Genomic DNA, 128,064 nt, shown 5'->3' on the forward strand with positions numbered 1-128,064 from the left:
TAATCCATGCTGAGTTATAGAGTGAACAATGCTCAAACGTGCAGATGTTAAATTTGTAGAGCCTTTTACAAATTTAAGGATGGAATTAGATTGGCTCCTATATGGTGTATTTCTCTGTATGTGGCCGCATGTGTCTGCATGTCATCAAAAATAGCCATGCGTGTCAGTGCTGACACGCGTGTCATAGGTTCACCATCACGGTCCTATAGCTTAGTTACCTTGTGTGAGACTGGCCAAAAAATGGCTCCTTTCCCTCCCAGAGCCCATAACAAGGGGTGGAACCAAAGCTTAATTATGATGGACAGGAGCCCTGCCCTATGAGTTTGCAAGTTTGCAAGTTTGCAGATGACACCAAATTGGGAGGGATAGCCAATAGTCCAGAGGACAGGAGCAGAATTCAAAATGATCTTGACAGATTAGAGAGATGGGCCAAAACTAACAAAATGAAGTTCAACAGTGACAAATGCAAGATACTCCACTTTGGCAGAAAAAATGAAATGCCAAGATACAGAATGGGGGATGCCTGGCTCGAGAGCGGTACGTGTGAAAAAGATCTTGGAGTCCTCGTGGACAACAAGTTAAACATGAGCCAACAATGTGATGTGGCGGCAAAAAAAGCCAATGGGATTTTGGCCTGCATCAATAGGAGCATAGTGTCTAGATCTAAGGAAGTAATGCTACCCCTCTATTCTGTTTTGGTTAGACCACATCTGGAATATTGTGTCCAATTCTGGGCACCACAATTCAAGAGAGATATTGACAAGCTGGAATGTGTCCAGAGGAGGGCGACTAAAATGATCAAGGGTCTGGAGAACAAGCCCTATGAGGAGCGGCTTAGGGAACTGGGCATGTTTAGCCTGAAGAAGAGAAGGCTGAGAGGAGATATGATAGCCATGTATAAATATGTGAGAGGAAGCCACAGGGAGGAGGGAGCAAGCTTGTTTTCTGCTTCCTTGGAGACTAGGACGCGGAACAATGGCTTCAAACTACAAGAGAGGAGATTCCATCTGAACATTAGGAAGAACTTCCTGACTGTGAGAGCCGTTCAGCAGTGGAACTCTCTGCCCCGGAGTGTGGTGGAGGCTCCTTCTTTGGAAGCTTTTAAACAGAGGCTGGATGGCCATTTGTCAGGGGTGATTTGAATGCAATATTCCTGCTTCTTGGCAGGGGGTTGGACTGGATGGCCCATGAGGTCTCTTCCAACTCTTTGATTCTATGATTCTATGATTGCAAAATTTAACAGAAAGAAAATAAAGTTGGAGCTCCTGGTACAGCCGTACCAGCACATGAACCCCTGCAACTCCTGTGAATTCCCATGGAATGGTGAAGTCCTAGGAAGGAGCAGGACTCACTCGTTCAATCCCAAAAGAAAAACATAGAGACAGTTGCGTGGGATTAGGATGAGGTCCTTCTCACTATGAGCGTCGGATCCAGTGTGGAGTGGTGGTCTGAGTGCTGGACGGGTGGACTGGATGGCCCGTATAACTCAGGGTGTGTTAAGGCCTGGTCTGAGGAGGAGGGGGACTATCACAAAGAAGTAGACTTATTTTTGAGAGAATAAGAATAATCTCAACACTGTTCCACCAATTATCATAAGTAGGGAAGGAACTTATTCTGGGAAATATTTATCTATATAAATAAAAATGTAATGTTCGTTTGTGGTATTCACAGAACTCAAAAACCACTGGACGAATTGGCACCAAATTTGGACACAAGACACCTAACAACCCAACGTATTCCTTCACTCAAAAAAATTGAGCTTGTCATTTGGGAGTTGTAGTTGCTGGGATTTATAGTTCATCTACAATCAAAGAGCATTCTGAACTCCATCAATCAATGATGATGATGATGATGATGATGATGATGATGATGATGATAATAATATAAAACTTTATTTATATTCTGCTCTATCTCCCCCAAAGGGCAGATGGAAGGACTCCCATGACCAACAGAAAATACTAAAAGGGTTTGGTGGGCATTGACCTTGAGTTTGGGAGTTGTAGTACACCTACATCCAGAGAGGACTGGGAACTCAAACAATGATGGATCTGGAACAAACTTGGCACAAATATTCCATATGCCCAACTAGGAACATAGATGGAAATAGGGGGAAATAGACCTTGACATTTGGGAGTTGTCATTACTGGGATTTATAGTTCACCTTCAATTAAGGAGCATTCTGAACCCCACAAGCGATAGAATTGGCGTAAACCTCCCACACAGAACCCCTATGACCAACAGAAAATACTTATGGCCATCCAGTCCAACTCCCTTCACCAGGGGAAGAAAACAATAAAATACTGTTCACCCACAAGCATAAAGAAATTACATATATTAGAAACCCAGCCACCGCCAGAAGGGACAGAGAGTTTCATCTATGCTGATGATTGTCCCATTACTGCTCAAGCAGTACGGTAGAACAGAAGCTCTCCGGAGCTCTAGGTGCTCTTACTGCCTACTACAGGGAAAACCAGCTGATCCCCAACCCATCCAAAACACAGACATGTGCCTTTCATCTCAAGAACAGAGAAGCATCCCAAGATCTGAAGAGCTCTGGGAAGGAATCCCACTGGAGCATTGCAGCGCACCCAAATACCTGGGAGTCACTCTGGACCTACAAGAAGCACTGCCTGAACATCAAGCAAAAAGTGGGTTCCAGAAACAATATCATACAAAAGCTGACTGGCACAGCCTGGGGATCACAACCAGACACAGTGAAGACATCTGCCCTTGCGCTATGCTACTCTGCTGCTGAGTATGCATGCCCAGTGTGGAACACATCTCACCACACTAAAACAGTGGATGTGGCTCTTAATGAGACATGCCGCATTATCACGGGTGACTGCGCCCTACACCACGGGAGAAATTATATTGTTTATCCGGTATTGCACCACCTGACATCCGCTGGGAAGTAGCAGCCAATAGTGAAAGGACCAAGGCAGAGACATCTCCAGCTCATCCCCTGTTTGGGTATCAGCCAGCACGTCAATGACTTAAATCTAGACATAGTTTTCTAAGATCTACAGAGACACTCGCTGGAACACCTCAGCAAGCGAGAGTCCAAAAGTGGCAGGCTCAAACCCAGAACCTCAATCAATGGCTGATACCAAATGAGAGACTCCCCCCTGGGCACACAGAAGACTGGGCGACTTGGAAGGCGCTGAACAGGCTGCGCTCTGGCACCACGAGATGCAGAGCCAACCTCAAGAAATGGGGCCACAAAGTGGAGTCCACGACATGCAAGTGTGGAGAAGAGCAAACCACTGACCACCTGCAGCAATGCACCTTGAGCCCTGCCACGTGCACAATGGAGGACCTTCTTGCAGCAACACCAGAGGCACTCCAAGGGGCCAGATACTGATCAAAGGACATTTAATCAACTACCAAACTCACAAGTTTTGTATTTTGTCTGTCTGTTTGCTTTGTTCTGTTAGAAATGTAATATAATGGACTGTTTGCTCTGACACGACAAATAAATAAATTAGAAACCAACGCTTTCGCATTACTTTATTTTCCAGATCACCAGACCGGGCCACAGCAATGTGTGGCAGGGGACGGCTAGTTTGATAATAAAAATCCCCAAAAAATCAAAAAGCTGATAGGATATACAGAAAGCTGGCAACTCTCTGCCTGGCCGAATACGAAACCCTTTTGAAAGATCACCGGCACACACCCATTCCACATATAAGCCCTTGGCTTATATGAGGTGAAAGAGTGTGATTGTGTAGCCCTAAGACTTGTGTTACTGAGGTTCCTTTTTAAAGCGGTGTCTTTATAGGTTTGCTTCCACCATTAGTTTCTTGTTGTTGTTCATTCGTTCAGTCGTCTCCGACTCTTCGTGACCTCATGGACCAGCCCACGCCAGAGCTCCCTGTCGGCCGTTACCAGCCCCAGCTCCCTCAAGGTCAGTCCAGTCACTTCAAGGATGGCATCCATCTATCTTGCCCCTGGTCGGCCCCTCTTCCTTTTGCCTTCCACTTCCCCAAGCATAATTGTCTTCTCTAGGCTCTCCTGTCTCCTCATGATGTGGCCAAAGTACTTCAACTTTGTCTCTTAAAAGTTTCTTAAAAGCTGCTTAAAGTCACTTTGGAAATCTTCAAGCATAGAGGCACACTTGAGTCAGGTTTTGATGAATAATAATCAAAAAAGTTGACAGGGAGGAGGGAACAAGCTTGTTTTCTGCTTCCTTGGAGACTAGGACGCAATGGAACAATGGCTTCAAACTACAAGAGAGGAGATTCCATCTGAACATGAGGAAGAACTTCCTGACTGTGAGAGCCGTTCAGCAGTGGAACTCTCTGCCCTGGAGCGTGGTGGAGGCTCCTTCTTTGGAAGCTTTTAAACAGAGGTTGGATGGCCATCTGTCGGGGGTGATTTGAATGCAATATTCCTGCTTCTTGGCAGAATGGGGTTGGACTGGATGACCCATGAGGTCTCTTCCAACTCTTTGATTCTATGATTCTATGATCTGAACATGAGGAAGAAATTCCTGACTGTGAGAACCGTTCAGCAGTGGAACTCTCTGCCCCAGAGTGTTGTGGAGGCTCCTTCTTTGGAAGCGTTTAAACAGAGGCTGGATGGCCATCTATCAGGGGTGATTTGAATGCAATATTCCTGCTCCTTGGCAGAATGGGGTTGGACTCGATGGCCAACGAGGTCTCTTCCAACTCTTTGATTCTATCTATATATATAGAATTCCCTCAGAATTCCCATCTATATATATATAAATGCTCTGTGCATAATGAGTTCCTTAAAAACAAAAGAACCAATGAACGAAATCACACCAAATTTGGCAACAAAACGTCTCACAACACAAGGAGTGACCATCACTCCAAAAAAATCGATTTTGTCATTTGGGAGTTGTAGTTGCTGGGATGTATAGTTCACCTACAATCAAAGAGCACTCTGAACTCCATCAATGATGGAATTGAACCAAACATGGCACACAGAACTCCCATGACCAACAGAAAATACTGGAAGGGTTTGGTGGGCATTGACCTTGAGTTTGAGAGTTGTAGTTCACCTACATCCAGAGAGCACTGTGGACTCAAACAATAATGGATCTGGACCAAACTTGGCACAAGCACTCAATACGCCCAAATATGAACACAGATCGAATTTGGGGGAAATAGACCTTGACATTTGGGAGTTGTAGTTAGTGGGATTTACAGTTCACCTACAATCAAAGAGCATTCTGAACGTCATGAACGACAGAATTGGGGCAAACTTTCCACACAGAACCCTCATGACCAACAGAAAATACTCAAGGCCATCCAATCCAACTCCCTTCATCAGGGCAAGAAAACGTAATCAAAGCCCTCTTGACAAAGAGTCATCCAGCCATAGATATAGAGATAGATAGATAGATAGATAGATAGATAGATAGATAGATAGATAGATAGATATAGATATGATTCACACACAGAGAGAGATATAGTATCATAGATTTGAAAGGGACCCCTAAAGAAGGACTATGATACGTTGCATATTCCAGAGTAGGCAAACCAGACACTTTCCACATCAACACTGACAAAGAAACAACAAGAAATGCTGTTTCCACACAAGCAGAAAGGAATTACATATATTAGGAACCAACACTTTCTCATTACTATATTTTCCAGATCAACAGACTGGGCCACAGCAACGCCTGGCAGGGGACAGCTAGTGATTCTATGAAATAGAATGGGAACAATAGAATGGCTGTTACAAAAAGTTGTGTCTTAAAAAGCGTGAAAAAGTCCTGCTCCCCATGCTCTATTCCGCTTTGGTTTGACCACACCTGGAATATTGTGTCCAATTCTGGGCACCACAATTCAAGAGAGATATTGACAAGCTGGAATGTGTCCAAATGAGGGTGACTAAAATGATCAAGGGTCTGGAGAACAAGCCCTATGAGGAGCGGCTTAAGGAACTGGACATGTTTAGCCTGAAGAAGAGAAGGCGGAGAGGAGATATGATGAGGGCCACGTATAAATATGTGAGAGGAAGCCACAGGGAGGAGGGAGCAAGCTTGTTTTCTGCTTCCCTGGAGACTAGGACGCAATGGAACAATGGCTTCAAACTACAAGAGAGGAGATTCCACCTGAACATGAGGAAGAACTTCCTTACTGTGAGAGCCGTTCAGCAGTGGAACTCTCTGCCCCGGAGTGTGGTGGAGGCTCCTTCTTTGGAAGCTTTTAAACAGAGGCTGGATGGCCATCTGTCAGGGGTGATTTGAATGGAATATTCCTGCTCCTTGGCAGAATGGGGTTGGACTGGATGGCCCAGGAGGTCTCTTCCAACTCTTTGATTCTATGATTCTATGATCTTAACACGAGGAAGAACTTCCTGACTGTGAGAGCCGTTCAGCAGTGGAACTCTCAGCCCTGGCGTGTGGCGGAGGCTCCTTCTTTGGAAGCTTTTAAACAGAGGCTGGATGGCCATCTGTCAGGGGTGATTTGAATGGAATATTCCTGCTCCTTGGCAGAATGGGGTTGGAATGGATGGCCTCTTCCAACTCTTTGTTTCTATCTATATATATAGAATTCCCTCAGAATTCCCATCTATATATATAAAAATGCTCTGTGCATAATGAGTTCCTTAAAAACAAAAGAACCAATGAACGAAATCACACCAAATTTGTCAACAAAACATCACACAACACAAGGAGTGACCATCACTCAAAAAATTATGGTTTTGTCATTTCGGAGTTGTAGTTGCTGGGATTTATAGTTCACCTACAATCAAAGAGGACTCTGAACTCCATCAATGATGGAATTGAACCAAACTTGGCACACAGAACTCCCATGACCAACAGAAAATACTGGAAGGGTTTGGTGGGCATTGACCTTGAGTTTTGGAGTTGTAGTTCACCTACATCCAGAGAGCACTGTGGACTCAAACAATGATGAATCTGGACCAAACTTGGCACAAATATTCCATATGCCCAAATATGAATACAGATGGAGTTTGGGGGAAATAGACCTTGACATTTGGGAGTTGTAGTCACTGGGATTCACAGTTCACCTACAATCAAAGAGCATTCCGAACCCCATGAACGACAGAATTGGGCCAAACTTCCCACACAGAACCCCCATGACCAACAGAAAATACTCAAGGCCATCCAATCCAACTCCCTTCATCAGGGCAAGAAAACATAATCAAAGCCTTCCTGACAAAGAGCCATCCAGCCATAGATAGAGATAGATAGATAGATAGATAGATAGATAGATAGATAGATAGATATGATTCACACACACAGAGATATAGTATCATAGATTTGAAAGGGACCCTTAAAGAAGGACAATGATATCTTGCATGTTCCAGGGTGGGCAAACCAGACTCTCTCATCAACACTGACAAAGAAACAGCAAGAAATACTGTTTACACACAAGCAGAAAGACATTACACATATTCAGTACCAACACTTTCTCATTACTTTATTTTCCAGATCAACAGACTGGGCCACAGCAACGCCTGGCAGGGGACAGCTAGTGATTCTATGAAATAGAATGGGAACAATAGAATGGCTGTTACAGAAAGTTGTGTCTTAAAAAGCGTGAAAAAGTCATGCTCCCCATGCTCTATTACGCCTTGGTTAGACCACACCTGGAATACTGTGTCCAATTCTGGGCACCACAACTCAAGAGAGATGTTGACAAGCGGGAATGTGTCCAGAGGAGGGCAACACAAAGGATCAAGGGCCTGGAGAACAAGCCCTATGAGGAGCGGCTTAAGGAGCTGGGCATGTTTAGCCTGAAGAAGAGAAGGCTGAGAGGAGATATGATGATGGCTATGTATAAATATGTGAGAGGAAGCCACAGGGAGGAGGAGGGAGCAAGCTTGTTTTCTGCTCCCCTTGAGACTAGGACATGAAACAATGGCTTCAAACTACAAGAGAGGAAATTCCATCTGAACATGAGGAAGAACTTCCTGACTGAGAGAGCCGTTCAGCAGTGGAACTCTCTGCCCCGGAGCGTGGTGGAGGCTCCTTCTTTGGAAGCTTTTAAACAGAGGCTGGATGGCCATCTGTCAGGGGTGATTTGAATGCAATATTCCTGCTTCTTGGCACAATGGGGTTGGACTGGATGACCCATGTGGTCTCTTCCAACTCTTTGATTCTATGATTCTATTATTTAGAATGGGAACACATGCAGTTAACATCTTGGCTGTTACAGAGAGTTGTATCTTTAAAAGCGTGCAAAAGTCATGCTCCCCATGCTCTGTTCCGCCTTGGTTAGACCACACCTGGAATATTGTGTCCAATTCTGGGCAACACAATTCAAGAGAGATATTGACAAGCTGGAATGTGTCCAGAGGAGGGCGACTAAAATGATCAAGGGTCTGGAGAACAAGCCCTATGAGGAGCGGCTTAAGGAGCTGGGCATGTATAGCCTGAAGAAGAGAAGGCTGAGAGGAGATAGGATAGCCATGTATAAATATGTGAGAGGAAGCCACAGGGAGGAGGGAGCAAGCTTGTTTTCTGCTTCCTTGGAGATTAGGACGCTATGGAGCAATGGCTTCAAACTACAAGAGAGGAGATTCCACTTGAACATGAGGAAGAACTTCCTGACTGTGAGAGCCATTCAGCAGTGGAACTCTCTGCCCCAGAGTGTGGTGGAGGCTCCTTCTTTGGAGGCTTTTAAACAGAGGCTGGATGGCCATCTGTCAGGGGTGATTTAAATGCAATATTCCTGCAGAATGGGGTTGGACTGGATGGTCCATGAGGTCTCTTCCAACTCGTTGATTCTGAGATTTTTTCCTCTGGCAAGCCAGGCTTTGCCTCTTCTGACTTGGCCAATCAAATCCCTCTCTCATTTTCCCTCCAAAGGAAAAAAATTTACCTCCTGGAAAATGAGCCACCAAAATGGAGTCCCTCGGCACCTCTTCCTAAAATGGCTGCCGTCTCCTTGGGCCTACCATTGTTCTAGGCCTAAAATAGGCCTGACTGGAAGTAGAGTCACTACAGCGAACCTTTGGTAGTGGGCATTGTGCTTCTGAATTGGGGTCTGATTTGGAGTCTGAATGGGAAACCCCCATTCTTGTAGTGTCTCAAGGAGAAAGTAGCTTTCCTCTGGATGATGAGAATTGCCTCACAGGCAGATCTGCGTTTAAACATAGAATCATAGAATCAAAGAGTTGGAAGAGACCTCATGGGCCATCCAGTCCAACCCCATTCTGCCAAGAAGCAGGAATATTGCATTCAAATCGCCCCTGACAGATGGCCATCCAGCCTCTGTTTAAAAGCTTCCAAAGAAGGAGCCTCCACCACACTCCGGGGCAGAGAGTTCCACTGCTGAACGGCTCTCACAGTCAGGAAGTTCTTCCTCATGTTCAGATGGAATCTCCTCTCTTGTAGTTTGAAGCCACTGTTCCATTGCGTCCTAGTCTCCAAGGAAGCAGAAAACAAGCTTGCTCCCTCCTCCCTGTGGCTTCCTCTCACATATTTATACATGGCTATCATATCTCCTTTCAGCCTTCTCTTCTTCAGGCTAAACATGCCCAGCTCCTTAAGCCGCTCCTCATAGGGCTTATTCTCCAGACCCTTGATCATTTGAGTCGCCCTCCTCTGGACACATTCCAGCTTGTCAATATCTCTCTTGAATTGTGGTGCCCAGAATTGGACACAATATTCCAGATGTGGTCTAACCAAAACAGAATAGAGGGGTAGCATTACTTCCCTAGATCTAGACACTCTGCTCCTATTGATGCAGGCCAAAATCCCATTGGCTTTTTTTGCCGCCACATCACATTGTTGGCTCATGTTTAACTTCTTGTCCACGAGGACTCCAAGATCTTTTTCACACGTACTGCTCCCGAGCGAGGCATTGTCCCCCATTCTGTATCTTTGCATTTCGTTTTTTCTGCCTAACTAAATGCAAAGATACAGAATGGGGGACAATGCCTGGTTTGAGAGAAGTAGATTCACTACAGGGACTTTTTGGTAGTGGGCCTTGTGCTCCTGAATTGGAGTCTGACTTGGAGTCTGAATTGGAGCCCCCCATTCCTGTAGTGCAGTGGTTCTCAACCTTCCTAATGCCGCAACCCCTTAATATAGGTCCTTGTGTTGTGATGACCCACAACCACAAAATTATTTTCGGTGCTACTTCATAACTTTGCTACTGTTGTGAATCCTGATAGGCAGGATGTATTTTCATTCGCTGGACCAAATTTGGCACAAAGACCCGATACGCCCACATTTGAATACTGGTGGGGTTGTGGGAGGATTGATTTTGTCATTTGGGAGTTGTAGTTGCTGGGATGTATAGTTCACCTACAATCAAAGAGCATTCTGAACTCCATCAACGATGGAATTGAACCAAACTTGGCACACAGAATTCCCACGACCAACAGAAAATACTGGAAGTGTTTGGTGGGCATTGACCTTGAGTTTGAGAGTTGTAGTTCACCCACATCCAGAGAGCACTGTGGACTCAAACAATGATGGATCTGGACCAAACTTGGCACAAATATTCCATATGCCCAAATATGAACACAGATGGAGTTGGGGAAAAACAGACTTTGACATTTGGGAGTTGTAGTTGCTGGGATTTATCGTTCACCTACAATCAAAGAGCATTCTGAACTCCACCAGTGATGGAATTGAACCAAATTTGGCACCCAGAACTCCCATGACAAACAGAAAAATGCTGGAATGGTTTGGTGGGCATTGATCATGAGTTTTGGAGTTGTAGTTCACCTACGTCTTGAGAGTACTCTGGACTCAAACAATGACAGATCTGGACCAAACTTGACACAACTACTCAATATATCAAAATGTGAACACTGGTGGAGTTGGGGAAAAACAGACCTTGACATTTGGGAGTTGTAGTTGCTGGGATTTATGGTTCACCTACAGTCAAAGAGCATTCTGAACTCCACCAATGATGGAATTGAACCAAACTTGGCACACAGAACTCCCATGACAAACAGAAAAATGCTGGAAGGGTTTGGTAGGCATTGACCTTGAGTTTGGAATTGTAGTTCACCTACATTCAGAGAGCACTGTGGACTCAAACAATGATGGATCTGGACCAAACTTGACACAACTACTCAATATATCAAAATGTGAACACTGGTGGAGTTGGGGGAAAACAGACTTTGACATTTGGGAGTTGTAGTTGCTGGGATTTATGGTTCACCTACAGTCAAAGAGCATTCTGAACTCCACCAATGATGGAATTGAACCAAACTTGGCACACAGAACTCCCATGACAAACAGAAGAATGCTGGAAGGGTTTGGTAGGCATTGACCTTGAGTTTGGAATTGTAGTTCACCTACATCCAGAGAGCACTGTGGACTCAAACAATGATGGATCTGGACCAAACTTGACACAACTACTCAATATATCAAAATGTGAACACTGGTGGAGTTGGGGGAAAACAGACTTTGACATTTGGGAGTTGTAGTTGCTGGGATTTATGGTTCACCTACAGTCAAAGAGCATTCTGAACTCCACCAATGATGGAATTGAACCAAACTTGGCACACAGAACTCCCATGACAAACAGAAAAATGCTGGAAGGGTTTGGTAGGCATTGACCTTGAGTTTGGAATTGTAGTTCACCTACATCCAGAGAGCACTGTGGACTCAAACAATGATGGATCTGGACCAAACTTGACACAACTACTCAATATATCAAAATGTGAACACTGGTGGAGTTGGGGGAAAACAGACTTTGACATTAGGGAGTTGTAGTTGCTGGGATTTATGGTTCACCTACAGTCAAAGAGCATTCTGAACTCCACCAATGATGGAATTGAACCAAACTTGGCACACAGAACTCCCATGACAAACAGAAAAATGCTGGAAGGGTTTGGTAGGCATTGACCTTGAGTTTGGAATTGTAGTTCACCTACATCCAGAGAGCACTGTGGACTCAAACAATGATGGATCTGGACCAAACTTGACACAACTACTCAATATATCAAAATGTGAACACTGGTGGAGTTGGGGGAAAACAAACTTTGACATTTGGGAGTTGTAGTTGCTGGGATTTATCGTTCACCTATAATCAAAGAGCATTCTGAACCCCAAGAACGATAGAATTGCGCCAAACTTCCCACACAGAAAATACTGTGTTTTCTGATGGTCTTTGTCGACCCCTCTGACACCCCCTGGCGACCCCCCCCCCCCCGGGGTCCCGACCCCCAGGTTGAGAACCACTGCTGTAGTGCCTCAAGGAGAAAGTAGCTCTCCTCTGGGTGATGTGAACTGCCTCACAGGTAGATCTGTGTTTAGTGAGAATGTTTCCCAGGAAATACCACCAGAAGCTCTTCCTGACCTTGAGAAGGAAGCGAGGGAGGTGGAAGATGCTGGATTGTTGCCTACAACTCAGCGCAGCACCAGTTACAAAGAGAAAATTAAGGTTTTCCCACTGTTTGAAAGATAAAGACATGTCAGGTATTGGATGGATAGTATCTCAATGGGAACCAATTTGGTTTCTTAGGTTAGTCCCTTGAGTTGTTCTGTATGACTTTCAAGAGAAAGTCACCTTTTTCATGTGCACCAAGATAGGAGCTTTTGGCCTTGTTTTCATGTCATGTTTTCTTGCTTGGTATTTATTTATTTATTTTATTTACAGTACTTATATTCCGCCCTTCTCACCCCGCAGGGGACTCAGGGCAGATTACAATGTACACATATATGGCAAACATTCAATGCCAATTTGACATAGAACGCATACAGACATACACAGAGGCTATTTAACTTTTTCTGGCCGCCAGGGGAGCTGTCGCTTTCATCATCCATCTGCGACGCTGATGAAGCACTTCCGCATTCCCCGCATGCTTTTGCTGGAGTGCTTTGCTGGGGTCTTTTTTATGGCCTCATAAATTACTTGATTTAGTCTCCCCATACAAGGTGGTACCTAATTCTCCTACTTGACAGATGCAACTGTCTTTCGGGTTGCAAAGGTCGGCAACAGGCTACACAATTGGTTGGAAGCCCACTCCAACCCAGGCTGGCTTCGAACTCATGACCTTTTGGTTAGAGTGATCTTAATGCAGCTGACACTCAGCCAGCTGCCCCACAATCCCGGTGGTATTAGGGAATCACGTTGTGAATACAGTTCTTTGTCTAAGTGCTGTTTGTTGCACCAAGAATATTATGACTATAGCCTATATTTTGGAATGATTTTTGAAGCCAGTATTTGGGATGTACTTCTGCTTTTGCCTTTTATGTATACCTTGAAACTACTTTGCTGTTTTGCACTCTGGAATTTACTATTGAAGTAGCTTTTTCTACAGTGTGCTGGTACGGCTGTACCGGGAGCTCCAACTTTATTTCTTTCTGTTAAAGTTTGCAGTTATAGGGCAGGCCTCCTGTCCATCTTAATTAAGCTTTGGTTCCGCCCCTTGTTCAGGCTTCTGGGAGGGAAAGGAGCCATTTTGGGCAGTCTCACACAAGGTAGCTAAGCTATAGGACGTAGACCAGCTCGTCCCGTAGAAAAGCTTCCTTTCTTAAGAGCATCCAGGGAAAAGGAGCATCCAGGGAAAAGAAGTAGACCTACCAGCTGAGACTTGAAGATATTTCAGCTGGAGTTCAGTGGATCTGTAATGCTGTCCTCCCTCCAAGAATTCTTTGAGAACTTCAGGGCTGTTTCCCTCTGATGCTGTGAAGCTGAGAGGCTGTGAGCTCTCAGCCAGAGCTTTTTGGGACCTTTCCCCAGGAATTTCTGTTTCTGTATCCCCGGATGTTCCTTTTCCCTGGATGCTCCTTTCCCCCGGATGCTCCTTTTCCCTGGATGCTCTTAAGTTTCCCTGGATGCTCTTAAGTTTCCCTGGATGCTCTTAACTTCAACTCCCGCAATGTCAGAAAAAGCTTTGGAAAGGCAAAGGGACTTCCGGTTTCCTTAAAAACTTCAAAATTGCTTCAAAAAGCAAATCTTTCCAAATTTATTCCGAATTACGAAGATTCCGACCGAACCTAGCCATGCCTAATACCCATCAAGACCACCTTTAACTATTGGTGCACTTCGGGGGCAATGACATGGTGATGGGAGTTGTAGTTCAGCTGCATCCATATGTATTTTCTACTTCTGATATTGATCACTACAAAATACCTAACCCAGGCATCATTGGACACGCATGTGCTGTCGCACGCTGGGCCTGTACATAAGACTGTAGACAGGACATAAATTCTGTGTGCCCAATGGGACGCCGGGGCTGCCTCAGATTAAAGGCCCTTGGATTTCCCCAAAACAGAGTCTTTAGATTGCTTAAAGGTTCAACAAAGTTCTTTATTATTGAAATCAAACAGGTACTTCAAGGGTTTCTTAATAGTCTACTGGCTCTCTCAATCTTGTCCACAGGGGACAGGCACTATCTTAATAACTGTATTTTAACTAATGGGGAAATCCTTAACCTCTTATCTGGGCAGTCTGTCTTTGCCTCTGTTGGCGTGGAGCCCCTACACCCAGTACCAACTGCTTTTGGCTGCCGCGAGTGACCCTTACCAAGCAGAGCTTTGTAGACTTCCAGAGGAAAGGAAGGTGTTCAGGTTTCAGTGATGGCTGGCTGAAGTGCTGTGGGACCGGATTCCCTCAGCAAAGGAGCTGCAAGGCTGTAAAATCCTCAGCAAAAGAGCTGTGCTGAGACTGTATCTCTCTGGCCAAGCTGTGGGCTGTATCTCCCCGCCCAAGCTGTAGAAGACAAAGCTTTCTACAGGAGCTCTTGGTTTTATGACCTGTATGAAAGGCTTCTCTGTGTGGACTGACCCAAAATGGCACCTATTCCCTCCAAAACCAAAAAAGGGGGCGGGACCAGGGAACCTAACGATAATTGACAGGTCATAGATCCAATAAATGCAAAGTAAGGAAAGCCATCTAACTACAAAGGCATAGAACATGCAGTAATCAACAAATAGCAAGATAAGCTGGAGCAGTACGTGTGAAAAAGATCTTGGAGTCCTCATGGACAACAAGTTAAACATCAGCCAACAATGTGATGTGGCGGCAAAAAAAAGCCAATGGGATTTTGGCCTGCATTAATAGGAGCCTAGTGTGTAGATCTAGGGAAGTCATGCTCCCCATGCTCTATTCTGCTTTGGTTAGACCACACCTGGAATATTGTGTCCAATACTGGGCACCACAATTCAAGAGAGATATTGACAAGCTGGAATGTGTCCAGAGGAGAGCGACTCAAATGATCAAGGGTCTGGAGAACAAGCCCTATGAGGAGCGGCTTAAGGAGCTGGGCATGTTTAGCTTGAAGAAGAGAAGGCTGAGAGGAGATATGATAGCCATGTATCAATATGTGAGAGGAAGCCACAGGGAGGAGGGAGCAAGCTTGTTTTCTGCTTCCCTGGAGACTAGGACGCGGAACAATGGCTTCAAACTACAAGAAAGGAGACTCCATCTGAACATGAGGAAGAACTTCCGTTCAGTAGTGGAACTCTCTGCCCTGGAGTGTGGTGGAGGCTCCTTCTTTGGAAGCTTTTAAGCAGAGGGTGATTTGAATGCAATATTCCTGCTTCTTGGCAGGGGGTTGGACTGGATGGCCCATGAGGTCTCTTCCAAGTCTTTGATTCTATGATTCTTCAAATAAAAAGGACTCTTCCTTCATTCAAGGTGTGGTGTAATTAATTATTAGAGGGTCCTGTTCCTGTTCTAGGATGAAACAGGGACCAGAAGCGGGGAAAAACTGAATAATTTCTGACTCACTTACTACTTCATAACAGAAATGTCAGAAAAAGCTTCGGAAGGGCAAAGGGACTTCCGGTTTCCTTAAGAACTTCAAAATTGCTTCAAAAAGCAAATATTTCCAAATTTATTCCGAATTATGAAAATTCCGACCAAACCTAACCATGCCTAATACCCATCAAGACCACCTTTAACTATTGGTGCAGTTCAGGGGCAATGACATGGTGATGGGAGTTGTAGTTCACCTGCATCCATATGTATTTTCTACTTCTGATAATGATCACTACAAAATACCTGACCCAGGCATCATTGGGCACGCAAGTTAGTAAAAAATAAAAGAAAACACGTCTTCCTATTTTTATTATTTATTTTTTTTGCAACTTGATCCCATTGGTTTGTGTTCTATTCTCTGAAACGGCCGAAAATAAGCTTGTTGCACCTTGCACGGGACATCACTTTCGATAGGATGGCCATAAGCTAGGGTCAAGGGTTTGCAGTAACACATCCAAGCAACAACTATGCAATGTGGATTGCCAGAATCGGCAGCTTCCTACTTTGGGCGACTTTGTGCCTCCACTCCTCCTTTGTTTGCCTTTATATGAGTGGTGGAAATACCTTGGCTCTCCTCCAGTTTTCAGGACTGTTCCCCTCCATCAGGCTCTTTAGTATTCTCTGCCACTTTTCGGAAAGCTCTGCTTCCAAAGAGGGGGCTCGTTCCTTTTGCCCCAAAGTTTCGGAATACTTATATTGAGCAACCATCTCCAGACACACAGTTAGGAAGTTCTTCCTTCCCAAAGAAGATCTCTGTGTGGCTCCAAAGCTTTCGCTGCCTTTTACTATCGGGAGGTAAGGCAAGGACAGGCGTCTCTGGCCAATGTCACATTTTGTTCTGAGAGATGCAAATCGCATGTCCCCGAGTCTCTCCTTTGTGGATCCGCATCTCCTTGTCACTTTGATCATTAGCATCTTTTGGGTAGAGGGACCCTTGCCATTTAGCATCTTTTCTCCTTCTCCTTCCAGCCCTTTTCCGGATGGACGCAAAGTGAGGCAGCTTCCCTTTTGCAACCCAATTTGTCTTTACAAAAGGAAACTCCTTGTTCTCTCCCCCCATCCTTTGCTCCTGCTTTTCTTTGCTAGCAGACAATGGAGCTTTTCAAAAGTTGCCCGAATTGGACGTTCCTTCTTTTGTGGTTCCAGGGTAAGTTTGTTTTGCACATATCCTTCTTTTTTTCCTAATTTATTCATAATTTGGGGATGTTCTTGATGTTTCCTGCTGGTGGGAATTACTTTAGTTTGCCTCCCCTGTTTGGTCTGCTTTTTGTTTGTTGTGAAGCTGAATCACTTGGAAACTTTTGAAGGATTTTGTGTGCAGAAATGTATATTTATGGGCAGCAGAGCTTGTGAATCCTCTTGGATTGGTGTGAAACCGTACTCACTTCTGTTTCCCCTTCCCAAGAAAAGTGCTTGGTGAATTACGAGAATGAGTGGTGCACCTACACTGAAGAATTAACCCAGTTTGACAACACTGTAACTGGCATGGCTCAATGCTGTGGAATCCTGGAAATTATAATCGTACAAAGCTTTTAGCCTTCTCTGCCAAAGAGTGACAAACTACAATACCTGTGATTTCATAGCATTCGGTCATTGGGTCACAGCAGTTAAAGTGGTGTTGAACTGCATTATTTCTACAGCAGCGTTTCTCAACCTGAGGGTCTGGACCCCTGGGGGGGGGGGTGTGAGGGGGTGTCAGAGGGGTCACCAAAGACCATCAGAAAACACAGTATTTTCTGTTGGTCATGGGGATTCTGTGTGGGAAGTTTGGCCCAATTCTGCAGTCATGCTGGCCACATGACCTTGGAGGTGTCTACGGACAACGCTGGCTCTTCAGCTTAGAAATGGAGATGAGCACCACACCCCAGAGTCAGACATGACTGGACTTAATGTCAGGGGACTACCTTTACCTTTACCTTTTTATCATTGGTGGGGTTCAGAATGCACTTTGATTGTAGGTGAACTATAAATCCCAGCAGCTACAACTCCCATATGTCAAGGTCTATTTTCCCCAAACTCTACCAGTGTTCACATTTTGGCATGTTGAATATTCGTGCCAAGTTTGGTCCAGAACCATCATTCTTTGAGTCTACAGTGCTTTCTGGATGTAGGTGAACTATAACTCCAAAACACAGGGTCAGTGCCCACCAAACCCTTCTGTTTTTTGGGGGGTTTTTTTGTTTTTTTTGGTCAATTCCATTGTTGGTGGAGTTCAGAATGCTCTTTGATGGTAGGTGAACTATAAATCCCAGCAACTACAACTCCCCAATGACAAAGTCAATCTCCTCCCCCCCCCCCCCCCCCGGCCACCAAACCCACCAGTATTCAAATTTGGGTGTATTGGGTATTTGTGCCAAATTTGGTCCAGTGAATGAAAATACATCCTGCATATCAGATATTTACATGATGATTCATAACAGTAGCAAAATTACAGTTATGAAGTAGCAGCGAAAATAATTTTATGGTTGGGGGTCACCACAACATGAAGAACTGTATGAAGGGGTCGTGGTATTAGGAAGGTTGAGAAACACTGAGTAGATGTCCTCTTTTGAGTTAGAGATCTTGATCTAATATGCCATGATAAGAGCTTTTTGCATTTCCAACAAGGAATGCTTTTGCACCCTTCCAGCTTGTGTACCTTCCCAGCCTCTTTCGGGACTTTCCTTACCTGGCCACAAAGAATCATAGAATCATAGAATCATAGAATCAAAGAGTTGGAAGAGACCTCATGGGCCATCCAGTCCAACCCCATTCTGCCAAGAAGCAGGAATATTGCATTCAAATCACCCCTGACAAATGGCCATCCAGCCTCTGCTTAAAAGCTTCCAAAGAAGGAGCCTCCACCACACTCCGGGGCAGAGAGTTCCACTGCTGAACGGCTCTCACAGTCAGGAAGTTCTTCCTAATGTTCAGATGGAATCTCCTCTCTTGTAGTTTGAAGCCATTGTTCCCCGTCCTAGTCTCCAAGGAAGCAGAAAACAAGCTTGCTCCCTCCTCCTCCCTGTGGCTTCCTCTCACATATTTATACATGGCTATCATATCTCCTCTCAGTCTTCTCTTCTTCAGGCTAAACATGCCCAGTTCCCTAAGCCGCTCCTCATAGGGCTTGTTCTCCAGACCCTTGATCATTTTAGTTGCCCTCCTCTGGACACATTCCAGCTTGTCAATATCTCTCTTGAATTGTGGTGCCCAGAATTGGACACAATATTCCAGATGTGGTCTAACCAAAGCAGAATAGAGCATGGGGAGCATTACTTCCTTAGATCTAGACACTATGCTCCTATTGATGCAGACCACACATATTGAGTTTGTTCCCATTGCAATATATGTAAATAATTCTATGTGGGGATAGTTTTGAAGGCTTAGAAATGTCACTTGGTGCAAAGAGCTGCAGCCAGGGGCTTGACTGGGTAAAGGGATTATGCAAGAAAGTGCAGACTTTCCATTTTTTACAGTATTCTAATATATCGGCATGAGCAAAGTGTTTTGGGTTGAAGTCCAAATAGCCGGTAGACTGTTAGGAATTGTGGGAGCTGAAGTCCAAAACGCCTAGAGGGCTGAAGTTTGCCCATGTCGGGTGTAGAAGCTCAAACAGGATTGTATAATTCCGTTTGTTCTGGCCATGCTCATCTCAGGTTGTGATATCCCCTTCTTGCAAAAACCATGAACGAAAGCTTCATCCCAATACTTATTGGGATCTTCCTGGAAGGAAACAGTGAAAGCCTTTCATCTATTGTATGCTCATTTCCCAGCTGGGTTCCTTTGACACAGCCAAGCTGCTCTTTGGTCTTATTGAAGGTATTGTACTTCATGTTCAAGAGGACAGGAAACTCTCTATAGAGTCTTGGGCTTATTCTGAAGCAGAGAAGGGTGGGGGGAACACCCTGTTTTCTAAAGCATGCGAGAATGGATGATCAATGATGCAATAAGAAGAATTTGCTTTCAGGCTTTGAGTGGATCAGGGGTGCATGGCACATGCACAACGTCTTGGTTTTGGGGGCCGAAACATGAGACCGAGGGAAGGTCCCCATTCATGTCTTGCTGGAGGGATGAGGATGGAAACGTCCTCCTTCTTCAGCCTCCATGTGCCATCGCACTTGGGGGCTATTATTCTTAATGAAGGAGGGATGGACGTGGCACCTTTCCCCCAAGGGATTGCTTCTTGCCCTCCTATAGGAAACTGGAACTCCCAAAAACCCAAAACACTGTAAATAACTCAAAATAAGCTTTATTGATCACAAAGTCATTTCTTCAAAGCAATAAGCAGGAAAACTTCAGAGGCGAGAAGGAAAATATATGTTACAGTCTCAATTAGTTCTGGGTCCAAGGAGTTTGAAGCTGAGAAGCCTCACCAAGTTTCCTCTTTCCTCAATGGCTGTGAATGCCGGAGCAAACCACAACCCCAGTTCAGATGGCCTATGTTTTGAAGACTCAGGATCTTCCTTTGGTGCCAAAAGAACCGGCTTGAAGGCGCTTGGGTCTCCTCGGTTATTGTCCAGGACGATCAGGACATAAAACATGACTCTCAAGGGTAAAAAAACCTCAGAACTGGTGCTAAGAGGTAATTTAAATCAGGGTCCTTTAGAGTCAAGTCTCTTATTCACGTCCATGTGGTATGAACTCTGATGGCAGAATGAAAAGAAAAAGGAAGCTCTCCCCTCTTGCAGGAAGAGGTGGACCCAAACAGTACTGATTGACAGCTACAAGCAACCAATCCATAGAACTATACATAAGCAGGGTAAAAAGGGGCAGGATTAAGCATGATACAACAGTTTAAATCTTACAACTAACAGTTCTATACATAGGTGGCGCCACTCGCACCGTCACACTCCATCAAGAATTAAACAGACCTCCTTTACCCAGTTTGGTTGCTGGCTATTGAGGAGGGCTAGTGGAGGGTCAAGAGATGTTGTAGATGTGGATATGAGGTTGAATTTAGACTAGGACCACAGATAAGAGGGTCTGTGCCCGGCAAGTGTTTATCCTAGAATCATAGAATAATAGTTTGAAGAGACCACATGGATTATGTAGTCCAACTCCCTGCTATGCAGGAAAAGCACAATCAAATCACCCCCAATGGATGGCCAGCTTACCTGTCCAAACGCATCTCCCTTTACGTCCCACCTCGAAGTTTAAAATCTTCTGGGGAGGCCCTTCCGCTGAGTTTTTCAGTGTTTCTATGAGTGATGGTCACTTGTTGACTGGATAGGTGTAATGTGTCCAAATTTGGTGTCAGTTCGTCCAGTGGTTTTTGAGTTATGTTAATCCCACAAACGAACATTACATTTTTATTTATATAGATAAAGGCATGGGAGAGGGTAAAGGGATATAAGGTAGGCAAAAGTTATGAGGAAACACATATACTTTATTAAATGTTTGAGAAGGAATGGGGTATCTTTTGAGAGATTTGCTGCTGCAGATTGAATCCACTCATGCACTGATATGTACCAGCGCATGTTTGTGAACCCTTAATAAAAAGATATAAAGTGAAAAACAGGCTTCCGTGAGACGGTTATGGCTGCTAGTCTGTCCGTTGGTCTTGGGAGTCTTGTGGAAAAGGAAAAAGAGATTATTTCATTTTATTTAGGTGTCCTTGGCGAACTAGAAATCATTGGGGTCAGGGTGTGCACTCGTCCAATGACCTTTGACTTATTTGTGGGTCGTATCAAAACCCATAATTCTGGTTCCAAAACTTCCCTTTGACTATACATGAGTATATAGGACTAGCGGTCCCCTGCCATGTGTTGCTGTGGCCCAGTCTGTTGATCTGGAAAATAAAGTAATGAGAAAGTGTTGGTTTCTAATCTGTGTAATGTCTTTATGCTTGTGAGTAAACAGTACTTCTTGTTGTTTCTTTGTCAGTGTTGATGTGGAGAGTGTCTGGTTTGCCCACCCTGGAACATGCAACATATCATTGTCCTTCTTTAAGGGTCCCTTTCAAATCTATGATACTATATCTGTGTGTGTGCAAATCATATATATCGATCTATCTCTATGGCTGGATGGCTCTTTGTCAGGAGGACTGTGATTACGTTTTCTTGCCCTGATGAAAGGAGTTGGATTGGATGGCCTTAAGTATTTTGTGTTGGTCATGGGGGTTCAGTGTGGGAAGTTTGCCCCAATTCTGTAATTTGTGGGGTTCATTCAGAATGGTCCTTGATTGGAGGTGAACTATAAATCCCAGTAACTACAGCTCCCAAATGTCAAGGTCTATTTCCCCCAAACTCCATCTGTGTTCATATTTGGGCGTATTGAGTGCTTGTGCCAAGTTTGGTCCAGATCCATCATTGTTTGAGTCCACAGTGCTCTCTGGATGTAGGTGAACTATAACTCCCAAATCCTTCTAGCTTTTTCTGTTGGTCATGGGAGTCCTGTGTGCCAAGTTTGGTTCAATTCCATCATTGATGGAGTTCAGAATGCTCTTTGATTGTAGGTGAACTATAAATCCCAGCAACTACAACTCCCAAATGACAAAATCATAATTTTTTGAGTGATGGTCACTCCTTGTGTTGTGAGACGTTTAGTTGCCAAATTTGGTGTGATTATGTTCATTGGTTCTTTTGTTTTTAAGGTACTCATTACGCACAGAGCATTTTTATATATATAGACATGTTTTGTATACAAATTGCAGACACGTTACACATTGTTGTTGTCTTATTCCCCGCAGCATCGGGAGGAGAGAGTTTCCTCATCAAAAATGCCCGTCTGGGGAAGTGCATCCACGTCTTCCCTCACGCGGTGGACCAAGTGGGCCTCTCCGAATGCAAGTCCCATTCCCTCCACCATCAGTGGGGCTGGGACCTGGCCAGGCGGGCCGTGGTCAGCCTCGCAACCAAGCAATGCCTGTCCGTCTCCCACCTGGAAGAGTTTGCCTTGGCACAGCTGGGGGTCTGTGGAGGAGAGGGGCCACCCCAGGGTTGGATCTGCAGCCAAAAGGGACACCTCACCCTCCAAGGCTCTGGCCTCCACCTCACCACCAAACCTGGTGGGCACAAGGCCTTCCTGGCCAAAGAGAAGGACAAGTTCAGCAGGTGGAAGACGCTCACCGACGAGATCATCTGCGCTGTGGAGCCAGAGGTGACGGATCCTGGTTTTGGAGATCCAGTAGAGGAACGTTTAGACCCACTGGACTGGGTCCCGGAAAGTATATTTCCATTTTAATCATATAGAGTCATAGAAGATACCTCAATGGCCATCCAGTCCAAGACCCTTCTGTCATACAGGAAGACCCAATCCAAACACCCCTAACAAATGGCCATCCAGCCTCTGCTTAAAAACCTCCAGAGATGGAAACACCATCAGACTCCCAGTCAGTAGCATATCCCACTGTTAAACAGCATTTACTGCCACAAGATTCTTCCCAATGTTGAAGTAGAATCTCTTTTCTTGCAGTTTGAACCCATTGATCCATTGTGTCTGAGTTTCTAGTGCACAGAACACAAGCTAGCTCCCTCCTCAATGTGACCTCACAGAATCATAGGGTTGGAAAAGACTACAAAGGACATCAAATCCAACCCCTTTCAGACATGCAGGAACATGTAATTCAAGTATCTGCAACAGAGAAGGAGACTCCATCTGGCTTAGAGGAAGCATATCCCACTGGCACACAGCTCTTGCTGTCAGGAGGTTCTTCCTAATGAAGAAAATACCCTAGAACTAGGACTTCTCTCAATCTAGACCAGCGTTTCTCAACCTGGGGGTCAGGACCCCTGGTGGGTCGTGATTGGGTGTCAGAGGGGTCACCAAAGACCATCAAAAAACAGAGTATCTTCTGTGTATTGTCGAAGGCTTTCATGGCCAGAATCACTGGGTTGTTGTAGGTTTTTTCGGGCTATATGGCCATGGTCTAGAGGCATTCTCTCCTGACGTTTCGCCTGCATCTATGGCAAGCATCCATCACTACCATCACAACCCAGAGTATTTTCTGTTGATCGTGGGGGATGTGTGTAGGAAGTTTGGCCCAATTCTATCATTGGTGGGGTTCACAATGCTCTGATTGTAGGTGAACTATAAGTCCCAGCAACTACAACTCCCAAATGTCAAGGTCTATTTTCCCCAAACTCTACCAATGTTCACATTTGGGCATATTGAGTATTTGGTCCTGAACCATCATTGTTTGAGTCCACAGTGTTCTCTGGATGTTGGTGAACTACAACTCCCAAACTCAAGTTCAACGCCCACCAAATCCCATGACCAACAGAAAATACTGGAAGGGTTTGGTGGGCGTTGAACTTGAGTTCTGTGTGCCAAGTTTGGTTCTATTCCATCGTTGGTGGAGTTCAGAATGCTCTTTGATTGTAGGTGAACTAGAAATCCCAGCAACTACAACTTCCAAATGTCCAGGTCTATTTCCCCCAAACTCTACCAGTGTTCACATTTGGGCATATTGAGTATTTGGTCCTGAACCATCATTGTTTGAGTCCACAGTGTTCTCTGGATGTTGGTGAACTACAACTCCCAAACTCAAGTTCAACGCCCACCAAATCCCATGACCAACAGAAAATACTGGAAGGGTTTGGTGGGCGTTGAACTTGAGTTCTGTGTGCCAAGTTTGGTTCTATTCCATCATTGGTGGAGTTCAGAATGCTCTTTGATTGTAGGTGAACTATAAATCCCAGCAACTACAACTCCCAAATGACAAAATCCACTCCACCCCCAACCACACCAGTATTCAAATTGGGCATATCAAGTATTTGTGCCAAATTTGGTTCAGTAAATGAAAATACATCCTGCATATCAGATATTTACATTATCACTACCTCTGAGGATGCTTGCCATAGATGCAGGCTAAACGTCAGGAGAAATGCCTCTACAACATGGCCATATAGCCCGAAAAAACCTACAACAACACAGTGATTCCGGCCATGAAAGCCTTTGACAATACATTTACATTATGATTCATAACAGGAGCAAAATTACAGTTATGAAGTAGCAATAAAAATAATGTTATGGTTGGGAGTCACCACAACATGAGGGACTGTATTAAGGGGTCACAGCATTAGGAAGGTTGAGAACCACTGATCTGGAAACTACTCTCATATGGAAACAGCCTAGAATTGCATTGACTTTTTGAGCTGCTGTGTCACACTAGACTCATGTTTAGCGTATAGTCTATTAGATCCATTTTGCATGGACTGTTTCCAAGCCAGGTGTCACCCATCCTATATGTTTCTCCCAGGCCATTTACAATACAGATTACCCCAGAAGACAATACAATCTTCATATCTGCAGGGGATACGTTGCCAGATTTCTCATTGCTTTGCGAACCCACAGATAATAACAATCCCTTTTGCAATGAAGGACATGAGGCTTTAGAATTCCATGGCTAGATAGAGTCACACTGGAGAGCCTAGAAAATATATACAAAGGGCACATAAATTAAACTCCAGGTAAGGAACCCATGGATATGGTAGTTGTGCTGTCGCACGCTGGGCCTGTGCATAAGACTGTAGACAGGACATAAATTCTGTGTGCCCAACGGGACGCCGGGGCTGCCTCAGATTAAAGGCCCTTGGATTTCCTTAAAACAGAGTCTTTAGATTGCTTAAAGGTTCAACAAAGTTCTTTATTATTGAAAACAAACAGGTACTTTAAGGCTTTCTTAACAGTCTATTGGCTCTCTCTCAATCTTGTCCACGGGGAACAGGCACTATCTTCACAACTGTAATTTAACTAATGGGGAAATCCTTAACTTCTAATCTGGGCAGTCTGTCTTTGCCTCTGTTGGCGTGGAGCCCCTACACCCGGTACCAACTGCGTCTGGCTTCCGCGAGTGACCCTTACCAAGCAGAGCTTTGTAGACTTCCAGGGGAAAAGGAGTTCAGGTTTCGGTGATGGCTGGCTGAAGTCCTTCAGCAAAGGAGCTGTAAGGCTGTATGATCCTCGGCCAAGCTGTGGGCTGTCTAACCCCGGCCAAGCTATGGGCTGTATATCTCCCCGGCCAAGCCGTAGAAGACGAAGCTTTCTACAGGAGCTCTTGGTATCATGTCCTGCATAGAAAGCTTCTCTGTGTGGACTGAACCCAAACTGGCTCCTATTCCCTCCAAAACCCAAAAAGGGGGCGGGGCCAGAGAACCTAACTATAATTGACAGGTGGCTTGCCCTATGATTGCAGCCAAAAGAAGCCACCTATCTGCAGAGTCCCTGAAACTTAGGACTACAACAAACATTCAATGCAAAGCAAACAAAATTGGAGCTCCCGGTACAGTTGTACCTGCACAGTAGTTGTACTGCATAGTTAAACCACGTCATTTCTCTACTTAGATGTTCACTGAGGCCCCCATCCCTGCAGCTTTCATATCCAGAAGAAATGTTGATGACCACCACTTGGCATCTTTTTTCCTAGGTAAATCTACAGCTTCTTTTGAGCTTCGCATGACCTTTCCCGTCAAGGCTACCACTTTCCCTCCGGCCACCATTTGGGAAGATTTGTCTAACATCACCAGCACTTTCCCAAAAAATGAAGATGGGGGCTTTGCAGAAGATCAAGGTGAGTATTGCAAACAGAGCTGTAACCAAGGCAGAAGAAGACAGGAGAACTTTACGGGGCAAGGAGTACTATTTAGACAGAGATGAACCAAACTCCCAGTTTGTGTTAAACAATTTAATTAAATCAGCACTTACTTTCTGGCTGTCTCAGTCATAGAATCATAGAATCAAAGAGTTGGAAGAGACCTCATGGGCCATCCAGTCCAACCCCCTGCCAAGAAGCAGGAATATTGCATTCAAAGCACCCCTGACAGATGGCCATCCAGCCTCTGCTTAAAAGCTTCCAAAGAAAAAGCCTCCACCACACTCCGGGGCAGAGAGTTCCACTGCTGAACGGCTCTCGCAGTCAGGAAGTTCTTTTCGATTGCGAAAGTGGCGGGACTGAGAGCAGGTCCCTGCCAGAACATCTTAACAGCCTTGATGGTTCATAGGGGAGAATACGTTTATAATATACTATTATTATATTTATTTATACGTTGCTTTCTTCTCCTAAACAAGATTATTAAATGATACCAAAAGGAACTCAATTTTGAAACCCAGGGGCATGAGTGCCAACAAAGATTGTTCAAACAGAGATACCTTCTTTTGCTCCATGTCATTTCATCTCATTCTCCATATTTTATTTCTTCACCAGAAAGATACACCCACCACAAAAAGCATCCAAAGAAAGCGACAGGCTCCCGACATCCAGGTAGGGTGGAATCCAGAAAAGACGCGGGAAACAGAATGGATACTCAAGGCAAACAAATATTTCTGGAATTCGCTACCAGAGAATATGGTGATGGTTATTGGTGTAGGTTTATTTATCGTGTCATCCGCAACCAGAACACTGTACCACATTTCTAACAGAACAAAGCAAACAAACAGATTTAAAAAACACACACACACACATTTTGCAAACTTGGTAGCTGATTAAATGTCCTTTGACCAGTATCTGGCCACTTGGAGTGCCTCTGGTGTTGCCGCAAGAAGGTCCTCCATTGTGCATGTGGCAGGGCTCAGGCTGCATTGCAGCAGGTGGTCTGTGGTTTGCTCTTCTCCACACTCGCATGTCGTGGATTCTACTTTGTGGTCCCATTTCTTAAGATTGGCTCTGCATCTCGTGGTGCCAGAGCGCAGTCTGTTCAGCGCCTTCCAAGTCGCCCAGTCTTCTGTGTGCCCAGAGGGGAGTCTCTCATCTGGTATCACCCACGGATTGAGGTTCTGGGTTTGAGCCTGCCACTTTTGAACTCTCGCTTGCTGAGGTGTTCCAGCGAGTGTCTCTGTAGACCTAAGAAAACTATTTCTTGATTTAAGTCGTTGACGTGCTGGCTGATGCCCAAACAAGGGATGGGCTGGAGATGTCTCTGCCTTGGTCCTTTCACTATTGGCTGCTACTTCCCAGCGGATGTCAGGTGGTGCAATACCGGCTAAGCAATGTAATTTCTCCAGTGGTGTGGGGCGCAGGCACCCTGTGATAATGCGGCATGTCTCATTAAGAGCCACATCCACTGTTTTAGTGTGGTGAGACGTGTTCCACACTGGGCATGCGTACTCAGCAGCAGAGTAGCATAGCGCAAGGGCAGACGTCTTCACTGTATCTGGTTGTGATCCCCAGGTTGTGCCAGTCAGCTTACGTATGATATTGTTTCTAGCACCCACTTTTTGCTTGATGTTCAGGCAGTGCTTCTTGTAGGTCAGAGAACGGTCCAGAGTGACTCCCAGGTATTTGGGTAGGTGAAAGGCATTGGTGTAGGTGAAAGGCATTGAAACAGCATCAGATCCTATCTGATCTTGGAAGCTAAGCGGGGCCAGCCCTGGTTAGGGCCTGGATGGGAAATTGCCAATGAATCCCAGGCACTCCTAGGCTATCTTTCAGAGGAAGGAACTGGAAAAACCTCCTCTGAGTCTTCCTTGCTTCCAAAAAGCCTATGAAATATCTCAGGTTGTTATGAATAACTTTCCCACATTGGAAAAGAGTAACCCACTTCAGGCACCAATTATGTCATGTGTGACTTTTCAATAACTTTCAAGCATAGGTTCTTTTTATTGCAATTTCCAGTGTGAGGGTATATCAGATTACAGAAAACATTTAGACATACAGACATACAGGTTCTATGCAACTACATCGGATTTACAATTACATGGCTAACAAACAGGCAAAGGGGAATTACATTTTCACTCAACATTCACACACATGTGCATGCATTCATCCTCATGCACCCAAATATTTTCCCTCCTTGGAGAAGCACCTGTTAGGCCAGACCCTGCTTTCCTGCAGCCTGACAGCGCATAGTTCCATAACACCAAAACTTCAAAACACCGAAAGGCCAAAATTTCTTCCCTTAGTGCAATGCCAAGGGCCAGATCTCAGTTTCCCATACAGCAGAATCTGACTCCCCGCACAAAATCTAAGACTCTAGAACAGTTCTCAACCTGGGGTCCCCAGATGTTTTTGGCCTACAACTCCCAGAAATCCCAGCCAGTCTACCAGCTGTTAGGACTTCTGGGAGTTGAAGGCCAAAAACATCTGGGGACCCCAGGTTGAGAACCACTGCTCTAGAAGCACTTCTTCCTCTTCCCTTGAAAAAGAAGCCCCAAAGTGACCAGACTGCTCCCATGCAAATCTGCCACTCTCCATAAGTGCACTATCTCCTTCCCATGGAGCAGATAATAGCGGGTGGAACAGACTCCACCGGTCTGTCACATTTTGACCATTATTACATTGGATCTTTTATATGAATATTCTGCTGATGTAGTTCCAAAGTTGTAAATTAATGATAGATGTTTTCCATCCTGGATCCATCTCAGTTTCCTGGCCAGATGTTGCTCTCTTCTTGATTGGTGTTGACAAACACAAGGCTTGTTTTGACTTCCTTCTTAACATTGTAAACATTTCTGTTATCACTGTCCCAATTCTTACCAGAGTTTACTTTTCAGCTCTTATTAGCAACTTTTAATAACAGTCCAGCAAGCAGGTAGTTAGTCATTGCAGGCAGAGGCAGCCCTAGGTAATTTTCAATGGTTAGCAAACAGTATTTGGTGCCCCCACCACCACCACCAACCAATCACTGATATATATTTTCTGTTCGTCATGGGAGTTCTGTGTGCCATATTTGGTTCAGTTCCATCGTTGCTGGAGTTCAAAATGCTCTTTGATTGTAGGTGAACTATACATCCCAGTAACTACAACTCGCATATGTCAAGGTCTATTTTCCCCCAAGAGCGCCCCTGGGCAAAATCAACTATACTGCAAATGCTTACTTTGCATAATGGCTTGAGCCGCCCCTGATTGCAGGCCTTAATATTATACTGGTGTCTCCAGAATTATTAGTTCCATCCATACATCATTCCACTCTTCCATTCATTCCCACACATCATATTAAATCCACATTTATAAAATCTGCACATTAATTTTTTGTGACAGGGTTACCATAAATTGACAGGGGACTTGAAGGTACACATAAGGACAATGCTGCCCTACAGATATTCTTTGATGGCATTCTCCATCCTTCATCATTATTGGCTGTACTGCCTAAGTATATAGGGAGTTGCAGTCCTAAAATATTATCTGAATTCTGTTATGATTCCCACAATCTGGCACACATATTTCTGGGATTAAATTCCATCCGACTGAATGGGCCATACATCTGAATAGATATGTATATGCCTTGATTGCAAGAGAATTGATTACAAGCCCAGATAATGTCAGCATCTTGTTGTTTGTCCTCCATATCTCTCAAAGATATGGTTCTCTATACAAAGAGCTTTCAGCTGTCATGACTAATAATACCATGTAACACATTTTTTGCTACTGGATTATAAATGTCATTTCTTCATTGGTTCTATCATAAAAACATGGGAAAAATTTATTAAACTGCAAAAACATTGTTTTTGTAGGAGGGACATCCTGCACCACATTTTGCTCTAGTTTTTTCATCGAGTCTCAACCACTTTAACATACTTTGTGGCAGTCTGTCACATTGCCAATGCTCTGCCAATATTTAGGCAGAGATGAACCAAACTCCCAGTTTGTGTTAAACAATTTAATTAAATCAGCACTTACTTTCTTGCTGTTTTAATAGTCCAAAACATAATACATAAAGATAGCACTCAGCCACAGAATATAAAACAAAACTGTCAGCAAACACTGTTGGAGATTCAAGATAACACCATAGTCAAAGGTCCAGTCCAGTGGTCAAATGCCGAGAGTTCAAGGGATCAATAGTCTATACCAGTGTTTCTCAACCTGGGGGTCGGGACCCCTGAGGGGGTCGTGAGGGGGTGTCAGAGGGGTCGCCAAAGACCATAAGAAAACACAGTATGTATTTTCTGATGGTCATGGGGAATCCATGTGGTAAGTTTGAGCCAATTCTATCGTTGGTGGAGTTCAGAATGTTATTTGATTGTAATGAACTATAAATCCCAGCAAGTACAACTACCAAATGGCAAGATCTATTTTCCCCAGACTCCACCAGTGTTCACATTTGGACATATTGAGTATTTGTGCCAAGTTTGGTCCAGATCCACCATCACATGAGTCCACAGTGCTATCTAGATATAGGTGAACTACAACTCCCAAACTCAAGATCAATGCCCATCAAACCCTTCCGGTGATTTCCATTGGTCATGGGAGCCAAGTTTGGTTCAACTCCATCGCTGGTGAAGTTCAGAATGCTCTTTGATTAGAAGTGAACTATAAATCCCAGCAACTACAACTCCCAAATTACAAAATCAATCCTCCCCCAACCCTACTAGCATTCAAATTTGGGTGTATTGGGTATTTGCGCCCAGTTTGGTCCAGTGAATGAAAATGCATCCTGTATATCAGATATTTACATTATGATTTATAACAGTAGTAAAATTACTGTTATGAAGTAGCAATGAAAACAATATTATGGTGGGGGGTCACCACAACATGAGGGACTATATTAAGGGGTCACGGCATTAGGAAGGTTGAGAACCACTGGTCTATACCATAGTCAGAAGCCAGCCCAATGATTCAAGTTTCCAAGGTTCCAAAGGTTCAGGAGACAGGTCAGGATACCAAAAATCCACAAACCTGGGGAGAAACCATCAGCATCTACCACCAAGATAAAACAAATACTTTTCTCCCAAAGATCAGTCCCAAGGCTAGCTCCTTATATCCAGAAACACTCAGATGCAACCTATCTCTTGCATGCTTCCACCCTTAATTGCTTTCACCCATGAACTCTTACTTACAGATTGTTGTTGTTGTTCATTCGTTCAGTCGTCTCCGACTCTTCGTGACCTCATGGACCAGCCCACGCCAGAGCTCCCTGTCGGCCGTTACCACCCCCAGCTCCCTCAAGGTCAGTCCAGTCACTTCAAGGATGCCATCCATCCATCTTGCCCTTGGCAAGATTACTCATAGAATCATAGAATCATAGAATCATAAAATCAAAGAGTTGGAAGAGACCTCATGGGCCATCCAGTCCAACCCCCTGCCAAGAAGCAGGAATATTGCATTCAAATCACCCCTGACAGATGGCCATCCAGCCTCTGCTTAAAAGCTTCCAAAGAAGGAGCCTCCACCACACTCCGGGGCAGAGAGTTCCACTGCTGAACGGCTCTCACAGTCAGGAAGTTCTTCCTCATGTTCAGATGGAATCTCCTCTCTTGTAGTTTGAAGCCATTGTTCCGCGTCCTAGTCTCCAAGGAAGCAGAAAACAAGCTTGCTCCCTCCTCCTCCCTGTGGCTTCCTCTCACATATTTATACATGGCTATCATATCTCCTCTCAGTCTTCTCTTCTTCAGGCTAAACATGCCCAGTTCCCTAAGCCGCTCCTCATAGGGCTTGTTCTCCAGACCCTTGATCATTTGAGTCGCCCTCCTCTGGACACATTCCAGCTTCTCAATATCTCTCTTGAATTATGGTGCCCAGAATTGGACACAATATTCCAGTTGTGGTCTAACCAAAGCAGAATAGAGGGGTAGCATTACTTCCTTAGATCTAGACACTATGCTCCTATTGATGCAGGCCAAAATCCCATTGGCTTTTTTTGCCGCCACTCAACCCTACTGCCGCCACTCAACCCTACTCAACCCTTTAGAACTAAGACTTACATTAACCCTTCCATCACCAACTGCTAGGCCTGCCACCACCAACCACCATCAATTGCAGAACATGATACATGACACAGCCACAAAAACAAAGCTTCTGGAGTAGTACAACTACTTACAATCAAACAGGAAATAACACTTTCAAACCAGGAACAGATTTTTTAAAGAATTGTTACACAGTGTAATCATTAATACATTCCTCCCCTTCTTGAATTTGTGTTGTGCTTTTCAAAGCCACCTGGGTTGGTGCCAGCCACCATATATCATAGCAGTGAGTTCCACAGTTTAATTATAGAATGCATAAAAAAGTCCTTCTTGATCATTCCAAATTTGCTAGCTATCACTGGGAGGCAAATAGCTAGGTATTGACGTGTCTATAAAGACATTGTGCTGCAGAATGCACTTTGGGGCAGTGAAGCAAGGCTTTTGATGGAGGGAAACTGCTTAGATCAAGGAGTTGAAGGAAACAGAAGCAGTTGAAGAGGGAAAAATGGGTTGAAATATACAATTCTGTTTTTCAGGTACCAACTGGAAGATAGTCATGCTTGTTCTCAGTCCCGTGGCTTTTATCCTGGGATTGGTCATTCTCCTGCTCAACATCCACTACAACAGGTAAGTGGACTTGATGCAATATTAACATAAATAGAATGCCATCAGGGTGGGAAACTAGACAGTCTAATGCAGTGTTGCTCAACCTTCCCAATGCCATGACACCTTGATATAGTTCCCCATGTGGTGGTGACCCCCAACCATAAAATTATTTTCGTTGCTACTGTTATGAATCGTAATGTAAACATCTGATATGCAGGATGTATTTTCATTCACTGGACCAAATTTGGCACAAATTTCCGATATGCCCAAATTTGAATACTAGTGGGGTTGGGGGGCAATGATTTTTTCATTAGGGAGTTGTAGTTGCTGGAATGTATAGTTCACCTATAACCAAAGAGTATTCTGAACTCCAACAATGATGGAATTGAACCAATCTTGGCACACAGAACTCCCCTGACCAACAGAAAATACTGGAAGGTTTGGTGGGCATTGACCTTAAGTTTGGGAGTTGTAGTTCACCTCCATCCAGAGACTCAAGCTAGGATGGATCTGGACCAAACTTGGCACGAATACTCAATATGCCCAAATGTGGACACTGGTGGAGTGGGGAAAATGTGGACATTGGGGAAAATAACATTTGAGGAGTGTCATTTCTGGGATTTATAGTTCACCTACAATCAAAGAGCATTCTGAACCCCACCAACGATAGAATTGGGCCAAACTTCCCACACAGAACCCCCATGACCAACAAAAAATACTGTGTTTTCTGATGGTCTTTGGCGACCCCTCTGACACCCCCTCATGACCCCCTCAGGGGTCCCGACCCCCAGGTTGAGAAACACTGGCCTAATGGAATACTATTTATGGGAAGCTCCTGCGCATTCTTTGTCTGGAATTGCTCCCAAGGCACCACTCACGACCAGAAGTACAGTTGTTTTCTTTTCCCCAAAGTGACCAAATCTCATAGTGTTGTAGATCAGCCTGAGGCTGATGGGTTCACTGATTATTTAGAGAGGATTGTGGGATTTCCTGGAGCATGAAGTGATGAAGGTTCAAGTCAGGGAAATGATGGTTCTTTCTGTTAGAAACCTGACTTGGAGGATAGTCCAGGGCTTCAAGGTCAGCTAGAGGAGCCAGAAACTGCAACATTAGACAAGGAGTAGAGCAAAGAGCTAAGTGATATGGAAGGCTCCCAGGGAAAAACACCTGGAGCTACAGAGCTCAACAAAAGACTTCATTTACAGATCAGAGAAGAAAATAGGCAGCGTCGGTGAGCGCCATTACATGGGAAAGTTGTGGAAAATATTTATGGGAAACAGAATGATTTCATGGGTGTCTATTAAATAGCAAATTGTTTACCTAAGGATTAGTTCAGGCAACGTAGCATTCTAGTGAGAAGCTAGGCCCGAGTTCTCTGTTTCTTGTTTCAATTCAAGCTTTTGTTTTGGATTTAAGTATCCTGGAAGTTTTCTATGTGCCTTGTTTTTGCATTCTTGCTCAAGGTGCTAATTATACCTTTTTTCTTGTGGACTGAAGCTGTACTTGTGATTTTTTTGTCTATTCCTGGACTGTGTACCTTTGGATCTGTATGATACATTTGGAATTACTGTTTGGCTGTCACTGTTTGGCTTGTCACTGTTGTTGCTAAACCTTTTTTTGGATTATACATCTTTTTTCTTTATTCCTGATTTTTCTTATACTTTTTATGTTTTTAAAAACTGCTTGCTTATATTCTGAATTCCTGTGTGATGTTGTGGTCATAGGTGTTTCCAGGCCTAGGGTGCAACACATAGCTTTCCAAAGAAGGGAATCCCAGAGCTTTGGGCAGCCACTGAGGTCCCTTCTATGCTGTCATATAAAGTCCAGATTATTTGTTTTGAACTGGATTATAAGGAAGTCTAGGCTCATATAATTCTGGGGTGTCGTGTGAATTTTTGGGCTGTGTGGCCAACGTGTTCTCGCATCATTTTCTCCTGATGTTTCGCCTGCATATGTGGCTAGCAACCTCAGAGGATCTGATGATACTCCTTTTCCAAGGATGTTCTGCTAATATTAGCAATGATTAAATATTATTAATTATTATATATTTTATATTATTCATATATAGTAATTATTAATTCGAGGAGCCCCCGGTGGCACAGTGGGTGAAAGCACTGAGCTGCTGAACTTGTTGACCAAAAGGTCAAAAGGTTCAAATCCGGGGAGCAGCATGAGCACCCGCTGTTAGCCCCAGCTTCTGCCAACCTAGCAGTTCGAAAACATGCAAATGTGAGTAGATCAATAGGTACTGCTCCAGCGGGAAGGTAGCGGTGCTCCTTGCAGTGATGCTGGCCACATGACCTTGGAGGTGTCTACGGACAACGCCGGCTGTTTGGCTTAGAAATGGAGATGAGCACCACACCCCAGAGTCGGACACGACTGGACTTAATATCAGGGGGAAACCTTTACCTACCTAATTATTAATTAATATCATATATATGATATTAATTCAGTTTTAATGTTTGTATATTTGCAGATTTTAAATAGTATTGATATGGGTTGTTGTAGGTTTTTTCGGGCTATATGGCCATGGTCTAGAGCAGTGGTTCTCAACGTTCCTAATACCACGATACCCTTAATACATTTCCGCATGTTGTGGTGACCCCCAGCCATTAAATTATTTTCATTGCTACTTCATAATTGTAATTTTGCTCCTGTTATGAATCGTTATGGGAATATTTGATATGTAGGATGTATTCTCACTCACTGGACCAAATTCGGCACAAATACCCAATATGCCCAAATTTGAATATTGGTGGGGTTGGGATGGGATGATTGATTTTGTCATTTGGGAGTTGTAGTTGCTGGGATTTATAGTTCACCTACATTCAAAGAGCATTCTGAACTCTACCAATGGTGGAATTGGACCAAACTTGGCACAGATCTCCCATGACTAACAGAAAATACTGGGTTTGGTGGGCGTTGACCTTGACTTTTGGAGTTGTAGTTCACCCACATCCAGAGAGCATTCTGAACTCCACCAATGATGGAACTGAACCAAACCTGGCACTCCAATGACAAACAGAGAATATTGGAAGGTTTTGATGGGCATTGACCTTGAGTTGTAGTTCAAATACATCCAAAGAGCATTGTGGACTCAAACAATGATGGATCTGAACCAAACTTGGCACAAACACCCCATATGTCCAAATATGAACACAGATGGAGTTTGGAGGAAATAGACCTTGACATTTGGAAGTTGCAGTTGCTGGGATTTATAGTTCATCTACAACCAAAGAGCATTCTGAAGCCCACCAACGATAGAATTAGGCCAAACTTCCCACATAGAACTCCCATGACCAACAGAAAATACTGTCTGCGGTGGTCTTTGGCGACCCCTCTGACACCCCCTTGTGACCCCTCTAGGGGTCCCGACCCCCAGGTTGTAGGTTTTCTTCGGGCTATATGGCCATGGTCTAGAGGCATTCTCTCCTGACGTTTCGCCTGCATCTATGGCAAGGATCCTCAGAGGTAGTGAGGTCTGTTGGAACTAGGAAAAAGGGTTTATATATCTGTGGAATGACCAGGGTGGGACAAAGGACTCTTGCCTGCTGGAGCTAGGTGTGAATGTTTCAACTGACCACCTTGATTAGCATATAATGGCCTGACAGTGCCTGGAGCAATCTTTTGTTGAGAGGTGATATGCTTTTAATGTAAGCTGCTTGGAGTCCCCTTGTGGAGAGAAAAAGCTGGAGTATAAACATAACAGGAGCCCCCGGGGGCGCAGTGGGTTAAAGCACTGAGCTGCTGAGCTTGTTGATCGAAAGATCGCAGGTTCGATTCCGGGGAGCGGCATGAGCTTCCGCTGTCAGCCCTAGCTTCTGCCAACCTAGCAGTTCAAAAACATGCAAATGTGAGTAGATCAATAGGTACCACTCCGGCGGGAAGGTAACGGCGCTCCATGCAGTCATGCCGGCCACTTGACCTTGGAGGTGTCTACGGACAATGCTGGCTCTTCGGCTTAGAAATGGAGATGAGCATCACACCCAAGTGTCAGACACGACTGGACTCAATGTCAGGGGACTACCTTTACCTTTTTATAAACATACTTACTTACTTACTTACTTACTTAGGCGATCCCTCGTTGGACGAGTAAGATGGTCTTCCATCATGGGTTTCCCTGTGGGTCCGTATGTGGCTGTGGAGCCCTATTCTTGCTCTGCATCTTCTTCCACAGTGAGGGCATTGGTTTCCAGGTGGAAGGCGGTCCCGGTCGGGGTTGGCTTGATGCGCCTTCCTCCTGGCACGTTTCACTCTTTCACTCTCCACTCGTGCCTCCTCAAATTCTGCAGCACTGCTGGTCACAGCTGTCCTCCAGCTGGAGCACTCAAGGGCCAGGGCTTCCCAGTTCTCAGTGTTATAAACATAACAATCTCATAATCTCAGTTGTTATAAACATAAAAACAACAACAGCAACAGGAAATCTTTCACACAGATCAGGAGTTTGGGCTGATTAATCTATGCCTTGGTATCATCAAACGCATACGTTTCAATGTGCAAATGCTCATGTACGATACTGGGAAACCTCATTCTGGATTTCAGAGCACATCACCTTGAATATGTCTTTTGATTCCCACTTTAGGAAGAAGAAGAGGATGCTGTCTGTTCTGAAGAGCCGTCAGGTGAGGCAGGAGGAGGGCCTGTCCTTACCTGGGACACCTGCCTCCAGCCCTAAGGTGAAGGTGGTCCCGGCATCCCCTTCTCCTTTGCTGAAACACGGGGAGATTATGATCGAATGGAAAGACGGGACCATCACCCCTCTCTTTGACAGCACCAGCGAGCAGAGATGCTAAACGGGACTTGAGCTGAAGGCGTTGCTGCTAAGAAGAGCTCATTTGCACAGGATGCCGTGTTCCTGCCTTAATTTAGAGCTGGCACGGGTCAGCTTGGGCCCTCCTTCCAGGTGTTTTGGACTTCAACTCCCACAATTCCTAACAGCCGCTCTCAACTATGCTTTACCACCTGGCTATCACTAACCAAATGCCTTCATTCAAATGCTGCTTGTGTTAAAAAAAAAATACTCAGTGTGGATAATACAACTGTTTCTCAGACTGGCCATTGCAGATTTGCATAGACCACTTCAATAAAGGTTTGCATTTGTCTCCTGGTCCCAAAAGTGCTGAGCTGTTCACTGCAATTTTAGTCTGGATTTCAGCTGGTTAACCAAGGTGAAGAGGCATACTTGGGTTGCAGACAGCAATTTGGGGAACTTAGCTATTCTACATTGCCATATACCGTATTTATTTATTTATATATTTATTTGCGACAATTATATGCCGCCGTTCTCACCCCGAAGGGAACTCAAGGCAGCTCACAGAATTGTGTCAAAATTTGGTGTCAATTTGTCCAATGATTTCTGAGTTACATTACTCCCACAAATGAACATTACATTTTTATTTATATAGACTAGCCATCCCCTGCCACACGTTGCTGTGGCCCAGTCTGTGTATATGTGTTTTGTGTGTGTATATATGTATATATGTGTGTTTATTTCTGTCTATGTGTACATAGAACATTAGGAACATTAGGAAGAACTTCCTGACTGTGAGAGCCGTTCAGCAGTGGAACTCTCTGCCCCGGAGTGTGGTGGAGGCTCCTTCTTTGGAAGCTTTTAAGCAGAGGCTGGATGGCCATCGGTCAGGGGTGATTTGAATGCAATATTCCTGCTTCTTGGCAGAATGGGGTTGGACTGGATGATGGCCCAGGAGGTCTCTTCCAACTCTTTGATTCTATGATTCTATGATTCTATATGTGTGTTTGTGTATATATATATATGGTTTTGCATGTGGGTTGTAATGTTTTGTTTTGTTTTTTTTTTTGCTTTTTAAGTCTCTTCCACTGTGTTTTTCAGTGTTTTTATGGGTGATGGTCACTCATTGGCCTGATAGGTGTCTTGCGTCCAAATTTGGTGTCAATTCGTCCAGTGGTTTCTGAGTTCTGTTAATCCCACAAATGAATGTTACATTTTTATTTATATAGAAGACTAGCCGTCCCCTGCCACGTGTTGCTGTGGCCCACATGGGGGTTCTGTGTGGGAGGTTTGGCCCAATTCTATCGTTGGTGGGGTTCAGAATGCTCTGTGATTGTAGGTGAACTATAAATCCCAGCAAGTTCAACCCCCCAAATATCCAGATTCTATTTTCCCCAAACCCCACCAGTGTTCATATTTGGGCATATTGAGTACTCGTGTAGAGTTTGGTCCAGATTCATCATTGTTTGAGTCCACAGTGAACTCTGGATGTAGGTGAACTACAACTCCAAAACCAAAGGACACTGCTCCCCAAACCCTTCCAGTACTTTCTGTTGGTCGTGGGAGAACTGTGTGCCAAGTTTGGTTCAACTCCATCGTTGGTAAAGTTCAGAATGCTCTTTGATTGTAGGTGAACTATTAATCCCAGCAACTACAACTCCCAAATGACAAAATCAATTTTTTTGAGTGAAGGACATAAATTGGGTGGTTAGGTGTCTTGTGTCCAAATTTGGTGTCAACTCGTCCAGTGGTTTTTGAGTTCTGTGAATCCCACAAATGAACATGACATTGTTATTTATATAGATAGTGATGCCTTCAGACCCATCACTGCTCAGAGGGTCATTGAGGTTTCTCCTGACCCATGGCTGCTGCCCAAAGGAGACCTGGAGATCTTTATGAAGTCTGGTGATGTCATCTAACCCATCACTGCTCAGAGGCTCATTGAGGTTTCTCCTGACCCATGGCTGCTGCCCAAAGGAGACCTGGAGATCTTTATGAAGTCTGGTGATGTCATCTAACCCATCACTGCTCAGAGGCTCATTGAGGTTTCTCCTGACCCATGGCTGCTGCCCAAAGGAGACCTGGAGATCTTTATGAAGTCTGGTGATGTCATCTAACCCATCACTGCTCAGAGGCTCATTGAGGTTTCTCCTGACCCATGGCTGCTGCCCAAAGGGGACCTGGAGATCTTTATGAAGTCTGGTGATGTCATCTGACCCATCACTGCTCAGATGCTCATTGAGGTTTCTCCTGACCCATGGCTGCTGCCCAAAGGAGACCTGGAGACCTTTATGAAGTCTGGTGATGTCATCTGACCCATCACTGCTCAGAGAGTCAACCCTTTATGAAGTCCTGATGTTTCTTCTGACCTGTGGCTGCTGCCCCAAGTGGGCCTGGAGACCTTTATGATGCGAGCAGGACTCCTCCCAAGGCTTGGCACCGGCCTCTCCAGCCAGCATTGGCAAAGGACCCAAGGTGGCAATGTCACCTTGGGTTTGCTGATGGCGATGGAAGAGGCAATGCTAGACATTGATTATTCCATTGAGCTTGGATATCTTTTAATTCTGGTAATCTATGCATTAGCTGTCGGCCTGATTTGTTATCTCCTGAGAGAGATCATTCCATTATGGCAGGACCTGTGGCAAAGATCCAACAGAAGCCTTTCTGCCTGCCTTGGAATTGTGTTCCAGATTTGGCCCTTTGGAGAACGGGTGAGTAGTCCTTTGGCCTCTCCAAGTGGCTCAAAAAGGCAATGGCCGAGCACCAAGGAACTCAGTGTTCTGTCCATCTGGATAGACCTGTGCCATCAATTGGGGGGGGGGGGGAGGGGAGATCAATACTCATTACTAAATTTTGTGTGTGGGGCGGGGGGGGGGGGGTGAATAATTTCTAAAGTGTTTCCAAAATATCGTAAGAGCTGTAAGTCCAGAGCTATAAGTTTCTGGGCACATTTGGTCAAATAAACAGTATAAACACGACCCTGGTGATAAAGGGATTATTATTATTATTAATATTATTACATATGCAAAAGAGATGATAATATGATCAAGCCTGGGAGATGGCTGGAGGGATATTTGGCTCAGAGATCTCCCTTCTCAGAAGCTTCTCTTAATAGAGGGCGCTGGGGAAAACAAATACCTTCACCGTACACTCAATTTTAGATTTTCTACATTTAGGAATCAATACAACACACAGTGAATACAAGTTACATAAAAATATCATTGAGTACATTTTACTAAAGGGTTTAGTTCTGAGTTTGGGAGACAGGTGCTGCCGGGTCCTCCCAGAACCTCCAGCGGCTTTGGAACAGCGGCATTTCGACAGAGTAGAAAAGGCTGAAACAGAAAAAGAAAATCATATATTAGATATGCAGATGATACCACTTTGATGGCCAAAGCGAGGAGGAGCGGAGGACCCTTCTCACCAAGGGGAAAGAAGAAAGTGCAAAAGCTGGGTTGCAGTTAAACATCAAAAAACCCCAAGATGATGGCAACCAGGCTGATTGATACGTGGCAAATAGAAGGAGAAAACGTGGAGGCAGTGACAGACTTTGTATTTCTAAGTGTGAAGATGAGTGCAGACGCAGACTGCAGCCGGGAAGTCAGAAGGCGCTTCCTTCTTGGGAGGAGAGCAAGGACCAACCTTGAGAAAATAGTGAAGAGTAGAGACATCCCACTGGCAACGAAGATCCACAGAGTCAAAGCCATGGCATTCCCCGTAGTCACCTACGGATGTGAGAGCTGGACCTTAGAGAAGGCTGAGCGAAGGAAGAGAGATGCTTTTGAACTGTGGTGTTGGAGGAAAATCCTGAGAGTTTCTTAGACCGCAAGAAGATCCAACCAGTCCATCCTCCATTGTGCCGTTACACCCAGACGTTATAAAAGTAAAACGAAGATGTGCTGCTCTCTATGTCTGAGCGAACTGCGAGTGTCTTTCTTTAGAAGTTTGAGATATTCAGCAACTGAGGCCATTAAAGGTTTTGAACATCAAAAAAAGGACATTTATTCTTCAAAGTCCTTGCAGACTTGGCACAGTTCATCAAAGTTACAAACAGAATAGTCAACTGGTGAAGCAATAGAGATGATCTTTCTTTCCTTTCCTTGAGTTATTAAGGCAACTTTTCCCCCAAATGGCAGATAAGATTCTGAAATCTTTCACCCTAACCCTCAGCTGCTATGGTTCAGAAAAAAAGCAGTTTTTCCCCCCTATGTATAGCTCAAGGTTGGAGCCCCCGGTGGCGCAGTGGGTTAAAGCACTGAGCTGCTGAGCTTGTTGATCGAAAGGTCGCAGGCTCGATTCCGGGGAGCGGCGTGAGCTTCCACTGTCAGCCCTAGCTTCTGCCAACCTAGCAGTTCGAAAACATGCAAATGTGAGTAGATCAATAGATCAAGGGGGCATTTGGCCAAGACTTTTGGAAAGTGTCAAGTTAGAGAGTGCCATTTTCTTCAAATTTTATTTGAAGAAAGGTAACAGCGCTCCATGCAGTCATGCCGGCCACATGACCTTGGAGGTGTCTATGGACAACGCTGGCTCTTCGGCTTAGAAATGGAGATGAGCACCACACCTCAGAGTCAGACATGACTGGACTTAATGTCAGGGGACTACCTTTACCTTTACCTTATAGCTCAAGGTTAGCTTTGGAGATGAAGTAATGCTCAATATCTCAATACTAAATTTATCTATCTATGACTCAATCTCACTCAATATTACTCAATATTTATCTATAGTATTTCAATCTATATCTGTTTCCCAATATCGATCTCAATAGTCTTAATATCTCAATATCTCAATAGTACTTCCAATGATTCTCCCAGAGCTACCCTGACCAACCACCAGCATGTCTGAAGTTCCTTCTCTAACTCAAAAGGCAGGGGAGATTCCAAAATGGAGATCTCAGCCCAGGAGAAAAGGCGGTCCCTAGACCCAAACAGATACCTGTCTGAACCAATAGCTGCAAAGGGGGCCACAGGCTGGCTTTCTAGCCTCTAATGCTGCTAACTCTCAGAGATTGTCGCAACCCTGGGAACACTATCCCATGCAACTAAAGGTAATGCAAACTATGCTCCTGGAAGACGGAACACTCATTGGAGGGAAGGAGAGGAGAGGCCAAGATGAAGTACTTTGGTCCCATCATGAGAAGACAGGAGAGCTTAGAGAAGACAATGATTCTGGGGAAAATGGAAGGGAAAAGGAAGAGGAGGCGACCAAGGGCAAGATGGATGGATGGCATCCTTAGAATCAAAGAGTTGGAAGAGACCACATGGACCATCCAGTCCAACCTCCTGCCAAGAAGAAGGAATATTGCATTCAAATCACCCCCGACAGATGGCCATCCAGCCCCTGCTTAAAAGCTTCCAAAGAAGGAGCCTCCACCACACTCCAGGGCAGAGAGTTCCACTGCTGAACGGCTCTCACAGTCAGGAAGCTCTTCCTCGTGTTCAGATGGAATCCCTTCTCTTGTAGTTTGAAGCCATTGTTCCATTGCGTCCTAGTCTCCAGGGAAGCAGAAAACAAGCTTGCTCCCTCCTCCTCCCTGTGGCTTCCTCTCACATATTTATACACGGCTATCCTATCTCCTCTCAGCCTTCTCCTCTCAGTCCTTGATGTGACTGCCTTGACTTTGAAGAAGCTGGGGGTGGTGATGGCCAACAGGGAGCTCTGGGCTGGGCTGGTCCATGAGGTCACCAAAAGTCAGAAGCGACTGAACGAATAAACAACAACAATATGTTGCTTCTAGTCTTCCAAATGTCTAAATTAATTTGGGAGCATGGCACGTACGGTGGCTTGACAACAATGGAAATTACTCTGTGGCTGGCTATCTTTTCCAATGGAGCGATATCTTACCATTCTTACATTTTATATCACTCCTATGGTTGGGGGCCTGACTTCTTGATGACCGGACCTTGCCCTTCCCAAGGCACTCACGAAAAGAAGCCCTTCTGTAATTGGCTGCAGTGTAACTCGGGATGTCTCTTCCTTCCTTCTTTCCTCTTGGCAGGTCTGTGGAAGGCGCAGAGAGGGGCCGCAGGAGACAGATGCACGGCCAGGAAGAGGTAAAGCCCCTTCTGCCCCAAATGTCTGGAGGACTCGTGGTTTCCAAGGACTGTTTACGTCCTAAAATTTGGAGTCTCCTCCATGGGCTTTGGATTCCCCCTCTGGGCCATTTTAGGGGATGTTTTTGTAGGGAAGTAATTTCTAATTTTAGGAGTGTTTTGCTTTCCTCCAGAAAGCACAGTCAGCTTTAACTCTTGCAAATTTGATTAATATTATTTATTTATTTATTATTTACAGCATTTATATACTGCTTTTCTCACCCCTCAAAGCGGTTTACACATAGAAAATGGTAAAAAATCCAATGCCTTACAACTACAATAGTAAAACCACACTTTAAACATAGATCATATTAAAAACAGAACATCATCAACTATCAAAACAGTTATTAAAACCATACAACAATCCCATTAGTTGAGTCGCCGTTCCAGTCCTTGTCCCACTAAAAGCTCCATACATCTATTGTCCGAAGGCCTGCTCCAGTCACTGTCAGGCCATTATATGCTAATCAAGGTGGTCAGTTGAAACATTCCCACCTAGCTCCAGCAGACAAGAGTCCTTTGTCTCACCCTGATCATTCCACAGATATGTAAACCCTTTTTCCTAGTTCCAGCAGACCTCACTACCTCTGAGGATGCTTGCCATAGATGCAGGCCAAACGTCAGGAGAGAATGCCTCTAGACCATGGCCATATAGCCCGAAAAAAAAACCTAAAACAACACAATGATTTTAATTTTTTTTCTAAAGGTCAGGAGCGAGGGAGCAGATCTTGCATCCTTTGGGAGTGTGTTTCATAGGCGGGGGGCCACAGCCGAGAAGGCCCTGCTCCTCGACCCCACCAGCCGCATTTGCGCTGTTGACGGGAGCGAGAGCATGGACTCCTCTCTGGGATTCTCTTAGGTCCTCCAGCATAGCTGTGTCACGAATGTTGTTGTGGAGGAGCTAGCGATTCATGGAGAGGACAGATTAGCCAAGCCCTAAACGGTTCTGGCCCAGCTTACCTGTCCGAACGAATCTCCCCTTATGACCCATCTAGGACCCTAAGATCATCTGGGGAGGCCCTGCTCTCGGTCCCACCTCCATCTCAGATGCGTTTGGCGGGAGCGAGGGACAGGGCCTTCTCAGTGGTGGTCCCTTGGCTATGGAACGTCCTTCCTGAGGACATTAGATCGCCCCCCTCCCTCTTAACATTTCGCAAAAAGGTTAAAACCTGGCTTTTTGGGCAGGCATTTGCAAACGCAATGTAACCCAGGTATGATAGACCACGGAACGACTGATGATGGGATGGAATAGAGATTTCAGTAAGGAGACGCTAAGGATGTATGTTTTTATTGACTCCTATTTTATATGCTAACGTTTGAATAGTATTATTTTCTATGTTGGAGGGCATCGAATTGTGCCGAATGTCCACCGCCTTGAGTCACCCTCGGGCTGAGAAAGGCGGTATAGAAATACGGTAAATCTCTATAAATAGAAATGTCATGCTCGTTTGTGGTATTCACAGAACACAAAAACCACTGGACGAATTGACACCAAATTTGGACACAAGACACCTAACAACCCAATGTATGTCTTTCACTCAAAAAATTGATTTTGTTATTTGGGAGTTGTAGTTGCTGGGATTTACAGTTCACTTACAATCAAAGAGCATTCTGAACCCCACCAACAATGGAATTGAACCAAACTTGGCACACAGTTCTCCCATGACCAACAGAAAATACTGGAAGGGTTTGGTGGGCACTGTCCTTTCGTTTTGGAGTTGTAGTTCATCTACACCCAGAGATCACTGTGGACTCAAACAATGATGGATCTGGACCAAACTCTACACGAATACTCAATATGCCCAAATGTGAACACTGGTGGAGTTTGGGGAAAATAGAATCTGGACATTTGGGGGTTGTAGTTGCTGGGATTTATAGTTCACCTACAATCACAGAGCATTCTGAACCCCACCAACGATAGAATTGGGCCAAGAATTGAGGGCCATAGCAACGCGTGGCAGGAGACGGCTAGTGAATCAATAAGTAAACAAGCCCTCCAACATGACTCCATGGTCCGCTTATGCCAGGCGTTGATTAGTGATAGGGTTGTGCTGGAGGACCAAGAGAGGAAGAGGAAGAGCTGGTGTCAGAGAGGAGGCACTGCTTTTGTCATATTCACTTGGGATACAGGAGTGGGATTTCCACTCGTGGGAAAGGAATAGAAAGGCCAATAGTGCTTCCTGGTGTGATTTCTGGGTTGCATCTCTTTCCATCCTGTCTTCTCCTTCCTCGTGCCTTTGCAGGGAGAAGACACGGGGCCTCCCATGAAAGGTCTTCTGTTTCCAGCACGGAATCTTCTTGGTCAGATCTCTCCGAGTTCTCCTTCAGCAGCTCAGAGGATAGCAGCACAGAATCCGTCCGGGTCAGCAGAAGACGCAAGAAGACGGCACTGAGGAAGCAGAGAAGGGATCGGTCAAGGCGAAGGTCCGAGCGTGTCCTGTGCTCACAGTGCGGACGCACCAAGACCCAGCAGGACCTCTTTGCAGCCAGGCCTATTCCCTTCTTGGAGGAGGAGGAGGTGGCCACACTCGAGTCCCACTGCATGGTCAAGAGAACACAGCACCTGATGGGACTGCCCTCAACCCTCCTCAGATCCCTCGGGACCTTCATGCCTCCTGCTCCAGACCCTGTTTCCCGGAGGACCCGGAAGGAAAGACAACTCTCATTGAAGGTTAAGCCTCCTTCCTTTCTGGCGAAGGAAATCATGGACAAACTGGAGCAGCACTTGAAGACAATGATCGTGCAGAAGTCTTGGCGGCTGCCCAGAAGTGTCCAAGAGGCCGTCCGGCTCTTTGAGTCCAGGGAGGAGAAGGCTCTTTTGACCGTCTCTGCTCAGGACAGAAGGGGAAGACCAACCACCAGACCTGGAACCTTGGACTCCAACACCACTCAGGCTTATAGAGGACACCTCCAAACCCAGACTGTGGAGACATCCATCTGGATGAGACAAGAGGACCTCCTTGTGCAGAGCGATGAAGGACAGAGTCACCTGTCCCTGCCCAGGCTGATTCCCCCCGGTCAGACCTACATTCAGGAGAGGAGCAGCCTGTCCGTGATCCTTCGGGGCAAAGGGGATGTTGTGGAGATGAACATCAAGTGCAAACGCCTTCACTTCCTGTGGGGTCTCTCCACCATCCAGATGCAGTCCCTGGCCAAGATGGTGCCCGGGCCCCCTTCTCTGCCAGCTGCATGGTCCTTCCAAGCACCTGTCCACCTTGAGTTTGACCATGTTGAGGCCTCCTTCATAGCCTCCAAAGATAGGCTGGGTCTGGAGGCCCATGTCCTCAGGAAGAGGCTCCAGCACACGTGGGGACAGCCCCTCCTTGTTCAAAGGTCTCTGAAGAGGCTCCTGTTGCCTGTCCCGGCATCACCACACCGCTTGGCCCTCACGGCCACCGCCCAGTGTGAAATGCAGGTGAGCATTACCATAACTGACATGACTTTCATCCAGCGGGATGTGACGGGACACCTTGAGATCCACCTCAGGAGGAAGATCATAGAGAGGTCTTGGGGCCGACCCAGGAGGGTCTTGGAGGCCCTGAAGATGTTCTCCATCTCTCCTCCACCCATGGAAAGATCTAGAGAGGATGGAAGGAGACTTGCGTTACTTCAGCAAGACTCCATGGAGAAGGAGATGCCTTCCACAACAATGCAGAGATTTACTAAGAAGTCTGATTCCCCCTCAAGGAAACTCTGGGAAAGGAAGAGACTCCAGGTCCACGTGGCCAAGAAAGCGGTGGAGATCCAGCTGGGCAGAGTTCCTCTGGCGGCACAGCAACCTTGTGAAGGGGCCCCTCGGGCGCTCCCCAAAGGCATTCCTCCTGGAAGGAGGCCTCTGCAGCCAAGGGCCCAGGAGCTTCTCTTTGTGGATAGAACCTCTCTAGATCGCATCCAGCTGAACATTGTGCACAAAGAGGTGGCCTACCGATGGGGGCTGCCCACCATGTACCACAGGTCCCTTGCCCAGTTGCTCCAGGGGGCTGCCTTCCCAGCGAGCTTTGGCACCCTCGTTCGCAGAAGGCAGGGCAGGTCCAGCTTCACTGCCCAAGAGACCCCCTTCATCGATGGGGAATCCCGGAACCTTCTGGAGCAGCATGTGAGGAGCAAGACCCTCCAACACATGTGGGGCCTCCCAGGGCTGGTCCAGAGATCTCTCCGGCGCCTCCTCCCAGACACTGGCCGTCTCCGCCCCCAGAAGACCAAATCCAGGGAACTGGTGAGTGTTCACCTGACTGAACTCTCCTTCATCAGCAAGGAAACTCAAGCCTTGTTGGAGAAAAATGTGGGCCAAAGGGTCATCCACCAGCAGTGGGGGTTGCCCACAAGGGTCCTCAATTCACTCCAACTGCTGTTCCCAGAAACTGGAAGACGAATCTTCCTTGAAGGAAGGAGGAGGGAGACACATTGGGAGCCTGGCTTTGGTGGCATTCGTCCACAGCCTTGGGCTTTAGGTGCCATAGGTGCCAAACAAGACAAAAGGGACACCAAGATAGATGGGGAGGCAGCCTTGCATCAGACGTGGTACTGCCACAGACCCAGGGATGCAGTCGTGGTGACCCTGAGGGGCCATTTGACCAAGAAGTCTCTGGAAATCCAGCTGGGATCTTTCCCGCTCATCTTCACCATCTCCTGGCAATGCTCCTTGTTGGCCCTGAGGAGGCCTCTTCCAAAGCCCATCCGTCCTGGGGTGAGGCCACTGGAACCCAGTATCCCCTCCCGCTTGTTCGGCCTACAGGAAATGGGCCGGATTGAATTGAATGTACGGGGCAGACGCCTGGCTTCCCTCTGGGGACTGGGGACAAAGTATGTCCAGGCCATTGCTGGGATGGAGGCACCCAGGATGCCCTCTGCTCCACTCCGGACAAGAGAAGTCCTCCTTGAATTTGAAGGCAGAGAATTGCCCTTCCTCCAGAGGACCTCCAAGGAGATTCTAGAACAGCATGTGAGGAAGAAGAGGGTCCAGCACGAGTGGGGGCTTCCGTCCCTTGTGCAGAGATCCCTCCGGGGCTTTATGGAGGAAACCCCCTCATTGCCTCATGGGACTAGGACCTTGACTCAGACCTCTGTGACGTCACAGGAGCTGCTTTTCCTTCCAAAGCGGGTCTCCCACCACCTGGAGGTCCACCTCCAGAAAATGAAGCTGCAGCGCCAGTGGGGTCTACCCCAGAGGATCCTCGAATCTGCCAAAGCCTTCCGCCCTCTTTCTCCCCCAGGAAGGACACCAATTCCTCAGAGGGTCAAGAGAAAGGAGTCGGCAAAGGCAGTGTCCAGTCTCAAAGAAGAGAAGATGGACCATGGAAGGTGGATGCTGGAAAACAAGATATTCTTTCAAAGCCAAAGTAGTGTGCATGACCACTTGAGGAGAAGTCCTCTTGAGACCCATCTGAAGAAGGAGGCTCTGGATGTTGAATTCCAGTCTCGGAAATCTCCTGAGTCTCCAAGGCAAAGCCCTCTCCCAAAGCCTGCCTTGGTGTCTTCAGAACGAAGACCGAGAAGGTCTTCCATATATTCTGTGAAACAGGAAGCTCTGATGAAGATCCAGCTGAACATCAAGCAAAAGCACCTCTCCTCCCTTTGGGGGCTTCCCACTGTATACATAGAGTCCCTGCATGAGATGTTTGGAGGAGATCCAGAGCGGTCTCGAAGGACCATAGATATAAGAGCGTCATCCAGGGCATCCGTATATCAAAAGGAAGGGGGAGCATACTCCACAATCTCGGAAGGAACAGGGCTTGAGCCCTCTAAGAGAGGGCCAGATTTCATTCCAAGAAAGGCCGTGGGTCTTTTGGAAATGCATGTCCAGCGTAAGAAGCTGCAACATGAGTGGAGTTTACCAGCCACTGTTCAAAAATCTCTTCGTGCATTAGCTGCGGCTCCACCTCCCTCAGAAGCAGGAAGGTCTTTTCTGAGACTGGGCCAAGCCACCCCATCCCCTTGGGGTGAAGTAACATGGAGGACAAGTGCATCTGAGAGTATGCCCTTCGATCTTGAGATGACAAGGACCCTGGAGTCTCATGTGAAGAGCCGGACCGCATCACACAGGTGGACCCTTCCTTCACGAGTGCAGGACTCCCTGGAGGCCTTTCTGCCTCCTGCCTCATTCTCCCGAGATGAAGGGGGCACTGCTCGATCCCAGTTCCCCCAGTCCCTTGACCAGTCCAGGATAGGAGCCACTGCAAAGCCAAAGGAGTCCGTCCGGCAAAGGGAGCCACGAGCAACTGCTCAATCCAGCCTTGGAGGGGTAATCTTCTCTTGTCCTGTGGAGAAGCCCTCTTTCCTCACGGTTGCAAAACACAGATGGGAGACTCCAAGGCAGATGCAGAGGTCAACAAAGGGGATTACGCCTCTCAGACCCCCTTCCAGACCCAAGTCCAAATCTTTCCAAGTGGCAACAGATGATTCCCAAACAGAAGGTGAGCAGGAATGCACACCAAGAAAGGCCAAGTCCAAGAGGAGGTCAGAGAGGAAGCAAGATGCCTCCCCTGAAAGGACAAGACCCGAGAGTGATCAAGGACCTGCTTCCTTAAGGCCTGAGGCAAACCTGCCTTTCTTGACAGACAAGGCTCGGGATTTTCTGGAGTTCCACATTGTACACAAGAGAATCCAACACACCTGGGGTCTTCCCTCCATGGTGATGGAGTCCATGCGTATCTTCTCCCCAAGTCTTCTCAAGGAGAAGAAATACACAGGACAGAGTGTGGCCAAGACACACTCTCTTGCAGAGAGAGGAGAAGTGGAGATTGTGCCTCAGAGTCTCCCTTTCCTCAGCTCTAAAGCACAGGAGCACTTGAGTGCCCACTTGAGGCATACGATTGCGGAGCACAGGTGGGGCCTCCCAGAACGGGCTAAGAAGTCCCTGAAGGCGATTCAGTCTCCGAGAGCCCCTTCTCAATCTGGGATTGATCCAACACAGCCTACCTTTTATTGCCAGTGTAAGTCCGTCCAGAGGGCTGAGGATGGCTTCCAGTGTAGAGATCACCAAGAAGAAGCACCGCAAGAGAAAGTCCACCATGAAAGGCAGCCGGCAAGAGCTTCTTCTGGAAATGCTGAAGGAAGAGCTTCCTCAACTGCCAGGGTGAAGTTTCCATTTTTGAGCACAAAGGCCTGGAACCTTCTGGAGTTCCACATTGTACACAAGAGAATCCAACACACCTGGGGTCTTCCCTCCAAGGTGATGGAGTCCATGCGTATCTTCTCCCCATGTCTTCTCAAGGAGAAGAAATACTCAGGACAGAGTGTGGCCAAGACACACTCACAGCAGAGAGGAGAAGTGGATATTGTGCCTCAAAGTCTCCCTTTCCTCAGCTCTAACGCACAAGAGCGTTTGAGTGCCCACCTGACCCATACGATTGCGGAGCACAGGTGGGGTCTCCCAGAACGGGCTCAGAAGTCCCTGAAGGCGTTTCAGTTTCCGAGAGCCCCTTCTCAATCTGGGATTGATCCGACACAGCCTCCCTTTCATTGCCAGTGTAAGTCCGTCCAGAGGGCTGAGGATGGCTTCCAGTGTAGAGATCACCAAGAAGAAGCACCGCAAGAGAAACTCCACCATAAAAGGCAGCCGGCAAGAGCTTCTTCTGGACAGGCTGAAGGAAGAGCTTCCTCAACTGCCAGGGTGAAGTTTCCATTTTTGAGCAGGGAGGCCTGGAACCTTCTGGAGTTCCACATTGTACACAAGAGAATCCAACACACCTGGGGTCTTCCCTCCAAGGTGATGGAGTCCATGCGTATCTTCTCCCCATGTCTTCTCAAGGAGAAGAAATACACAGGACAGAGTGTGGCCAAGACACACTCACAAGAGAGAGGAGAAGTGGAGATTGTGCCTCAGAGTCTCCCTTTCCTCAGCTCTAACGCACAAGAGCGTTTGAGTGCCCACCTGACCCATACGATTGCGGAGCACAGGTGGGGCCTCCCAGAACGGGCACAGAAGTCCCTGAAGGCGTTTCAGTCTCTAAGAGTTCCTCCTCAAACTAGGATTGATCCGCCACAGCCTCCCTTTTATTGCCAGTCTAAGTCCACCCAGAGGGCTGAGGATGGCTTCCAATCTAAAGGTGCAGAAGCACTGCAAGAGAAAGTCCACCATGAAAGGCAGCCAGCAATAACTGTTTCTGGACATGTTGAAAGTAGAGTGTCCTCAAATACTCCATTTTTCAGCACAGAAACCTGGAACCTTCTGGAGTTCCACATTCTTCACAAGCGAATCCAACACACCTGGGGTCTTCCCTCCAAGGTGACACAGTCCTTGCGTATGTTCTCCCCATTTCTCCTCAAGGAGAAGGAATCCGCAGAACAAGGTGTGGCTAAGACGCACACACAAGAGAAAGAAGATGTACGGGTGATGATCCCGAGTCTCCCTTTCCTCTGCTCTGATACACAAACGCACCTGTATGCCCACCTGAGCCGTAAGGTTGCGGAGCACAAGTGGGGCCTCCCAAAACGGGCCCAGCAGTCCCTGCGTGCTTTTGCCCCACTTCCTCCCCAACCGCTAGGAAGCGGCAAAGCTAGAAGAGCACCACAAGCTCCTTCCGGGAGCGTAGTGGCATCGGGAAAGAGGAGTGTCCAGGTGCCAGAAACAGTGGAGGACTTCCTGATCCCATCTTGCCTCCTACGTTATTTGAATGCAGAAGTGCAGGAGAGCCTGAAAGAGCATGTGAAGAAGTGGGTCATGGAATACAAGTGGGTGCTTCCCAAGCAGGTTCAGGCCTTGTTGGAGGCCATGCATTCACCTCCTCATCCGAAATCCCACCCTGAAGGAAGGCAGCTCCAAGAGGAATCCCGCCAACGGCACGGCATTTCCTCCCCTCCCAAGAGAAAGGGAGATTCCCGGCCCCTTGTCCAATCCAGAGAAGGAGCCACTGCGAAGCAAAAGGAGACCACCCGGCAAAGGACACCGGGAACAACTGCACAACGTGGTCCCGGAGGGGTGGCCTTCCCTTGTCCTAGGAAGAAGCCCTCTTTCCTCATGGAAGAAGCCTGGAACCGTCTGGAATTCCACATTGTGCGCAAGAGAATGCAACATGCATGGGGTCTTCCCACCAAGGTGATACAATCCTTGCGTGTGTTCTCCCCATTTCTTCTCAAGAAGAAAGAACACATAGGACAGAAGGTGGGTGAGGCGCACTCCCAGGAGAGAGTAGATGTGAAGATCTCGACTTCAAGCCTCCCTTTCGTTTGCGCTGAAGCACAAACACGCCTGAATTCCCACCTGAGCCGTAAGATTGCGGAGCACAAGTGGGGTCTCCCAGAACGGGCTCAGAAGTCCCTGAAGGCATTCCAGCCTCCAAAAACACCAAACACTCAAGAAGATGATGCAGAACTAGCTTGTACTAGTGTTAATACTGATTATGAACAAGGTTCTGCAGTGTCAGAGACTTCATTTCCAATAGATGCAGAAAAGGAATGGGGCTCCAGTCCAGCAGAACAGAGCATCCACCAGAAAGATGAGTTGTATGAAATAGGCCAGGACGGAAGAGAGCCTGCTTGGCCGGATGCTAAAGAGCCCTGCTTCTCTTCCGGATCTGAAAAAGGAAGCCGGGGATCAAGAGTTAGCTGGGAAGACGAGAAAAATATCTCTAAACTAAGCGAACCCCAGGAGAACTCGAATTTCCATCCCAGGAGAACCTGCCAAGGGCATTCTAGGATTTCATCCCGATCCCAGAAGTATGACGGCAGTTCATCTGGGATGCAACCCATCTCCCTGGGTGTAAAAAATAAACCGCAGTATTCTCTTTCGTCTCTTGAAGCCCTTTGGGTGTCAGTCCAGGGCAGGGCATCAAAGATTGAGGACAAGCTTGAGTGGAGTACTGCTTCCACTTTTCTACCATTGAAGTATTCCAAACGCTCTTACTCCCTGTCCTCTCTTGAAGCCCTTTGGCTTAAAGTCCAAGACAGCACATCGGAGAGCACCATGATGGACTTTGCGGAGAAGAAAGAATCCATCTCTTGGTTTTCCAAGAGGTCAGGAAGGAGCAACAAAGAGCCCCTTCAAGCCCAACAGGACACTGATTTCGATCACCGAGACCTTGCCCTCCTGCCCCCTCCTCATTTGGAGACTCAGTCTTCCTACGAGGATCTCGTAGGGAGGAACTACCGGAGGGCAAGGAGTGAGAAGCGAGACCAAGCAAGTGCCCGTCAAAGGCAAAGGCGAGGGAGCCGACGCCGGTGGAGCCGAGCTAGGGGGAAGGCATTCTCCTGCCAAATCCGGGGAGACATCACCACCACTTTGGAGGCAGGGCCACCAGCATCTCCTCCAGCCGGAAAAAGAGTGTCCTGCGAATCTGTTGGAGAGAGGCACCCTTCCAAGCCTCCCGAAGATCCAGAGGGACATGAAGTCTCCACCCAAGAAGGCACCCAAGCTTCAGAGAGAGGTAAGGAGGCCTCCTTTGAAGGACCTGGAAACCTCTCTGCTCTTCCCCTGCCTCTCTGCTTCTGAAATCAAGCTCACTGGAACTCTGTCTCTCTGCCAAGAGCCCTTGACGGATCCCTGTTGATTATTGTCCCACTTTCCTTTTTTACAGAGACTCACACGCAGGTGGTCCTGGCACAAGAAGAAGAGAAAGATGAAGCACCTGGTCAGGCCTTTCATTTCTTTGCTGTGTGCGCTTATCTGTATATCTTGACCTCTTGGGTATTACATCCGTCTCACTTGACTGGAGGTGTCATTTGAGTCTGGCCTTTCTAGGCACGGAGTGGTTTTAGCTCCTCAGTTGCCCATGCTACCAGCCACATGTCTTGGAAATGATTTCCTGGCATGTAGTGCCACTTTACTTACTTACTTAGGCGATCCGTCATCGGCCAAGTAGGATCAGAATTCTTGTGAGTGTGTAGGTGGCTGAGAAGCCTTCTTCTTGACCTGCATCTTCTCCCGCAGTGAGGGCATCTGTTTCCAGGTGGAAGGCAGTCCCGGTCAGGGTTGGCTTGACGTGCCTTCCTCTTGGCACGTTTCTCTCTTTCACCCTCCATTCGTGCCTCTTCAAATTCTGCAGCATTGCTGGTCACAGCTGACCTCCAGCTGCAGCGCTCAAGGGCCAGGGCTTCCCAGTCTCTCTCAATGTCTATGCCAGAGTTTTTAAGGTTGGCTTTGAGCCCATCTTTCAATCTCTTTTCCTGTCCACCAACATTCTGTTTTCCGTTCTTGAGTTTGGAGTAGAGCAACTGCTTTCGGAGACGGTGGTCGGGCATCTGGACAACGTGGCCGGTCCAGCTGAGTTGATGGCGGAGGAGCATCGCTTCAATGCTGGTGGTCTTTGCTTCTTCCAGCACACTGACGTTTCTCCGCCTGTCTTCCCAAGAGATTTGCAGGATTTTCTGGAGGCAGCACTGATGTAACCGTTCCAGGAGTTGAATGTGACGTCTGTAGACAGTCCACGTTTTGCAGGCATAGAGGAGGGTTGGGAGGAGAATAGCTTTATAAACAAGCCCCTTGGTCTCCCTACGGATGTCCCGGTCCTCAAACACTCTCTGCTTCATTCGGAAAAATGCTGCACTCGCAGAGCTCAGGTGGTGTTGTATTTCGGTGTCGATGTTGACTTTGGTAGAGAGGTGGCTGCCAAGGGAGTGGAAATGGTCAACATTATCTAATGTTTCCCCATTAAGCTGTATCTCTGGCATTGGGGAGGGATTGGCTGGTGACTGATGGAAGAGCACTTTGGTTTTCTCGATGTTAAATGACAGGCCGAGCTTCTCATATGCTTCTGCGAAGGTGTTTAGAGTGGCTTGTAGATCTTCTTCTGAATGCGCACAGACGACGTTGTCATCAGCATACTGGAGTTCTATAACAGTTGTTGTTGTAACCTTGGTTTTGGCTTTCAGTCTGCTGAGGTTGAATAGCTTGCCATCTGTCCGAGAGATGATTTCCACTCCGGTGGGAAGCTTCCCATCAACAAGGTGAAGTATCATAGCGATGAAGATCGAGAATAAGGTTGGGGCAATAACACATCATCCCTGTTTGACACCTGATTCCACCTTAAATGGGTCACTTTGGGAACCACTGCTGTCCAGGACTGTTGCCATCATGTCATCAATCAAGTAACAGAACAGTCTGGAGGGAGAATATCTGAATTCAGCCGAGATACGAAAACTGTAGGAGATTGGGAGGCATTCTCTCCTGACGTTTCAGTTGAAACATTCACACCTAGCTCCAGCAGACAAGAGTCCTTTGTCCCACCCTGGTCATTCCACAGATGTATAAACCTTTTTTCCTAGTTCCAACAGACCTCACTACCTCTGAGGATGCTTGCCATAGATGCAGGTGAAACGTCAGGAGAGAATGCCTCTAGACCATGGCCATACAGCCCGAAAAAACCTACAACAACCCTCTGTTGCTTTTGTCTTGCTTTTAATTTTTGTTTTCTTTTTTCTGCTTTGTTTTTTTCTATTTTGTTCCTTTTTTGTGTTTAAATTCATGTATTTTAATTATTGTTAAAATCTTTTTTTTTCAAAACAAAACCTCAAATAGATGAATTGGTGAGAAATGAAAACGGCGAAGACGGGGCACCCAGCGGATGCGGAGGAGGAAAGATGGGGGGGAAAGAGGAGGAGGAGGTGCCCCTCCGTCCAAGGGAAGAGCAACAGGATGGACCCCCCTTGTTTTGTGGGGAGGAAAACAAGCCAGATCTGCGTGAATCCATCTTCATCCCAGCTCCCATCCACAAACAAGTGGCCGTCATTGCCTCCGCCCTGGTGAAAAAACTCAATTTTGAGGAACGACTGAAGATATTTGAAAAATACCAGGAATTTGTACGTGCGGAGGGCATCGAACCTCGAAAAGCGGAGTGCCACCCTCCACTCGCACTCAGTGTGAATCCCAAGAAAGACGAAGCCTCCACCAGTGATGCGGATAATGGGAAAAAGAAAGCCAACTGTGATCAGAAGAGGAAGAGCAACTGGTGGTTTGGCCTCAAGAGCAAAAGAACGTTTAACCTTTCAAGATTTATTTCCAAATTTTAGTTTAGATTTAGTTTGTAATTACACATTTATTTATACAACAATAAAGATAACATTAAAACTCTTGAGGAGTGTGGGTGTCCTTTTGTGATGATATTGATCTGAAATGTATTGACTTGCATTAATTTATTTCAAAGTTTTATTTCAAAGTTTTCTATACGGAGCTTCTCGCCTCATTAGAGGGACTCAGCCCGGTTTCCAACCATAAAAACACATACAATTGGTAAAATATCAAAGTACACAATTACAATAAAACACTGGAAAAGCACATAAATTCAAAAACTACGGTGGTCAGTCGTCATACTATAATCGAATATACACCGTCTTCCATCCAGAACGTTGTCTCATTCTTCGAAAGCCTGTCTCCACAACCACGACTTCACCTGTTTCCTGAATATCAGGATTGTTGGGGCGGTTCTGACCTCAGGTGGGAGAGAGTTCCAGAGTCGCGGGGCCACCACCGAGAAGGCCCTGTCCCTCATCCCCACCAGACGCACTTGTGAGGCCGGTGGGACCGAGAGCAGGGCCCCTCCAGAAGATCTTAATAATCTTGATGGTTCATAGGGTAATCTTGATAGTTAATTGCACTCAGGATGGATTCGTTGGCTTTCATCATCATCATCATCATCATCATCATGATATTTAATTACTTATCAATCGCCCTCCATCCGAGAATGCTCTAGGCAATTTACAGCTAAGTTGTAAAAGATAAAATACATACATACAGAAATTAAAAATTAACAGGGATCGAATGCTCTAGTCAAAAGCCAGTTGTCTTAAGTGCGAGAGTAAAAGGTCCTCAGTCACGCGTGGCTCTCACGTAGGGTGGCAAGGAATGCCATATTTCTTTATTCGTTTATTTCAGAGTTTTATCTACCGACCTTCTCACCTCTTTTGAGGGACTCAGACCGGTTTCCAACCATAAAAACACATACAATCGGTAAAAACATCATAGTTCATATTACAGCAACACATTCAAACAACAAATATATCCAAAACTACAGTGGTCAGTCGTCATACTAAAAAACAATTCTACATCATCTTCCATCCATGTCTTAGGGTGTTGTCTCACTCATCAAAAGCCTGTCTCCATAACCACGTCTTCACCTGTTTCCTAAAAGTCAGGATAGAAGGGGTGGTTCTGATCTCCGGTGGGAGAGAGTTCCAGAGTCGCGGGGCTACCACCGAGAAGGCCTTGTCCCTCGTCCCCACCAGACGCGCTTGTGAGGCCGGTGGGACCGAGAGCAGGGCCCCTCCAGATGATCTTAATAATCTTGATAGTTCGTAGGGGAGAATACATTCGGAGATACGTTCATAAGGCAGGGGCAGAAAGAGAGAAGGCCCACCTGTGCCTGGTGCTTTCCAAGTGCCCTTCTCTAGGACCCAGTATAGAGAGTAAGTCAAGTTGGGCTGTTCGTTGTGACCTCCGATGATGGGAGAAGGAGAGGCGGTCCCTAAGGTACCGCTTTATTCATTCATTGTTTGTATTTATTTATTTGTTATTCAAACTTCTATGCCGCCACTCTCTTGGGGCTCGGAGCGGCTTACAAGAACAGGCTCAAATCGAACACAATTTAAAAACAATTCAAAACAATTTAAAAACAACACTATTAGAGATCAAAGGCCTGTTGAAACAGATATGCCTTACATGCCCTGCGGAAAGCTGATAAGTCCCGCAAGGCACGGACTTCAGGTGGCAGAGTGTTCCAGAGTGATGGGGCCACTGCTGTGAAGGCTCTGCGTCTGGTTGCTGTTAGACGCAAGGACTTGACACTGGGGACTTCCAATAGATCTTGGTCCTCAGAACGGAGGGATCTCTGGGGTTGGGAGGGGGTGAGGCGGTCCCTCAGGTACATTGGCCCCAGACCATGCAAGGCCTTAAAGGTGAGTACCATCCCTTTGAAAGTGATCCGGTGCTCAACCGGTAACCAATGCAGCTGCAGTCAGATTGGTGTGATGTGGCATCTCATCAGAATTTATTTATTTATTTACTGTCCTTGTATACTGCCGTTTCTCAGCCTAATTGGCGACTCAACGCGGTTTACAACAAAATATACAGTGCACAGTATACAATTAAAACCATAAAAAACATAATACACAATATTACACGAAATCACAATCCAATACATCTCCTAACTAAAATCGTGGTCCAATTGCATCATCCATATTACCAATCTGTAATCAACACATTCATTGCACCGAATTAGCCAAATGCCTGCTTGAACATCCAAGTTTTTAGTCTTCTTCGGAATACCATCAGCGAGGAGGCTGATCTTACCTCCATGGGAAGGGCGTTCCAGAGCCGAGGGGCCACCACAGAAAAGGCCCTGTCTCTCGTCCCCGCCAGCCGCAAGAATTCCCACAAGAAGCCGAGCAGCTGCGTTTTGTACCAACTTGAGCTTCCGAATCACCGACAGAGGAAGGCCAACGTAGAGGGCGTTACAGTAGTCCAGTCTTGAGATGACCGTAGCCTGGATCACTGTAGCTAGGTCGTCCCTGGACAGGGAGGGGGCCAGCCGTCTAGCCTGCCGCAGGTGAAAGAAGGCGGTTCTGCTGACGATGGACGTCCATCGTTAGCAGCGTGTCCAAAGGACTCCCAGACTCTTGAATGGGTTTTCCTGATTAAAATAAATCATTTCTTCTATACATCTCTTCCCACCCCTGAAACCAACTCTATTTATCTTCAGGTTGGTATTCTACAAATAGGCCGAGGGGTTGAGGTTGAGATTCAGTTCCCTGCCAAAGGAGAAGAGGCTGAGAGTCCAGTGCCTGGCCGTGCCTGGCTTATTATTATTATTATTATTATTATTATTATTATTATTATTATTATATTTGCCTGTTATCAATCAGTCTGGTTGCCATCATCTTGGGGTTTTTTTTTTATGCCTCGCTGCAACCCAGCTTTTGCACTTTCTTCTTTCTAGTCCTAGTTACATCCAGTTTAAAATTTCCCCATTTAAGTCCTCCATCCATTAGCTAACATAAAAGCATTAGTAAACAGAATTAAATGCAAACAGTATTAAAAATTCAGTTCTTGTGGGTTTTTTCGGGCTATATGGCCATGTTCTAGAGGCATTTCTCCTGACGTTTCGCCTGCATCTATGGCAAGCTTCCTCAGACCTCACCTCTGAGGATGCTTGCCATAGATGCAGGCGAAATGTCAGGAGAAATGCCTCTAGAACATGGCCATATAGCCCGAAAAAACCCACAAGAACTGAGTGATTCCGGCCATGAAAACCTTCGACAGTATTAAAAATTCACATTTAAAAGCCAAACATATTTAAATATAGGTAGAATTTAGTATAAGAAGTATAATAGTTGCAAATGGGAGCCTGTCTCTTTAAATTTCATGTTATTTATTTATCATGTCATCAGCAACCATAGCATTGTGTTACAATTCTAACAGAGCAAAACAAACACACAGATTAAAAAGAAAAAGAAAAAAAACACACACAGATTTTGCCAACTTGGTAGTTGGTTAAATGTCCTTTGACCAGTATCTGGCCCCTTGGAGTGCCTCTGGTGTTGCCGCAAGGTCCTCCATGGTGCATGTGGCAGGGCTCAGGGTGCATTGCAGCAGGTGGTCAGTGGTTTGCTCTTCTCCGCACTCGCATGTCATGGATTCCACTTTGTAGCCCCATTTCTTAAGATTGGCTCTGCATCTCATGGTGCAGTCAGTTCAGCGCCTTCCAAGTCGCCCAGTCTTCTGTGTGCCCAGGGGGAAGTCTCTCATTTGGTATCAGCCATTGGTTGAGGTTCTGGGTTTGAGCCTGCCACTTTTGGACTCTCGCTTGCTGAGGTGTTCAAGTGAGTGTCTCTGTAGATCTTAGAAAACTATTTCTAGATTTAAGTCGTTGACGTGCTGGCTGATACCCAAACAGGGGATGAGTTGGAGATGTCTCCGCCTTGGTCCTTTCACTATTTATTTATTTTATTATTTATTTATTGACTTTGCTTATATACCGCTGTTCTCAGCCCAGGGGCGACTCACAGCAGGGTACAACATAGAAAAAACAAAATCCAAAATTCAAGACACAATCTAAAATATCCATCTAGCTATAACCAAAAACATCATCATCAAAAACAGCACAATATCAATAATACAAAAAGCCATTCACGTCGTCTCATCGTTTAACCACAATCTAGTCTCGTTTTCCATTGTTCCATTCCTGTCATCATTATCAATTATTGCACTTCTTGTTCAAACGCCCTCCTGAACAGCCAAGTCTTTAATTTCCTGCAGAATATCATCAGGGAAGGAGCAAGTCTGATGTCCACGGGAAGGGTGTTCCACAGCTGAGGAGCCACCACCAAGAAGGCCCTGTCTCTCGTCCCCGCCAGGTGTGCCTGTGAGGCAGGCAGGATCGAGAGCAGGGCCTCCCTGGATGATCTCAAAGTCCTTGTGGGCTTGTAGGCCGAGATGCGGTCGGATAGGTATCTTGGGCCGGAACCATTTAGGGCTTTATAGGCCAATGCCAGCACCTTGAATTGAGCCCGGTAGCAAATCGGCAGCCAGTGGAGCTGGTACAACAAGGGCGTTGTATGCTCCCTGCGTCCCGCTCCTGTTAGTAACATGGCTGCCGCACGATGGACCAATTGAAACTTCCGGGCCGTCTTCAAGGGCAACCCCACGTAGAGAGCGTTGCAGTAGTCTAAACGGGATGTAACTATTGGCTGCTACTTCCCTGTGGATGTCCGGTGGTGCAATACCAGCTAGACAGTGTAATTTCTCCAGTGGTGTAGGGCGCAGACACCCCGTCATAATGCGGCATGTCTCATTAAAAGCCACATCTACTGTTTTAGTGTAGTGAGATGTGTCCCAAACTGGGAATGCGTACTCAGCAGCAGAGTAGCACAGCGCAAGGGCAGATGTCTTCACTGTGTCTGGTTGTGATCCCCAGGTTGTGCCAGTCAGCTTTCGCATGATATTGTTTCTACCGCCCACTTTTTGCTTGATCTTCAGGCAGTGCTTCTTGTAGGTCAGGGCACGGTCCAGAGTGACTCCCAGGTATTTGGGTGCGCTGCAATGCTCCAGTGGGATTCCTTCCCAGGTAATAATGTTCAGAGCTCATGATGCTTGTCTGTTCTTGAGATGAAAGGCACATGTCTGTGTTTTAGATGGATTAGGGATCAGTTGGTTTTCCTTGTAATAGGCAGCAAGAGCACCTAGAGCTTCGGAGAGCTTCTGTTCCACCATCTCAAAGCTCCCTGCTTTGAGCAGTAATGGCATGATCATCAGCATAGATGAAGCTCTCTGTCCCTTCTGGCAGTGGCAGTGTTCAGGCAGCTCCATCCATTCGCTAACATAAAAGCATTAGTAAACAGAATTAAATGCAAACAGTATTAAGAATTCACATTCAAAAGCCAAACATATTCCATTATAGGTAGAATTTAGTACAAGGAGTATAATGGTTGCAAATGGGAGCCTGTCTCTTTAAATTTCCTGTTGAGCTGGAAATGTGCCTTCTTTCTGCCTATGGATCAGCTTTTGCTTCTTCCTAGTACAAACCCCGCCCACGCGATGACGTCAAGATGTCGGTCACGCCCCCAGCTCCCGCCCGGACCAATCAGAGTCCACTTCTTCCTTCTGTGGCCCCGCCCACTCCCCCTCCTCCCCGCCCTGCTGTCATCACAGACCTGCACGTGGAGGGGGCGTGGCTTCCTCAGCAGCTGCTGCTACCGCGGGCTTTGATTGGCCGCCGGGTTCCAAGGCCTGCCGTCGCAGCCAATCAGCGTGCGCGGTGGGCGTGGCTAAGCACCAGACCCGGAAACTGCTTCTGGGAAAAGAGAGAAAGGGGCCAAAAAGAGAAAAGTGTTGCATTGTGACAGTGGAGAAGCCGGGTAAGTTGCTCCAAATAAGGGAATATATTATTATTATTATTATTATATTATTATTATATTATATAATTAATTATATTATATTATAATATTATATTATTAATTATATTATATTATATTTATTATAATAATATTATATTATAATATTTATTATTATATTATTGTATATTACACAATGATTTTTGATTCCTGGGTTATCATTGCCATTGTTTCTTAATGGGTTCTATCCTAAAAACATAAGGAAACTAAATTAAACTGCAAAAATTTCCTTTTGCAAGACATCCTGCGATGCCACATTTTGCTCTAGTTTTTCAATGACTGTTTCATCGTCGAGTTTTGATCCATTTTGACATAGTTTCAGCCACAAAAACAAAGTTTCTGGAGTAGGACAACTACTTCCAAAGTAAAGGCCGCACCATTAAACAGGAAATAACACAGGGAGGAAAAAACCAATCCAACAAGCATTTCAACAGAAAGGAGGAAACCATGAAAATGAACAATATCTGGCTACCTGTATTAAAAAAACCTTTAAAATTAAAAAAGGGGAGGGAAAACAATCAGGGACATCTAATCACCTCTCAACAAAAGATTGCTCCAGGCACTTCCAGGCTATCAAATGCTAATCAAGGTGGTCAGTTGAAACATTCACACCTAGCTCCAGCAGACAAGAGTTCTTTGTCCCACCCTGGTCATTCCACAGATATTGTTGTTGTTGTTCATTCGTTCAGTCGTTTCCGACTCTTTGTGACCTCATGGACCAGCCCACGCTAGAGTTCCCTGTTGGCCGTCACCACCCCCAGCTCCTTCAAGGTCAATCCAGTCACTTCAAGGATGTCATCCATCCACCTTGCCCTTGGTCGACCCCTCTTCCTTTTGCCTTCCACTTTCCCCAGCATCATTCCCTTCTCTAGGCTTTGCTGTCTCCTCATGATGTGGCCAAAGGACTTCAGCTTTGTCTCTAGTCTCCTTCCCTCCAGTGAGCAGTCGGGCTTTATTTCCTGGAGGATGGACCGGTTGGATCTTCTCGCAGTCCAAGGCACTCTCAGAACTTTCCTCCAACACCACAGCTCAAAAGCATCTCTCTTCCTTCGCTCAGTGAATGTTTCAACTGACCACCTTGATTAGCATTTGATTGCCTGGCAGTGCCTGGAGCAATCTTTTGTTTAGAGGTGATTAGATGTCCTTGTTTGTTTCCTATTAAAAAACTCTAAAATTAGAACAGCACAACAACAGAGAGGATTCTATGTTTCTAAGACATAAAATCAACAAATGTGAATTTATAATAACTAAAACACAAATTATATATATATATATATATATATATATATAATAACACAAAAATAAGTTTTTTGTGTGTATATGTGTGTGTGTGTGTATAAGGAGTGACTTGAGAAACTGCAAGTCGCTTCTGGTGTGAGACAATGGGCTGTCTGCAAGGACATTGCCCAAGGGATGTCTGGATGTTTTTACCATCCTTGTGGGAGGCTTCTCTCATGTCCCCACATGGGGAGCTGGAGCTGACAGAGGGAGCTCATCCGTGCTTTCCCCGGATTCAAACCTCTAACCTGTCGATCCTCAGTCCTGCTGGCACAAGGGTTTAACCCATTGCACTACCAGGGGTTCCTATACACAAATAAGTAAATAAATAAAACACAATAAAGACTCAAATAATCCAAATAAATAACAAAAGAAAGATACGTAGTCACTCCACCCAAGATTTCTTAGAAATGAAACAATTGCAAAAGTGAAGAAGTCACTCCTTGCACTAAGCAGGTCATTTTGGGAGTCCCCGAGGAAGAGAACATTATAATTATTTTTCTCTGTATTTCTTTTCTCTCCATATTCCTGGGGGGGGGGGGGGGGATGCCTTTTCCTGCCCAACCCTCAATGCCCCAGTTCCCGATAGGAGAAGTGTCCCCATTCTTTGAGTTTCCTCTTAAAACCACAACTTCTCCTCTTGAATTCGGGTCCCTTGCCTGGCAGAGTCAGGTTTCCCGCAAGTCCGTCTCGTCTTCACACAGCAACCACTTCCTCATATTTGTATTGTGGCAAAGGGACCCTGAATCAGAGAGTTAAGGAGATGTGTCATAGGATTGTGTTGTTGGTTGGTGGTTCGAATCTGGGGAGTGAGGTGAGCTCCCATCTGTCAGCTCCAGCTTCTCATACGGCGACATGAGAGAAGCCACCCATAGGATGGTAAAACATCCAGGCCCCTGAATCAGAGAGTGAAGGAGATGTGCCATAGTATTGTATTGTCGGAAGATGTGTTATAGGATTGTATTGGTGGGTGGAGGTTCGAATCAGGGGAGTGGGGTGAGCTCCCATCTGTCAGCTCCAGCTTCTCATACGGGGACATGAGAGAAGCCTCCCATAGGATGGTAAAACATCCATACCTCTGAATCAGAGAGTTAAGGAGATGTGCCATAGGATTGTATTGTTGGAAGATGTGCTATACGATTGTATTGGTGGATGGAGGTTCGAATCCGGGGAGTGGGGTGAGCTCCCATCTGTCAGCTCCAGGTTCTCATACAGGGACATGAGAGAAGCCTCCCATCGGATGGCAAAACATCCAGGTCCCTGAATCAGAGAGTTAAGGAGATGTGCCATAGGATTGTATTGTTGGAAGATGTGCCATAGGAATGTTTTGGTGGATGGCAGTTCGAATCTGGGGAGTGGGGTGAGCTCCCATCTGTCAGCTCCAGTTTCTCATGTGGGGACATGAGAGAAGACTCCCACCAGATGGTAAAACATCTGGGTGTCCCCTGGGCAACGTCTTAGCAGACGGCCAATTCTCTCTCACCAGAAGCGACTTGCAGTTTCTTAAGTCACTCCTGACATGAAAAAAATATTGGAAGAGGCATCAAGGGCCATCCAGTCCAACAAGGCAAGAAGTTACAATCCAGGCCCTCCCGACAGATGGCCATGCAGCCTCTGCTTAAAAACCTCCAGAGAAGGAGACTCCAATGGACTCCCACTGTTTAACTGCTCTTATGTTCCTTCTAATGTTTACGTGGCATTTCTCCTCCTGCCATTTGGATCCATTGCTCCTTGTCTTGGTCTCTGGAGCAGCAGAAAACAAGCCTTATATTAGAAAGGACATCCTTTCTGATATTTAAACCTGGTTAAGGTGTCCCCTCCTCTCAGCCTTCTCTTCTCCAAGCTTCCTAAGCTTCTCCTTAGATAGATTTCTGGTTTGCAGACCTTTGACCATTTGGGTTGCCCTTCTTTGGACACCTTCCATCTCATCCATGTCCATATCTTGAATTGGGGTGCTCATACTTGACTTACGTTGCTCCTCTTTATGGTGTCTCGCAATCATTGACGTGCCATTTCATCCCGCAGCACTACAAGTATATTCTGCAAGGACATTTCAACAGAGGAAAAAACCCGTTGATGATGCTCATGATGAGTAAGGCCAATGGTAAATTTGGTTGTCACTTCTTCTCGTAGACCAGTGGTTCTCAACCTTTCTAATGCCGTGACCCCTAAATCCAGTTCCTCATGTTGTGGAGACCCCCAACCATATTCTCATTGGGTTGTTGTAGGTTTTTTCGGGCTATATGGTCATGGTCTAGAGGCATTCTCTCCTGACGTTTCGCCTGCATCTATGGCAAGCATCCTCAGAGTTAGTGAGGTCTGTTGGAAGTAGGAAAGTGGGTTTATATATCTGTGGAATGACCAGGGTGGGACAAAGGACTCTTGTCTGCTGGAGCTAGGTGTGAATGTTTCAACTGACCACCTTGATTAGCATACAATGGCCTGACTGTGCCTGGGGCAAACTTTTGTTGAGAGGTGAGTAGATGTCCTTGTTTGTTTCCTCTCTGTTGTTGTGCTGTTGCAATTTTAGAGTTTAGAGTCTGGTAGCCAGATTTTGTTCATTTTCAGTATTAAAAAACTCTAAAATTGCAACAGCACAACAACAGAGAGGAAACAAACAAGGACATCTACTCACCTCTCAACAAAAGATTGCCCCAGGCACAGTCAGGCCATTGTATGCTAATCAAGGTGGTCAGTTGAAACATTCACACCTAGCTCCAGCAGAGAAGAGTCCTTTGTCCCACCCTGCTCATTCCACACATATATAAACTCATTTTCCTACTTCCAACAGACCTCACTACCTCTGAGGATGCTTGCCATAGATGCAGGCGAAACGTCAGGAGAGAATGCCTCTAGACCATGGCCATATAGCCCGAAAAAACCTACAACAACCCAGTGATTCTGGCCATGAAAGCCTTCGACAATACATATTTTCATTGCTACTTCATAACTGATACGATTATGAATCATAATGTAAATATCTGATATGCAGGATGTATTTTCATTACAAATTGAACATAATTAATGCATAGTGATTAATCACAAAAACTATGTTTGTGGGATTATGGACAATGGATGAAGGGATCTGCAGTACCTTCAACTGACTCAGCTCTGACTTCCACAGACCATTGAGACCCCCACAAATAACATACATGGGCCAAACCCGACACACAGAACTCTCATTACCGAAAGAAAGTACTAGAGGGGGTTGGGAGGAATTGACAGTGATTTATGAGAGATGTAGTTTACCTACAGCTGGAGAGCACTATGAACCCAAACAACTATGGGTCTGGACCAAATTTGGCACAAATGCTCAATATTCCCAAATTTGAACACTGGTGGAATTTGGAGAAAATAGACCCTGGTATTTGGGAGTTGCAGTTTTGTGGATTTATAGTTCCCCTTCGATCAAAGGGCATTCTGAACTTCACCAGCATGCTGAGGATGACACATGGGGCCTGCACAAGGAAGCAGAGCCTCCTTGGAGATTCCACCTGAACATGAGGAAGAACTTCCTGACTGTGAGAGCCGTTCAGCAGGGGAACTCTCTGCCCTGGAGTGTGGTGGATGCTCCTTCTATGGAAGCTTTTAAGCAGAGGCTGGATGGCCATCTGTCAGGAGTGATTTGAAGGCAATATTCCTGCTTCTTGGCAGAATGGGGTTGGACTGGATGGCCCATGAGGTCTCTTCCAACTCTTTGATTCCTTAGGAGGCAGGGCCGCGACCCTTCGAGAAATGGCAAACGACCCCTCTGGGGGTCGTGACCCCCAGGTTGAGAACCGCTATCGTAGACTAAGTATTGTAATATATATGCCTTACCCCATCTCCCAATAACACGATTTCGACCCCCCGAGAATTGCCAAATGACCCCTCTGGGGGTCGCGACCCCCAGGTTGAGAACCGCTGTCATAGACTAAGTATTGCAATATATATGCCTTTTTACCCCATCTCCCAATAACACGATTTCTGTTCCTGGGTTATAATTGGTGCTGTCATAAAAACACGGGGAAAGTTAATTCAACTGCAAAAAATTTGCTTTCGGGGCACACCCTGCAAAATATTTTGCTCTAATTTTCCAGTGAATGTCTTAATAGAGTCTCAACCAATTCCATATACATTGCGGCAGCCACAAAAAACAAAGTTTCTGGAGTAGAACAATTACTTTCAAAGTAAGGGACACATAATTAAACAGGAAATAACATTTTCAAACCAGGAACAAGGCAGTGAAACCAGGAACAGAAGAAAAGGGCACCATTACAATGCTGGACTCCTGTTGATGCAGCCCAGAATTGTATTAGCTTTCTTAGCTGCTGCATCACACTGTATTGACTCATATTCAGCTTGTGGTCTACTAAATCACACTGCCATATAATGCAGTTTAAATACATTGTACTGGATTATGAGCCTTTGATGATTTTTTAAATTATTAAAATGTGTTGCATAATTGTTTTTTATTATCAAGGATGGTTCTTCTCAGTAGTGGCTCCAGGCTATGGAGGCTTCGGGTGCATTTGCAGCATAGAGTTAATGGCTGTGGTTCAAATTTATGAAATTTATTTATCGTGTCAGGATCAACCAGACATTTGAATTACTTTTTAAACAAAACAAACAGACAGACAGACAAAACACAAAGTTTGCAAGCTTGGTAGTTGATTAAATGTCCTTTGAGCACTATCTGACCACTTGGAGTGCTTCTGGTGTTGCCGCAAGAATGTCCTCCATTGTGCATGTGGCAGGGCTCGGGTTGCATTGCAGCAGGTGGTCTGTAGTTTGCTCTTCTCCACACTCGTATGTCGTGGACTCCACTTTGTGGCCCCATTTCTTAAGGTTGGCTCTGCATCTCGTGGTGCCAGAGCGCAGTCTGTTCAGCGCCTTCCAAGTCGCCCAGTTTTCTGTGTGCCCAGGGGGGAGTCTCTCATCTGGTATCAGCCATTGATTGAGGTTCTGGGTTTGAGCCTGCCACTTATGGACTCTCGCTTGCTGGGGTGTTCCAGCAAGTGTCTCTGTAGATCTTAGAAAACTATTTCTAGATTTAAGCCGTTGACGTGCTGGCTGATACCCAAACAGGGGATGAGCTGGAGATGTCACTGCTTTGGTCCTTTCACTATTGGCTGCTACTTCCCGGCGGATGTCAGGTGGTGCAATACCAGCTAAGCAGTGTAATTTCTCCAGTGGTGTGGGGCGCAGGCACCCCGTGATAATGCAGCATGTCTCATTAAGAGCCACATCCACTGTTTAGCGTGGTGAGATGTGTTCCACTCTGAGCATGCATACTCAGCAGTAGAGTAGCATAGCGCAAGGGCAGATGTCTTCACTGTGTCTGGTTGTGATCCCCAGATTGTGCCAGTCAGCTTTCGTATGATGTTGTTTCTAGCGCCCACTTTTTGCTTGATGTTCAGGCAGTGCGTCTTGTAGGTCAGAGCACGGTCCAGAGTGACTCCCAGGTATTTGGGTGTGTTGCAATGCTCCAGTGGGATTCCTTCCCAGGTAATCCTGAGAGCTCGGGGTGCTTCTCTGTTCTTAAGGTGAAAGGCGCATGTCTGTGTTTTAGATGGGTTGGGGATCAGCTGGTTTTCCCTGTAATAGGCAGTAAGAGCACCTAGAGCTTCAGAGAGCTTCTGTTCAACCGTATATATGGCATATTATTTATCTTATGTGTGTGTGTATATATATATAGTATTATACAATGTGTGTGTATATACACACACATATGGTATATCATTTATCATATATATATATATATATATATATATATATATAATATTATACAATGTGTGTGTATACACACACACGGTATATTATTTATCATATATATATATATAGCATTATACAATGTGTGTGTATATACACACACACATATGGTATATTATTTATCATATATATATATATATATATATAGTATTATACAATGTGTGTGTATATATACACACCCACACATGGTATATTATTTATCATATATATATATATATATATATATATATATATATATAGTATTATACAATGTGTGTGTATATACACACACACATATGGTATATTATTTATCATATATATATATAGTATTATACATATGGTATATTATTTATATTATATATGCATATATATATATAGTATCATATACACACACACATGGTATATTATTTATATTATATATGCATATATATATATAGTATCATATACACACACATATGGTATATTATTTATATTATATATGTATATATATATACATATATATATAATATTATACAATGTGTGTGTATACACACACGGTATATTATTTATCATATATATATATATATAGTATTATACAATGTGTGTGTATACACACACACGGTATATTATTTATCATATATATATATATAGCATTATACAATGTGTGTGTATATACACACACACATATGGTATATTATTTATCATATATATATATATATATAGTATTATACAATGTGTGTGTATATATACACACCCACACATGGTATATTATTTATCATATATATATATATATATATATATATATAGTATTATACAATGTGTGTGTATATACACACACACATATGGTATATTATTTATCATATATATATATAGTATTATACATATGGTATATTATTTATATTATATATGCATATATATATATAGTATCATATACACACACACATGGTATATTATTTATATTATATATGCATATATATATATAGTATCATATACACACACATATGGTATATTATTTATATTATATATGTATATATATATACATATATATATAATATTATACAATGTGTGTGTATACACACACGGTATATTATTTATCATATATATATATATATAGTATTATACAATGTGTGTGTATATACACACACACATATGGTATATTATTTATCATATATATATATATAGTATTATACAATGTGTGTGTATATATACACACCCACACATGGTATATTATTTATCATATATATATATATATATATATAGTATTATACAATGTGTGTGTATATACACACACACATATGGTATATTATTTATCATATATATATATAGTATTATACATATGGTATATTATTTATATTATATATGCATATATATATATAGTATCATATACACACACACATGGTATATTATTTATATTATATATGCATATATATATATAGTATCATATACACACACATATGGTATATTATTTATATTATATATGTATATATATATACATATATATATAATATTATACAATGTGTGTGTATACACACACGGTATATTATTTATCATATATATATATATATAGTATTATACAATGTGTGTGTATATACACACACACATATGGTATATTATTTATCATATATATATATATAGTATTATACAATGTGTGTGTATATATACACACACTCATATGGTATATTATTCATATTATATATGCATATATATATATAGTATCATATACACACACATATGGTATATTATTTATATTATATATGTATATATATATATAGAATTATACAATATGTGTATATATACACACATATGGTATATTATTTATATTATATATGCATATATATATATAGTCTCATATACACACACATGGTGTATTATTTATATTATATATGTTATATATATTATTACATGTAATTATCTTGCAGTGCAATTATCTACAATACCTATCCTATATAGAAAATATATATATAGGATAGAGACAGTAGGTAACTGCAGTGCAATGCAACGAGTGGTTGGTTGCTGCTCTGTTTGTGCTGGCTCTGCAATGCCATTGCCTTTGCTGCTGGTGGGCGGAGCTTTCCAAGGGAAGGGCGGGGCGTGGGGCTGAGCGACAGGCGGGGCGGCCAATGGGAGCCCGGGTGGGCGGGATCAGGGCAGCAGCTGGTAGGAAATGGGCTGTGAGTCAGGAGGGGGAGCAGCAGCAGCAGCAGCAGAAGAAGGGAGCAGCCCAAAGACTGGGACCCCCCAAAAACACTGCAGGGAGACCCTCTCCAGGTGAGCCCCCCAAGGATAATATCAATAATATCACCCCCTCTTTTGGGGAATTGGGGGTTGGGGTCCCTTTTTGCACCCAGGAGTCAATTGCATGGATCTTTTCTTGCAAATGCAAAAATAGCATTATATTTCCAACTCAGTGCAAGCAATGGTGTGTCCTTCCCTTCTGCTGATCTTTGACTTTGGGGGAGCTTCTGGTTGTGCTTCCCTGCCTGATGTGTGCCTGTGAACTCACTCCTTCTCTCCTGCTGGGACTAGACTGCCATTTGCCAGCATTGCCCTGCCATTTCATTTCCCACCTCTCTTGTGGCTGCAAAATAGGAAGTTTCAGGCCTCTCCAAGGGTGAGTTTCATTGATAAGCCAGTGCTTGGCAGCCCATTGTTTGGAAAGAGAGCCTTCCTTGCTCACACTGGCCTTCTGCAATCTTTACCAATATTGCAACAACAACAATAATAAGTTTGTTGTGACATACTGTGCTTTTGTGTCAGTAAAATAATAATAATAACAACAATATATTGTGAAACCTTTAGCAATATTTCAATTATAATAACAACAACAATAAGTTTTTTGTGACATACTGTGTTTTTGTGTTAGAATAATAATAATAATAATAATAATAATATATTGTGAAATCTTTAGCAATATTTCAATAATAACAACAAGTTTGTTGTGACATACTGTGTTTTTGTGCCAGTAAATTACCAATATTTCAATAATAATAATAACAACAACAAGTTTGCTGTAATATACTGTGTTTTGTGCAATCTTTAGCAATATTTCAATATTTCAATAATAATAATAATAATAATAATAATAATAATAATAATAACAATAATAAGCTTGCTGTGACATACTGTGCTTTTGTGTCAGTAAAATAATAATAATAATATATTGTGCAATCTTTAGCAATATTTCAACAACAACAACAACAAGTTTGCTGTAATATACTGTGTTTTGTGCAATCTTTAGCAATATTTCAATATTTCAATAATAATAATAATAATAATAATAACAATAATAAGTTTGCTGTGACATACTGTGGTTTTGTGTCAGTAAAATAATAATAATATATTGTGCAATCTTTAGCAATATTTAAATAATAATAACAATAAGTTTGTTGTGACATACTGTGTTTTTGTGTCAGTAAAATAATAATAATAATAATAATAATAATAATATATTGTGAAATCTTTAGCAATATTTCAATAATAACAACAAGTTTGTTGTGACATACTGTGTTTTTGTGCCAGTAAATTACCAATATTTCAATAATAATAATAACAACAACAATAAGTTTGCTGTGACATACTGTGCTTTTGTGTCAGTAAAATAATAATAATAATATATTGTGCAATCTTTAGCAATATTTCAACAACAACAACAACAAGTTTGCTGTAATATACTGTGTTTTGTGCAATCTTTAGCAATATTTCAATATTTCAATAATAATAATAATAATAATAATAACAATAATAAGTTTGCTGTGACATACTGTGGTTTTGTGTCAGTAAAATAATAATAATATATTGTGCAATCTTTAGCAATATTTAAATAATAATAACAATAAGTTTGTTGTGACATACTGTGTTTTTGTGTCAGTAAAATAATAATAATAATAATAATAATAATAATATATTGTGCAATCTTTACCAATATTTCAATAATAATAATAATAACAACAATAATAACTTTGTGTTTTTGTGTCAGTAAAATAATAACAATAATATATTGTGCAATATTTAGCAATATTTCAATAATAACAACAACAATAATAAGTTTGTTTTTGTGTCAGTAAAATAATAATAATATATTGTGCAATCTTTACCAATATTTCAATAATAATAATAATAATAATAATAATAACAATAATAAGTTTGCTGTGACATACTGTGTTTTGTGTGTCAGTAAAAATAATAATAATATATTGTGCAATCTTTAGCAATATTTCAATAATGATAATAATAATAAGTTGTGACATACTGTGTTTTTGTGTCAGTAAAATAATAATAATAATAATTATAATAATAATAACAATATATTGCTGTGACATACTGTGTTTTTGTGTCAGTAAAATAATAATAATATATTGTGCAATTTTTAGCAGTATTTCAATAATAATAATAACAATAATAAGCTTGCTGTGACATACTGTGTTTTTGTGTCAGTAAAATAATAATAGTAATAAATCGTGCAATCTCTACCAATATTTCAATAATAATAATAACAACAGTAGTAAGTTTGTTGTGACATGCTGTGTTTTGTGTCAGTAAAATAGTAATAATAATAATAATATATTGTGCAATCTTTAGTAGTATTTCAGTAATAATAATAGTAACAGCAATAAGTTTGCTGTGACATACTGTGCTTTTGTGTCAGTAAAATAATAATAATATATTGTACAATCTTTAGCAATATTTCCAAAAAATAATAACAATAAGTTTGTTGTGACATACTGTGTTTTTGTGTCAGTAAATTAGCAATATTTCAATAATAATAATAATAACAACAATAAGTTTGCTGTGACATACTGTGCTTTTGTGTCAGTAAAATAATAATAATATATTGTACAATCTTTAGCAATATTTCAATAATAATAATAATAATAACAATAAGTTTGTTGTGACATACTGTGCTTTTGTGTCGGAATAATAATAATATATTGTGCAATCTTTAGCAATATTTCCAAAAAATAATAATAACAATAAGTTTGTTGTGAGATACTGTGTTTTTGTGCTAGTAAATTACCAATATTTCAATAATAATAATAACAACAATAAGTTTGCTGTGACATACTGTACTTTTGTGTCAGCAAAATAATAATAATAATACGTTGTGCAATCTTTAGCAATATTTCAATAATAATAATTATAAGTTTGTTGTGACATACTGTGTTTTTGTGTCAGTAAAATAATAATAATAATAATAATATATTGTGCAAACGTTACCAATATTTCAATAATAATAATAATAACAACAACAACAATAAGTTTGCTCTGACATATTGTGTTTTTATGTCAGTAAAATAATAATAATAATAATAATAATAATAATATATTGTGCAATCTTTAGCAATATTTCAGTAATAATAACAACAACAGTAATACGTTTGTTGTGACTTACTGTGTTTTTGTGTCAGTAAAATAATAATAATAATAATAACAATATATTGCTGTGACATACTGTGTTTTTGTGTCAGTAAAATAATAATAATATATTGTGCAATTTTAGCAGTATTTCAATAATAATAATAACAATAATAAGTTTGCTGTGACGTACTGTGTTTTTGTGTCAGTAAAATAATAATAGTAATAAATCGTGCAATCTCTACCAATATTTCAATAATAATAATAACAATAGTAAGTCTGTTGTGACATACTGTGTTTTGTGTCAGTAAAATAGTAATAATAATAATATATTGTGCAATCTTTACCAATAATAATAATAATAATAATAATAGCAATAATAAGTTTGCTGTGACATACTGTGTTTCTGTGTCAGAATAATGATGATGATGATGATGATGATGATGATGATGATGATAATAATATATTGATTAGCCCTTAGGCCAGTAGTTCTCAACCTTCTTAATGCTGCGACCCCTTAAAACAGTTTTTCATGTAGGTTCTTGTGGGTTTTTTCGGGCTATAGAGCCATGTTCTATGTTCTATGTTCTATGGTTGGTGACCCCCAACCATAAAATTATTTTCGTTGCTACTTCCGAACTGTAGTTTTGCTTCTGTCATAAATTGTCATGTAAATATCTGATATGCTGGATGTATTTTCATTTACTGGACCAAATTGGGCACAAATACCCGATACGCCCAAATTTGAATACTGGTGGGTTTGGGGAGGGCGATTGATTTTGTCATTTGGGAGTTGTAGTTGCTGGGATTTATAGTTCACCTACAATCAAAGAGCATTCAGAACCCCACCAATGATAGAATTGAACCAAACTTGTCACACAGAACTCCCATGACGAACAAAAAATAATGGAAGGGTTTGGTGGGCATTGACCTTGAGTTTGGGAGTTGTAGTTCACCTACATCCAGAGAGCACTGTGGACTCAAACAATGATGGATCTGGACCAAACTTGGCACAAATACTCAATATGCCCAAATGTGAACACTGGAGGAGTTTGGGGAAAATAGAATCTTGACATTTGGGAGTTGTAATTGCTGGGATTTATAGTTCACCTACAATCAAAGGGCATTCTGAACCCCACCAATGATAGAATTGGGCCAAACTTCCCACACAGGACTCCCATGACCCACAAAAAATACTGTGCTTTCTGATTATCTTTAGTGACCCCTTTTGACACTCCCTGGTGACCTCCCCCCCCCCCAGGGGTCCCGACCCCCAGGTTGACAAACGCTGCCTTAGGCCACATCACAATTCCAAACCAAACAACAAGGCTTGATCAGAATTGATTACATTCTATATCAGGCCCAGGCAAACTTCAGCCCTCCAGATGTTTTGGACTTCAACTCCCACAATTCCTAACAGCCGATAGGCTGTTAGGAATTGTGGGAGTTGAAGTCCAAAACACCTGGAGGTGAGATGGTATAAAGAGGAAGCAAGAAGGCTAGTCTATTTATGCATCAAGGTGTTAAGGATCAAATACTTATGTGGTTGGGTTGCTGTGAGGTTTCCGCCCTGTATGACCGTGCTCCAGAAGCATTCTCTCCTGATATTTATAGCAAGCATCCTCAGAGGTTGTGAGGTCTGCTGGAAACTAGCTCAGTAGGGTTTATATATCCGTGGAATAATGTCCAGGGTGGGAGAAAGCACTCCCATGGGAATTCCAGACATGAAACAATCAGGGCCAGCTAATACCTCCCAACAAAGGATTCCCCCAGGCAGGAAGCAGCCAAGCTTTGAAGCAGCAAGGCCATTCAATGCTAATCAAGGTGGACAATTACAACATTCATCCTTGCCTCAAGCAGACAAAGAGTTTCCAAGAGACACCTCAACCTCTTAGCATGCTTGCCATAGATGTGGATGAAACATCAGGAGAGAATGCTTCTGGAACGTGGCCATGCAGGTCCCCATCTACACTGCCATCTAAAATCTAGGTTATCTGCTTTGGACTGGATTATATGAGTCTACACTGCCATATAATCCAGTTCAAAGCGAACAATATGGATTTTATATGGTGTCGATGCACCCATTTCCTATATGAATAAGAGATCTCCATAACATCTTGTTTACTTTCTTGCAAGCTCAAGAAGAGCCTGTCGTCCAAAGTCCCCATCTACGTTGACATCTAAAAGCCAGACTATACGCTTTGAACCGTATCATATGAGTCTACACTGTCCTATAATCCAGTTCAGAGCAGACAATATGGCAGTGTTGAAGGAGCCTAGTTGTCAACAAAAGGATAGGTGGAAATCACAGCTCAGAACATCAGGAGGTTCCTCCAAAAGTTTAGGTGGAATCTCTTTTCCTGGAGTGTCCCTTTCTCCTCAATTGTGGAGGAGATATTGAAACATGGCTCTCAGCCTTCTCTTCTCCAAGCTAAACATCTCCAGCTCCTCAGAGGGAGCCATGACTTCCAGGTTCTCATACCCTTCTGTCCTTGTCTTCTCTGGACACTTTCCATCTTGTCCATCTTGAATTACTCTGCCAAGAAGTGGACACCTGCCTTCTTCTTGAAGGACCAGCATTTTTGGTTTTCTTCCCAAGACCCTTCTTCCCTTCTTTTGGCTCCTTATCTGGGCAGAGAGGGTACATCTGAAAGATCTTGAAGTCTTCACGGACATGTTGAACATTGCATCAATAGGAGCCTAGTGTCTAGGTCCAGGGAAGTCATGCTCCCCATGCTCTATTCTGCCTTGGTTAGACCACACCTGGAATATTGTGTCCAATTCTGGGCACCACAATTCAAGAGAGATATTGACAAGCTGGAATGTGTCCAGAGGAGAGCAACTGAAATGATCAAGGGTCTGGAGAACAAGCCCTATGAGGAGTGGCTTAAGGAGCTGGGCATGTTTAGCCTGAAGAAGAGAAGGTTGAGAGGAGATATGATAGCCATGTATAAATATGTGAGAGGAAGCCACAGGGAGGAGGAGGGAGCAAGCTTGTTTTCTGCTTCCTTGGAGACTAGGATGCAAGGGAACAATGGCTTCAAACTACAAGAGAGGAGATTCCATCTGGACATGAGGAAGAACTTCCTGACTGTGAGAGCCGTTCAGCAGTGGAACTCTCTGCCCCGGAGTGTGGTGGAGGCTCCATCTTTGGAAGCTTTTAAACAGAGGCTGGATGGCCATCTGTCAGGGGTGCTTTGAATGCAATATTCCTGCTTCTTGGCAGAATGGGGTTGGACTGGATGGCCCAGGAGGTCTCTTCCAACTCTTTGATTCTATGATTGAGTTGTTATGTGTCTTGTCTCCAAATTTGGTGTCAATTTCTCCAGTGGTTTTTTGAGTTACGTTAATTTCACAAACGAACATTACATTTTTATTGATATAGACTAGCTGTACCCGCCTTGCGTTGCTGTGGCCAACCTTTCCTCTTTCTCTCCTTCTTTCCCTCCTTCCTTCACTCTTTCCTTCCTTCCTTCCTTCCTTCCTTCCTTCCTTCCTTCTCTATCTCTTTCCTTCCTAGGAGGACGGTGATTGGCATTTCTTTCTCTTCTGCTGTCTCTTTTCTTCCTTCTCTCTTTCCTTCTCTACCTCTTTCTCTACATCTTCCCCCCCTTCCTTCACGCCCTCTTTCCTTCCTTCTTTCCCTTTTTCCTCTCCTTCCTTCCTTCCTTCCTTTTCTAACTTTCCTTCCTTCCCCCTTTTTCTTTCCCTCCCTCTTTCTCTCCTTCCTTCCTTCTCTACCTCTTTTCTTCCTTCCTTCTCTCTTTGCTTCTTTCTTTCCCTCCCTCTTTCTCTCCTTTCTTCCTTCTCTACCTCTTTTCTTCCTTCTCTCTTTCCTTCTTTCTTTCCCTCCTTCCTTCCTTCCTTCCTTCCTTCCTTCCTTCATTCATTCATTCTCCCTTTTCTCCTTTCTTTCCCTCCCTCTTTCTCTCCTTTCTTCCTTCTCTACCTCTTTCCTTCCTTCTCTCTTTCCTTCTTTCTTTTCCTCCCTCTTTTTCTCCTTCCTTCTCTACCTCATTCCTTCCTTCCTTCTCTCTTTCCTTCTTTCTTTCCCTCCCTCTTTCTCTCCTTCCTTCCTTCTCTACCTCCTTCCTTCCTTCCTTCATTCTCTCTCTCCTTCTTTCTTTCCCTCCCTCTTTTTCTCCTTCCTTCCTTCTCTACCTTTTTCCTTCCTCCCTTCTCTCTTTCCTTCTTTCTTTCCCTCCCTCTTTCTCTCCTTTCTTCCTTCTCTACCTCTTTCCTTCCTTCTCTTTGTTTCCATGCTTCCTTCTCCCTTTCTTTCTTTCTTTCTTTCTTTTCTCCCCTTCCCTCCCTCTTTCTTCCCTTTTTTCTGTATTGTCATTTAACTTTCCGTCATGTATCTTTTTGGGGCTTTTTAAGTCCCTTCTGCTGCATTTTGCTGTGTTTTTATGAGTGAAGGACATACATTGGGTTGATAGGTGTCTTGTGTCCAAATTTGGTGTCAATTCCCCCAGTGGTTTTTGAGTTCTGTTAATCCCACAAACGAACATTACATTTTTATTGATACAGATTGGTGTGCAATGGATTCAACCTGTGGGGAAAGGGCATCCCACCTCAATATTAGGAAGGACATCATGATGGTCAGAGCTGCTCAACAGTGGAACTCTCTGCCTCAGAGTGTGACGGAAGCTCCTTCCTTGGAAGCTTTGAAACAGAGGCTGGATGGCCATCTGTGGGGGGTGCTTTGGTGGTGCTTTTCCTGCATGGCAAGGGGTTGGACTAGATGTCCCATGTGGCCTCTTCCAACTCGAGGATTTTCTGATTCTAAGGCAGTGGTTCTCAGCCTTCCTAATGCCGCGACCCCTTAGTACAGTTCCTCACGTTGTGGTGACCCCCAACCATAACATTTTCATTGCTACTTCGTAACTGTAATTTTCCTACTGTTATGAATCGTAATGTAAATATCTGATATGGAGATATTTTCAAATCCCAAATACCCAATATGCCCAAATTTGCCCTAGTGGGGTGGGGGGTAATTTTGTCATTTGGGAGCTGTAGTGGCTGGGATTTATAGTTCACCTACAATCAAAGATCCTTCTGAACACCACTAATGATGAAATTGAACCAAACTTGGCACACAGAACTCCTATGGCCAAGAGAAAATACTGGGAGGATCTGGTGGACATTGACCTTGAATTTTTAGAGTTGTAGTTCACCTACATCCAGAGAGCACTGTGGACTCAAACAATGATGGATCTGGACCAAACTTGGCACGAATACTCAATATGCTGAAATGTGAACACTAGAGGAGTTTGGGAAAAATAGACTGTGACATTTGGGAGTTGTAGTTGCTGGGATTTATAGTTCACCTACAGTGAAATAACATACTGAACCCCACCAATGATAGAATTGGACCAAACTTCCCACACAGAACCCATGACCAACAAAAAATACTATGTTTTCTGATGGTCTTTGGCGACCCCTCTGACGCCCCCTCGTGACCCCCACAGGGGTCCCGACCCCCAGGTTGAGAAACACTGTTCTAAGGTGAAGCTATGGCTTCAGAAGGGAGTCCTCCTTAACTTCTTCCCTGTTTCCATGTGTCGGTGCCTCCGCCTCGTGTGCCATTCCATGGGGCCTTTTGTTCGGTTTGGGCAGCGCCCTCTGGGACCGCTGCCAGGGAGCCCTTGTGGCGTCCCAGCCGAGGGTGACTCACCCTGCAAAACTGCAGCACGCAGGCAGAGGATCTTAGCAATGGAAGGGGCCTCCTGGGGCCATCTAGTCCAGCCCCTTGTTTCTACACATGCGGGTGAGAACGTCACTGGCTCTTTTAGTTTTTGCACCACACTCCTGGCTCATGCCCAGCCTCGTGGTGAACCCAGGCTCTGCAATCCCTGTTTTCCAAGACAGGTGTTTTCAAGCAGACGCCCATGGAAGCCCAGCTGTGGGTTGGAGACACTCCTGGCTTTGCCTCCGAGGAGAAGGAGGAAGGCTGGTGGAGTCAGCATGACCATGCACTCCTTGTTGTGGGGAGAGGCATGCCATGGCTATCCTCTAGGGCAGTGGTTCTCAACCTGGGGGTCGGGACTCTTGGGGGGGTTACGAGGGGGTTTCAGAGGGGTTACCAAAGACTATCCAAAACATATTTTCTGTTGGTCATAGGGGTTCCATGTGGGAAGTTTGATCCAGTTCTATCATTGGTAGGGATCAGAATGATCTTTTATTATAGGTGAACTATAAATCCCAGCAAATAAAACTCTCAAATGCAAGGTCTATTTTCCCCAAACTCCACCAGCGTTCATTCACATTGGGCATGTTGAGTATTTATGGCAAGTTTGGTCCAGATCCATCATTGTGTGAGTCCATAATGCTCTCTGGATCTAGATGAACTACATCTCCAAAACTCAAGGTCAGTGCCCACCAAACCCTTCCAGTATTTTCTGTTGGTCACGGGAGTTCTGTGTGGCAAGATTAGTTCAATTACATTGTTTGAGTTCATAATGCTCTTTGGTTGTAGGTAAACTATAAATCCCAGCAACTACAACTCCCAAATGACATCAATCCCCTGCCAACCCCACCAGTATTCAAATTGGGGCATATCACGTATTTGGGCCAAATTTGGTCCAGTGAATGAAAATATATCCTGCATATCAGATATTTATATTATGATTAATAACAGTAGCAAAATTATAGTTGTGAAGTAGCAACAAAAAAAATATTATGGTTGGGGGTCACCACAACATGAGGAACTGTATTAAGGGGTTGCAGCATTAGTAAGGTTGAGAACCACTGCTCTAGGGCAGAGAGTAAAGAGGCCAAGTTTTGCAGGTAACACCTTACTTACTTAGGCGATCCCTCGTAGCTCGAGGATGATGTGATGTCTTGGCAGTGGGTCTGTAGGTGGCTGTGGAGCCCTATTCTTGATCCTCATGTTCTCCTCCAATGAGGTTTCCAAATGGGAGACAGTCCCGGTCAGGGTTGGGTTGACATGCCTTCCTCTTGGCATGTTTCTCCCTCCATTCGTGTCTCTTTGTATTCTGCAGCACTGATGGTCACAGCTGACCTCCAGCTGGAGTGCTCAAGGGCCAGGGCTTCCCAGTTCTCTGTGTCTATGCCACAGTTTTTGAGGTTGGCTTTGAGCCCATCTTTAAATCTCTCTTCCTGCCCAGCAACATTCCAATTTCCGTTCCTGAGTTCAGATTTTGGGAGATGGTGATTCCTTCCCTCCCTCTTTTTCTCCTTTCTTCCTACAGTCCCTCTTTCCTTCCTTTCCTTTCCTTCCCTCCTTCCTTCTCTATCTCTTTCTTTCCTTATTCCTTTTTCTTTTCCTCTTTCTCGTTCCTTCTCTACCTCTTTCCTTCCTTCCTTCGCTTTTTGCTTCCATCCTTCCTTCTGTCTTTCCTTCCCTCCCTCTTTTTCTCCTTTCTTCCTACACTTCCTCTTTCCTTCCTTTCCTTTCCTTCCCTCCTTCCTTCCTTCCCTATCTCTTTCTTTCCTTATCCCTTTTTCTTTTCCTCTTTCTCTTTACTTCTCTACCTCTTTCCTTCCTTCCTTCCTTCCTTCCTTCCTTCCTTCCTTCCTTCCTTCGCTTTTTGCTTCCATCCTTCCTTCTGTCTTTCCTTCCCTACCTCTTTTTCTCCTTTCTTCCTACACTCCCTCTTTCCTTCCTTTCCTTTCCTTCCCTCCTTCCTTCCTTTCCTATCTCTTTCTTTCCTTATCCTTTTTTCTTTTCCTCTTTCTCTTTCCTTCTCTACCTTTTTCCTTCCTTTGCTTTTTGCTTCCATCCTTCCTTCTGTCTTTCCTTCCCTCCCTTTCTCTATTTCTTTCTCTTCTTCCTTCATTCCTTCCTTTCCTTTTTTCTTTCCTTCTCTCCTTCCTTCTTTCTCTACCTCTTTGATTCCATCCCCCTTTTTCTTTTCCTCTTTCTGTTTCCTTCTCTACCTCTTTCCTTCCTCCCTTCGCTTTTTGCTTCCATCCTTCCTTCTGTCTTTCCTTCCCTCCCTCTTTTTCTCCTTTCTTCCTACACCCCCTATTTCCTTCCTTTCCTTCCTTTCCTTCCCTCCTTCCTTCCTTTCCTATCTCTTTCTTTCCTCATCCTTTTTTCTTTTCCTCTTTCTCTTTCCTTCTCTACCTTTTTCCTTCCTTTGCTTTTTGTTCCATCCTTCCTTCTGTCTTTCCTTCCCTCCCTTTCTCTATTTCTTTCTCTTCTTCCTTCACTCCCTCTTTCCTTCCTTTCCTTTTTTCCTTCCTTCCTTCCTTCCATATATCTTTCTTTCCTTATCCTTTTTTCTTTTCCTCTTTCTCTTTCCTTCTCTACCTCTTTCCTTCCTTCCTTCGCTTTTTGCTTCCATCCTTCCTTCTGTCTTTCCTTCCCTCCCTCCCTTTCTCTCTTTCTTTCTCTTCTTCCTTCACTCCCTCTATCTTTCCTTTCCTTTTTTCTTTCCTTCTCTCCTTCCTTCTTTCTCTACCTCTTTGTTTCCGTCCCCCTTTTTCTTTTCCTCTTTTCCCTTTTTCTTTTCCTCTTTCCTTCTCTACCTCTTTCCTTCCTTCCTTCGCTCTTTACTTCCATGCTTGCCTCTTTCTTTCTTTCTCTCTCTATATACAAAGCGGCTGAGATTCTGATGAGGGTCTTTTGGTGTGGGTTGCTGTGAGTTTCCCGGGCTGTATGGCCATGTTCCAGTAGCATTCTTTCCTGACGTTTCACCTTTTCGTGCATTTGTGCCTCATGTAAAAAATAATAATGCATGCTGCCTGTCATAGATTTCTCTCTCTCGGCGGAGCAATTGCTGGAGTACCTAATTGTGTTACCGGAGTGTGGTGTGTAATACAATCACTTAGGCTAAAGAGATATTTATTCCAGACGTTTCTTTCTCATCTGCCAACGTGATATTCTCCTTGTTTGTGCATCCAAGGTGGCCAAATGAGACCCTGAGTCCACATGCAGCGCTTTTTTTGGTTCTTTTGCTGGCCCAAAAACAGCAAACAACACCTCTGTGAAATGGCATTGGCTTCTCCCTCTATTGCCACACATGTTGTGCCTCCTGCGGATTATGGGTGTAATTTATTTTATTTATCGTGTCATCAGCAACCATACCATTGTATTACATTTCTAACAGAAATAAACAAACAGATTAAAAAAACCCACAGATTTTGCAGACTTGGTAGTTGATTAAATGTCCTTTGACAAGTATCTGGCCACTTGGAGTGCTTCTGGTGTTACTATAAGAAGGTCCTCCATTGTGCATGTGGCAGGGCTCAGGTTGCATTGCAGCAGGTGGTCAGTGGTTTGCTCCTCTCCGCACTCGCATGTTGAGGATTCCACTTTGTGGCCCCATTTCTGAAGATTGGCTCTGCATCTCGTGGTGCCAGAGCGCAGTCTGATCAGCGCCTTCCAAGTCGCCCAGTCTTCTGTGTGCCCAGGAGGGAGTCTCTCATCTGGTATCACCCATGGATTGAGGTGCTGGGTTTGGGCCTGCCACTTTTGGACTCTTGCTTGCTGAGGCGTTCCAGCGAATGTCTCTGTAGATCTAAATAAAAATATGTCTTGATTTAAGTCGTTGACGTGCTGGCTAATACCCAAACAGGGGATGAGCTGGAGATGCCTCTGCCTTGGTCCTTTCACTATTGGCTGCTACTTCCCGGCGGATGTCAGGTGGTGCAATACCGGCTAAGCAGTGTAATTTCTCCAGTGTTGTAGGGCGCAGACACCCCGTGATAATGCGGCATGTCTCATTAAGAGCCAGATCCACTGTTTTAGCGTGGTGAGATGTGTTCCACACTGGGCATGCAGACTCAGCAGCAGAGTAGCATAGCGCAAGGGCAGATGTCTTCACTGTGTCTGGTTGTGATCCCCAGGTTGTGCCAGTCAGCTTTCGTATGATGTTGTTTCTAGCGCCCACTTTTTGTTTGATGTTCAGGCAGTGCTTCTTGTAGGTCAGAGCACGGGCCAGAGTGACTCCCAGGTATTTGGGTGTGTTGCAATGTTCCAGTGGGATTCCTTCCCAGGTCATCCTCAGAGCTCAGGATGCTTGTCTGTTCTTAACATGAAAGGCGCATGTCTGTGTTTTAGATGGATTAGGGATCAGTTGGTTTTCCCTGTAATAGGCAGTTAGAGCACCTAGAGCTCCGGAGAGCTTTTGTTCAACCATCTCAAAGCTCCCTGCTTGAGCGGTGATGGCACGATCATCAGCATAGATGAAGCTCTCTGTCCCTTCTGGCAGTGGCTGGTCATTTGTGTAGATGTTGAACATGGATGGAGCAAGCACGCTCCCCTGAGGCAGGCCGTTCTTCTGTTTCCGCCATCTGCTTCTCTGGCCCTGGAACTCAACAAAAAAGCTCCTGTTTTGTAGCAGGTTTCCTATGAGGCGGGTGAGGTGGTCGTCCTTTGTGATCGTCCTTTGTGATATTATACATTTTTCTCAGGAGGAGGCAATGGTGGTTCACAGTCTCATAGGCTGCTGACAGGCCTATGAAGACAGCTCCTGTGATCTGCTGCCTTTCAAAGCCATCTTCTATGTGCTGATAATTATGGGTGTTGTAGTCCAGCCTATCTGGAGGCTGCCAAGTTGAAGAAGGCTGTTCCAGGCTTTGAAAAAGGAACAACGTCTTATCAAGCCTCCCTTTTATCTTTCCTGAGCAGCTTGGGAGAAGAGTGAGCCGTTGGGAGTAAACTGTACGCACTCAGTTCAAAGTGTCCTTGCGAAACTACAACTCCAAGGATCCCAGACGGTCTGCTTTAAACTGGAATGTATGCATCCCTACTGCCAGATAACCTGGGGTAAACAGATACTCTGGGATCAGATCCTGGGATAGAGGGGCAGTGTGGAAGGGCCCGAAGACTTCCTTTGCATTTCTCTATTATACAAGGGTTGAATGATAAGTAATGCCTCCACCTTCGTTACTTGGGTTTGGATGGGAATATTTTAATATATCAAATGCAGAAATAATCCTTAGAATTATTTAGAATTATTTAGAATCCTTAGAACAGTGTTTCTCAACCTTCCTAATGCCACGACCCCTTAATACAGTTACTTATGTTGTGGTGACCCCCAACCATAAAATTATTTTCATTGCTACTTCACAACTAATTGTGTTCCTATTATGAATCGTAATGTAAACATCCGATATGCAGGATATATTTGCATTCACGGGACCAAACTGGGCACAAATATCCAATAATACAACCAAATTTGAATATTGGTGGGGTTGTGGAGAGGATTGATTTTGTCCTTTGGGAGTTGCTGGGATTTATAGTTCACCTCCAATCATTCTGAAATCCACCAACAATGAAATTGAACCAAATTTTTAACACAGACCTCCCATGACCAACAGAAAATATGGGAAGGGTTTGGTAGGCATTGACCTTGAGTTTTGGAGTTGTAGTTCACCTACATCCAGAGAGCACTGTGGACTCAAACAATAATAGATCTGGACCAAACTTAGTGCAAATACTCCATATGCCAAAATATGAACACAGATCGAGTTTGGGGAAAACAGACCTTGACATTTGGGAGTTGCAGTTGCTGGGATTTGTAGTTCACCTACAGTCAAAGAGTATTCTGAACTACACCATTAATGGAATTGAGCCAAACTTGGCACAAAGAACTCCCAAGACCAACAGAAAATACTGGAAGGGTTTGTTGGGCACTGATCTTGGGTTTTGGAGTTGTAGTTCACCTACATCCAGAGAGCACTGTGGACTCAAACAAGGATGGATCTGGACCAAACTTGGCACGAATACTCAATATGCCCAAATGTGAACACTGGTGGAGTTTGGGGAAAATAGACCTTGGCATTTGTTGGCATTGTTTGTGAAGCTACCCAGAGTCCCCCTCCAGGGGTGAGAAGGACAGAATACAAATATGCGAAATAGATAAATAAATACATTTGGGAGTTGTAGTTGCTGGGATTTATCGTTCACCAACAATCAAAGAGCATTCCGAACCTCACCAACGATAGAATTGGGCCAAACTTCCCACACGGAACCTCCAAGACCAACAGAAAATACTGTGTTTTCTGATGGTCTTTGGTGACTTTTCCTACACCCCCTTGTGACCCCCCCCCCCCCCACCCTGGGGGTCCCGACCCCAAGGTTGAGAAACACTGATATAGAGTCCAAGGTGTAACAGTGACACAGTTAAAATTCAGGAGTAAACCTGGTTACGTTTATTGTTGTTATTATTGTTGTTTTGAACCCCAAAACACTCACCTCTAACCCACTCTGTTGTTGCTTAGTCCTCATTTGCATACTGTGCTCTCATTGGCTGTCTGCACCAAGGTAGGTGTGAGGGGGCGGGGTGTCACAGTGACTGACAGTAGGCTGACTTTGGGGTGGGGGTCTACCCAGGTGCAAAGGGGCAGCAGGAAGATCCAGGTTTGGGGGATAAGAAATCCCCCCCTACAAGTCTCCAAACTGCAGAGGTGAGTGGAGAGAAACCACTGAGCAAATTCTTCAGATGGCACAAAATTCCCTATATTTTGCTTTCCCCCCCCACCCCCCAGAATAGCTACGGGTGCATCCACTCCGGGTTTTAGTCCAAAGTTGGCCTGTTCTATGAACTAGAGGCATAGAATCCTAGAATTGGAAGAGGCCTCCAAAGGCCATCTAGTCCATAGAATCCTAGAATCCTATAGTTGGAAGAGACCTCATGGGCCATCCAGTCCAACCCAATTCTGCCAAGAAGCAGGAATATTGCATTCAAATCACCACTGACAGATGGCCATCCAGCCTCTGCTTAAAAGCTTCCAACGAAGGAGCCTCCGCCACACTCCGCGGCACAGAGTTCCACTGCTGAACGGCTCTCACAGTCAGGAAGTTCTTCCTCATGTTCAGATGGAATCTCCTCTCTTGTAGTTTGAAGCCATTGTTCCACGTCCTAGTCTCCAGGGAAGCAGAAAACAAGCTTGCTCCCTCCTCCCTGTGGCTTCCTCTCACATATTTATACATGGCTATCATATCTCCTCTCAGCCTTCTCTTCTTCAGGCTAAACATGCCCAGCTCTTTAAGCCGCTCCTCATAGGGCTTGTTCTCCAGACTCTTGGTCATTTTAGTCGCCTTCCCCTGGACACATTCCAGCTTGTCAATATCTCTCTTGAATTGTGGTGCCCAGAATTAGACACAATATTCCAGGTGTGGTCTAACCAAAGTGGGATAGAGCATGGGGACCTCATGGGCCATCCAGTCCAACCCCATTCTGCCAAGAAGCAGGAATATTGCATTCAAATAACCCCTGACAGATGGCCATCCAGCCTCTGCTTCAAAGCCTCCAAAGAAGGAGCCCCCACCACACTCCGGGGCAGAGAGTTCCACTGCTGAACGGCTCTCACAGTCAGGAAGTTCTTCCTCATGTTCAGATGGAATCTCCTCTCTTGTAGTTTGAAGCCATTGTGCCAGAGTCATTGCAGTTCGATCTTTGAATCCTCGTATCATGTCACCTTTTCCAGTTGTTTCTCTGCAATCCTGCTGTTACCTGGGATTGCAACATTGGTGATCCATACTTTGGGTTGTTGTAGATTTTTTTCGGGCTGTATGGCCATGGTCTAGAGGCATTCTCTCCTGACATTTCGCCTGCACTTTGGCAAGCATCCTCAGAGATAGTGAAGTCTGTTGGAACTAGGCAAAAGGGTTTATATATCTGTGGAATCATAGAAGCATAGAATCATAGAATTAGAGTTGGAAGAGACCTCATGGGCCGTCCAGTCCAACCCCCTGCCAAGAAACAGGAATATTGCCTTCAAATCACCCCTGACAGATGGTCATCCAGCCTCTGTTTAAAAGCTTCCAAAGAAGGAGGCTCCACCACACTCTGGGGCAGAGAGTTCCACTGCTGAACGGCACTCACAGGAAGTTCACGAGATAAGGTCACAGTTGCAGCACGAGTTTTAATTGTGCGAAGCCCCTCCTGGCCACGCCGACACCTGTGCATCAAGTGTTCAGCAGAGAGTTCCACTGCTGAACAGCTCTCACAGTCAGGAAGTTCTTCCTCATGTTCAGATGGAATCTCCTCTCTTGTAGTTTGAAGCCATTGTTCCATTGCGTCCTAGTCTCCAGGGAAGCAGAAAACAAGCTTGCTCCCTCCTCCCAGTGGCTTCCTCTCACATATTTATACATGGCTTTCATATCTCCTCTCATCCTTCTCTTCTTCAGGCTAAACATGCCCAGCTCTTTAAGCCGCTCCTCATAGGGCTTGTTCTCCAGACCCTTGGTCATTTTAGTCGCCCTCCTCTGGACACATTCCAGCTTGTCAATATCTCTCTTGAATTGTGGTGCCCAGAATTGGACACAATATTCCAGGTGTGGTCTAACCAAGGCGGAATAGAGCATGGGGAGCAGGACTTCCCTAGATCTCGACACTAGGCTCCTCTTGATGCAGGTCAAAATCCCATTGGCTTTTTTTGCTGCCACATCACATTGTTGGCTCATGTTTAACTTGTTGTCCACGAGGACTCCAAGATCTTTTTCACACGTCCTGCTCTCGAACCAGGCATTGTCCCTCATTCTGTCTCTTTGCATTTCGTTTTTCCTGCCAAAGTGGAGTATCTTGCATTTGTCGCTGTTGAACTTCATTTTGTTAGTTTTGGCCAATCATCTCTCTAATCTGTCAAGATCGTTTTGAATCCTGCTCCTGTCCTCTGGAGTATTGGCTCTCCCTCCCAATTTGGTGTCATCTGCAAACTTGATGATCATACCTTCTAGCCCTTCATCTAAGTCATTAATAAAGATGTTGAACAGGACCGGGTCCAACCCCATCTTGCCGCACAGGAAGCCACAAGCGAAGAGGTCCAGACTTTTAGATGTATGCATTTATTTACTTCAAATTCATATCCAAAGCATAGATTGTGCCAAATAACAAAATTTGAAATATTTTCTGTTCCTGATTTGAAAGATTTTTATGCAGCCAGCCAAGCTAGAGTGAAATGGCAAAACATGGGAGGAATGGTATGTGCATACATCCCATCCCAAAACTTTTGTGTTTACTGCTACACAACTGTTTTAAGTCACAACAGTCTTTGCTTGAGGATCAATCCTGACAAGACAGAGGTCCTCCAGGTCAGTCACTCATCTGGGTGGCAACCTGTGCTGGATGGGGTTGCACTCCCCGTATTTATTTGTCATGTCAGGGCAACCAGTCCATTATATTACATTTCTAACAGAACAAAGCAAACAAACAGACAAAATACATCATTTGTGAGTTTGGTAGTTGATTAAATGTCCTTTGACCAGTATCTGGCCACTTGGAGTGCCTCTGGTGTTGCTGCAAGAAGGTCCTCCATGGTGCATGTGGCAGGGCTCAGGTTGCATTGCAGCAGGTGGTCAGTGGTTTGCTCTCCTTCGCACTCGCATGTCGTGGATTCCACTTTGTGGCCCCATTTCTGAAGGTTGGCTCTGCATCTCGTGGTGCCAGAGCGCAGTCTGTTCAGCGGCTTCCAAGTTGCCCAGTCCTCTGTGTGCCCAGGGGGGAGTCTCTCATTTGGTATCAGCCATTGGTTGAGGTTCTGGGTTTGAGCCTGCCACTTTTGGACTCTTGCTTGCTGAGGTGTTCCAGCGAGTGTCTCTGTAGATCTTAGAAAACTATTTCTAGATTTAAGTCGTTGACGTGCTGGCTGATACCCAAACAGGGAATGAGCTGGAGATGTCTCTGCCTTGGTCCTTTCACTATTGGCTGCAACTTCCCGGCGGATGTCAGGTGGTGCAATACCGGCTAAGCAGTGTAATTTCTCCAGTGGTGTAGGGCGCAGACACCCCGTGATAATGCGGCATGTCTCCTTAAGAGCCACATCCACTGTTTTAGCATGGTGAGATGTGTTCCACACTGGGCATGCATACTCAGCAGCAGAGTAGCACAGCGCAAGGGCAGATGTCTTCACTGTGTCTGGTTGTGATCCTCAGGTTGTGCCAGTCAGCTTTCGTATGATATTGTTTCTAGCGCCCACTTTTTGCTTGATGTTCAGGCAGTGCTTCTTGTAGGTCAGAGCATGGTCCAGAGTGACTCCCAGGTATTTGGGTGCGCTGCAATGCTCCAGTGGGATTCCTTCCCAGGTAATCCTCAGAGCTCGGGACATTTAATCAACTACTTGCAAACTTTGTGTTTTGTTTGTTTGTTAAAAATGCAATACAACTGTTTGGTCTGCTCCTGACATGATAAATAAATAATTCTTGCTGCTGTTGTCATGACCAGGAGGAAGACTCTTTCCTGGTGTTCTGGATTTTGCTTGTCTAAAAATGTAATATGTGATGTTATAGATGTATTTAAGCAGCGGTTGCGCGGCTGTCCGTTGGATAGTGTGTTCAAGGGGGTTTGTCTGGATGACCTTTGGGGTCTCCCGCAATGTTAGGATTTTCTAGGCTTGCAAAGGCAAGTGTGGGTCTTGCATTGGGTGTGGGTATGAATTGTGCCTTGGCTTTGAGACCCCCTTTGCTGCCTGCCTGCCTCCTTCTCCTCCTTCCTCCTTTCCAGAAGTAAGTGGCAGCCCCCTTCTCCCTTCTTCCTGGCGGCATTTGAGGCAGAGTGAAGGCTCCTGCGCCCCCCTTCCTCATTCCCTTCCTTCCTTCCCCGCCGCAGCTCCTCTGCCTCTTTGTTTTCTGACAGGAGCTTCCCAGCCCCCTCCTCATTCCAGCGCCAAAGCAGAGAAAGAAGAAGAAGAGGAGGAGGAGGAAGAGGAGGAGGAGGACGGTGACAGCCCTTGGTATGGCATGCAAGGGAGGAACACAGGTGTGGGTTTGGGGGGGAGCGTGAGAGAGGACAACCTGTCTGGCTCCCTTTTGTCTGCCTCTGGGGGAGTCCACTTGTTCCCTGGAGTCAAGGGTCGGAGGTCAGTGGTTTGCTGTGGCGGCGGTAGCGGCTGTGTGCCATCTCTCCCGCCAACAATGGAATGAGCCGAGGGGCCTCTTTCGTTGGTATTTCTCCAGGCAATTGTGGTGATGGTGGTGGGGGAGACGTACTTTGTATGTGACCGAGGCTGGAGGGTCACTCCGTCTCCCTCTGAAAGCACTGGCAGCATTGAACTGGCTGGCCCTTTGTATTAGTTGGGGATGGAGAGGTCCCTGAAACAAGTCGGTGTGATTCTAGGCTTGCATCAACAGGAGTCTTGTGCCTGGATGGAGGGAAACCCTAGTCCGAACCCAAAGGGTGTTTCTCCCCAATGAGTCCTGTTCACCCTGGAAAGAAGTGGCTATTTGGGTGCCATACCTACCGAGCCCAATTCAAGGTGCAGGTGCTCACCTACAAAGCCCTAAATGGTTTGGGACCTGCCTACCTGCGTGCCCGTATCTCTGTTTATGAACCCACGCGCTCCCTTCGCTCATCCGGATCTCCGTTTATGAACCCACGCGCTCCCTTCGCTCGCAATCCCACCTGCGTCACAGGCGTGTTTGGTGGGGACGAGGGACAGGGCCTTCTCTGTGGTTGCCCCCCGACTCTGGAACACCCTCCCCAAAGACATTAGACTAGCATCCACGTTGGCAGTCTTTAGGAAGAATCTCCCCAATGGTCCATCTTTAACCTGGAAAGAAGTGGCTATTTGGGTGCCATACCTACCGAGCCCAATTCAAGGTGCAGGTGCTTACCTACAAAGCCCTAAATGGTTTGGGACCTGCCTACCTGCGTGCCCGTATCTCCGTTTATGAACCCACGCGCTCCCTTCGCTCATCCGGATCTCCGTTTATGAACCCACGCGCTCCCTTCGCTCGCAATCCCACCTGCGTCACAGGCGTGTTTGGTGGGGACGAGGGACAGGGCCTTCTCTGTGGTTGCCCCCCGACTCTGGAACACCCTCCCCAAAGGCATTAGACTAGCACCCACGTTGGCAGTCTTTAGGAAGAATCTCCCCAATGGTCCATCTTCAACCTGGAAAGAAGTGACTATTTGGGTGCCGTAAAGAGGTATTCGGCCTTTGGATGAAGAAGGTGGTGAAATGCTAATGGGATAGATAGAGAAAAGGCAGAGCTGCTCAACACCTTCTTTGCCTCAGTCTCCTCCCGAAAGTAGATTGGGATTTAATCTGAGCAGGAGTCTTGTGCCGGGATGGAGGGAAGCCCTAGTCTGAACCCAAAGGGTGTTTCTCCCAATGGTTCCTCTTCACCCTGGAAAGAAGTGACTATTTGGGTGCCATAAAGAGGTATTCAGCCTTTGCATGAAGAAGATGAAGTGCTAACGGGATAGAAAGGGAAAAGGCAGAGCTGCTCAACACCTCCTTTGCCTCAGTCTTCTCCTGAAAGGAGATTGGGATTTGATTTGAGCAGGAGTCTTGTGCCTGGATGGAGGGAAGCCCTAGTCTGAACACCAAGGGTGTTTCTTCCCAATGGTTCCTCTTCACCCTGGAAAGAAGTGACTATTTGGGTGCCATAAAGAGGTATTTGGCCTTTGCATGAAGAAGGTGAAGTGCTAATGGGATAGACAGAGAAAAGGCAGAGCTGCTCAACACCTTCTTTGCCTCAGTCTCCTCCCGAAAGTAGATTGGGATTCAATCTGAACAGGAGTCTTGTGCCTGGATGGAGTGAAGCCCTCGTCTGAACCTAAAGGGTGTTTCTCTCAATGGTTCCTCTTCACCCTGGAAAGAAGTGACTATTTGGGTGTCTTAAAGATGTATTGGACCTTTGGATGAAGAAGGTGGTAAAATGCTAATGGGGTTAGATAGGGAAAAGGCAGAGCTGCTCAACACCTTCTTTGCCTCAGTCTCCTCCCGAAAGTAGATTAGGATTTAATCTGAGCAGGAGTCTTGTGCCTTGATGGAGGGAAACCCTAGTCCAAACCAAAGGGTGTTTCTCCCCAATGATTCCTCTTCACCCTGGAGAGAAGTGGCTATTTGGGTGCCGTAAAGAGGTATTTGGCTTTTGCATGAAGAAGGTGAAGTGCTAACGGGATAGATAGAGAAAAGGCAGAGCTGCTCAACACCTTCTTTGCCTCAGTCTTCTCCTGAAAAGAGATTGGGATTTAATCTGAGCAGGAGTCTTGTGCCTGGATGGAGGGAAGCCCTAGTCCGAACCCAAAGGGTGTTTCCCCCCAATGGTTCCTTCTCATCCCAGAAAGAAGTGACTATTTGGGTGCATTAAAGAGGGTTTGGCATCTGCATGGAGAAGGTGGTGAAATGGTAACGGGGTTAGATAGGGAAAAGGCAGAGCTGCTCAACACCTTCTTTGCCTCAGTCCTCTTTCTCCTGAAAGAAGATTGGGATTTAATCTGAGCAGGACTCATAGAATCATAGAATCAAAGAGTTGGAAGGGACCTCATGGGCCATCCAGTCCAACCTCATTCTGCCAAGAAGCAGGAATATTGCATTCAAAGCACCCCTGACAGATGGCCATCCAGCCTCTGTTTAAAAGCTTCCAAAGAAGGAGCCTCCACCACACTCCGGGGCAGAGAGTTCCACTGCTGAACAGCTCTCACAGTCAGGAAGTTCTTCCTCATGTTCAGATGGAATCTCCTCTCTTGTAGTTTGAAGCCATTGTTCCGTGTCCTAGTCTCCAAGGAAGCAGAAAACAAGCTTGCTCCCTCCTCCCTGTGGCTTCCTCTCACATATTTATACATGGCTATCAAGTCTCCTCTCAGCCTTCTCTCCTTCAGGCTAAACATGCCTAGCTCCTTAAGCCGCTCCTCATAGGCCTTGTTCTCCAGACCCTTGATCATTTTAGTCACCCTCCTCTGGACACATTCCAGCTTCTCAATATCTCTCTTGAATTGTGGTGCCCAGAATTGGACACAATATTCCAGGTGTGGTCTAACCAAAGCGGAATAGAGCATGGGGAGCATGACTTCCCTGGACCTAGACACTATGCTCCTATTGATGCAGGCCAAAATCCCATTGGCTTTTTTTGCCGCCACATCACATTGTTGGCTCATGTTTAATTTGTTGTCCACGAGGACTCCAAGATCTTTTTCACATGTACTGCTCTCAAGCCAGGCCTCCCTCATTCTGTATCTTTGCATTTAGTTTTTCCTGGAGTATCTTGCATTTGTCCCTATTGAACTTCATTTTGTTAGTTTTGGCCCATCTCTCTAATCTGTCAAGATCGTTTTGAATCCTGTTCCTGTCCTCTGGAGTCTTGGCTATCCCAATTTGATGTCGTCTGCAAACTTGATGATCAACACCTTCTTTGCCTCAGTCTTCTCTCGAAAGGAGGTTGGGATTTAATCTGAGCAGGAGTCTTGTGCCTGGATGGAGGGAAGCCCTAGTCCGAACCCAAAGGTGTTTTCCCCCCAATGGTTCCTGTTCACCCTGGAAAGAAGTGGCTATTTGGGTGCCATAAAGAGGTATTGGGCCTTTGGATGAAGAAGGTGGTGAAGTGCTAATGGGGTTAGATAGAGAAAAGGCAGAACTGCTCAACACCTTCTTTGCCTTAGTCTTCTTCTGAAAGGAGATTAGGATTTAATCTGAGCAGGAGTCTTGTGCCTAGACGGAGCGAAGTCCTAGACCAAACCCAAAGGGTGTTTCTCCTCAATGGTTCCTCTTCACCCTGGAAAGAAGTGACTTATTTTGGTGCTTTAAAGAACGTTCGGCCCCATTATGGGGAAGGTGGTGAAATGCTAACAGGTGATAGATAGGGAAAAGGCAGACCTGCTCAACATCTTCTTTGCCTCAGTCCTCTTTCTCCTGTAAGGAGATTGGGGTTCAACCTGAGCAATACAGAGTGGATGAAGTAATAGGAAATGCAACTCAAAATCCAAGAGTATTGAAGGAACTAGCAGAAGTCCTTTCAGAACCAGTGGCAATCTTCTTGGAGAATTCTTGGAGAACGGGACAAGTCCCTGCAGACTGGTGGAGAGCGAATGTTGTCCCGAGCTCCAAGAAGGGAAAGAAAGACCGATGTCTGGTCAGCCTGACATCAAGGCCAGGAAAGATTCTGGAGCAGATCATGAAAGAGTCAGCCTGCAATCGCTTAGAAAGGAATGCTGTAATGGCCGCCTTGGCCATCTAGTCCAACCCCTTACCGTGCAGGGAAAGCACCATCAAAGCACACTTGACAGCTCACAACAGCAGCAAAGTTGCTCAGTCCTTGTCCCTGTGGGCTTCCTTCCCAGCTGACTTAGAGAGTGGCTATTTAAAGCCCAGCTGCTTCTCATGGAGCTGGCACGTGAATGCCAATTTGGGGGGGGGGGGGTCCTTCTTTCCATGGCTTCCCCTGCTTGAGCTTGCCCTCCCTCTGTTTGCTTGGTGAAGAGGAAGAGGAGGAAGGCCAGCCGGTGCCCAGCCTGAGCTCTGCAACGCTGAGCCAAGCTGCTTTTGCCTGGAAGGCATCTCGCTCTATATAAGGGTCTCCCTGCTGGAAGGCAAAAGGCAAGGGAGGAGCGTCCAATGGGGAAGCACAGGCTTCCTATTTGGGCAGAGCCCCCTCCTCATCCTCCGCCCCCCAGACCTTGCTTTCTTGGGTCTGCCTTCTCTCTGGGCAGGTAATGATCTGCCCGTTTGTCCCTTTATGTCTGTGTGTCTTTGCGAAACGGAGAGGAGTTGGCTAAGACATCTTCCCTTCCTATTTTGGGGTTGGGGGATCGGGTTGGGTCTTCCCGACAGAATGGGCTTGGGCTGCTTGGCCCTGGAGAACGATCCCAACTCTGATTATTCTACGACTTTCGAATTTGTAAGCAATACAAAGGTCCAGTACAGTGTTCCCCCAAACTCCATCTGTGTTCATATTTGGGCGTATTGAGTTTTTGTGCCAAGTTTGGTCCAGATCCATCATTGTTTGAGTCCACAGCGCTCTCTGGATGTAGGTGAACTACAACTCCCAAACTCAAGGTCAATGCCCACCAAACCCTTCCAATATTTTCTGTTGGTCAGGGGAGAACTGTGTGCGATGTTTGGTTCAATTCCATCGTTGATGGAGTTCAGAATGCTCTTTGATTGTAGGTGAACTATAAATCCCAGCAATCTCAACTCCCAAATGACAAAATCATAATTTTTTGAGTGATGGTCACTCCTTGTGTTGTGAGACATTTTGTTGCCAAATTTGGTGTGATTTCGTTCATTGGTTCTTTTGTTTTTAAGGTACTCATTATGTACAGAGAATGCATATATATATATATATATATATATATATATATATATATATATATCATCTCTGATTGCATTCCGAGGGTGAGGCAGAAGCAAGGAGAGATTGAAAGGCACTGTGAATTTAACTGTGATTCTTTTTTGCATTGTTTGTGTTTAATTCTGTTTTAATGCTTGTATAGTTGTATATTTTAAATTGTATACTAATGTTTTTTTTCTGTCTAGCCACTTTGAATCCCTTTGGGAAGATAGAGCGGGGTATTATTATTATTATTATTATTATTAATAATAATAATAATAATAAAGGGCGCAGTGCCTAAAGACCTTGGCCTGCCCTTAAACACAATCAGCGCTGACAAAAATAAATATTAAAATAATAATAATAATAATAATAATAATAATAATAATAAAGATAGAACTACAAAGACTCTGGCACAAGCCAGTCAAGGTGGTCCCAGTGGTGATCGCACACTGGGCGCAGTGCCTAAAGACCTTGGCTTGCACTTAAACACAATCAGCGCCGACAAAAATAAATATTAAAATAATAATAATAATAATAATAATAATAATAATAATAATAAAGATAGAACTACAAAGACTCTGGCACAAGCCAGTCAAGGTGGTCCCAGTGGTGATCGCACACTGGGCGCAGTGCCTAAAGACCTTGGCCTGCCCTTAAACACAATCAGCGCTGACAAAAATAAATATTAAAATAATAATAATAATAATAATAATAATAATAATAATAATGATCAAACTGCAAAGACTCTGGCACAAGCCAGTCAAGGTGGTCCCAGTGGTGATCGCACACTGGGCGCAGTGCCTAAAGACCTTGGCTTGCACTTAAACACAATCAGCGCCGACAAAAATAAATATTAAAATAATAATAATAAGAATAATAATAATAATAATAATAATAATAATAATAATAAAGATAGAACTACAAAGACTCTGGCACAAGCCAGTCAAGGTGGTCCCAGTGGTGATCGCACACTGGGCGCAGTGCCTAAAGACCTTGGCCTGCCCTTAAACACAATCAGCGCTGACAAAAATAAATATTAAAATAATAATAATAATAATAATAATAATAATAATAATAATAATAATAAAGATAGAACTACAAAGACTCTGGCACAAGCCAGTCAAGGTGGTCCCAGTGGTGATCGCACACTGGGCGCAGTGCCTAAAGACCTTGGCTTGCACTTAAACACAATCAGCGCCGACAAAAATAAATATTAAAATAATAATAATAATAATAATAATAATAATAATAATAATGATCAAACTGCAAAGACTCTGGCACAAGCCAGTCAAGGTGGTCCCAGTGGTGATCGCACACTGGGCGCAGTGCCTAAAGACCTTGGCTTGCACCTAAACACAATCAGCGCTAACAAAAATAAATATAATAATAATAATAATAATAATAATAATAATAATAATAATAAAAACTGCAAAGACTCTGGCACAAGCCAGTCAAGGTGGTCCCAGTGGTGATTGCACACTGGGTGCAGTGCCTAAAGACCTTGGCTTGCACTTAAACACAATCAGCGCCGACAAAAATAAATATTAAAATAACAACAACAACAACAACAACAACAACAACAACAACAATAATAATAATAATAATAAAGATCGAACTGCAAAGATTCTGGCACAAGCCAGTCAAGGTGGTCCCAGTGGTGACTGGCACACTGGGTGCAGTGCCTAAAGACCTCGGCCTGCACTTAAACATAATCGACGCTGACAAAAATAAATATTAAAATAATAATAACAACAACAACACTGGGATTGTGGTGCAGCTGGCTGAGTGTCAGCTGCATTAAGATCACTCTGACCAAAAGGTCATGAGTTCGAAGCCAGCCCAGGTTGGAGTGGGTTTCCAACCAATTGTGTAGCCTGTTGTCAACCTTTACAACCCGAAAGACAGTTGCATCTATCAAGTAGGAAAATAAGGTACCACCTTAAAGTGTGGGGAGGCTAAATTAACTGATTTATGAGGCCATAAAGACTTCAGCAAAAAGCATGCGGGGAATGTGGAAGTACTTCATCAGTGTCGCAGATGGACGATGAAAGCGACAGCTCCCCTGGTGGCCAGAAAAAGTTAAATAGCCTCTGTGTATGTCTGTATATGTTGTATGTCAAAATTGGCATTGAATGTTTGACATATATGTGTACACTGTAATCCGCCCTGAGTCCCCTGCGGGGTGAGAAGAAGGGCGGAATATAAATACTGTAAATAAAATAAATAATAAAGATCGAACTGCAAAGACTCTGGAACAAGGTGGTCCCGGTGGTGATCGCACACTGGGTGCAGTGCCTAAAGACCTTGGCCTGCCCTTAAACACAATCAGCGCTGACAAAAATAAATATTAAAAATAATAATAATAATAATAATAATAATAATAATAATAATAAAGATCAAACTGCAAAGACTCTGGCACAAGCCAGTCAAGGTGGTCCCGGTAGTGATCGGCACACTGGGTGCAGTGCCTAAAGACCTTGGCCTGCCCTTAAACACAATCAGCACTGACAAAAATAAATATTAAAATAATAATAATAATAATAATAATAATAATAATAATAATAAAGATCAAACTGCAAAGACTCTGGCACAAGCCAGTCAAGGTGGTCCCGGTAGTGATCGGCACACTGGGTGCAGTGCCTAAAGACCTTGGCCTGCACTTAAACACAATCAGCGCTGACAAAATTACCACCTGTCAGCTACAGAAGGCCACCTCACTGGGATCTGCACGCATTATCTGCCGATACATCACACAGATCTAGACATTTGGGAAATGTCCGACATGTGATCCAATTCAACAGCCGGCAGAGTGATCTTGTTTGCTGTGGACTCATCTTGTTGTGTTTCAAATAATAATAATAATAATAATAATAATAATAATAATAATAATAATAGAGTTTGACTTATAATTTTGTGATACGAAATCCAGCATATATATCTCATTTGCTGTAACATACTGTGTGTTTGTGTCAGTAAAATAATAATAATAATAATAATAATAATAGTAAAACAGACAAATACTGACATAAAATCCCAGAGAAACCCCGCATATGAAAATAACATTAAAACTTAACATGAAATTAAAGCCTAAAACCAGTAAATTAGGCCTAACATCAATAAATTAAACCTGTCTCTCTCCCTCTCTCCAGTGCTGCTGCTCCTGAGTTGCCTGACCAGCCGGTGAGGACCTTGCGTGAGGGCCAGGGGCGCAACCCACGTGGTGGCCCGTGATGGTGGGAGCCATCCCTCGGCAGCCGCGGCGCTTCTGGGGGGTGCCGGACTGGCAGGTGTCGCCCGTGAGCTGCACCGGGAACCACCTGCGGCTGGACAGAGAGAGCAGGACGGCAGCCGGGAAGCGGAGTCAGTGGCCGAGGGGTGAGCATTGCTTCTTCTGCCTGTTGCTCGTTGAGGAATATTTGGTATCCAGAGTAGGGTCCCCAAAAAAGCAGCCTGGGGTGTCCCTACCCTCTGGATTTGGCAAACTCCAGATCCTGGACAGTTAGATGTGAGACATACGCTTTTGAAGCAGCTGCTCCTTCTCTGCTCTTCCCCTGCCTCTGAGCTAGTTAAATCAAGCACCCTGGAATGCTATATCTTTGCCAAGAACCCTTGGTAGCACACTGTTTATTTTGGTTCTAATCTTAATTGGGTTGTTGTAGGTTTTTCCGGGCTATATGGCCATGTTCTAGAGGCATTTTCTCCTGACGTTTCGCCTGCATCTATGGCAAGCATCCTTATTGGTAGTGAGGTCTGTTGGAAGTAGGAAAATGGGTTTATATATCTGTGGAATGACCAGGGTGGGACAAAGGACTTTTGTCTGCTGTATCCATTGGCCTGTAGAGCCGAGTTTAGGTGACAAACACAGACAGATATCTACATAAAAACTCCAACCATCACCCAAGTCAAAAAAGAAGCACCATTAAAGCCTTGGCAGACCGTGCAAAAAGAATCTGCGAACCCCACCTCCTCCAAGATGGACTGAACCACCTCAACTGGGCTCTCCAGGCCAATGGAGACTCCACCTCAGACATCAGAAGGGCTGCAAGACCACCGAGAGGAAGCCACGAGAGTCAAGACGAAGATCCACCCAGAGGAAAAGGGTTCTTGCCAGACATCAAGGGAACCACTGAGCGCAGAGGGAAGCTGATGAGGAAACACAACATACAAACCAACTACAGACCCACCAAGAAAATCCAACAAATGCTTCATTCAGCAAAGGACAAGAGGGATCCTCTCACTTCTGCAGGAGTCTACCGTGTACCATGCAGCTGTGGACAAGTCTCCATAGGGACCACCAAACGAAGCAGCATTGCTCAGACACTGATCAAGGAACATGAAAGGCACTGCAGACACCTTCAGCCAGAGAAGTCAGCCATAGCAGAGCACCTGATGAACCAGCCTGGACACAGCATATTATTTGAGAACACAGAAATGCTGGACCACTCTCACAACCACCATGTCAGATTACACAGAGAAGCCATTGAAATACACAAACATGTGGACAATTTCAACAGAAAGGAGGAAACCATGAAAATGACCAAATCTGGCTACCAGTATTAAAAAACTCAAAAATTACAACAGCAAAACAACAGAGAGGAAACAATCAGGCACATCAAATCACTCTCAACAAAAGATTCCCCCCAGGCACTTCCAAGCCATGAAATGCTAATCAAGGTGGTCAGATGAAACATTCACACCTAGCTCCAGCAGACAAGAGTCCTTTGTCCCACCCGGGTCATTCCACAGATATATAAACCTATTTTCCTACTTCCAACAGACCTCACTACCTCTGAGGATGCTTGCCATAGATGCAGGCAAAACGTCAGGAGAAAATGCCCGGAAAACCTACAACAACCCAGTGATTCTGGCCATGAAAGCCTTCGACAATACACTAATCTTAATTATTTACAATTTAACTCACCTAGATTACCACTCAGAGACAGAAGACAGAGATCAAGCACATGGTCCTGTCTTTTTATCACTTCCCTTCTGTGCATACCTCTATGTTTACACCTCCGGATATTGCATCTGGGTTGGTCATATTCCTGGTCTGGCCTCTCTAGGCACTGGGAGATTTTAACTCTGCTTCCAGACATATACCTTGAGAATAATGTTTTCCAGCATATAATTCCAACAGTTAATCTATACAGCGTAGCCTCTCCCATTTCCTGCCACAACCTCATATATACCAACATACCATCTTTACTCAATTCTAATGCTCACCTTTTTGGGCTAAACTACCTTGCCAGAATTGGGGTGCTCATTAGATTTGTGGCATACATTCAAAGCCAAAGGGGAAGCTGTTTCAGGAGCTCCTCTTTGAGGAGCATCATCTCTCATTTATTTGCCTTGACACAATGCTATGGGATCCTTGGGTTTGTAGTTTGGTGAGGCACCACCATTCTTTGCGTCATGAATACTTTTCAAACTTTAAAAAGTATTTAAAAGGTTCTTTTATTGTATTGTCGAAGGCTTTCATGACTGGAATCACTGGGTTGTTGTAGGTTTTTTCGGGCTATATGGCCATGGTCTAGAGGCATTCTCTTCTGACGTTTCGCCTGCATCTATGGCAAGCATCCTCAGAGGTAGTGAGGTCTGTTGGAGTTAGGAAAATGCGTTTATATATTTGTGGAATGACCAGGGTGGGAAAACGGACTCTTGTGTGCTGGAGCTAGGTGTGAATGTTTCAACTGACCACCTTGATTAGCATTTGATGGCTTGGCAATGCCTGGGGGAATCTTTTGTTGAGAGGTGATTAGATGTCCCTGATTGTTTCCCTTCTGTTGTTTTGCTGTTGTAATTTTAGAGTTTTTAAATATTGGTAGCCAGATTTTGTTCATTTTCATTGTTTCCTCCTTTCTGTTGAAATTGTCCACATGCTTGTGGATTTCATTGGCTTCTCTGTGTAGCCTGACATGGTGGTTGTTGGTGTAGTCCAGCATTTCTGTGTTCTCAAATAACATGTTGTGTCCAGGTTGGTTCATCAGGTGCTCTGCTATGGCTGATTTCTCTGGTTGAAGGAGTCTGCAATGCCTTTCATGTTCCTTTATTCGTGTTTGGGCAATGTTGCTGCGTTTGGAGGTCCCTATGTAGACTTGTCCACAGCTGCATAGTATACGGGAGACTCCTGCAGAAGTGAGAGGATCCCTCTTGTCCTTTGCTGAACGTAGCATTTGTTGGATTTTCTTGGTGGGTTTGTAGATTGTTTGTATGTTGTGTTTCCTCATCAGCTTCCCTCTGCGGTCAGTGGTTCCCTTGATGTATGGCAAGAACACTTTTCCTCTGGGTGGATCTTCGTCTTGACTCTCGTGGCTTCTCCTTGGTTGTCTTGCAGCTCTTCTGATGTCTGAGGTGGAGTCTCCATTGGCCTGGAGAGCCCAGTTGAGGTGGTTCAGTCCATCTTGGAGGAGGTGGGCTTCGCAGATTCTTTTTGCACGGTCTGCCAAGGCTTTAATGGTGCTTCTTTTTTGACTTGGGTGATGGTTGGAGTTTTTGTGTAGATATCTATCTGTGTGTGTGGGTTTTCTGTAGATGGTGTGACCCAATTGTTGATCTGGTTTACGGATGACTAGGACATCTAGAAAAGGCAATCTTCCTTCATTTTCTTTTTCCATAGTGAACTGGATGTTTGGGTGGATGCTGTTAAGATGGTCCAGGAACCTGTTGAGTTCTTCTTCTCCATGGCTCCAAATGGTGAAGGTGCCATCCACATATCTGAACCATATCGTGGGCTTTTTGGTTGCTGTCTCCAGGGCTTGTTCTTCAAAGTGTTCCATGTAGAAGTTAGCTATGACCGGGCTGAGAGGGCTCCCCATAGCTACTCCATCTTTCTATTCATAGAATTCATTGTCCCACTGAAAGTAGCTGGTGGTGAGGCAATGGTGAAACAGCGCCATGATGTCTTCTGGGAACTTCTGGTTGATGAGTGCCATGGTGTCTGCAACTGGGACCATGGTAAATAGAGACACCACATCAAAGCTGATCAGTTTGTCATTTGTATTTAGCTTGAGATTGCTGATTTTTTCAATGAAGTGGGCTGAGTCCTTGATGTAGTGTGTTGTGAGCCCAATGTGGCTTTGTAACTGTGCAGCAAGGAATTTTTCCCATTTCCAGCAGACCTCACCTCTGAGGATGCTTGCCATAGATGCAGGCGAAACGTCAGGAGAAATGCCTCTAGAACATGGCCATATAACCTGAAAAAACCTACAACAACCCAGTGATTCCGGCCATGAAAGCCTTTGACAATAGAGTATTTATTATTTGCTCCCTTATACATTTTCCTTTCTGGTCTGTGTGTGTGTGTGATTTTGTCGGGATGCGATTCCCCATACGGCCTCACCCTCCCGGTCTTGTCCCTCCCTTCCAGATGTGGCTCGGCAGCTGGCTTTGTGTTAGGGGCCCAGTTCGGAGGCCCTAATCCCACGGCACTTTAGCCCTTCCTGCCCGCTACCCCCCATGCGGCACATCAACACGGAGTCAGCCCTCCCCCAGGAGTGCAGGACTGGCACAAGCCGGGAGGACGAGGAGGACGATGACGAGGAGGACGAGGAAGGAGAGGAGGAAGGGACTCCGTGCCCCTGGCGCCGACCCCATGGTGTCCTGATGGGCCGCGGGCCGCCGGAGCTGACATGCCAGAAGGTCTACCAGGTCTCCATTTTCTCCCCACTGGCTGGCTGCTCCCACCCTCTGGAGCACAGGGCGCCCGGGCGGCAGCCGGTCAAGCGGCCGTGCCCGGAGCCCCAGCGGCCGGCCGAGGAGGGCGAATGGGATGCCAAGCGCGGCCTCTGGGAAGGGGACGACGGCATCGAAGACGGGCTCCTGGTGGACGACCTCCCCTTGGGGGGTTCCGCGCAGCACTTCTCCCACAGCGGCCTCCGGGTGGTGGAGCACCGGCGAGAAGGCAGCCCCGGCCGGCCTTGCGGAGGAGGAGTGGCCGGCCCCGCCAGGACCCGAGGGGGGCACGCTGCCGCCACCTCTGATGACAGTGCCACCGCCTTGCACGGGCCCCGCACATCTTGCGATACTTTGCACACGAAGACGAGAGACTGTGCCCCGCCCTCGCCCGGAGGTCACTCCTCCGCCTCCGGGTATGAGGGGGGCAGCGGCGGTGGCAGCACCCCTCACCTCAGCCGCCACCGTTTACTACTTGATCCCGATTTGCACAACTTAGCACACCCAGCCCCGCCGGGGGAACCGGATGGCGACGGACACACACAGCCCAGCACCTCGGAGACACTCGCGGAGCATGGTCCTGGTACCTCCCCAGGACTGGGCTCAGCGGAGAAGACCCCCTGCTCCAGCGCCAGGCTCCTGGGAGGCAACAGCAGGAGTTGCCCCGCCAAGCGGAAGCTGCTCCCTGCAACCGAGGGGGGTGCGGAGACCGGCTCCGAGGACGAGGGGCCTCCACCTGTGCGGAAAAAGAGGACCCCGCACAGCCCCGCCGTTCCCACCTCCTGCCGCAGCACTGATGCCAAGGGGGCCCCATTCTGGAACCACCTGCTTCCGGCAGCCAAGGTGGGTTCTCTGAGTGGGGAGGTGTTGTACAAATGTATTTATTTACAGCTTTTATATTCCGCCCTTTTCCTCACCCCGCAGGGGACTCGGGGCGGATTACAGTGTTCACATATATGGCAAATATTCAATGCCATTTTTTGACATACAAACATATACAGACATAGACAGAGGCTATTTAACTTTTTCTGGCCGCCAGGGGTGCTGTCGCTTTCATCGTCCATCTGCGACACTGATGAAGCACTTCCGCATTCCCCGCATGCTTCCCCGCTGGAATGCTTCTTAATCATAGAATCATAGAATCATAGAGTTGGAAGAGACCTCATGGGCCATCCAGTCCAACCCCCTGCCAAGAAGCAGGAATATTGCATTCAAATCACCCCTGACAGATGGCCATCCAGCCTCTGCTTAAAAGCTTCCAAAGAAGGAGCCTCCACCACACTCCGGGGCAGAGAGTTCCACTGCTGAACGGCTCTCACAGTCAGGAAGTTCTTCCTCATGTTCAGATGGAATCTCCTCTCTTGTAGTTTGAAGCCATTGTTCCGCGTCCTAGTCTCCAAGGAAGCAGAAAACAAGCTTGCTCCCTCCTCCCTGTGGTTTCCTCTCACATATTTATACATGGCTATCATATCTCCTCTCAGCCTTCTCTTCTTCAGGTCTCATAATGGCCTCATAAATCAGTTAATTTAGCCTCCCCACACTTTTAAAGGTGGTACCTAATTTTCCTACTTGATATATGCAACTGTTTTTCTGATTGCAAAGGTCGACAACAGGCTACACACAAAGGGGTAGAGTAGGCATGGGCAAACTTTGGCCCTCCAGGTGTTTTGGACTTCAACTCTCACAGTTCCTAACAACTAGTAGGCTATTGGGAATTTTGGGAGTTGAAGTCCAAAACAACTGGAGGGCCAAAGTTTGCCCATGCTAGGTCTAAAACCTTCCCTGAACTCCATCCCACGTTTCCTGGGCTGCTCTCCTCCCCAAGTTGTTTGGGTCACAGGTGAGGTTGTTACGGGGTGGGATGGTGCTGTAGGTTGTAGTCTTTATCTGTTGTCACTAGGGCAATGATGGGCAACGTTTTGAGTTTGGTGTGTCAATAATCGCCAAAAAACCGAGCATAACTCGAGTGGGGTGTCACTTCGAGAAAAACCCATAATTTCATGATATTTATAGTTAAATAACAACAATATATTATTGTAATATATAACTGTATTTAATAAACCAAAAACTAATTATTTAAGTTACCTGCTTTTTCTATAATGCCATATATCTCGGCATTACAGAAAAACGTCCTTCTCGGGATGCGGCCGCATGCGGCTGTGTGTCATTGAAAATGGCTACGCGTGTCAGTGCTGACACACGTGTCGTAGGTTCGCCATCATGGCACTAGAGGAAAAAGATGCTTGATAAAGTATGGGACAGGGTCTTGGCCACGGTGGTCCACGCTCTGGTTACATCCTGTATTGACTACTGCAACGCTCTCTATGTGGGGTTGCCCTTGAAGACTGTCCGAAGCTGCAATTAGTCCAATGCTTGGCAGCCAGATTTCTAACAGGAGCGGAGTACAGTGAGTGCACAACTCCTTTGTTGCGCGAGCTCCACTGGCTGCCAATTAGCTTCTGAGCACAATTCAAAGTGCTGGTTTTAACCTACAAAACCCTATACGGTTCCGGCCCGGTTTACCTGTCCAAACGTATTCTCCCCTATGAACAATCAAGACAATTAAGATATTCTGATGGTGCCCTGCTCTCGGTCCTGCCACTTTTGCAATCATGTCTGGCGGGAACGAGAGACGGGGCCTTTTTTGTGGTGGCCCCTCGGTCGATTGAGATCAGATCTGCCCCCTCCTCCCTGTCCTTCAGGAGGCTGGTGAAATCCTGGCTATGGAAGGAAGCATTCCCTGAGTAATGGTTGAAACCAGCTACAGAACAAAGTTATCGACCGCACATACGGACTGAGTTGGACATGATTTTATCTTGGTGATTTGGCTTATTTGTTATTATATGATGTTTTTAGATTGTACTATTAGCATTGAATCCTTGCTGTAAGCCGGTCTGAGTCCCTCTACGGAGGTTGAGAAGATCAGGATATAAAATAATAAAATAATAATAATAATTCACCTGACAGCTCCTCCTTCGTGTCTCTTCCAGGGCTCAACGAACAGCGGACCTGGCAACTGTCAGCTGAAGACTGGGCTGCGTCTCAAACAGTAAGTGTTTGTTGATTCCTTTTGCTGTTGGGCAGAGTTTGACCACTGCCTTCTGGAGGTCCTGCTGTGTGGAGGAGCTGGACATGTTATGAACCCAAAGAGGTTCCTGTTCTGTTGAGATTAACTTCACAATTCAACAGCAGATCAGTTGCACAACTTCAGCGCTTTCCAGTAGCTTCTTCCTGCACAGTATTTTCAGTCAACTGCTCCCACAGCCTGCAGTCACGCTGGAACCTTTTACGGTCACTTGAGCACATGCCCGGCCATTGTTAGTTTTACCATTATCTTTCCCCCAGTCTAGATGACATTACAAACTTATCACAGCACACAGTTATATCTTGTCTTAGCAGACAGGTTCTTTTAATCAATTACATAGAGCCTTCGATGAACAATATCACAGCACAAGGAGAGAGAATACACTCTACATGACTTCCTTATATACAATTCTATACAATTACACATAGCAATCTCTGATTGGTTCCCAACTCATTAACTTAACTCAGACCCAGGATTGCATCATTCACAATCACCTGGACTAGGCCAGAACACATTCCCCAAATGAAGTTCTATATACAGTTAATGCATGACTCAGCATTCCCAATAGAAGCCTATTAGCAGTGCACGACTCAGCTATATTACATTACAATACATTGTAAAACCTGACATGTTCTTTGTGCAGAGTGTTCAAGGAATAGTAAGGTAGTTTAGATCAATGAGACACTTTAGAGACCAAATTTGGTTTTGACACTATTCATGTAACATTTATTGAAATACAATCATCACAGAATCATATCAGAATCACATCAAGGAGAGCTCTCGTGCACACACACATTCACGCATACTCACGCGCACACAGGCCTCCTCCGGCGAAGGTGATCAGTCTTTTCCGAGGAGGTGTGGACGCTCCGTTGCCATGGATCAGGAAGCATGCATGTTCTTACACGCTTCCTGATCCATGGCAACGGAGCGTCCGCACCTCCTCGGAAAAGACTGATCACTGATCATTTTTCTTCTTTTTAATAATCAGGTTGTTCTGTTCCTTTCAAGTCCTTGTTTTTTTCAAGTTCAGAACATTCACATTCCAGGCCTCATGACTTATGGGGTACACCTGCACACTCCTTACATGCTCGGTCACACACCTTATTGTCCATTGTTGTTCAGCTATGCCTTGCTGCCTCCTCGCTTCGACTGCCAAGGCCGACCCATATCATGCCTTGCAAGAACTCCATGTTGATTTTCTTCAGGCCTGTTTCTTCTGCCCTTCTACATGCATTCAGACATTCATTCTTTACAGACACATGTCTCTGGTGGGCTGGGCACCTGGACCTGGCTTGTGGCTGGTCTGCTCCTCCTGCCTCAATCCCATGATGGCTCCCTGTAGCCTTTCCTGTCTGTCCAACACGGGACTCTGGGTGGCATCAAAGCCAACATCCTCCCAGGAAGAGTTTCCCCCGCTGCATTCCCAGCAGACTGACGCGTGCCTTTCTGCTCCCACAGGAGATCTCTCCGCAGCAGCCTCCGCAGGGCTTCGGCAGGCAGCCGGTCCCCTCCGAGCCCCTGGGCCACCACCTCCACCAGCCGGGCCCTTCTGGGGAACTTCGAGGTAAAACGGAGCAGCTCCTGGGAAGGATGGCTTTCCTCTGGGATCACTGGTTTGGGGTGAATGGGGAGAGATAGGGATGTGCTCTCCTCCTCATTAGCAGAGGCTGACTGTATTATAGAGCCCTTTGTTTGTGGTCACTAGGGGGAAAAGATACTTGATAAAGTATGGGACAGGGTCTTGGAAGAAGGGCCATACTTGTTGGGGTTCAGCCTGTGTGTGAACTTGAACCTGACTCTCTGATTGTATTTCCCGATGCCCATGTAGATGTCAATGTGAATTCTGAGGCCAATTTAAATGATGATGGTTTGAGTAGTGAAAATCCTACAGCCTTGGAAAGCGAAAGTCAAGATTCCCATGAGAACATACATTCCGAGCCAAGTGGAGATGGTTCACTCCCTTTTCCTCCCAGTTTTAGCTCTCCAGAGAATCAGGCACCTGGCCTGCCTAATGAGGATAGGCGGGGGCAGATTTGGCAGAGTCGGGGAGAAGCACAATGTTTACGCAGGTCAGCCAGATTGAAAGAAATCCAAACAAAATCTTCAGGCGTGTCTCACAATAGATTTCTTGGCCTTAAATATGCCTGGCCTGAATACAGCTTCAGACCAGGCATCGTTCCAGATTCATGTGCCAGCGTTTGCAGGTCTCCTGATTCAAGTAGCCTTGTTCCACTGAGGTTTTTTAGTTGTGCTAAGTATGGTTAGTGGTTTCCTAACAAGTTCCAGGATTCAGCAGTTTTGCTGATGGTTTCATGATCTTGTTTATGGACATCTCTTGTTGCTGATTTTTACTGTGGCTTTTTACCTTTGCATTTTTCCTCTATTTTGTATTCATCTTTCCTCAATAAAAAAGGATTGTTTTCCTGAAGCCAAGTGTGGTGGATTGTTGTCTGAGGGTCCAGTTTCCTGCTCTGGGTTGCAACAGTACTGAAGAATGGGTTAGGATAGCACCCCAAGAGAGGCCCTATTCTGCCTCTGAGCCTGTTGGAGCTCAGCCTGTGATTGTGTTTCAGGATCAGGGTGCTTTGGATGCGGGGAGTGATGGCAATGAGTTTCAAGATGGTAATGGTTTGGTCAATGATACTGATGCAGAGAATGACCCAGGAATTCCTGTTCATAGTGTAGTTTCCCATGAGAATGTCCCTGAAGGGTGTGGGGATGATGGTGTACTCCCTGAATTGCTACCAGAGAGTTCCCAGGATTTGGGGCTTGAAAACAACTCTGCACCTGCAGAAGTTAATGAGCAAATAGATAGACGGCAGGAGATTAGTCCAAACAGAAAAGCCGAACAGTGCCTTCGGCGGTTTGCCAGAATCCAACAGAAAAAAATAAGGGAAGGTCAAGGATATTGATGCAGAGAATGAACAAGAGATCCCTGTTCATAGTGTAGTTTCCCATGAGAATGTCCCTGAATGGTGTGGGGATGATGGTATACTCCCATTGTTACCAGAGAGTTATTTATTTATTTATTTCTCGCATTTCTATCCCGTCCTTCTCAACCCCCAAAGGGGGACTCAGGTCAGAGTTCCCAGGATTTGGGGCTTGAAAACAACTCAGCACCTGCAGAAGTTCATGAGCAAATAGATAGACAGCAGGAGATTAGTCCAAACAGAAAAGCTGAACAGTGCCTTCGGTGGTCTGCTAGAATCCGACAGAAAAAGATAAGGGAATCTCAATTAAAGCGAAACCAATTTCTGTGTGCTTCGGATAGCTTAACGAGGGGATAAAAGTTCCAAGTATGGGAAATATAGTCAGATGAAGCATCATTTGGGATCAAGTTAAGTTCTCGTCCTTGTTCATGGAAGCCTAGCATGGAAGATTATTGATTTGTGTTACAATTGTTTTTAATTGCTCTTTACTTGTCTCATGATGTTTTGTATTGATGTTGTTCACCGCTTTGAGTCGCCTGAGGGCTGAGAAAAGCGGTATATAAATAAAGTAAATAAAGTAAATAAATAAATATTAATGCATAAGTATTTTTTTGTTTCATGGTTTTGATTCTTGGATTTTATGACTACATACTCATGTCTTGGATTAATGTTTTCTGGTTTTCTGGATTATATTAGAGAAGTGTGGACTTTGTTTTCATGGACTTTGCTGAACTTTACCCTGGACTGTTTTGTTCCTGCTTATCTTCTTACCTAATTGGATTTACCTATTTCTTTAAAGTGCTTTTTAACTTGATGCTTTTTAATTATCTTCAATAAAAGGATTGTTTTCCTATTCAACGTGTAGTGTTTAAAGTCAGGTTGTTTTTTTTCGTGCTCTGGAGTGCAACAGAGCCCCTTGAACACCATCCTTATCCCTTTTGTGACTCTGCTCCTGCCTTCCCACCCAGGAGTCCATGCTGAAGGGCCGCTTCCCACCGTCTGGCCGCATCGAGGGCTTCACCGCGGAGATCGGGGCCAGCGGCTCCTACTGCCCGCAACATGCCACTCTGCCGGTGGAGGTCACCTACTTCGACATAGCGGAGCACAGCGCCCCCTCGCCCTTCCTGGTAGGCGCATTGAGGGGAAAGTTGCAAGATAGATGCGAGTGGGGGCTTTTGGTTGGATTCAGTCCCAGCCCATGCCTTTAAGAAAAGGTGACCAGTGTATTTGGTAGCTATAGCAGAGTAGAGTGCTGTGCGGCCAGAGCTATGTATAAGCTTATACTAAGAAATAGGAGATAAAATGCTCACGATACTCGGGTAAGATTTCAAAGAACCTTTCTTTTATGCAGGTAATACACCTCAGATAACACAGTATGTCTTGTCCCCACAGTGGCTGTTAGTGTTTTCTTGATTGAGCCTTGATTGTCCCATTAGTTCGAATGAGTTCAGTTCCTTTTTGTATAGTTTTCTTTGGGAGGGAACCTGAATTACACCCTGTCCTTTTAAGAAACCTCCCAGAGGCCAAGATGACAGTGTTTACAGCTAGTCAGTCTAAGGGTGCCAAGGAGCTTAGAGGCTGCAACATCTTCCACGTCAGAGTTTAAGGAAACTCAGTCAAAAGTTGTTAAAAAAGTCAAGCCAAAGGTTGAAGAAATTAAGTTTAAGACTTGGAGAAACAAGTCTGAAGTGTTAAGGAACCAAGTCTGCAGTTTAAAGAAGAAAAGAGACTTAACAGGAGGTGTTAACAGAAGCCAAAGCCAGAAAAGAGGCTAGAAAGACGATATTTTTATCTGTACTGGATCGTCAGCCAGTCTGGAATTATTATTTATTATTTACAGTATTTATATTCCGCCCTTCTCACCCCACAGGGGACTCAGGGCAGATCACAATGCACACATACATGGCAAATATTCAATACCATAGATACACAACATATATAGACAGACACTCAGAGGCTATTTAACTTTCCAGCTTCATGAGGGTATGCTTTTTTGAATTCCGGCCACCGGGGGAGCTGTCGCTTCACCGTCCACTTGTGACACCAATGGAGTACTTCCTCATTCTTTGCCTGCTGCTGGAGAGTTTTTTATGGCGTCGTAAATTAGTCTCCTTGCATAAGTGGCACCTAAATTTCCTACTTGACAGATGCAACTGTCTTTCGAGCTGCAAAGGTTGACAGCAAGTTAGACAAATGGCCAGAAGCTCACTCCAACCTGGGCTGGCTTTGAACTCATAACCTCTTGGTCAGTAGTACTCCTCTGAGATTTATAAACAATGCAGCCGCCAAATGAAAGCAACTAATAATATTTATTTATTTGATCAGTCATATGACCATTTCAAAATAGAACACGTGTAAAAAACAAGGCAAAAAGGTGAGGACAGCAGCTGACTTTTTATTTAGAGTCAGTCTTATTTTCCTGGTTCTTCTTTCAGGAAATCTGCTCTTTTCTTAATAGCTTTCAGAATAAAAAAGGCTGACTCTGGTGATGCTGGATCTTTCCTGCCCTTGCAAGAGGGATGTGAGAATATCATTTCTGTTGGGGGACCTGCAGTTGGATAATATTGGATGTAAATACCTGTCTCGCAATTCAGGATATGCTGGACAGTCAATTAAGAAATGTTCAATGTCTTCCACTGTTTGTTCTGCCCAGACCCAGAATCTCTCCCTTCTTGGGATGTTACAGTAGCGCCCGGTTTGCACCATAGTACCGAGTTGTTCAAACCTAGCCCTAGTATATATTAGGTTCTTGTGGGTTTTTTCGCGCTATAGAGCCATGTTCTAGAGGCATTTCTCCTGACGTTTCGCCTGCATCTATGGCAAGCATCCTCAGAGGTATGAGGTCTGTTGGAATTAGGACAATGGGTTTATATATCTGTGGAATGCCTGGGGTGGGGCAAGGAGCTCTTCCCTGCTGCAGTTAGGTGTGAATGTTTCGCTGATCACCTTCATTAGCATTTGAAGGTCTGCCTGAGCCTGGGAAAATCTGTTCCTGGGAGGTGTTAATCTGTGCCTGGTTTTTTCCTCTCTGTTGTTTAGCTGTTATAATTTTAGAGTTTTTTAATACTGGTAGCCAGATTTTGTTCATTTTCATGGTCTCTTCCTTTCTGTTGAAATTGTCCACATGCTTGTGGATTTCAATGGCTTCTCTGTGTAGTCTGACATGGTGGTTGTTGGTGTGGTCCAGCATTTCTGTGTTCTCAAATAATATGCTGTGTCCAGGCTGGTTCATCAGGTGCTCTGCTATGGCTGACTTCTCTGGTTGAAGTAGTCTGCAGTGCCCATTGTCCTAATTCCAACAGACCTCATACCTCTGAGGATGCTTGCCATAGATGCAGGCGAAACGTCAGGAGAAATGCCTCTAGAACCTGGCTCTATAGGCCGAAAAAACCCACAAGAACCTAGTGATTCCAGCCATGAAAGCCTTCGACAATACCTAGTATATATTCTTTTTAAGGGTAGAGGAAGTGGAATAGTTAGGTAGTGCTCTCAATGAATATTCCTTTTGTGGGAAGCTAAAAACCTTGTGGCTGAAGACCTACCTATGCTCTCTAGGTTCAGCTGTACATAGACATCCCGAATGCGCCGCTTGAGCACTTGCCCTGCCCCCCGGACCCAGAACACCCAGAAATGGCAAAGGCAGACCGAATCCAGCCAGCTCATTATTCAGAGCCGCCATCCACGATGACTTCTGGTCATGCTGGACTTGATCCTCTAGACCAGTGGTTCTCAACCTTTCTAATGCTGCGACCCCTGAATACAGTTCCTCATGTTGTGGTGACCCCCAACCAAAATATTATTTTTGTTGCTACTTCACAACTATAATTTTGCCCCTGTTATGAATCATAATACAAATATCTGATATGCAGGATGTATTTTCATTCATTGGACCAAATTTGGCACAAATACCCGATATGCCCCAATTTGAATACTGGTGGGGTTGGCAGGGGATTGATGTTGTCATTTGGGAGTTGTAGTTGCTGGGATTTATAGTTTACCTACAATCAAAGAGCACTATGAACTCCACCAATGATAGAATTGAACCAATCTTGCCAGAACTCCCTTGACCAACAGAAAATACTGGAAGGGTTTGGTGGGCATTGACCTTGAGGTTTGGAGTTGTAGTTCACCTCCATCCAGAGAGCACTATGGACTCAAACAATGATGGATCTGGACCAAACCTGGCACAAATACTCAACATGCCCAATGTGAATGAACAGTGGTGGAGTTTGGGGAAAATAGACCTTGGCATTTGAGTTTTAGTTGCTGGGATTTATAGTTCACCTACAATAAAAGATCATTCTGATCCCCACCAATGATAGAATTGGGCCAAACTTCCCACATGGAACCCCTACGATCAACAGAAAATTCTATGTTTTTGGATGGTCTTTGGCGACCCCTCTGGAACCCCCTCGTGACCCCCCCAGGGGTCCCGACCCCCAGGTTGAGAACCACTGCTCTAGACATAGGCGAGGAAGTCTACTGGGAACCATAGAGTTTACTTTTGACCAGTAATTAAACTGTCTCATTAAGATTTGAGCTTTGACTGGGAGTATTCCTAGCTCAGCCCTTACTGCCACCATCAGCGTTGTTCTGGAAAGGCCGAGGAAGGTGCAAAGCTGCTTAACTTGGAAGGCTTCGATCTTGGCCAAATTGATGTGCCCCCAAATTTCAGCCCCAAATATAAGTGCTGGCACTATTTTTGTTTTAAGGACTTCCAGAGTAGGTCTGATTGTGCCTGGGTATCTATGATGGTACAGCTTATAAATGGAACCTGCTGCTTTCGTTGCTCTTTGCATACTATGAGTAACTCAATAATAGAAGATCTCGTCTCTGGCTTCGTCTCCTTTGCTCCTGACATGACCGTCCCCACTCAGGTGGGGACCTGAGCTTTCTTGCCTAATCCACCTTCCTTCCTCTTCCTCTTCTAGGGAGTCATTGACTTGGAAGCTCTGGGAAAGAAGGGTTACAGCATCCCCAAGACGGGCACCATCCAAGTGGTGAGTTGTGGCCAGACAAGGGATCGAGGCTGAGCTTGACACCATGAAGATGGGCAGTCTAAGGACCTTCTTCTCCCCATAGAGTTGGGGGAAAGAGGCAAAGGCCATGCCAGGTGGAAAGGTGACTCTCCAGAGACCCAACACATTGGCTCTCTTGTCTCTCTGAGATCCATGGCAGCTGTTCTAGTCGGTACAGCCGGTCCCCGCAAACATTGTCGCTCACTTTCACAGAATTTACAAGCTTGGTAGTTGATAAAATGTCCTTTGACCAGTATCTGGCCACTTGGAGTGCTTCTGGTGTTGCCGCAAGGAGGTCCTCCATTGTGCATGTGGCAGGGCTCAGGTTGCATTGCAGCAGGTGGTCAGTGGTTTGCTCTTCTCCACACTCGCATGTCGTGGATTCCACTTTGTAGCCCCATTTCTTCTCGTGGTGCCAGAGCGCAGTCTGTTCAGCGTCTTCCAAGTCTCCCAGTTTTCTGTGTGCCCAGGGGGGAGTCTCTCATTTGGTATCAGCCATTGGTTGAGGTTCTGGTTTGAGCCTGCCACTTTTGGACTCTCGCTTGCTGAGGTGTTCCAGCGAGTGTCTCTGTATATCTTAGAAAACTGTTTCTTGATTTAAGTCGTTGACATGCTGGCTGATACCCAAACAGGGGATGTGCTCGAGATGTCTCTGCCTTGGTCCTTTCACTATTGGCTGCTACTTCACGGCAGATGTCAGGTGGTGCAGTACCGGATAAGCAGTGTAATTTCTCCAGTGGTGTAGGGCGCAGACACCCTGTGATAATGCGGCATGTCTCATTAAGAGCCACATCCACTGTTTTAGCGTGGTGAGATGTGTTCCACACTGGGCATGCATACTCAGCAGCAGAGTAGCATAGCGCAAGGGCAGATGTCTTCACTGTGTCTGGTTGTGATCCCCAGGTTGTGCCAGCCATCTTTCGTATGATACTGTTTCTAGCACCCACTTTTTGCTTGATGTTCAGGCAGTGCTTCTTGTAGGTCAGAGAACGGTCCAGGGTGACTCCTCCCAGGTATTTGAGTGCGCTGCAATGCTCCAGTGGGATTCCTTCCTTCCCAGGTGATTTTCAGAGCTCGGGATTCTTGTCTGTTCTTGAGATGAAAGGCACATGTCTGTGTTTAAGGTGGATTAGGGATCAGCTGGTTTTCCCTGTAATAGGCAGTAAGAGCACCTAGAGCTTCGGAGAGCTTCTGTTCAACCATCTCAAAGCTCCCTGCTTGAGCAGTAATGACACGATCATCAGCATAGATGAAACTCTCTGTCCCTTCTGGCAGTGGCTGGTCATTTGTGTAGATGTTGAACATGGATGGAGTGAGCACGCTCCCCTGAGGCAGGCCGTTCTTCTGTTTCCGCCATCTGCTTCTCTGGCCCTGGAACTCAACAAAAAAGCTCCTGTTTTGTAGCAGGTTTCCTATGAGGCGGGTGAGGTGGTCGTCCTTTGTGATATTATACATTTTTCTCAGGAGGAGGCGGTGGTTTACAGTTTAAAGGAATGAAACCTAGCCATTGCATTGCAACATTGCAACATGCAAGCAAGCAAGCAAAACAACCAAGGGTCAGGCTGCTACTCCAATTCTGCTGCTGACTCAGATGCTGCCCGCCGGCAAAAAGGCTCTTAATCTTTGTCTTCAGCACTGACCCTGAAAACGGTCTATGTTGAAATCAAAGGACAATTTCTTTCTCTTTCTCTCTTCCAGACCTTATTCAACCCCAACAAGACAGTGGTGAAGATGTTCCTGGTGACCTACGACTTCCACGACATGCCCGCCAACCACATCACCTTCCTGCGCCATCGCATCTTCCTGGTTCCCGTGGAGGAGGAGCAGGGGGTCGGCCCAGTCGTCGGTGAGCCCCCCAGGAGGGTGCTCTGCTACCTGATGCACCTGCGGTAGGTGTTTCCCTACCTGGCAGAAAGAAGGGGGTTGGCTGGTTGACCCTTGGGGTCCCTTCGCTCTTGGATTCTAGGGACGAGCATGAAACAAGGATCCCATGATTTGGAATAGGATTCAATGTTCTTTGAGATAGATTCAATGGTCTTTAGGTGTCCATATGGAAGATCTTCTTCTAGTAGCTCATGAAGCAAGAATTGTCTCTCTCTGCAAGTTCCTGGACAGCTAAAGCCTAGATAAACGATTCCGGTCCAGCTTACCTATCCGAACGTATCTCTCCTTATGAACCATCTAGGACTTTAAGATCATCTGGGGAGGCCCTGCTCTCGATCCCGCCTTCCTCGCATATGCATTTGGCGGGGACGAGAGACAGGGCCTTCTCAGTGGTGGCCCCTTGACTATGGAACGCCCTCCCAAGGAATATAAGATCAGCTCCCTCCCTTCTAACATTCTGCAAAATGGTTAAGACCTGGCTCTTCAAGCAAGCTTTTTCTACTGGAGCATAATTAGACGTAAACAAATATAAGGAATGACTGACGATGTAACTGGACAACTATTTTAGTAAGGCAACGCCGAGGATCTTGTTTTGACAGATATATTTGCATTTTATATTACATTTTAAATGTTGAATTGTTTTTATAATTGGGTTGTTGTAGGTTTTTTTGGGGCTATATGGCCATGTTCTAGAGGCATTCTCTCCTGATGTTTCGCCTGCATCTGTGGCAAGCATCCTCAGAGGTAGTGAGGTCTGTTGGAAATAGGACAATGGGTTTATATATCTGTGGAAAGACTAGGGTTTTTATAATTGTTTTAACCTCTCAACAAAAGATTGCCCCAGGCACTGCCAGGCCATCAAATGCTAATCAAGATGGTCAGTTGAAACATTCACACCTAGCTCCAGCAGACAAGAGTCCTTTGTCCCACCTTGGACATTATTCCACAGATATATAAACCCAATTTTCCTAGTTCCAAGAGACCTCACTACCTCTGAGGATGCTTGCCATAGACGCAGGTGAAACGTCAGGAGAGAATGCCTCTAGAACATTTATTTATTTATTTATTTCGGGCACTTCTACCCCGCTTTTCTCAAACCCCAAGGGGGGACTCAGGGCGGCTTACAACCAGCACAATTCGATGCCAACAATTCAACAGATAAATTACATAATAGTAATAACCACAATAGTTAAAAACAATCAATTAAAACAATTAAAAGACAATCAAGTGGCCAATGTTCACCGAGTTCTGATATCCATAAGTCCATTCAGCATTACCATAGTCCATTCCAATTTCTGGTCGTCATTACCTTGCCAGTCTGCCAGATTACCCAAAGGCCTTGTCCCATATCCATGTTTTCAGCATTCTGAAGGAGAGGAGGGATGTTGATGACCTAATTTCCCCAGGGAGTGAATTCCACAGGCGAGGGGCCACCACCAAGAAGGCCCTGTCCCTCATCCCCACCAACCTCACTTGTGATAGAGGCGGGGCCGAGAGCAGGGCCTCCCCCGAAGATCTTAAACTTCGAGGTGGGACATAGAAGGAGATATGTTTGGACAGGAGATACGTTCGGCCATAGAGCCTGAAAAAACCTACAACAACCCAGTGATTCCGGCCATGAAAGCCTTCGACAATACATTGTTTTAACTGTATTTTGATATTTGTTATGGCATCAAATCGTTCCTGACTGTCAATTGCCTTGAGTCACCTCTGGCTGAGAATGCGGCAAATAAATAAATAAATAAATAAAGTAACTGTTCAATGTATTGTCGAAGGCTTTCATGGCTGGAATCACTAGGTTCTTGTGGGTTTTTTCGGGCTATAGGGCCATGTTCTAGAGACATTTCTCCTGACGTTTCGCCTGCATCTATGGCAAGCATCCTCAGAGGTAGTGAGGTCTGTTGGAAATAGGAAAATGGGTTTATATATCTGTGGACTGGCTGGGGTGGGGCAAAGAGCTCTTCCCTGCTGGAGCTAGGTGTGAATGTTTTAACTGATCACCTTCATTAGCATTTGACTCAGCCAAGCCTTCAAATGCTAATGAAGGTGGAGCTAGGTGTGAATGTTTCAACTGATCACCTTCATTAGCATTTGACTCAGCCAAGCCTTCAAATGCTAATGAAGGTGGAGCTAGATGTGAATGTTTCAACTGATCACCTTCATTAGCATTTGACTCAGCCAAGCCTTCAAATGCTAATGAAGGTGGATCTAGGTGTGAATGTTTCAACTGATCACCTTCATTAGCATTTGACTCAGCCAAGCCTTCAAATGCTAATGAAGGTGGAGCTAGGTGTGAATGTTTCAACTGATCACCTTCATTAGCATTTGACTCAGCCAAGCCTTCAAATGCTAATGAAGGTGGAGCTAGGTGTGAATGTTTCAACTGATCACCTTCATTAGCATTTGACTCAGCCAAGCCTTCAAATGCTAATGAAGGTGGAGCTAGGTGTGAATGTTTCAACTGATCACCTTCATTAGCATTTGACTCAGCCAAGCCTTCAAATGCTAATGAAGGTGGAGCTAGGTGTGAATGTTTCAACTGATCACCTTCATTAGCATTTGACTCAGCCAAGCCTTCAAATGCTAATGAAGGTGGAGCTAGGTGTGAATGTTTCAACTGATCACCTTCATTAGCATTTGACTCAGCCAAGCCTTCAAATGCTAATGAAGGTGGAGCTAGGTGTGAATGTTTCAACTGATCACCTTCATTAGCATTTGACTCAGCCAAGCCTTCAAATGCTAATGAAGGTGGAGCTAGGTGTGAATGTTTCAACTGATCACCTTCATTAGCATTTGACTCAGCCAAGCCTTCAAATGCTAATGAAGGTGGAGCTAGGTGTGAATGTTTCAACGGATCACCTTCATTAGCATTTGACTCAGCCAAGCCTTCAAATGCTAATGAAGGTGGAGCTAGGTGTGAATGTTTCAACGGATCACCTTCATTAGCATTTGACTCAGCCAAGCCTTCAAATGCTAATGAAGGTGATCAGTTGAAACATTCACACCTAGCTCCAGCAGGGAAGAGCTCCTTGCCCCACCGCAGCCAGTCCACAGATATATAAACCCATTGTCCTAATTCCAACAGACATCACTACCTCTGAGGATGCTTGCCATAGATGCAGGCGAAACGTCAGGAGAAATGCCTCTAGAACATGGCTCTATAGCCCGAAAAAACCCACAAGAACCTAGTGATTCCAGCCATGAAAGCCTTCAACAATACAATAATGTAACTGTTGCCAAAACTCTCAGGCTCGGCTAGCTTCCTGGGGCTAGCCCAACCAATCAGCTTTGTGCTTTGCATTTTTCAGCTAACACACTCGCCAACTGATTTTACATGCCTTAATAGTGTTCTGCAAGTGCCTTCTGAATCCGAATGAACATTTCCTTCCCGTCCGGCCGCAGGTTCCACAGCTCCAAGTCGGGGAAGATCTACTTGCACGACAACATCCGCCTGCTCTTCTCTCGGAAGTCCATCGAGATCGACTCGGGGATCCCTTACGAGCTGAAGTCCTTCACGGAGCTGCCCCGCAACCCTTGCTACTCCCCGCGGGCCTGACTCGGAGGGCGGGCGACGCTGGAAGAGTTTTGCGTTCGGCCCCGAAAGGGGAAGCCGGAGGAGCCAGGAGTGCCGGAAAAGTGCCGCCCCGCCTCCCCGCTTCCCCTTGTTGGAGCCCTTTCGGAGTATTTATTATTGGAGGCCAGATCGCAAATGCAGATGAATATCGTGCCCTGAGACCGGTGCCCTGTCCCATTTTGCAAAACGGGCATGAGAGAAGGGTGGGCTGCGGAAGGGAAGCGACCGTTGGGTGGGAGAGAGGAATCCGACGCCAAAAGTCAGGTGCAAACAGTCAAGGTTGGGAGGAAATGGGAATGTGTGAGTGTGAAATGTGCCAGAATCGAGGGGCCTTTTGGGGTGGAGGAAGGAGAAGGGGGTTTGGCATCTAGAGCAGGGGGATTGCAGGATTCCTGGGCGGTTTTCCTTTTGTTGTCGAAGACTCACACTGGGTTGCTGCGAGTCTTTCAGGCTGTATGGCAGGAATGGGCAAACTTTGGCCCTCCAGGTGTTTTGGACTCCAACTCCCACAATTCCTAACAGCCTACCGGCTGTTAGGAATTGTAAGAGTTGGAGTCCAAAACACCTGGAGGGCCAAAGTTTGCCCATGCCTGCTGTATGGCCATATTCGAGCAGAATTAGTAGCAGAAGAATTGTGGGAGTTGGAGTCCAAAACACCTGGAGGGCCAAAGTTTGCCCATGCCTGCTGTATGGCCATATTCGAGCAGCATTCTGTCCTGATGTTTTGCCTGCATCTGTAGCTAATGGCATCTTTAGAGGTTCTGAGGATGCTTGCCACAAATGCAGGAATTGTTAGGAATTAGTAATGGTAGGCTGTTAGGAATTGTGGGAGTTGGAGTCCAAAACACCTGGAGGGAAGACTGAAGTTTGCCCATGCCTGCTGTATGGCCATGTTCGAGCAGCATTCTGTCCTGACGTTTTGCCTGCACTGTAGCGAATGGCATCTTCAGAGGTTCTGAGGATGCTTGCCACAAATGCAGGCATTGTTAGGAATTAGTAACAGAATTAGGAATTGTGGAAGTTGGAGTCCAGAACACCTGGAGGGTGTTTTCCCATCTGTGGCAAGCACCCTCAGAACATCTGAAGATGCCATTAGCTACAGATGCAGGCGAAACGTCAGGATAGAATGCTGCTCAAATATGGCCATACAGCAGGCATGAGCAAACTATGACCAGCATCCTCAGAATCTCTGAAGATGTCATTAGCTACAGATGCAGGCGAAACGTCAGGATAGAATGCTGCTCGAATATGGCCATACAGCAGGCATGCGCAAACTTCGGCCCTCCATGTGTTTTGGACTCCAACTCCCACAATTCCTAACAGCCTACCGTTACTAATTCCTAACAGTACCTGCATTTGTGGCACACACCCTCTGAACCTCTGAAGATGCCATTAGTTACAGATGCAGGCAAAACGTCAGGACAGAATGCTGCTCGAATATGGCCATACAGCAGGCATGAGCAAACTATGCTAGGTGTTTTGGACTCCAACTCCCACAATTCCTAACAGCCTACCATTACCAATTCCTAACAGTGCCTGCATCTGTGGCACGCACCCTCAGAACCTCTGAAGATGCCATTAGCTACAGATGCAGGCGAAACATCAGGACAGAATGCTGCTCGAATATGGCCATACTGCAGGCTTGGGCAAACTTTGGCCCTCCAGGTGTTTTGGACTCCAACTCCCACAATTCCTAATTGTGGGAATTGTGGAAGTTGGAGTCCAAAACACCTGGAGGGCCAAAGTTTGCCCATGCCTGCCATACAGCCTGAAAGACTCACAGCAACCCATCTGTGGCACGCACCCTCAGAACCTCTGAAGATGCCATTACAGATGCAGGCGAAACATCAGGACAGAATGCTGCTTAAATATGGCCATACTGCAGGCATGGGCAAACTTTGGCCATGCCTGCCATACAGCCTGAAAGACTCACAGCAACCCATCTGTGGCACGCACCCTCAGAACCTCTGAAGATGCCATTATCTACAGATGCAGACGAAACGTCAGGACGGAATGCTGCTCGAACATGGCCATACAGCAGGCATGGGCAAACTACAGCCTTCCCTCCAGGTGTTTTGGACTCCAACTCCCACAATTCTGAGATTCTGAGGAAGCTTGCCACAGATGCAGGAATAACACAAGGAAAGAATGCAGCTGAAACATAAACATACAGCCCAAAAAATTCACAGCAACCCATATTTTGCTTTTGTTTTGGGTGCTAACAGTTGGCAAGTGGGTTGGAGAGTGTTAGTATTGTCTTCAAGCAACCGAGGCCAGTTTCCATGTGTTTGTTTTGGGGAAAGTAGAAGATAACGAGCCAGGATTGTGCCACTTTGTGCAGGAGGAACGAAGGGATGCAACTCTTCGGTCTCCAACTTACTCAGCTGCAACAAAGTGGGATTTCGTTTTGGTCCCAATCTTGGGGAGTGTGTGGATTTCTGGACAGGTTTGAGTTTCGTAGGAAGGGCGATGCCAATGACAAAGGAGGGGAGAGTCATAGGTGTGTTTTGGGTAAAGAGAAGCCCTAAGATCAGGGCCAAGTTGCAATAACCAGGGTTGAATGAAAAGTAATGCCTCCACCTCCATAACTCCTCAACAGATGGCAGTACCGGTATGCGGCAGGTACTGGCTTGTTCAGTAGCCTCTCCCCTACTGTTCCATTTTGGTGGGAAGCCTTAGCATTGAACAGTTGTGTTGTTAAAGTGAAAAGTAAAGCCTCCACCTTCGTAACTGCTCAACAGATGGCAGTACTGGTATGCGGCAGGTACTGGCTTGTTCAGTAGACTCTCCTCTACAGTTCCATTTTGTTGGGAAGCCTTAGCATTGAACAGTTGTGTTGTTAAAGTGAAAAGTAAAGCCTCCACCTCCGTAACTCCCCAACAGATGGCAGTACTGGTATGTAGCAGGTACTGGCTTGTTCAGTAGACTCTCCTCTACAGTTCCATTTTGGTAGGAAGCCTTAGCATTGAACAGTTGTGTTGCTAAAGTGAAAAGTAATGCCTCCACCTTCGTAACTCCTCAACAGATGGCAGTACCAGTATGCAGCAGGTATTGGCTTGTTCAGTAGACTCTCCTCTACAGTTCCATTTTGGTGGGAAGCCTTAGCATTGAACGGTTGTGTTGTTAAAGTGCGAAGTATGGAACCCTGCGCAGACAGTCGGTTAGTGCAACTTAAGCAACGTGCAGTCATTGAATTCTTGACAGCAGAAGGTGTCACCCCAAAGGATATTCATAAGAGAATGCAACTGTTTATGGTGATTGTGTTGATGTGAGGACTGTGCGTCGTTGGGCGAGCAAGTTTAAAGATGTTGAGGTGACACCTTCCGCTGTCAAGAATTCTATGACTTGTCAAAGGCTTTCATGGCCAGAATCACTGGGTTATTGTAGGTTTTTTCGGGCTATATGGGCATGGTCTAAAGGAATTCTCTCCTGACGTTTCGCCTGCATCTGTGGTAAGCATCCTCAGAGGTAGTGAGGTCTGTTGGAACTAGGAAAAAGGGTTTATATATCATAGAATCATAGAATCAAAGAGTTGGAAGAGACCTCATGGGCCATCTAGTCCAACCCCCTGCCAAGAAGCAGGAATATTACATTCAAATCACCCCTGACAGATGGCCATCCAGCCTCTGTTTAAACGCTTCCAAAGAAGGAGCCTCCACCACACTCTGGGGCAGAGAGTTCCACTGCTGAACGGCTCTCACAGTCAGGAAGTTCTTCCTTATGGAATGACCAGGGTGGGACAAAGGACTCTTGTCTGCTGGAGCTAGGTGTGAATGTTTCAACTGACCACCTTGATTAGTATTTGATGGCCTGGCAGTGCCTCAAGCAATCTTTTGTTGAGAGGTGATTAGAAGTCAAATGCTAATCAAGGTGGTCAGTTGAAACATTCACACCTAGCTCCCACAGACAAGAGTCCTTTGTCCCACCCTGGTCATTCCACAGATATATAAACCCTTTTTCCTAGTTCCAACAGACCTCACTACCTCTGAGAATGCTTGCCATAGATGCAGGCGAAACGTCAGGAGAGAATGCCTCTAAAACATGGCTATATAGCCCGAAAAAACCTACAACAACCCAATTCTATGACTGCACGTTGCTTAAGTCTCATTGACTGATCGTCTGCGCAGGGTTCCATACTTCGCACTTTAACAACACAACTATTCAATGCTAAGGCTTCCTGCCAAAATGGAACTGTAGAGGAGAGTCTACTGAACAAGCCAGTACTGCCATCTGTTGAGTAGTTAACAAAGTTGGAGGCATTACTTTTTACTCAACCCTCGTAGTTGGCAAAACCTCACGAAGAAGGGTTCAATCTCCATCACTGTGTGTTCGAATTGAGACCGCTGCCCGCCTTCCTCCGCCTCTTGCCGAAGATGTAATGCGTAAAATGTACATTGTGAATGGTGCCAAATGAGATGAAGATGCCAGAGGGAACGAGAAGGGGTCCCGGATTCCCTCCCTCCTGGTTTCCGTCTTTGAAAACCTTTGTTTGAAAGTAGGAGGGTTTCCTGGGTGTGCTGCCTTTGCAATAACAAAACGAAGCCCCTTTTGAGTAGGGGGGCGGGGCGGGATAATTTGCACCATGTCAGGGGAAACCGGGCAACGTGGTTTCCCCAAAGGACCCCCTCCGCTCCTCTCCCCTTCTGTCCCTTTTTGGGCCTGAGCTGCACCTCCCTAATCTTCCTGCCAAAACGAAGGCAGGCGTGGGGAGAGAAAGCGGGGGGCTAGCATTGTGATAGACACTTGAAAATATTTATATTTAAAAACGAGAAAGAGAGACAGAAAGAAATGTACTGAACCCCTTTCTCTCTCTTTTTTTTTTTGGAAAAATAAAATTCTATAAATGTGTGTTTGGAAAAAATGCGCTTGTGTTTATTTCTTTGCCTCCAAGACCTTCTGACCCTTATGCACCCGTATCACTTTCCCATCATTTTTCACATCTTAGAAAAAGCTCTTGGCTGGATTGGAGAGCTTTTTGTGGACTGTGCAGGATCATAGAATCATTTGGTATCAGCTATTGATTGAGGTTCTGGGTTTGAGCCTGCCACTTTTGGACTCTTGCTTGCTGAGGTGTTCCAGCGAGTGTCTTTGTAGATCTTAGGAAACTATTTCTTGATTTAACACATTGCCATGCTGGCTGATACCCAAACAAGGAATGAGCCGGAGATGTCTCTGCCTTGGTAATTTTATTATTGGCTGTTACTTCTCGAAGGATGTCAGGTGTCATGCTAAACAGTGTAATTTCTCCAGTGGTGTAGGGCGCAGAAACCCTGTGATAATGCGGCATGTCTCATTAAGAACCATATCCACTGTTTTAGCGTGGTGAGATGTGTTCCACACTGGGCATGCATACTCAGCAGCAGAGTCACAAAGTGCAAGGGCAGATGCCTTCACTGTATCTGGTTGTGATCCCCAGGTTGTGCCAGTCAGCTTTTGTATGATATCATTTCTAGCACCCACTTTTTGCTTGATATTCAGGCAGTGCTTCCTGTAGGTCAGAGCACGGTCCAGAGTGACTCCCAGGTATTTGGGTGCGCTGCAATGCTCCAGTGGGATTCCTTCCCAGGTCATAATCCTCAGAGCTCGGGATGCTAGTCTGTTCTTAAGATGAAAAGCACATGTCTGTGTTTTAGATGGATTAGGAATCAGCTGGTTTTCCCTGCCTTTCAAAGCCATCTTATAGAATCATAGAATCAAAGAGTTGGAAGATACCTCATGGGCTATCATCCAGTCCAACCCCATTCTGCCAAGAAGCAGGAATATTGTGTTCAAATCACCCCTGACAGATGGCCATCCAGCCTCTGTTTAAAAGCTTCCAAAGAAGGAGCCTCCACCACACTCCGGGGCAGAGAGTTCCACTGCTGAACGGCTCTCACAGTCAGGAAGTTCTTCCTTGTGTTCAAATGGAATCTCCTCTCTTGTAGTTTGAAGCCATTGTTCCATTGCGTCCTAGTCTCCAGGGAAGCAGAAAACAAGCTTGCTCCCTCCTCCTCCCTGTGGCTTCCTCTCACATATTTATACATGGCTATCCTATCTCCTCTCAGCCTTCTCTTCTTCAGGCTAAACATGCCCAGTTCCCTAAGCCGCTCCTCATAGGGCTTGTTCTCCAGACCCTTGATCATTTTAGTCGCCCTCCTCTGGACACATTCCAGCTTGTCAATATCTCTCTTGAATTGTGGTGCCCAGAATTGGACACAATATTCCAGATGGCACTATTGCTGTTAGCTAGATGGAAACAGTTCTAGTTAGGAATAGTTCACATGGATTTTCCTTTAAAAGTGACTTAAACTCGAGTGAATGGTATAATATGTTATACTTACTTTGTACAAGTTGCCATCTACATACAGATCTAGACATGTTTCATTATTTCTGAATGTATATTTTCTGATTATATATGAGATTGTGTCAAATACTTCAATAATAAAAAATATTTAAGAGAAAATAATAATAATAATAATAATAATAATAATATTGTATAAATATAAGTCCCATTATAATTGGTGGAAAGGTGAGATACAAAAGGAAAGAATACTTTTGTAATAATAATAATAATAATACAATCATAAAGTATAAATATAAGTTCCATCATAATTGGCAGAAAGATGTGATACAAAAGGAAATGATACTTTTGCAACAACAACAACAATAATAATATAATAATGTATAACTATAAGTGCCATTATAATTGGGAAAAAGGTGAGATACAAAAGGAAATGATACTTTTGCAATAATAATAATAATAATAATAATAATACAATAATACTGTATAAATATAAGTCCCATTATAATTGGGGGAAAGGGGATATACAACGAAATAATACTTTTGCAATAATAATAATAATAATAATATAAATATAAGTCTCATTATAATTGGGGGAAAGGTGAGATACAAAAGGAAATGATACTTTTGCAATAATAATAGTAATAATAATAATAATAATAATAATAATAATAATAAAATAATATTGTATAAATATCAGCCCCATTATAATTGGCAGGAAGGTGAGATACAAAAGGAAATAATACTTTTGCAATAATAATAATAGTAATAGTAGTAGTAATAATAATAATACAATAATATTGTATAAATATAAGTCCCATTATAATTGGCAGAAA

The 128,064-nt window shown here is 45.0% G+C and overlaps 2 protein-coding genes across 5 annotated transcripts; both read left to right on the forward strand.

Moving 5' to 3' along the window:
• Positions 1–16,189: 16,189 nt before the first annotated feature.
• On the forward strand, positions 16,190–37,823 carry LOC137096154 (uncharacterized). Of its 2 annotated transcripts, XM_067464686.1 has the most exons (7): positions 16,190–16,466; positions 16,641–16,818; positions 22,339–22,815; positions 26,017–26,160; positions 26,794–26,850; positions 32,744–32,834; positions 37,396–37,823. In XM_067464686.1, the coding sequence occupies exons 2-7, from the start codon at positions 16,764–16,766 to the stop codon at positions 37,604–37,606; spliced, it is 1,035 nt and encodes a 344-aa protein (XP_067320787.1). In that variant the 5' UTR covers positions 16,190–16,466; positions 16,641–16,763; the 3' UTR covers positions 37,607–37,823. The 2 variants fall into 2 exon arrangements, with proteins under 2 accessions (XP_067320787.1, XP_067320788.1); XM_067464687.1 differs by lacking the exon at positions 26,794–26,850.
• A 24,527-nt stretch (positions 37,824–62,350) lies between these two features.
• ATOSB (atos homolog B) lies at positions 62,351–121,463 on the forward strand. Of its 3 annotated transcripts, XM_067464689.1 has the most exons (10): positions 62,360–62,438; positions 91,364–91,460; positions 99,933–100,158; positions 104,150–105,297; positions 107,445–107,503; positions 109,001–109,106; positions 111,441–111,599; positions 115,404–115,472; positions 117,189–117,379; positions 120,777–121,463. In XM_067464689.1, exons 4-10 carry the CDS (start codon positions 104,239–104,241, stop codon positions 120,928–120,930), a joined length of 1,797 nt encoding a protein of 598 aa, XP_067320790.1. In that variant the 5' UTR covers positions 62,360–62,438; positions 91,364–91,460; positions 99,933–100,158; positions 104,150–104,238; the 3' UTR covers positions 120,931–121,463. The 3 variants fall into 3 exon arrangements, with proteins under 3 accessions (XP_060617145.2, XP_067320790.1, XP_060617144.2); XM_060761162.2 differs by lacking the exon at positions 91,364–91,460 and having other exon boundaries at positions 62,351–62,438; XM_060761161.2 differs by lacking the exons at positions 62,360–62,438; positions 91,364–91,460 and adding an exon at positions 71,622–71,729.
• The last annotated feature ends 6,601 nt before the right edge of the window (positions 121,464–128,064 follow it).

The sequence above is a fragment of the Anolis sagrei genome, chromosome 2 (assembly GCF_037176765.1).
Source record: "Anolis sagrei isolate rAnoSag1 chromosome 2, rAnoSag1.mat, whole genome shotgun sequence".
NCBI lineage: Eukaryota > Metazoa > Chordata > Lepidosauria > Squamata > Dactyloidae > Anolis > Anolis sagrei.

What these genes read in the sequence shown, in the direction of transcription:
- LOC137096154 (XM_067464686.1), top strand. Translation starts at nt 16,764, where the DNA reads ATGGAGCTTTTCAAAAGTTGCCCGAATTGGACGTTCCTTCTTTTGTGG. An exon ending in ACTGGACTGGGTCCCGGAAA is followed by an intron (nt 22,816 to 26,016) that starts GTATATTTCCAT and finishes CTTTTTTCCTAG; the next exon opens with GTAAATCTACAGCTTCTTTT. An exon ending in GACAGGCTCCCGACATCCAG is followed by an intron (nt 26,851 to 32,743) that starts GTAGGGTGGAAT and finishes TCTGTTTTTCAG; the next exon opens with GTACCAACTGGAAGATAGTC.
- ATOSB (XM_060761162.2), top strand. Translation starts at nt 104,239, where the DNA reads ATGCGGCACATCAACACGGAGTCAGCCCTCCCCCAGGAGTGCAGGACT. An exon ending in GCGCCCCCTCGCCCTTCCTG is followed by an intron (nt 111,600 to 115,403) that starts GTAGGCGCATTG and finishes TTCCTCTTCTAG; the next exon opens with GGAGTCATTGACTTGGAAGC. An exon ending in AGACGGGCACCATCCAAGTG is followed by an intron (nt 115,473 to 117,188) that starts GTGAGTTGTGGC and finishes TCTCTCTTCCAG; the next exon opens with ACCTTATTCAACCCCAACAA.